This window comes from Scomber scombrus, chromosome 7 (genome assembly GCF_963691925.1).
Source record: "Scomber scombrus chromosome 7, fScoSco1.1, whole genome shotgun sequence".
In the NCBI taxonomy this organism is placed as follows: Eukaryota; Metazoa; Chordata; class Actinopteri; order Scombriformes; family Scombridae; genus Scomber; species Scomber scombrus.
In genome coordinates, this window is record NC_084976.1 from 3,969,576 (window position 1) to 4,113,754 (window position 144,179).

At 38.9% G+C, this 144,179-nt stretch overlaps 2 protein-coding genes across 4 annotated transcripts; both read right to left on the bottom strand.

Moving 5' to 3' along the window:
- Window positions 1–30,580: 30,580 nt before the first annotated feature.
- enpp2 (ectonucleotide pyrophosphatase/phosphodiesterase 2) lies at window positions 30,581–55,221 on the bottom strand. The gene is made up of 25 exons (XM_062422375.1): window positions 55,204–55,221; window positions 54,335–54,440; window positions 48,983–49,138; window positions 47,198–47,323; window positions 46,096–46,156; window positions 45,827–45,924; window positions 45,600–45,679; window positions 45,282–45,401; window positions 44,657–44,712; window positions 42,396–42,461; window positions 41,049–41,121; window positions 40,679–40,787; window positions 40,441–40,566; window positions 39,842–39,873; window positions 39,541–39,668; window positions 37,371–37,446; window positions 37,121–37,208; window positions 36,866–37,035; window positions 34,124–34,169; window positions 33,835–33,974; window positions 33,373–33,508; window positions 32,584–32,661; window positions 32,282–32,414; window positions 32,002–32,155; window positions 30,581–30,751 (listed from the first exon to the last, which is right to left on the bottom strand). The coding sequence occupies exons 1-25, from the start codon at window positions 55,219–55,221 to the stop codon at window positions 30,581–30,583; spliced, it is 2,547 nt and encodes an 848-aa protein (XP_062278359.1).
- Window positions 55,222–57,415: 2,194 nt separating this feature from the next.
- taf2 (TAF2 RNA polymerase II, TATA box binding protein (TBP)-associated factor) lies at window positions 57,416–84,774 on the bottom strand. Of its 3 annotated transcripts, none has more exons than XM_062422372.1 (27): window positions 84,310–84,774; window positions 84,044–84,098; window positions 82,930–83,090; window positions 82,063–82,181; window positions 81,212–81,353; window positions 80,774–81,005; window positions 79,553–79,737; window positions 79,288–79,401; window positions 75,696–75,795; window positions 74,515–74,600; window positions 74,263–74,398; window positions 74,002–74,156; window positions 73,694–73,808; window positions 73,442–73,551; window positions 73,222–73,287; window positions 72,648–72,774; window positions 72,310–72,435; window positions 69,150–69,290; window positions 68,678–68,788; window positions 68,195–68,388; window positions 67,006–67,145; window positions 66,484–66,553; window positions 66,053–66,162; window positions 60,694–60,923; window positions 58,830–58,994; window positions 58,486–58,588; window positions 57,416–58,384 (listed from the first exon to the last, which is right to left on the bottom strand). In XM_062422372.1, the coding sequence occupies exons 1-27, from the start codon at window positions 84,357–84,359 to the stop codon at window positions 58,086–58,088; spliced, it is 3,642 nt and encodes a 1,213-aa protein (XP_062278356.1). In that variant the 5' UTR covers window positions 84,360–84,774; the 3' UTR covers window positions 57,416–58,085. The 3 variants fall into 3 exon arrangements, with proteins under 3 accessions (XP_062278356.1, XP_062278358.1, XP_062278357.1); XM_062422374.1 differs by having other exon boundaries at window positions 58,830–59,027; XM_062422373.1 differs by lacking the exon at window positions 84,310–84,774 and having other exon boundaries at window positions 82,930–83,007; window positions 84,044–84,087.
- Between the last annotated feature and the right edge of the window lie 59,405 nt (window positions 84,775–144,179).

A 144,179-nucleotide genomic window follows, 5' to 3' on the forward strand; every position in this document is an offset into this window, starting at 1 on the left:
CTCTTTTTAAGCATATTACCTTATTGGTAACTCTGCTTTAACTGCTGGTATCTTTAGGTGATGTGAGTGAATTTTATCATGTCTAATTATAATGTTTTATTCCTCTCTCTGTGGGTCAGAGATACCATACTGGGACAAACCAGGGAACATTATAGTGTGTTGTGTTATTTCTAGATTGGTTTTCCTTTCTTATTTTTATTTTTTTGCTGCGGTATGAAGTAGTGCTACGGCTTGTTTGAAACGGCATCAAACTGCTATAATAATTGTTTTATTTTTATTTTTGGGGAATTTTATTGTGAAAAATCGTCAATAGCGTTAATATTATACAGTGTATACTCACCAAAATCATGCTACACAACAGGGGTCACCTGATAATCGTTCTACAACAGTTATTTCACAAAAATGTGTTTATTTTTTATTTTTGGGGAATTTTATTGTGAAATATCGTCAATAGCGTTAATATTATACACTGTATACTCACCAAAATCATGCTACACAACAAGGGTCACCTGATAATCATACTACAACAGTTATTTCAGGGGGGAAAAAAAGCATATTTTTGGGGAATTTTATTTTGAAATATCGTCAATAGCGTTAATATTACACACTATATACTCACCAAAATCATGATACACAACAAGGGTCACCCAATAATCATACTACAACAGTTATTTCATAAAAAATTGTTTATTTTTTATTTTTGGTGAATTTTATTGTGAAAAATCGTCAATAGCGTTAATATTATACACTGTATACTCACCAAAATCATGCTACACAACAAGGGTGACATGATAATCATACTACAACAGTTATTTCAGGGAGAAAAAAAATTGCATATTTTTGGGGAATTTAATTTGGAAATATCATCAATAGCGTCAATATTATACACTGTATACTCACCAAAATCATATTACACAACAAGGGTCACCTGATAATCATACTACAACAGTTATTTCAGGAAACATTTCTTTTTATTTTATTTTTGGGGAATTTTATTTTGAAATATCGTCGATAGCGTTAATATTATAGACTGTATACTCACCAAAATCATACTACACAACAAGGGTCACCTGATAATCGTTCTACAACAGTTATTTCACAAAAATGTGTTTGTTTTTTATTTTTTGGGAATTTTATTTTGAAAAATCGCAAATAGCGTTAATACTATACAGTGTAGGATGATCAAAATCATGATACACAACAGGGGTCACCTGATAATCGTTCTACAACAGTTATTTCACAAAAATGTGTTTATTTTTTATTTTTGGGGAATTTTATTGTGAAAAATCGTCAATAGCGTTAATACTATACACTGTATACTCACCAAAATCATGCTACACAACAAGGGTCTCCTAATAATCATATTACAACAGTTATTTTAGAACAAAATCTTTTTGCACATTTTTGGGGAATTTTATATTGAAAAATCGTCAATAGCGTTAATATTATACACTGTATACTCACCAAAATCATGCTACACAACAAGGGTCACCTGTCATACTACAATAGATATTTCAGGGGGGAAAAAAGCGCATATTTTTGGGGAATTTTATTTTGAAATATCATCAATAGCGTTAATATTATACAGTGTATACTCACCAAAATCATGCTACACAACAAGGGTCACCTGATAATCATACTACAACAGTTATTTCAGGAAAAAAAAAATTGCATATTTTTGGGGAATTTAATTTGGAAATATCGTCAATAGCGTTAATATTATACACTGCATACTCACCAAAATCATATTACACAACAAGGGTCAACTGATAATCATACTACAACAGTTATTTCATAAAAAATTGTTTATTTTTTATTTTTGGTGAATTTTATTGTGAAAAATCGTCAATAGCGTTAAAACTATACAGTGTAGGATGACCAAAATCATGATATACAACAAGGGTCACTTGATAATCGTACTACAACAGTTATTTCACAAAAATGTGTTTATTTTTTATTTTTGGGGAATTTTATTGTGAAATATCGTCAATAGCGTTAATATTATACACTGTATACTCACCAAAATCATGCTACACAACAAGAGTCACCTGATAATCATACTACAACAGTTATTTCAGGAAAAAAAAATTGCATATTTTTGGGGAATTTTATTTTGAAATATCGTCAATAGCGTTAATATTACACACTATATACTCACCAAAATCATGATACACAACAAGGGTCACCCAATAATCATACTACAACAGTTATTTCAGAAAATATTGTTTATTTTTTATTTTTGGTGAATTTTATTGTGAAAAATCACCAATAGCGTTAATATTATACACTGTATACTCACCAAGATCATGCTACACAACAAGGGTCACCTGATAATCATACTACAACAGTTATTTCAGAAAAATGTGTTTTTGCATATTTTTGGGGAATTTTACTTTGAAAAATCATCAATAGCGTTAATATTATACAGTGTAGGATGACCAAAATCATAATACACAACAAGGGTCACCTGATTATCGTACTACAACTGTTATTTCGAGAAAAAAAAGTTTTTATTTTATTTTTGGGGAATTTTATTTTGAAAAATCGTCAATAGCGTTAATACTATACACTCTATAATCACCAAAATCATGATACACAACAAGGGTCACCTGATTATCGTACTACAACAGTTATTTCACAAAAAATTGTTATATTTTTTATTTTTGGGGAATTATATTGTGAAATATCGTCAATAGCGTTAATATTATACACTGTATACTCACCAAAATCATGCTACACAACAAGGGTCACCTGATAATCATACTACAACAGTTATTTCAGGGGGGAAAAAAAGCATATTTTTGGGGAAATTTATTTTGAAATATCGTCAATAGCGTTAATATTACACACTATATACTCACCAAAATCATGATACACAACAAGGGTCACCCAATAATCATACTACAACAGTTATTTCATAAAAAATTGTTTATTTTTTATTTTTGGTGAATTTTATTGTGAAAAATCGTCAATAGCGTTAATATTATACACTGTATACTCACCAAAATCATGCTACACAACAAGGGTGACCTGATAATCATACTACAACAGTTATTTCAGGGAGAAAAAAAATTGCATATTTTTGGGGAATTTAATTTGGAAATATCATCAATAGCGTCAATATTATACACTGTATACTCACCAAAATCATATTACACAACAAGGGTCACCTGATAATCATACTACAACAGTTATTTCAGGAAACATTTCTTTTTATTTTATTTTTGGGGAATTTTATTTTGAAATATCGTCGATAGCGTTAATATTATAGACTGTATACTCACCAAAATCATACTACACAACAAGGGTCACCTGATAATCGTTCTACAACAGTTATTTCACAAAAATGTGTTTGTTTTTTATTTTTTGGGAATTTTATTTTGAAAAATCGCAAATAGCGTTAATACTATACAGTGTAGGATGATCAAAATCATGATACACAACAGGGGTCACCTGATAATCGTTCTACAACAGTTATTTCACAAAAATGTGTTTATTTTTTTATTTTTGGGGAATTTTATTGTGAAAAATCGTCAATAGCGTTAATACTATACACTGTATACTCACCAAAATCATGCTACACAACAAGGGTCTCCTAATAATCATATTACAACAGTTATTTTAGAACAAAATCTTTTTGCACATTTTTGGGGAATTTTATATTGAAAAATCGTCAATAGCGTTAATATTATACACTGTATACTCACCAAAATCATGCTACACAACAAGGGTCACCTGTCATACTACAATAGATATTTCAGGGGGGAAAAAAGCGCATATTTTTGGGGAATTTTATTTTGAAATATCATCAATAGCGTTAATATTATACAGTGTATACTCACCAAAATCATGCTACACAACAAGGGTCACCTGATAATCATACTACAACAGTTATTTCAGAAAAAAAAAAATTGCATATTTTTGGGGAATTTAATTTGTAAATATCGTCAATAGCGTTAATATTATACACTGCATACTCACCAAAATCATATTACACAACAAGGGTCAACTGATAATCATACTACAACAGTTATTTCATAAAAAATTGTTTATTTTTTATTTTTGGTGAATTTTATTGTGAAAAATCGTCAATAGCGTTAAAACTATACAGTGTAGGATGACCAAAATCATGATATACAACAAGGGTCACTTGATAATCGTACTACAACAGTTATTTCACAAAAATGTGTTTATTTTTTATTTTTGGGGAATTTTATTGTGAAATATCGTCAATAGCGTTAATATTATACACTGTATACTCACCAAAATCATGCTACACAACAAGAGTCACCTGATAATCATACTACAACAGTTATTTCAGGAAAAAAAAATTGCATATTTTTGGGGAATTTTATTTTGAAATATCGTCAATAGCGTTAATATTACACACTATATACTCACCAAAATCATGATACACAACAAGGGTCACCCAATAATCATACTACAACAGTTATTTCAGAAAATATTGTTTATTTTTTATTTTTGGTGAATTTTATTGTGAAAAATCACCAATAGCGTTAATATTATACACTGTATACTCACCAAAATCATGCTACACAACAAGGGTCACCTGATAATCATACTACAACAGTTATTTCAGAAAAATGTGTTTTTGCATATTTTTGGGGAATTTTACTTTGAAAAATCATCAATAGCGTTAATATTATACAGTGTAGGATGACCAAAATCATAATACACAACAAGGGTCACCTGATTATCGTACTACAACTGTTATTTCGAAAAAAAATGTTTTTATTTTATTTTTGGGGAATTTTATTTTGAAAAATCGTCAATAGCGTTAATACTATACACTCTATACTCACCAAAATCATGATACACAACAAGGGTCACCTGATTATCGTACTACAACAGTTATTTCACAAAAAATTGTTATATTTTTATTTTTGGGGAATTTTATTGTGAAAAATCGTCAATAGCGTTAATATTATACAGTGTATACTCACCAAAATCATGCTACACAACAAGGGTCACCTAATAATCATACTACAACAGTTATTTCAGGAAACATTTCTTTTTATTTTATTTTTGGGGAATTTAATTTTGAAAAATCATCAATAACGTTAATACTATACATTGTAGGATGACCAAAATCATGATATACAACAAGCGTCACCTAATAATCATACTACAACAGTTATTTCAGAAAAATGTGTTTGTTTTTTTTTGGGGGGAATTTTATTGTGAAAAATCGTCAATAGCGTTAATATTATACACTGTATACTCACCAAAATCATGCTACACAACAATGGTCACCTGATAATCATACTACAACAGTTATTTCAGGAAAAAAAAAATTGCATATTTTTGGGGAATTTTATTGTGAAAAATCATCAATAGCGTTAATATTATACAGTGTAGGATGACCAAAATCATGATACACAACAAGGGTCACTTAATAATCATAATACAACAGTTATTTCAGGAAAAAATTGCATATTTTTGGGGAATTTTATTGTGAAAAATCGTCAATAGCGATAATATTATACAGTGTAGGATGACCAAAATCATGATACACAACAAGGGTCACCTGATTATCGTACTACAACAGTTATTTCACAAAAAATTGTTTATTTTTTATTTTTGGGGAATTTTATTGTGAAAAATCGTCAATAGCGTTAATATTATACACTTTATACTCACCAAAATCATGCTACACAACAAGGGTCACCTGATAATCATACTACAAATTTTATTTTGGAAAATAATCTTTTTATTTTATTTTTGGGGAATTTTATTGTGAAAAATCATCAATTGCGATAATATTATACAGTGTAAAATGACCAAAATCATGATACACAACAAGGGTCACCTGATTATCGTACTACAACAGTTATTTAAGGAAAAAAAAAATTCCATATTTTTGGGCAATTTTATTGTGAAATATCGTCAATAGCGTTAATATTATACACTGTATACTCACCAAAATCATGATACACAACAAGGGTCACCTCATTATCGTACTACAACAGTTATTTCGCAAAAAAATGTTTTTATTTTATTTTTGGGGAATTTTATTTTGAAAAATCATCAATAGCCTTAATACTATACACTGTATACTCACCAATCATGCTACACAACAAGGGTCACCTGATAATCATACTACAATAGTTATTTCAGAAAAATGTGTTTTTGCATATTTTTGGGGAATTTTACTTTGAAAAACCATCAATAGCGTTAATATTATACAGTTTAGGATGACCAAAATCATAATACACAACAAGGGTCACCTGATTATCGTACTACAACAGTTATTTCAGAAAAATGTGTTTTTGCATATTTTTGGGGAATTTTACTTTGAAAAATCGTCAATAGCGTTAATATTATACAGTGTAGGATGACCAAAATCATAATACACAACAAGGGTCACCTGATTATCGTACTACAACTGTTATTTCGGAAAAAAAAAGTTTTTATTTTATTTTTGGGGAATTTTATTGTGAAAAATCGTCAATAGCGTTAATATTATACAGTGTATACTCACCAAAATCATGCTACACAACAAGGGTCACCTAATAATCATACTACAACAGTTATTTCAGGAAACATTTCTTTTTATTTTATTTTTGGGGAATTTAATTTTGAAAAATCATCAATAGCGTTAATACTATACAGTGTAGGATGACCAAAATAATGCTACACAACAAGGGTCACCTGATAATCGTACTACAACAGTTATTTCAGGAAAAAATTGCATATTTTTGGGGAATTTTATTTTGAAATATCATCAATAGCGTCAATATTATACACTATATACTCACCAAAATCATGATACACAACAAGGGTCACCTGATAATCATACTACAACAGTTATTTCAGAAAAATGTGGGGTTTTTTTAATTTTTGGCAAATTTTATTGTGAAAAATCGTTAATAGCGTTAATATTATACACTGTATACTCACCAAAATCATGCTACACAACAAGAGTCACCTGATAATCATACTACAACAGTTATTTCAGGGGGGAAAAAAAGTTGCATATTTTTGGGGAATTTTATTGTGAAAAATCATCAATAGCGTTAATATTATACAGTGTAGGATGACCAAAATCATGATACACAACAAGGGTCACCTGATAATCATACTACAACAGTTATTTCAGAAAAATTTGTTTTTTTTTATTTTGGGGGAATTTTATTGTGAAAAATCATCAATAGCGTTAATATTATACACTGTATACTCACCAAAATCATGCTACACAACAAGGGTCACCTGATAATCATACTACAACAGTTATTTCAGGAGAAAAAAAAATTGCATATTTTTGGGGAATTTTATTGGGAAAAATTATCAATAGCGTTAATATTATACAGTGTAGGATGACCAAAATCATGATACACAACAAGGGTCACCTGATAATCATACTACAACAGTTATTTCAGAAAAATTTGTTTTTTTTTATTTTGGGGGAATTTTATTGTGAAAAATCATCAATAGCGTTAATATTATACACTGTATACTCACCAAAATCATGCTACACAACAAGGGTCACCTGATAATCATACTACAACAGTTATTTCAGGAGAAAAAAAAATTGTATATTTTTGGGGAATTTTATAGGGAAAAATTATCAATAGCGTTAATATTATACAGTGTAGGATGACCAAAATCATGATACACAACAAGGGTCACCTGATAATCGTACTACAACAGTTATTTCACAAAAATGTGTTTATTTTTTATTTTTGGGGAATTTTATTGTGAAATATCGTCAATAGCGTTAATATTATACACTATATACTCACCAAAATCATCCTACACAACAAGGGTCACCTGATAATCATACTACAACAGTTATTTCAGGAAAAAAAAAAAGTTGCATATTGTTTGGGAATTTTATTGTGAAAAATCATCAATAGCGTTAATATTATACAGTGTAGGATGACCAAAATCATGATACACAACAAGGGTCACCTGATAATCATACTACAACAGTTATTTCAGGAAAAAAAAATTGCATATTTTTGGGGAATTTAATTTTGTAATATCGTCAATAGCATTAATATTATACACTGTATACTCACCAAAATCATATTACACAACAAGGGTCACCTGATAATCATACTACAACAGTTATTTCAGAAAAATTTGTTTTTTTTTATTTTGGGGGAATTTTATTGTGAAAAATCATCAATAGCGTTAATATTATACACTGTATACTCACCAAAATCATGCTACACAACAAGGGTCACCTGATAATCGTACTACAACAGTTATTTCAGGAGAAAAAAAAATTGCATATTTTTGGGGAATTTTATTGGGAAAAATTATCAATAGCGTTAATATTATACAGTGTAGGATGACCAAAATCATGATACACAACAAGGGTCACCTGATAATCATACTACAACAGTTATTTCAGAAAAATTTGTTTTTTTTTATTTTGGGGGAATTTTATTGTGAAAAATCATCAATAGCGTTAATATTATACACTGTATACTCACCAAAATCATGCTACACAACAAGGGTCACCTGATAATCATACTACAACAGTTATTTCAGGAGAAAAAAAAATTGCATATTTTTGGGGAATTTTATAGGGAAAAATTATCAATAGCGTTAATATTATACAGTGTAGGATGACCAAAATCATGATACACAACAAGGGTCACCTGATAATCGTACTACAACAGTTATTTCACAAAAATGTGTTTATTTTTTATTTTTGGGGAATTTTATTGTGAAATATCGTCAATAGCGTTAATATTATACACTATATACTCACCAAAATCATCCTACACAACAAGGGTCACCTGATAATCATACTACAACAGTTATTTCAGGAAAAAAAAAAAGTTGCATATTGTTTGGGAATTTTATTGTGAAAAATCATCAATAGCGTTAATATTATACAGTGTAGGATGACCAAAATCATGATACACAACAAGGGTCACCTGATAATCATACTACAACAGTTATTTCAGGAAAAAAAAATTGCATATTTTTGGGGAATTTAATTTTGTAATATCGTCAATAGCATTAATATTATACACTGTATACTCACCAAAATCATATTACACAACAAGGGTCACCTGATAATCATACTACAACAGTTATTTCAGAAAAATGTGTTTTTTTTATTTTTGGGTAATTTTATTGTGAAAAATCGTCAATAGCGTTAATATTATACACTGTATACTCACCAAAATCATGCTACACAACAAGGGTCCCCTGATAATCATACTACAACAGTTATTTCAGAAAAAAAAAATTGCATATTTTTGGGGAATTTTATTGTGAAAAATCGTCAATAGCATTAATATTATACACTGTATACTCACCAAAATCATGCTACACAACAAGGGTCACCTGATAATCATACTACAACAGTTATTTCAGGAAAAAAAAAAATTGCATATTTTTGGGGAATTTCATTGTGAAATATCGTCAATAGCGTTAATATTATACACTGTATACTCACCAAAATCATGCTACACAACAAGGGTCACCCAATAATCATACTACAACAGTTATTTCAGAAAAATTTGTTTTTTTTTTTATTTTTGGGGAATTTTATTGTGAAAAATTGTCAATAGCATTAATATTATACACTGTATACTCACCAAAATCATGCTACACAACAAGGGTCACCTGATAATCATACTACAACAGTTATTTCAGGAAAAAAAAATTGCATATTTTTGGGGAATTTCATTGTGAAAAATCATCAATAGCGTTAATATTATACAGTGTAGGATGACCAAAATCATGATACACAACAAGGGTCACCTGATAATCATACTACAACAGTTATTTCAGAAAAAATTGTTTTTTTTTATTTTGGGGGAATTTTATTGTGAAAAATCATCAATAGCGTTAATATTATACAGTGTATGATGACCAAAATCATGATACACAACAAGGGTCACCTGATTATCGTACTACAATAGTTATTTCACAAAAAATTGTTTATTTTTTATTTTTGGGGAATTTTATTGTGAAAAATCGTCAATAGCGTTAAAACTATACACTGTATACTCACCAAAATCATGCTACACAACAAGGGTCACCTAATAATCATACTACAACATTTATTTCAGAAAAATGTGTTTTTATTTTATTTTTGGGAAATATTATTGTGAAAAATCGTCAATAGCGTTAATATCATACACTGTATACACACCAAAATCATGCTACACAACAAGGGTCACCTGATAATCTTACTACAACAGTTATTTCAGATTTTTTTTTTTTTTTTTAATTTTTGGGGAATTTTATTATGAAAAATCGTCAATAGCGTTAATATTATACAGTGTATACTCACCAAAATCATGCTACACAACAAGGGTCACCTAATAATCTTACTACAATAGTTATTTTAGGAAAAATTTCTTTTTATTTTATTTTTGGGGAATTTAATTTTGAAAAATCATCAATAGCGTTAATACTATGCAGTGTAGGATGACCAAAATCATGATATACAACAAGGGTCACCTGATAATCGTACTACAACAGTTATTTCAGGAAAAATTTGCATATTTTTGGGGAATTTTATTGTGAAAAATCGTCAATAGCGATAATATTATACAGTGTAGGATGACCAAAATCATGATACACAACAAGGGTCACCTGATTATCGTACTACAACAGTTATTTCACAAAAAATTGTTTATTTTTTATTTTTGGGGAATTTTATTGTGAAAAATCATCAATAGCGTTAAAACTATACACTGTATACTCACCAAAATCATGCTACACAGCAAGGGTCACCTAATAATCACACTACAACAGTTATTTCAGAAAAATGTGTTTTTATTTTTATTTTTGGGGAATTTTATTGTGAAAAATCGTCAATAGCGTTAATACTATGCAGTGTAGGATGACCAAAATCATGATATACAACAAGGGTCACCTGATAATCGTACTACAACAGTTATTTCACAAAAATGTGTTTATTATTTATTTTTGGGGAATTTTATTGTGAAATATCGTCAATAGCGTTAATATTATACACTGTATACTCACCAAAATCATGCTACACAACAAGGGTCACCTGATAATCATACTACAACATTTATTTTGGAAAAAAATCTTTTTATTTTATTTTTGGGGAATTTTATTGTGAAAAATTGTCAATAGCGATAATATTATACAGTGTAGGATGACCAAAATCATGATGCACAACAAGGGTCACCTGATTATCGTACTACAACAGTTATTTCACAAAAAATTGTTTATTTTTATTTTTGTGGAATTTTATTGTGAAAAATCGTCAATAGCGATAATATTATACACTGCATATTCACCAAAATCATGCTACACAACGAGGGTCACCTAATAATCATACTACAACAGTTATTTCAGAAAAATGTGTTTTTATTTTATTTTTGGGAAATTTTATTGTGAAAAATCGTCAATAGCGTTAATATTATACACTGTATACTCACCAAAATCATGCTACACAACACGGGTCACCTGACAATCATACTACAACAGTTATTTCAGGAAAAAAAAAATTGCATATTTTTGGGGAATTTTATTTTGAAAAATCGTCAATAGCGTTAATATTATACAGTGTAGGATGACCAAAATCATAATACACAACAAGGGTCACCTGATAATCATACTACAACAGTTATTTCAGAAAAATGTGTTTTTTTTTTTGGGGGGGGGGGGGGGGGATTTTAATGTGAAAAAGCGTCAATAGCGTTAATATTATACACTGTATACTCACCAAAATCATGATACACAACAAGGGTCACCTGATAATCATACTACAACAGTTATTTCAGAAAAATGTGTTTTTGCATATTTTTGGGGAATTTTATTGTGAAAAATCGTCAATAGCGTTAATATTATACAGTGTATACTCACCAAAATCATTCTACACAACAAGGGTCACCTAATAATCATACTACAACAGTTATTTCAGGAAACATTTCTTTTTATTTTATTTTTGGGGAATTTAATTTTGAAAAATCATCAATAGCGTTAATACTATACAGTGTAGGATGACCAAAATCATGATATACAACAAGGGTCACCTGATAATCGTACTACAACAGTTATTTCAGGAAAAAATTGCATATTTTTGGGGAATTTTATTTTGAAATATCGTCAATAGCGTTAATGTTATACACTGTATACTCACCAAAATCATGCTACACAACAAGGGTCACCTCATTATCGTACTACAACAGTTATTTCGCAAAAAAATGTTTTTATTTTATTTTTGGGGAATTTTATTTTGAAAAATCATCAATAGCCTTAATACTATACACTGTATACTCACCAAAATCATGCTACACAACAAGGGTCACCTAATAATCATACTACAACAGTTATTTCAGAAAAATGTGTTTTTGCATATTTTTGGGGAATTTTACATTGAAAAATCGTCAATAGCGTTAATATTATACACTGTATACTCACCAAAATCATGCTACACAACAAGGGTCACCTCATTATCGTACTACAACAGTTATTTCGCAGAAAAATGTGTTTTTTTTTATTTTGGGGGAATTTTATTGTGATAAATCGTCAATAGCGTTAATATTATACACTGTATACTCACCAAAATCATGCTACACAACAAGGGTGACCTGATAATCATACTACAACAGTTATTTCAGGAAAAAAAAATTGCATATTTTTGGGGAATTTTATTGTGAAAAATCGTCAATAGCGTTATTACTATGCAGTGTAGGATGACCAAAATCATGATATACAACAAGGGTCACCTGATAATCGTACTACAACAGTTATTTCATAAAAATGTGTTTATTTTTTATTTTTGGGGAATTTTATTGTGAAATATCGTCAATAGCGTTAATATTATACACTGTATACTCACCAAAATCATGCTACACAACAAGGGTCACCTGATAATCATACTACAACATTTATTTTGGAAAAAAATCTTTTTATTTTATTTTTGAGGTATTTTAATGTGAAAAATCATCAATAGCGTTAATATTATACAGTGTATGATGACCAAAATCATGATACACAACAAGGGTCACCTGATTATCGTACTACAACAGTTATTTCACAAAAAATTGTTTATTTTTTATTTTTGGGGAATTTTATTGTGAAAAATCGTCAATAGCGTTAAAACTATACCCTGTATACTCACCAAAATCATGCTACACAACAAGGGTCACCTAATAATCATACTACAACAGTTATTTCAGAAAAATGTGTTTTTATTTTATTTTTGGGGAATTTTATTGTGAAAAATCGTCAATAGCGATGATGTTATACACTGCATATTCACCAAAATCATGCTACACAACAAGGGTCACCCAATAATCATACTTCAACAGTTATTTCAGAAAAATGTGTTTATTTTTTATTTTTGGGGAATTTTATTGTGAAAAATTGTCAATAGCATTAATATTATACACTGTATACTCACCAAAATCATGCTACACAACAAGGGTCACCTGATAATCATACTACAACAGTTATTTCAGGAAAAAAAAAATTGCATATTTTTGGGGAATTTCATTGTGAAAAATCATCAATAGCGTTAATATTATACAGTGTAGGATGACCAAAATCATGATACACAACAAGGGTCACCTGATAATCATACTACAACAGTTATTTCAGAAAAATTTGGTTTTTTTTATTTTGGGGGAATTTTATTGTGAAAAATCATCAATAGCGTTAATATTATACAGTGTATGATGACCAAAATCATGATACACAACAAGGGTCACCTGATTATCGTACTACAACAGTTATTTCACAAAAAATTGTTTATTTTTTATTTTTGGGGAATTTTATTGTGAAAAATCGTCAATAGCGTTAAAACTATACACTGTATAATTACCAAAATCATGCTACACAACAAGAGTCACCTAATAATCATACTACAACAGTTATTTCAGAAAAATGTGTTTTTATTTTATTTTTGGGGAATTTTATTGTGAAAAATCGTCAATAGCGATAATATTATATAGTGTAGGATGACCAAAATCATGATGCACAACAAGGGTCACCTGATTATCGTACTACAACAGTTATTTCACAAAAAAATTGTTTATTTTTATTTTTGGGGAATTTTATTGTGAAAAATCGTCAATAGCGATAATATTATACACTGCATATTCACCAAAATCATGCTACACAACGAGGGTCACCTAATAATCATACTACAACAGTTATTTCAGAAAAATGTGTTTTTATTTTATTTTTGGGAAATTTTATTGTGAAAAATCGTCAATAGCGTTAATATTATACACTGTATACTCACCAAAATCATGCTACACAACACGGGTCACCTGACAATCATACTACAACAGTTATTTCACGAAAAAAAAAATTGCATATTTTTGGGGAATTTTATTTTGAAATATCGTCAATAGCGTTAATATTATACACTGTATACTCACCAAAATCATGATACACAACAAGGGTAACCTCATTATCGTACTACAACAGTTATTTCGGAAAAATGTGTTTTTGCATATTTTTGGGGAATATTACTTTGAAAAATCGTCAATAGCATTAATATTATACAGTGTAAGAAGACCAAAATCATGATATACAACAAGGGTCACCTGATAATCATACTACAACAGTTATTTCAGAAAAATTTGTTTTTTTTTATTTTGGGGGAATTTTATTGTGAAAAATCATCAATAGCGTTAATATTATACAGTGTATGATGACCAAAATCATGATACACAACAAGGGTCACCTGATTATCGTACTACAACAGTTATTTCACAAAAAATTGTTTATTTTTTATTTTTGGGGAATTTTATTGTGAAAAATCGTCAATAGCGTTAAAACTATACACTGTATACTCACCAAAATCATGCTACACAACAAGGGTCACCTAATAATCATACTACAACAGTTATTTCAGAAAAATGTGTTTTTATTTTATTTTTGGGGAATTTCATTGTGAAAAATCATCAATAGCGTTAATATTATACAGTGTATACTCACCAAAATCATGCTACACAACAAGGGTCACCCAATAATCATACTACAACAGTTATTTCAGAAAAATGTGTTTTTTTTTTATTTTTGGGGAATTTTATTGTGAAAAATTGTCAATAGCATTAATATTATACACTGTATAGTCACCAAAATCATGCTACACAACAAGGGTCACCTGATAATCATACTACAACAGTTATTTCAGGAAAAAAAAAAATTGCATATTTTTGGGGAATTTCATTGTGAAAAATCATCAATAGCGTTAATATTATACAGTGTATACTCACCAAAATCATGCTACACAACAAGGGTCACCCAATAATCATACTACAACAGTTATTTCAGAAAAATGTGTTTATTTTTTATTTTTGGGGAATTTTATTGTGAAAAATTGTCAATAGAATTAATATTATACACTGTATACTCACCAAAATCATGCTACACAACAAGGGTCACCTAATAATCATACTACAACAGTTATTTCAGAAAAATGTGTTTATTTTTTATTTTTGGGGAATTTTATTGTGAAAAATTGTCAATAGCATTAATATTATACACTGTATACTCACCAAAATCATGCTACACAACAAGGGTCACCTGATAATCATACTACAACAGTTATTTCAGGAAAAAAAAAAATTGCATATTTTTGGGGAATTTCATTGTGAAAAATCATCAATAGCGTTAATATTATACAGTGTAGGATGACCAAAATCATGATACACAACAAGGGTCACCTGATAATCATACTACAACAGTTATTTCAGAAAAATTTGGTTTTTTTTATTTTGGGGGAATTTTATTGTGAAAAATCATCAATAGCGTTAATATTATACAGTGTATGATGACCAAAATCATGATACACAACAAGGGTCACCTGATTATCGTACTACAACAGTTATTTCACAAAAAATTGTTTATTTTTTATTTTTGGGGAATTTTATTGTGAAAAATCGTCAATAGCGTTAAAACTATACACTGTATAATTACCAAAATCATGCTACACAACAAGGGTCACCTGATTATCGTACTACAACAGTTATTTCAGGAAAAAAAAAATTGCATATTTTTGGGGAATTTAATTTTGAAAAATCATCATTAGCGTTAATACTATACAGTGTAGGATGACCAAAATCATGATATACAACAAGGGTCACCTGATAATCGTACTACAACAGTTATTTCAGGAAAAATTTGCATATTTTTGGGGAATTTTATTGTGAAAAATCGTCAATAGCGATAATATTATACAGTGTAGGATGACCAAAATCATGATACACAACAAGGGTCACCTGATTATCGTACTACAACAGTTATTTCACAAAAAATGGTTTATTTTTTATTTTTGGGGAATTTTATTGTGAAAAATCGTCAATAGCGTTAAAACTATACACTGTATACTCACCAAAATCATGCTACACAGCAAGGGTCACCTAATAATCACACTACAACAGTTATTTCAGAAAAATGTGTTTTTATTTTTATTTTTGGGGAATTTTATTGTGAAAAATCGTCAATAGCGTTAATACTATGCAGTGTAGGATGACCAAAATCATGATATACAACAAGGGTCACCTGATAATCGTACTACAACAGTTATTTCACAAAAATGTGTTTATTATTTATTTTTGGGGAATTTTATTGTGAAATATCGTCAATAGCGTTAATATTATACACTGTATACTCACCAAAATCATGCTACACAACAAGGGTCACCTGTTAATCATACTACAACATTTATTTTGGAAAAAAATCTTTTTATTTTATTTTTGGGGAATTTTATTGTGAAAAATCGTCAATAGCGATAATATTATACAGTGTAGGATGACCAAAATCATGATGCACAACAAGGGTCACCTGATTATCGTACTACAACAGTTATTTCACAAAAAATTGTTTATTTTTATTTTTGGGGAATTTTATTGTGAAAAATCGTCAATAGCGATAATATTATACACTGCATATTCACCAAAATCATGCTACACAACGAGGGTCACCTAATAATCATACTACAACAGTTATTTCAGAAAAATGTGTTTTTATTTTATTTTTGGGAAATTTTATTGTGAAAAATCGTCAATAGCGTTAATATTATACACTGTATACTCACCAAAATCATGCTACACAACACGGGTCACCTGACAATCATACTACAACATTTATTTTGGAAAAAAATCTTTTTATTTTATTTTTGAGGTATTTTATTGTGAAAAATCATCAATAGCGTTAATATTATACAGTGTATGATGACCAAAATCATGATACACAACAAGGGTCACCTGATTATCGTACTACAACAGTTATTTCACAAAAAATTGTTTATTTTTTATTTTTGGGGAATTTTATTGTGAAAAATCGTCAATAGCGTTAAAACTATACCCTGTATACTCACCAAAATCATGCTACACAACAAGGGTCACCTAATATTCATACTACAACAGTTATTTCAGAAAAATGTGTTTTTATTTTATTTTTGGGGAATTTTATTGTGAAAAATCGTCAATAGCGATAATGTTATACACTGCATATTCACCAAAATCATGCTACACAACACGGGTCACCTGACAATCATACTACAACAGTTATTTCAGGAAAAAAAAAATTGCATATTTTTGGGGAATTTTATTTTGAAATATCGTCAATAGCGTTAATATTATACACTGTATACTCACCAAAATCATGCTACACAACAAGGGTCACCTAATAATCATACTACAACAGTTATTTCAGAAAAATGTGTTTTTGCATATTTTTGGGGAATTTTACATTGAAAAATCGTCAATAGCGTTAATATTATACAGTGTAGGAAGACCAAAGTCATAATACACAACAAGGGTCACCTTATTATCGTACTACAACAGTTGTTTCAGAAAAATGTGTTTTTTTTATTTTGGGGGAATTTTATTGTGAAAAATCGTCAATAGCGTTAATATTATACACTGTATACTCACCAAAATCATGCTACACAACAAAGGTCACCTGATAATCATACTACAACAGTTATTTCAGGAAAAAAAAATTGCATATTTTTGGGGAATTTTATTGTGAAAAATCATCAATAGCGTTAATATTATACACTATATACTCACCAAAATCATGATACACAACAAGGGTCACCTGATAAACATACTACAACAGTTATTTCAGATTTTTTTTTTTTTTTTTAATTTTTGGGGAATTTTATTATGAAACATCGTCAATAGCGTTAATATTATACAGTGTATACTCACCAAAATCATGCTACACAACAAGGGTCACCTCATAATCTTACTACAATAGTTATTTTAGGAAAAATTTCTTTTTATTTTATTTTTGGGGAATTTAATTTTGAAAAATCATCAATAGCGTTAATACGATACAGTGTAGGATGACCAAAATCATGATATACAACAAGGGTCACCTGATAATCGTACTACAACAGTTATTTCAGGAAAAATTTGCATATTTTTGGGGAATTTTATTGATTATCGTACTACAACAGTTATTTCACAAAAATGTGTTTATTTTTTATTTTTGGGGAATTTTATTGTGAAATATCGTCAATAGCGTTAATATTATACACTGTATACTCACCAAAATCATGCTACACAACAAGGGTCACCTGATAATCATACTACAACATTTATTTTGGAAAAAAATCTTTTTATTTTATTTTTGGGGAATTTTATTGTGAAAAATCGTCAATAGCGATAATGTTATACAGTGTAGGATGACCAAAATCATGATACACAACAAGGGTCACCTGATTATCGTACTACAACAGTTATTTCACAAAAAATTGTTTATTTTTATTTTTGGGGAATTTTATTGTGAAAAATCGTCAATAGCGATAATATTATACACTGCATATTCACCAAAATCATGCTACACAACGAGGGTCACCTAATAATCATACTACAACAGTTATTTCAGAAAAATGTGTTTTTATTATATTTTTGGGAAATTTTATTTTGAAAAATCGTCAATAGCGTTAATATTATACACTGTATACTCACCAAAATCATGCTACACAACACGGGTCACCTGACAATCATACTACAACAGTTATTTCACGAAAAAAAAAATTGCATATTTTTGGGGAATTTTATTTTGAAATATCGTCAATAGCGTTAATATTATACACTGTATACTCACCAAAATCATGATACACAACAAGGGTCACCTCATTATCGTACTACAACAGTTATTTCGGAAAAATGTGTTTTTGCATATTTTAGGGGAATTTTACTTTGAAAAATCGTCAATAGCGTTAATATTATACAGTGTAGGATGACCAAAATCATAATACACAACAAGGGTCACCTGATAATCATACTACAACAGTTATTTCAGAAAAATTTGTTTTTTTTTTTGGGGGGGGGGGGGATTTTAATGTGAAAAAGCGTCAATAGCGTTAATATTATACACTGTATACTCACCAAAATCATGATACACAACAAGGGTCACCTGATAATCATACTGCAACAGTTATTTCAGAAAAATGTGTTTTTGCATATTTTTGGGGAATTTTATTGTGAAAAATCGTCAATAGCGTTAATATTATACAGTGTATACTCACCAAAATCATTCTACACAACAAGGGTCACCTAATAATCATACTACAACAGTTATTTCAGGAAACATTTCTTTTTATTTTATTTTTGGGGAATTTAATTTTGAAAAATCATCAATAGCGTTAATACTATACAGTGTAGGATGACCAAAATCATGATACACAACAAGGGTCACCTGATTATCGTACTACAACAGTTATTTCACAAAAAATTGTTTATTTTTTATTTTTGGGGAATTTTATTGTGAAAAATCGTCAATAGCGTTAAAACTATACACTGTATACTCACCAAAATCATGCTACACAACAAGGGTCACCTAATAATCATACTACAACAGTTATTTCAGAAAAATGTGTTTTTATTTTTTAGGAAGTTTATTGTGAAAAATCATCATTAGCGTTAATACTATACAGTGTAGGATGACCAAAATCATGATACACAACAGGGGTCACCTGATAATCATACTAGAACATTTATTTTGGAAAAAAATCTGTTATTTTTATTTTTGGGGAACTTTATTGTGAAAAATCGTCAATAGCGTTAATACTATACACTGTATACTCACCAAAATCATGCTGCACAACAAGGGTCTCCTAATAATCATATTACAACAGTTATTTTAGAACAAAAATCTTTTTGCATATTTTTGGGTAATTTTATATTGAAATATCGTCAATAGCGTTAATATTATACATTGTATACTCACCAAAATCATCCTACACAACAAGGGTCACCTGATAATCATACTACAAAAGATATTTCAGGGGAGAAAAAAAAGTGCATATTTTTGGGGAATTTTATTTTGAAATATCATCAATAGCGTTAATACTATACAGTGTAGGATGACCAAAATCATGATATACAACAAGGGTCACCTGATAATCGTACTACAACAGTTATTTCAGGAAAAAATTGCATATTTTTGGGGAATTCTATTTTGAAATATCGTCAATAACGTTAATATTATACACTGTATACTCACCAAAATCATGCTACACAACAAGGGTCACCCAATAATCATACTACAACAGTTATTTCAGAAAAATGTGTTTTTGCATATTTTTGGGGAGTTTTTTTGTGAAAAATCATCAATAGCGTTAATATTATTCACTATATACTCACCAAAATCATGCTAAACAACAAGGGTCACCTGATAATCATACTACAACAGTTATTTCAGAAAAATGTGTTTTTGCATATTTTTGGGGAATTTTACATTGAAAAATCGTCAATAGCGTTAATATTATACAGTGTAGGAAGACCAAAGTCATAATACACAACAAGGGTCACCTGATTATCGTACTACAACAGTTGTTTCAGAAAAAAATTGCATATTTTTGGGGAATTCTATTTTGAAATATCGTCAATAGCGTTAATGTTATACACTGTATACTCACCAAAATCATGCTACACAACAAGGGTCACCTCATTATCGTACTACAACAGTTATTTCGCAAAAAAATGTTTTTATTTTATTTTTGGGGAATTTTATTTTGAAAAATCGTCAATAGCCTTAATACTATACACTGTATACTCACCAAAATCATGCTACACAACAAGGGTCACCTAATAATCATACTACAACAGTTATTTCAGAAAAATGTGTTTTTGCATATTTTTGGGGAATTTTACATTGAAAAATCATCAATAGCGTTAATATTATACAGTGTAGGAAGACCAAAGTCATAATACACAACAAGGGTCACCTGATAATCGTACTACAACAGTTGTTTCAGAAAAATGTGTTTTTTTTTATTTTGGGGGAATTTTATTGTGAAAAATCGTCAATAGCGTTAATATTATACACTGTATACTCACCAAAATCATGCCACACAACAAGGGTCACCTGATAATCATACTACAACAGTTATTTCAGGAAAAAAAAATTGCATATTTTTGGGGAATTTTATTGTGAAAAATCGTCAATAGCGTTAATACTATGCAGTGTAGGATGACCAAAATCATGATATACAACAAGGGTCACCTGATAATCGTACTACAACAGTTATTTCACAAAAATGTGTTTATTTTTTATTTTTGGGGAATTTTATTGTGAAATATCGTCAATAGCGTTAATATTATACACTGTATACTCACCAAAATCATGCTACACAACAAGGGTCACCTGATAATCATACTACAACATTTATTTTGGAAAAAAATCTTTTTATTTTATTTTTGGGGAATTTTATTGTGAAAAATCGTCAATAGCGATAATATTATACAGTGTACGATGACCAAAATCATGATACACAACAAGGGTCACCTGATTATCGTACTACAACAGTTATTTCACAAAAAATTGTTTATTTTTATTTTTGGGGAATTTTATTGTGAAAAATCGTCAATAGCGATAATATTATACACTGCATATTCACCAAAAGCATGCTACACAACGAGGGTCACCTAATAATCATACTACAACAGTTATTTCAGAAAAATGTGTTTTTATTTTATTTTTGGGAAATTTTATTGTGAAAAATCGTCAATAGCGTTAATATTATACAGTGTAGGATGACCAAAATCATGATACAATACAAGGGTCACCTGATAGTCATACTACAAAATTTATTTTAGAAAAAAATCTTTTATTTTTATTTTTGGGGAATTTTATTTTGTAATATCGTCAATAGCGTTAATATTATATACTGTATACTCACCAAAATCATGATACACAACAAGGGTCACCTCATTATCGTACTACAACAGTTATTTCGCAAAAAAATGTTTTTATTTTATTTTTGGGGAATTTTATTTTGAAAAATCGTCAATAGTCTTAATACTATACACTGTATACTCACCAAAATCATGCTACACAACAAGGGTCACCTGATAATCATACTACAACAGTTATTTCATGAAAAAAAAAATTGCACATTTTTGTGGAATTTTATTTTGAAATATCGTCAATAGCGTCAATATTATACACTATATACTCACAAAAAATCATGATACACAACAAGGGTCACCAAATAATCGTACTACAACAGTTATTTCACAAAAATGTGTTTATTTTTTATTTTTGGGGAATTTATTGTGAAAAATCATCAATAGCGTTAATACTATACAGTGTAGGATGACCAAAATCATGATATACAACAAGGGTCACCTGATAATTGTACTACAACAGTTATTTCAGGAAAAAATCGCATATTTTTGGGGAATTTTATTTTGAAAAATCGTCAATAGCGTTAATATTATACACTGTATACTCACCAAAATCATGCTACACAACAAGGGTCACCCAATAATCATACTACAACAGTTATTTCAGAAAAATGTGTCTTTTTAAATTTTTGGTGAGTTTTTTTGTGAAAAATCATCAATAGCGTTAATATTATACACTATATACTCACCAAAATCATGCTAAACAACAAGGGTCACCTAATAATCATACTACAACAGTTATTTCAGAAATATGTGTTTTTTTTAATTGTGGGGGAATTTTATTGTGAAAAATCATCAATAGCGTTAATATTATACACTGTATACTCACCAAAATCATGCTACACAACAAGGGTCACCTGATAATCATACTACAAAAGTTATTTCAGGAAAAAAAAAATTGCATATTTTTGGGGAATTTTATTGTGAAAAATCGTCAATAGCGATAATATTATACAGTGTAGGATGACCAAAATCATGATATACAACAAGGGTCACCTGATAATCGTACTACAACAGTTATTTCAGAAAAATGTGTTTTTATTTTTATTTGTGGGGAATTTTATTGTGAAATATAGTCAATAGCGTTAATATTATACACTGTATACTCACCAAATTCATGCTACACAACAAGGGTCACCTGATAATCATACTACAACATTTATTTTGGAAAAAAATCTTTTTATTTTATTTTTGGGGAATTTTATTGTGAAAAATCGTCAATAGCGATAATATTACACAGTGTAGGATGACCAAAATCATGATATACAACAAGGGTCATCTGATTATCATACTACAACAGTTATTTCAGAAAAATGTGTTTTTATTTTATTTTTGGGAAATTTTATTGTGAAAAATCGTCAATAGCGTTAATATTATACACTGTATACTCACCAAAATCATGCTACACAACAAGGGTCACCTGACAATCATACTACAACAGTTATTTCAGGAAAAAAAAAATTGCATATTTTTGGGGAATTTTATTTTGTAATATCGTCAATAGCGTTAATATTATACACTGTATACTCACCAAAATCATGCTACACAACAAGGGTCACCTGACAATCATACTACAACAGTTATTTCAGGAAAAAAAAAATTGCATATTTTTGGGGAATTTTATTTTGAAATATCGTCAATAGCGTTAATATTATACACTGTATACTCACCAAAATCATGATACACAACAAGGGTCACCTCATTATCGTACTACAACAGTTATTTCGCAAAAAAATGTTTTTATTTTATTTTTGGGGAATTTTATTGTGAAAAATCGTCAATAGCGTTAATATTATACACTGTATACTCACCAAAATCATGCTACACAACAAGGGTCACCTGACAATCATACTACAACAGTTATTTCAGGAAAAAAAAAATTGCATATTTTTGGGGAATTTTATTTTGAAATATCGTCAATAGCGTATTTATTATACACTGTATACTCACCAAAATCATGATACACAACAAGGGTCACCTGACAATCATACTACAACAGTTACAAGTTACAAATGTGTTTTTTTTTGGGGGTGGGAATTTTATTCTGAAAAATCGTCAATAGCGATAATATTATTACACCTGATAATCATACTACAACAGTTATTTCAGGATTGGTAGTTGTCGCTGGAAGAGTCATGAGCCGTCCCACACAAGAATCAAACCCAGCATTTTTAAATACCGGCAGCAGCGTTACAACCATCAATTTTCTTGCTTTGTGTGTGACAATAAGCCACATACAGCAGCAAGTACACCACTGCCTCAATGTCCTCCATTGTATATGTGTTTTGTGTCGCGTATAAAACAAAGTCACGGCAGTTTCGCGCAGCCGTGCTATGACGACCCCGCCCACGTTGAGTAGGTACTTTTTTGTAATGGAAAAGGAACCGTGCCGAGTCGAGGCGAGTTGTGCTGAAACTGTGTAGTGGAAAAGCGCCATTAATGTTCTTACTAAAAAGCATCAATCATAGCTACAGAAAGGTAAAGAAGCTCAGTGCTGGCTGTATGTAATGAAACTACTTTACCACTAGCATTACCAGCCCAATTATTAATCATAAAGCGTTAGGTCATATACAAGTGGTCAATGCAATAACTGTACAGAAGTTTAAATAGCAATCCTATGTTTTATTACATTACTGTTCATGTAGAAAGCACAATCATATATATTATATATTGGCCTATTTGTTGTGCCATATTATTGTCTTTTGGGACTTCATAGTACTTCACAGGTATACTTGTCTCGCTGTTATTATAAATAAGTAAAGTAGCCTATAAGTAAATAAATGTCTCCCAAGCTATCTGAATGTTTAGATTCAATTTGAGCTTTCTGTTTCTGTGTCTGGAATGTCACCCAGAAACATTCCACCTATGGAGGTGAGTGGAATTTAACTGGTTCAGCTTTTAAATTCCATTTAAAGATTCAACAGAAGCTGTGTCATTGTTACTCCACACAACACCATGTCTACAGTTTCATAGGACTACTTTCTACTGATGAAATAGTCCCTAGTATATAAATAGTAGACAGGGTGCTCTTTAGGAACCATCCACCCATTAACCATGGTGGCAGTACTAGATATTGGGATACATCTTTTCTTCACATACAGTTGATGGCAGGCTCATATGAAGCTATGAGGGGCCGTTTAGGAAATAATTCATAGTTGCTCTCACATGTTACATCATACTCTCTTACAAACACTAGTATAGTCACGCACACATACTATCATACTCTCTCACATACACTACTATAGTCACACACACTTACTACTATGGTTACACACACACACACTTACTATCATACTCTCTCACATACACTACTATAGTCACACACACTTACTACTATAGTTACACACACACACACACACACTTACTATCATACTCTCTCACATACACTACTATAGTCACACACACTTACTACTATAGTTACACACACACACACACTTACTATCATACTCTCTCACATACACTACTATAGTCACACACACTTACTACTATAGTTACACACACTTACTATCATACTCTCTCACATATACTACTATAGTCACACACAATTACTATCATACTCTCTCACATATACTACTATAGTCACACACACTTACTATCATACTCTCTCACATGCACTACTATAGTCACACACACTTACTACTATAGTTACACACACACACACACTTACTATCATACTCTCTCACATACACTACTATAGTCACACACACTTACTACTATAGTTACACACACTTACTATCATACTCTCTCACATATACTACTATAGTCACACACAATTACTATCATACTCTCTCACATATACTACTATAGTCACACACACTTACTATCATACTCTCTCACATACACTACTATAGTCACACACACTTACTATCATACTCTCTCACATACACTACTATAGTCACACACACTTACTATCATACTCTCTCACATATACTACTATAGTCACACACACTTACTATCATACTCTCTCACATACACTACTATAGTCACACACACTTACTATCATACTCTCTCACATATACTACTATAGTCACACACACTTACTATCATACTCTCTCACATACACTACTATCGTCACACACTTACTATCATACTCTCTCACATACACTACTATAGTCACACACACATACTATCATACTCTCTTACACGCTATTATGGATGGAACAACATGATAGTGAATGTATGAGCGAATAATATGCGATGTGTGCGAGTATAGTAGTATGTGTGAGAGAGTTTGATTGAAAAGGAAGTCAACTTGAATTCCCAGTTTCTGATTGGCTCATCACGGATGTAGGTACCGGATGTCCTACTTTCCAGCGGGATCTCAAGGACAATGTCCCGCCTTAGCCACACACGCCTGCCGCCTTAACTAACGTCTTAAAAAAATAAAAAATAAAAAACAAAAATAAATATATATATATATGATCAGGGCCTGAATTTCAGCGCGGGATTGCAGGTGTTGCGCACAATTTAATTGATTCCCGCAAATCCAACACTTATATTCCCGCACACATTTACAGCGATGTATATTAATGTTCAACCAACGTCTGCAGCGGTGTTTACTGCAGGACGACTGGCCGGAACCGCTATGTCCGACTGTCTGACTTCGACCCTGAACACATCTGTAGCTCTCGCTGTACCTCCCGCTAGCATAACACAGACACGCTAACACTGATATTAAGTTTAAGGAAACAAACACAGACCGCTGGTTAAAACATAAATCTACATCATCTGAGGCAGAACCTGCTCAGAAAAACTAATGAAAACAGCGCCATGTGATGTCATCATTAACAACGTTAATCCTCAGACAGGTAACTGTGACGTTACTATAGCAACACGTTTCAGGCTTTCTCATTCAGCAGTCCTGAAGAGAGAGAGAGTGAGGCAGATTCAACAAAAACGTGATGCTACTGAAGCTGAATATCACTACTTAACTGTATAATACTATATAACTTGTAATTACTATAAAATATAGTTCAGAGAATAAGTTAACTATATAAAATACTCACTGGCCTAACCTGTGTAATCTAATTTAATCCAATACAGCTCTGCTATAAATTCTACATTTATGAAGCTTATACTACATTTTTTAACAAGAAGGTGAAAATTCTGCTTTATGTCCATTATTGAGTGATTGTGGTGTATTAGGGTGCATTATATTGAATGGTGTTCTTAATATTTTGTCCATTCCATCAACATACATGAGGAGGGCAGAATATTAGGAACACCTTTCAATATAATGCACCCAAGTACACCACCACCTCTTAGTACGACCTCAGTAATAAACTAAGTGGAATTATCACATTTTTGACAATGTCAACAAAAACTAAAAATGTATAAACCCCCCCCTCCGTCTCACTGCTCCCCACCACCTTAACTAACACATTTTCTGTGGGAAACCCTGCATTAAGGTTAGCTTGAGAGGATCCGCTCTGCCCTGATACACCTGATGCTCCAGGTCTGAAGGCCCGCCGCATTTCCTCATCGACCACGCTACGTGAGGGCTGTTGATTACGGTTCGAAATTTCCGACATTGTGGTTATCACATTGGAACCAGTTAAAATGTTATTTAAAAGTCCAATTGCCTCATTGACACGGTCCCGGTCGACCATTTTCAGATGTTAGCATCCATGCAAATTCATCATCTTAGAGGAGGCGGGACATTGTCCTTGAGATCCCGCTGGAAAGTAGGACATCCGGTACCTACATCCGCGATGAGCCAATCAGAAACTGGGAATTCAAGTTGACTTCCTTTTCAATCAAACTCTCTCACACATACTACTATACTCGCACACATCGCATATTATTCGCTCATACATTCACTATCATGTTGTTCCATCCATAATAGCGTGTAAGAGAGTATGATAGTATGTGTGTGTGACTATAGTAGTGTATGTGAGAGAGTATGATAGTATGTGTGTGACGATAGTAGTGTATGTGAGAGAGTATGATAGTAAGTGTGTGTGACTATAGTAGTATATGTGAGAGAGTATGATAGTAATTGTGTGTGACTATAGTAGTATATGTGAGAGAGTATGATAGTAAGTGTGTGTGACTATAGTAGTATATGTGAGAGAGTATGATAGTAAGTGTGTGTGACGATAGTAGTGTATGTGAGAGAGTATGATAGTAAGTGTGTGTGACTATAGTAGTATATGTGAGAGAGTATGATAGTAAGTGTGTGTGACTATAGTAGTATATGTGAGAGAGTATGATAGTATGTGTGTGACGATAGTAGTGTATGTGAGAGAGTATGATAGTAAGTGTGTGTGACTATAGTAGTATATGTGAGAGAGTATGATAGTAATTGTGTGTGACTATAGTAGTATATGTGAGAGAGTATGATAGTAAGTGTGTGTGACTATAGTAGTATATGTGAGAGAGTATGATAGTAAGTGTGTGTGACGATAGTAGTGTATGTGAGAGAGTATGATAGTAAGTGTGTGTGACTATAGTAGTATATGTGAGAGAGTATGATAGTAAGTGTGTGTGACTATAGTAGTATATGTGAGAGAGTATGATAGTAATTGTGTATGACTATAGTAGTATATGTGAGAGAGTATGATAGTAAGTGTGTGTAACTATAGTAGTAAGTGTGTGTGACTATAGTAGTGTATGTGAGAGAGTATGATAGTAATTGTGTATGACTATAGTAGTATATGTGAGAGAGTATGATAGTAAGTGTGTGTAACTATAGTAGTAAGTGTGTGTGACTATAGTAGTGTATGTGAGAGAGTATGATAGTAAGTGTGTGTGTGTGTGTGTGACTATAGTAGTAAGTGTGTGTGACTATAGTAGTGTATGTGAGAGAGTATGATAGTATGTGTGCGTGACTATACTAGTGTTTGTAAGATAGTATGATGTAACATGTGAGAGCAACTATGAATTATTTCCTAAACGGCCCCTCATATGAAGCTGTTATGTATTATCATTAATGTTGAATTCACACAGTCAATAATTTACGTTCTCCACATGGTCTAAGTTATTATTGTGTTTAATCCACAGCTGAAACACTGATTGAAAAGCAGCACACTTCACTTAGTAAAAACACTGGTTTATTGTGATGACATTTACATACAGCATAAATAAGTCTCACAGGTGGTACATGTTTTAGGGAAAACATTAATGAATCATCATCATCATTGACATTATTGCTATTGTGCACAGAACAAAAAGTCGACATCACAACACACACACACACACACACACACACACACACACACACACACACACACACACACACACACACACACACACACACACTCAAACAAAAACAGAACATTTCCTGAATTCAACACACACACACACACACACACACACACTGTACACACAAAAACAAGAACATTGCATTGTCATTCAATGTCAAAAATAGAAAATCTTCAATGACTGAACATAATATGACAGAGTGTACTGAGTAAACTTTCAAACAGAGTGGGGTCATGTTATATGAGATAGGAAACAAAACATACGCTCACTGCTCTAGTTTTATAATCCAAAAAGTGATGGTCTGATTCTGTTGACAGCTCTATAGTGCAATTTAAGACTCATTTTTAAGGACATAATATTTTTTACACATTTGGAATATTGTTTTCTAGGAAATAATATGAATGTATATGTGCTATACATTAAACAAAAAAACAAAAAATGCTTCTTGGTTATCAAGAGTGCATCTACAGTATGTGTAAATGACTTGATGGAAGGAAGACCCATGTGTGATACCAAGAGTGGATGAAAATGTAAAAGTGTGGGAATGTGATAAATAGTCCCAGCTGTTTGGGAATGTGCACCAATGCAAGTCCTGCATTGTGATATGATCCTGTGGTCCTGACTTTCTAATCATAATTATTCAAAACCAATTATTTGAGTTTATATTGTGCTGCCCTGATGAATATTCCTAAATAAGGCCATGTTTGATTATATTGCCTCAAAAAGCTCGACAAATAGAAAACCTGGTTTCAACTAAAATATGAGATGCATCAAAGGGAAAGAATTAACCTCAATGGCTGTTCTGATATTTATACAGTATGACAGAAAATGACTGATATGGATTTCAATTAAACTCTTGATTTTTCTTGCATACTAAAAATGACAAACTAAGCTGCGTTTCAGAACGCCAGCATAACATCTAGCTCTGTTGTTTCATTGAATCGGAGTGCAAAACATGAAACAGAGCACGGCCCCTGTTTTGCTTTACTGCTAAACTGAAGTAATGACAGCGGCTACTACCACAACTAGTGGCTCAGTGGTGTTAAAAACTGTATCTTAACAGATGAAAGGATTAAACTAAATGTTCAGTGAAAGGGCCACGACACGGCTACGTACGACAGCCACGTCATCCAGCCAGAGCTACGGCTGGCGTAAGGTCAGTGTAATCTTCCTGGTACCACATGCATCCACCACGGTTGAATAAGATCTCATTAAGACGTTAAAGTGAACGGAGCCAGCGGAGATCAGATCTCGCTCTCGTAGGTGTGCATGTAGGTTTTGAGGGAGAGGATTTCAGTGTAGCTCCGTGTGGTTCTGCGGTACAGGTCCAGGCCTGTGAGGAGCTCCACGTCTCTGACCCGAGCTGTGTGCATCTTCATCAGGTCCTCCACCCAGCGAGACTCCTCCTCTGAGCTCTGCAGGGAGGCAGTGAGGAGAACAAAGTTATTAGAGGTTTGTCCTCCACCCTTCTTCCCCCTTTTTCCCCCTTTTTCAAGTGTCTTCTAGCATGTTCCAGGTGGCCATTGTAAATAAGAAACTAAAATAAAGGTTGTTTTTTAAGTGAGTGAAACAGTGAGTGACTGTGAAACCCTCCTCATAACCCTAAGCCCCTAAATCTCATGTTTGTGCATTAAGTATGGAGATGGTCAGTACAGGGTTAACTAGCTTAGCATAAAGACTGGCAGCAGGAGCAAACAGGTAGCTAACAAAATGAAAAATACACCAACTAACTAATTTAACATGAAAAGTCAAAATTAAAGACACAAGTTAATATTAATGAAAACACCTCATTTGAGCTCTTCTGTGTAATATGTAAATATTAACTTGTGCTTTTCTCTCCACAGGTCATTTGGACCCTGAGATGAGCCACTAGGTCCCCTGACACTCACCAATCACATTTAGCAGTGTTGAAGGACAGCTGTTGGACCTATAGGCTTAAGAAATGTCACTTATCTTATTCAGTTAGTTGTTTACAGAAGTCTATTATTATCATTTTCTTGTTAAGTATATACATGTGTAGCGTTGACCTAATCTTATCATTTGAGGGATGTATTTTGTGTAGCAGATTATCGATGCTGTATCCGCTTTGATTGTGATGGTCGGCCATGTGACCTGAATGTATTTATGACACCCGTGTGTGTGCTTGTGTCATTTTGCTGAGTGAATCTGAGGAAGCTGCAGGCGAGTCACAGTATTTTCACTTTTCACTTAAGATGTTAGTGTGACCGACCAGCACCTGATAGAATATACTGGCTTTTCATGGGGAGTACCCTTTACTAACTAATTAAACACATTATATCCTGTTCTTTTCTAATGTAAAATCAAAAGTTTGTAGTTTTAGATAGAGTTAGGGGGCGGGAACTATTTCTTGTCACACGACAGCCATGAGCTTGTGACTGTGCTTCACTTCACGGGGTCTTTCCACAGTCAGGTTGGGTAGCATAGTGCCTGTACACAAACCTATGGCTGGAGATACTGTACTTAAGTGTTGGTAAAACAGATAAACTGTTGCTTGTCATGAAGGCACATCATCAGTCTTAGCACTTAACTTTCCTTAAAGCTGAACATGGTTGTTTTACAATTTCAGCTTCATATTACACTGCACTCAGAAAATGATGCTACTGAAAAATGGTCATCATGCATTTAAAGATACGCTGTTCCTTACGTTGCAGGTCTCGTCGTTGGTGGATCTGTGCGGCAGGATGAAGGCGGCGCTGCTGAGCGGGCCACCGCACGAGTCTGCAGCCTGTGTGAAGTCTAAGCAGCTGGTCAGGACCACAAAGTAGTGCGTGGGGATGGGTATACTTCCACTTGTATGCCTACAATCAAGATCAAAAAGAAAACTGGATAAACCTTATCTAACAGCCTATATGTTAAATCGATCTTTTTTGTTTTGAGTGCATCCTGTATTCAGGTAGCATTAGAGGTGAAGTATGAATTCTTACTCTCTTATCTTGTCAGCTGAGTCCCTGACACCATCATAGTTGTAGTCAAATATAGGTCCAATGAGGACGTTCACCCCATTTCTCTCCGTGGCATATTTCTTCACCAGCGCTCTCTGGAAGTAAACCCATATTCCTGAGAGAAGTAGAACAAAGAGACAGTCAAGAAAGGGGTGTGAGGGTACAGAGAAACAAGGGAATGCATTTTGCTTGATCATTTGGCTTCCTCAAATTAGAGAGATACAAGGTCTTGAGATGAGATACAGGGTTTTTAGCAGTGACGTAACTCCAGAATAAAGACTTACTCTTGAAGGCAGGATACATGGGAACGGTGTTGGTGATGAGTACAGAATCATATTTTTTGTCCATGCCTGAGGATAATTCTGTCAGTAAAGAAAAAACCTTTGATTATTAAACTGTATTTCCAGTATAGTAATGTTCTCAAATTTAAAAAAGGAAAAAAAAGCCTTAAAGGACAGGTTCACAAGTGTTCAAGTCTGTCTTAAAACAACAGTCAGGAGCCCAAATGAACATTAAGTGTGTTTTTCTTCATGTTATCATTCCTCCTGTTCATACTGACCATTAGAAGATCTTTTCATAATGCATTTACAATGTAAGTGATGGAGGAATAAATCCACAGTCCTCTTTCTGTGTAAACATGTATTTAAAAGTTGATCTGAAGCTTATAATGAAGCTTCAGCGTCCAAATGAGTCAAGGTTCTTCTTTTTGTTACTAGACTTCCACCACAGCTCAACAGGGGAACACTAAGAGGGAATGTGATGCTATAAAGACTGTAAATGTGTCAGATATCACTTGATATGACTAACTCACACTGCTGAAGCTGAATAGAAGCTTCATATCTACTTTTAAATGAGTGTGTGGACTCACTGTGGATTTTGTCCTCCATCACTTCCATTGAAAGAACATTTGAAGAAGATCTTTTAATAATCATATGAACAGGAGGAATGATTACAGGAGAGGTAAATTTATTTTACTGTTCATATGGACACCTGACTGCTAGTTTAACACACACCTGAAAAACTGTGAACATGTCCTAGCTCGGTGGGACAGAGCAGCAGGTGTGGTTACTTACGTGGTGGGTACAGGAAGCCGTAGGTGATCTGTTTGTCTGCTCTGTAGTTGGTACACGACTGGCTGTAGGCTGGAGGGACTCTGGCATCAGGTCTCACACAGTTAGACAGCGCTTCAGGCAGAGGAGACACATCTACCTAGAGGAGGACCACACACACATACGCACACACATACATACACAGGACAGAAAATGAACAGACATTACACAGTGTTTGGCTACATGGCTGCAATGTTATATGTGAAGTATGATGACTTTTATACTAGTTTTAATTTTTACAACAGAGCTAAGATGTAATACTCAATTTTTACCAGCAGAGGGAGCTTGAAGCACAGGAAGCACAAAACTGAGTCATTAATTAGACACAACTTTAAAAATCTTCTAATCATATGTGAGTTTCCTGATGTTGTGTAATAAGACATTTTTCCCTTTGCTGACTGCTGACAGGTTAAGGATGCACAGTACCTGTCTGCTGACGGTATATGACGTCCAGAGAGGCATAGAGAGAGCCTCACTGTAGCCACTGATGTAGTCACTGTGGTGGAGGATGGAGTATTTGGTTCGGTAGAGTACAGCAGGTCGACCATACGGCAGGTTCCTGTTGTCTGAGAGAGGAACAGCAACCAACATACATTTACTTTAAACTGAAAACATACATAAAACATACACTTTAAACTGAAAAAAAAAAAAAAACAGGAGCCATTATACATGCATGAACATTTGAAGATGATTCATAGCATCAGGACAGACTGACCATCCATAGCTTGCCTCAGTCGCTGGTTTAGCTCCTCCACTTTGTTCTGTAAGAGACAGAGCCAGAGTGACTCCAGGTTATAGCCTCGTACAAGGGTCACTTTCAAACCTCTCTGGCCCCTACTTTTTACACGCAACTGCAAAAAGATCGGAGATTGAAACAATCTCTTGCCAGAGATCTACATGGGAATCACAAACACAGTAGAGGTGAAGTGAAACACTGCAGAGCAGAGCCGGGTCGAATTCACCCCCCAGTGCCAGCAAATTCAATTAGGCCTCCACAAATGCTACACTGAGAAGGTAGTCAACTGAGAATGTTAAACCTGGATGAAAAGTCTTTTGGTTAGGTAGTTTTATTTCAGTGAATTGACTCAAGTGAGGGTGAATTGGCTCCGGCTCTGCAGCAGAAAGCAAAGAGGCAACAAGGTTATTTGAGCTTTTAAAGATACAACAGAGCATTCAGTTATTTCAATACACGATTACACATATACAGACACAAACCATCGAATAACCATGGATGATAGACCCATGTAGATGATTCTTTTGACAAGACTGCTGTGTAAAAAGACGTATTTAAAAGAAAGACATAGAAAGTTATGAAAAATTCCCAATAAAAACATCTGTATTCAAACTCCCTCCAGTCACTTCCTGTGCCATCAATGCACTGCTGCCAAAAGTCACCTCACAGGGCAAAGAGCTGCTACACACACACACACACACACTCAGACCAACTTATCCCAGTATCCCCACCTCATGAAAACACCAGTTAAATCCATTAATGGTAACTGAATGCTGCTGGGAACAAAGTGAAGCTGCCAGTAGACGGTGATCTGTGCTTAAATCATCAATTTTCTTTTTCTTTCTTTTTGCATTTGAAATAAAGTAATATAAAAATGTGAGTGAACTGCCCCACTGCATTTTCTTATGAAAAATAGACACATATAAAACAGCAGTCACTGTCTGGTGAGAGGATCTGTACTGATGCCTCAGGAGGCCAAACATTTTAGTATAATTATTCATGATATTAAGATGATTTCTACAAAAATGATGCATCAAAACAATCTCACCTCAAAATTGGAGCTAACAAGAGTTCAACTGTGATGGTTTGTTCCTCAACATCAGGCTTGTACACAACTCATTACTCTTAGACAAATAGAATAACATTAATATTGATGACTAAGGAGCAGCCAGTGATGATGGATGACAGTTTTGAGGAGTGGCTGGTGTTAAATATCGCTTTTAGCAACCAATAAAGTCAACAGGTCACATGCACGATGAGTTAAATCAAATGATCCCTCATGTTTCACCTCATCTCCATCCAATGATTGACTCAACATCTCAGCATGGAGTCAACACACTGAATGCACAGATGTTTTTGTTAAGCTGCTCCTTACAGCTCTCCCCCATATCTGTAATATGAAAGTATTACTAAATACAGTTGGTGGTTATACTGACACTGCAAGTACACACAGAGACTGAGCTGTGCTGCCTTTCGGGAGATGTTAAGCGGTCTCATGGTGAAACCGGATCCACCAATGTGACAAGGCCAAACCCAGTCGGGAGAAGGTGAATGATTGGACTGTGGCCAGCAACACAGTCAGGTTAGTCATGCTGTGTTGAGCTTTGTAAGGGTTTAATTTGACTCCGGGGGAAGTTTGGTGTAATTTGTATTTGACTGTAATTACAGAAGAGGGAGCTGTTACATAAGGAGCTGCAACCCAGGAGGTAATGATATACAGGAAACTGTTTGAGAACATGCTGACTGGCAGTTTTATTTTTATTTGATCGTTTATATAAGCTAATGAAAGTGACAGTAGCAAACCTTATCGTAGCAAAACTGCCATGTAGCAAAGAGTCAAAAAGTTGTCCAGTCATCATTATCATCACATTAAAGGATTACATTTTAGGAGATTGGCTCATTGATCAGCTTACCTAAAAATGATGCAAACATGCAATTTATACCAAAAGTATCCATGTATCATAGCTAGCTCTGGTGCTCCATGTTAACTATTTACACTACACTATGTTTATCACTAAGATTTTTTTAAGGGACTGAAACTGGTTTATTTTTGTTATTTTGCCAATTGTGTCTATCAGTTCTGATAACATTATAGCCACCAAAGTAATTGCTGAGCTTATTTACACAGAGGCATTGCTACAAATAAAAAAGGCTGAACCACAAAGTGAGTCTGTAAACTGATGGATGTTCATAACAGACAGTTTGGGGTCATTTTTTTGTGCATATATATTTATATAATAGTAGAGAGATGACCGGAATGTGCCATTTCTTTTGTTGTCAGACTCATTTTTAGCAATGACACAGCATGGAGCTCAACAGTTATTTATGTGATCCCAATATTATCACAACCAATAGAACCAATGTCAAACTTTTGACTAATTGAAAATTAGATCCAAGCTGTAATGAACTGGTATTATCTCTCTGTTATATAGTATTCATAACGTTTTCTATTACACATAATTACTTCTTTTTTTTAGCTTTACAGCTGCTACAACTAAGTTTTGAATGCTAAATAACTACTAGCTACCTCACTTAAATCTATGTGTTTATGGTAAGGTGTTAGTATGGAGTACCACTGCAGGTGATGAAGACCAGGTTCCTGTAGCCATCAGTAACATAAGTAAACCGACTGACGAGCCAATCTCCTAAAATCTAGTATTCCTTTCAGCTGTCCACTGTACAGGAAGCTGGGCCCAGGTCTGCCACTGACTCATCATGACTGACCTTGTCGTCACAGCTGCAGCCCAGGTCGTCTGTTCCCATGGGAACGAGACCGGAGGCGGTCGGCCTGGAAACCTCCTCTGGCATGGTGGGTCTGTAGGGGGGGCTTCTCAGCAGGTGGTTCAGACTACCGCGGGTTCCGTTATTGGGGGCGGGTTTCAGACCCAGAAGATCTGAGAGCGAGAGAAACATATTCTGACTTCAAGCCTTCAACAAATTCATGTTTGATTAGAATAAGAAACACAAAATATGTCTTACCACACATCACATTATAAAGCTCAATGTTCTCAAAGGCTGGAACTTTAGTCTTGAATTTAAATGTAGGTCCATACCCCAAGAATATAGTCTGTAAATGAAAGTGGATGGCACACCTCACATGATTTGTCACAGTATTTAACAACATATTGTATTAGCTTTAAGTCTTAATACTCCAGAGAGGATGCTCCTGTTTGAAAACTGAAATGAAGTAGCGAATCATTAAAGAATCATTAAAGATTACAAAGAGTACCTGCATGCTGTTGATCTTATTGTCATATCCATGATCACCAGCGAAGCCACAGTGCCTCTTCCCTTCAGGGACTCTCCTGTGATGAAAGATATACAGAATTGGTTTGATGCCCTTTTATGGTGAGCTCTGCTTTTCTATATATCAGATTGTCACACTTCTGTTTGGTCATCCCAGTAAACCAGCTGCTGCTGCACAAGTCATGTGACATCCCCTTCTTTAAGGCTTTTACATTAGCTTGTTATAAACACTTCTTTCTTTTAACACATGGCCAGTACACTCACAGTAAGTGGAGAGTGAGAGGAGTTCTCTGTGAGACAGCATCATTTATTTCAATGTGCAGCTTTCCTGCAGGCTGTGAGATCTACCTGGAGGTCCTTATGAAGACCAGTATTACAAGACTGCTGATTGGTCTGGTTCTGTATCTGTGTCATAAGGATATATTCTTTCAAAACAAACAACAATCTAATTATCATCAATATAGAGCATTTTGAATCTCTACATGTAATCTGCTGAATGTTTAAACTGCAAAACTAAAATGTTAACATTTCCTCTTCCATTCTGGAAGTTGTCCACCTGTTGTTCTTTAGAGTAAAACTGTGTTCAGCTGAGGAATTTGACAAAGAAAGACCGTTTTGTGACGACAATCTTGGTAAAGTAAATATACTTATGAAAATTATATTCCATTTCTGCCAAGTTCCTTCCACTAGATGCCACGAAATTGTACACACTGCACCTTTAAGGGTTAAACTGTGGTATTACATTAAGTTGAACTGCAGCTTAGGACAACCACGGCTTCACACACTTCAAGCCAGGGACCTCTAATTGAAAAACAGCCACTTTTTATTAAGTGTCCATTAAAACACTACTTCCAGTTATATACTGTAATATGTGTGTGTGTGTTTGTGTGTATGTGTGTGTTTGTGTGTATGTGTGTATGTGTGTGTGTGTGTGTGTGTGTGTGTGTGTGTGTGTGTGTGTGTGTGTGTGTGTGTGTGTGTGTGTGTGTGTGTGTGTGTGTGTGTGTGCGTACGGATGTGCGTTTGCAGGGGGTGAAGCCACAAGCATCTTAAAAATGTAAATGACTAGCTGACGGGGAAATGAGACGAACTCAGTGTTTCATTTGGTGTTAACTTTTAGTGGGTTTGGGATCTACTCTGACATTGACTAATGTATATGTGCCTGTGTGTGTGTGTGTGTATGTGTCTGTGTGTGTGTGTGTGTGTGTGTGTGTGTGTGTGTGTGTGTGTGTGTGTGTGTAAACGCTCCGACACTCCACTCACAGCTACGGTGCCAACGATTAGCCTGTCTGTATATCGGAGCTGCACAGGAACCTCAAAGATCTCTTTCATTTAGAGACTTGCGTGTGTGTGTGTGTGTGTGTGTGTGTGTGTGTGTGTGTGTGTGTGTGTGTGTGTGTGTGTGTGAGTGAGTGTGAGTGAGTGAGAGGGAGAGTGTGTACATGTGAGACAGAATGTAGCTCTCCCACGGTTCACCAACCATAAGGGCATGACAGCTCCTTGCAAGGAGACTGTTATTGACATGAACGTGTACACACACACACACACACACACACACACACACACACACACACACACACACACACACACACACACACACACACACACACACACACACACACACACACACACATTGTTAGGTGTAGTGGTTTGTTTTCACTTCCAGTCTTGATGACTTCATGTTGACTTTGTCACTGAATCAGTGCAGTGAGACTTCTCACTGCTCTACATCAAACAGCTGTCAGAGAGCTTTTTAGCATATCATTAACAATTCACCAACTTCACTTTCAGTAAAAAAAAATGTGGCTTTTTTTTTTCAACACGAGTGTGGCTCAGGACAGCAAATGTTAAAACCTCTCAGCACCACACGTGTTAATGATGCGTTGATAGCCCATGTTGACATTAAATGTGTTTTTAAGTAGAGCAAGATGTGCAGTAAAATGTGAAATTGTGCAACTTGAACCATGAATACTGAAGTTTATATGCACATCAATAACCAGGACCTCACACCTTCACTGCAACAGCTGGACCTACACTGGCATATTAAAGCTGTAGAAGGTTTTATTGCTGTCTAGTTTACCATAGAGTAAATGTATTATAGGAAATGCAAATATACATATATAGTAATTTTGCTCTTCCTTTTGTACCTGTACCTGGCAACATGCCACTTCCTCTCCACCAGCAGGTGAATATCTTCAATGCGTCGGTTGTTAGCGTAGTGCAGTCTCTTGGGCAGGTGCTGCTTTAGGTATGGCTTGAAGTGCTGCTCTGATTTCTTACACTGGAAAGAAGAAAAAGCTTTGGTATTTTGATCTGAGAACCACCATTAAAGAGATGATAGATTTACAGCTATCTTGGCTCTGCAATCGTAAAAATCTTTTTTATTAAATCTCCATCTGTTATTTTTAAATGACTCACAATTTCTCTTTTTTTTCATGCAAAGTTAGTACTTACTGTTAGATTTGCAACAACAGCCTTAGGGTCATCTGGAAAAAAAAGGTGAAAATTGGTGTAAAGCAGTTGTCATCTCTTGAAAAGTACATCAAGCATTTTCACAGCAAAGCAACACTGTATGTATTTAACAGGATTCTCTCAGAAATAACTCACAATATTTGTGCCTCTAAGAAGTAGGTTAGTAGGACAAATGAGTGTAGACACTTTTTTTTTTTTACAAGAACAAGACAAAACTAGGTTAAGTTGTACCATTCCTTTAGTCTGGCATAGTACATTTAGAACAATGTTCCACTGGTAGCCACTGAAAGTACTGTACACGCTGCCAATGATCAGATCACAGGCTATAAATCATTATGATTAGTGCCATGTTGACTGATGAAAGTCGAACAGGCCAAAAGCTGAGAAAACGGTGAAGCAGTCTGCATGAAAAAGAGTAAAGATGTGCTAAATAATGTCACATTTAAAGTGAAAAATGACAAGACAAAAAAAACAAAAAAACACCAACAACAAGAAAAAGAAAACAAGTCAAATAAAAAAAACATCCTTGTGCAAAACAGGATGCAATATCTTCATTCTAAGCTTTTCTCTGGGTCACTCACATTTGGGGTTGTTGGGGTATCTGGAGCGTATCCTTCCTAGAGACCCAGGGATGAGGATGATGTCATCGACGTTGTTCATGTAGTTACTGAGGAACTCGGTGCGATCACAGTGAGCCTCTTCCATACCTGAGAACACATGAGAAGATGAGTGAGGGTGTGTGTGTGCATGTGTGCGCATGTGTGCGCATGTGTGCGTATGTGTGCGTGTGTGTGTGTGTGTGTGTGTGTGCGTCCATACCATGATCGCCCACCATGATGATGTTGACGCAGCGGTGCAGTTTCATCTGTTTGAGCCCGTTCATCAGCTGGCCGATGACTCTGTCGATCACCCTCAGAGGATTATTCAGCTGGAACACATGAGGGGAATCATCGTCCACTGAGTGTGTGTATGATGCTGTTATGATACAAATAACACACACACACACACACACACACACACACACACACACACACACACACACACACACACACACACACACACACACACACACACACACACACACACACACACACACACACACACACAGGAACTACATGTGCTTAAGCATGTGCTTTCCATGCATATCCACACATCCCTGTATACACACAGATAAAGACACAATACTCACCTCGGCACTCATTGGCCCCATTTTGTGTCCATATGTGTCTGGTTGTTCAGAGTGCATGGCGTAAACGTAGGGCCTGGAACCAGAAGTCAAATTGGGAGATGGGTTTGTGGTAGTTGTGGTGACAGTAATAATCACTAATAACAATTTTAATAATACAAAGTGATAGAGCGAAAAGACACTAAGAGTGCATCATGGGGTTTAGATGGTAACGAGTTATTCTGGGTAAAATCGAAAAACTGTCTATTTAATTGGAATCCAGTGCAATGATGCTGCCACAGGGACGATAGGGTGTATTTCCTGGCAGCTGACTGTATTATGGATCAGCTGGGTGGCAGGTCAACAATACAGGTACTAGTAATAGTTATAGTAGCAGCAGCATGACCGTAACTAGTAAAGGTAGGAGTAAAAGTACTAATAGCAGCAAACCTTGTGCTTCTCATCCATTATCAATACATTCAGTGACACATCGAGTGTCATTGAGGTAAAAAAAAGAAAAAGAAAAGATGCTTATGCTTGATGCTTAGCTCTGTGACTCTGAATGTAATGTAATGATGTAATGATAATTCATGAGAGGCACAAACTAAAGACCGTATTAATAGTAGTGGTGTAGTAGTCTGGTGGTGGTAGCAGTGGGAGTTTATCATCGGCACTGGCAGATAGAGTAGTGGTTACACAGGCATCAATAGCAGTACTATTAGAGGTGGATTCTGGCAGCTGATATTTGTAGCATTTCATTCTCTGACTCTCTCTCCCCACATTTCCTGTCATTTCAACTGTCTCTGTCCATACACACACACACACACACACACACACACACACACACACACACACACACACACACACACACACACACACACACACACACACACACACACACAGTCTGAGTCTGATTTCTATCATCAGTGAGCAAAGTCTTGTAATTGCAAGTCAAACACAGTCACATGTACAGTATGTACAGTATCAGTGGAGCCTGGCAGGGAGCAAGCAAGGTGAATATCAGAAGGTAAACAGGGGCACGAGTCAGCTATGATTCTCACACAGGAGAAGTGATTTAAAGAGAGTGAGCTGTGATTAGTGCTCCTGTGTAGCTTGAAGAAGCTTATTGTTAAAGTTATAGATGTAAGGAATCCTTCACATAATCAAATATTGTTTAACTTGAGTGTCAGCGTCAACCAATTAGAAAATACATAAGCTGATAATGAATGAACATGACTATATATTTTCATTTTGAACATCCCACTGTGGTACAACATCATATATCTGTGGCTGCAGATGTTGACAGAGAAAGCAAACAGTAAGATGAAAGACAAACATGAAGCAGATAGAGAAACGACAGATGGAATTCACCTCTCGCCTTCAGGGAGGTGGAGCCACTGCAGCATGGTCAGTATCCGCCTCTCCATTGGGATAGCACTAGAAACACAAACACAAACACACACACACACACACACACACACACACACACACACACACACACAATGACAGACCATGTTGGTTGATGCTTGCAGGCAACTAAAGGTGTTCCCATATACACTTAATAGAGTGACAACAAATGTGTAAACGTGGAGATATGGTAACAGACTGGTTACCCTACTGCCCTTGTGAACAATTCAACTCCAAACTGATCCTTTAACTGTCAAAGAGCCTCATAAAGTCAAGAGTTGTAGGTTAGAACAAATTTAAAGTGTCTGAAAGTCAAAGGCTGCTTGTGTAGTGATGAGGCCACCAACCAGGAAGCTGGCTGTCATACACTCCACAGCTGTCAACGATCAAGCCCAACACCGAGGCCCCGAAATGGGGCTTGATGTACGAGGCAATGGGGGGGTGGCATGGAGGAACCAGAAGGTGTGGTTAAACCTCGTTAACACTTGACAGCAGGCTTCTCTTTCCACGTCTGCTCTCTTTCTTTCTCTGCTTTTGTCTATGTTCACACTTTTGACAACATTTTCACCTTCTCCCGCTGTTTCATATACTCTCCCTTTCTTTCTTCTTCTCGCTTCTTTCTCTCTGGTTGTGATTAAGGTGGAGTGTGGGGGGGGGGGGGGGGGGGGGGGGGGGGGGGGGGGGGGGGGCGACCTCCCAGAAAGCTGAACCCAACGTAAGACCTTCAACCAGTCAGCCAGTCATTAAGCAACAACCCCTGGTCCCCATTACCATGCCAATCCTCACAGTTGTACTATAACATTAAACGATATGATGGCTTTCTCAGCCATACATCCATCCTCTGCCCCCCCTGTCATGTACACACTCCTCTCTCTCTCTCTCTTTCTTTTTGTTACACATCTCTGTCAGTTCCAAGTTTAAAAAAAGTACTGTAAACCACACGTTGGCCCCCACGGTTCTATAGAGTGGCACGTCTACGACCCCACTTCACAGCTGAATCCTGCAGAGTGTAAACAGGCCCATTTGCACAAATTGCTGTAAAAACAGCCCAACTCCATCTCTCTGCTGAGATCTGCCTCCCGCTCCATCAAAGCCCGCTCTGTGCTGATAAATGTGGGCTACTTTGTGTTGGACAGGCTATAGGTTCGGTGCAGCGGCAGGAACATGAGCGGGCATGTTCCGCCGACTTTCACCTCCAAATCATTTACAATTCCTGAAATGCATACGCAGTGGTCTTTAACGATATACATTCACACTAAGGATATTTGTTTAAACTGTGGAGAGAGTTTGTTTGGACAGGTGATGACAATGCCATATGAGCTCAGGTGGCACCACATCAGATCTCAGTCCTGGCTAATTTTCAGTGGGTTCTTACATGGAAAGAACAACAGAGCAAGTCGATGATGATAATTATGACAGGCTGGTACAGTGGACCAGCAGAACTGCCTGTGAGAAAGACACTGGATCCATATCAGCTCTTCTCATTTAGACATTTTAATGTGTCACAGCAGGAAAAGCAAAGGTGCAGGTCAGTGGTGGCCAGGGGGGGAGAAGTGAGTTTGTGAGAAAAAGGTTGTGGGTGCAATCCCAAGACAAGCAAGATTCATCTGGGTGGGGAAAGTGAAAAAGCAGTGGTGGCTTCCCCATCACCAACACTGAGGTGCCCTTGAGCAAGGAAGGCCCCTCAACCCCCAGTTATCAGTGGCAGCAGATCCGACTGTGAGCTTCTCCATATCTAAACACCCTCCCACTCTTAGATCCTCCTCTGCCATCCAGTTCTCTGCCCCCATCTGCCAACTTAACTCTGGCCCCCGCTTTTGGAACTCCCTCCCACCAGGCATTCACATTTCTGACTGTGTCTCCTCTGCCTGAGTACACACTTATTATGACTGGCATATTCTGTTTCACACTGACTATGTAATCACATTCATGTTTATCTATTAGTATTTATCCAATTCAGTGTTTGCTGATTTTATGATGTTTGATGCACTATTGTTGTTTTTATGTGTGTCTTGTAAGGTGTCATTGAGTACTTTGATAGACACCTATCAATAAAATTCATTATTATTGTTATTATTATTATTATTATCATTATTATTAATGACAAGCATCACAACAATAAATGCAGGTTTTGGCAACCACTTATGCATGCTTGAAATGCGTGTGTGTGTGTGTGTGTGTGTGTGTGTGTGTGTGTGTGTGTGTGTGTGTGTGTGCATACTTACACAGGCCAGAAGAAGGTGGCAGCCTTCACTCCCTGTTTGAGCGCTGTGATCCAGATCTAGGAGAAACAAACAGTACAGTCTTGTTATTTTTATCGGTCTGACATAGTTTATGAGGATACTGTTGTAGCTGTTGTTACCGTGGACACAAACAACAACATCGATGTGAGGAAACCAAGGTCACGGTGAACAGTGCGCTACAGCTGTTCCTGTAAATGATACAAAACCAAGGCTGGTAGTGTTCAAGACAGTGGAAAAGGCCTCCTTAAGTTTGCTGTTATTAATCACATATCAACATCTGACCTTATTTAATAGATGATAAAGCCTAACGGACTTGATTTGTTGGATCTTCTGCCATTTCTACAGTAGTTGGCTTCAAAATAAAAGCGAACGACCCTCCCGCGTCTGGTGGCCGTCTGTGACCCGACAGATGAGTTTTAGAATAACACTGATCTTCAAAGCCGTATGCAAAAGTTATCCATCATCAAAGGAGAAGGAGAAACGAAAGTAACCCTCGTCAGCTCGCTATTAATACCGCGGACACACTGCTGATGATCTACAGATGGTGAAAAAGGAAAGACTACATGATGCTGACAGATGAGATAGAAGATAAAAAAACAGAACTCACCGGCTGTCCTCCCCACCAGCGGTGATTGAGCTTCTCTCGGCTCCTCAGGGTGAAGGTGGCATCAAACACCGGGTCATACATGGAGTTACCTACGATCCCATGAGACTCTGGATAGAGACCCTGAGAAACAAAATCACACTGAGATTATGCTTAGTCCTTGAGCTTTAGCTATAGTTAGTTAGCCTCAGCCCTCATTTGAGCTTCACACTGATGTTACTATACTATTCTAACATGTATCTTAACACCTGTAAACACTGGGGGCAATCTAATCTTCATCACATCATCATATAATCATGATTTTATACTCCTGAGTCATACCGTAGCCAGTGAGTAGAGGTTGGGGAAGGTTTTGGAAGGATAAACAGGCCTTAAATATGGAGCATGGGTCCCACATGTTCCTGAAAAAGGAAAATAAAGCAAAGTAAATTCTTACATTAGAAGAGAGACTCCCACGAATACGATGAGTCAGTTAATAATGGTGATTCACAAATCACCAAAGCAACATAGTATGAATGTAGAGATCTCTAGCTGAAGTAAATACTTACTGAGTTTCTCGATGTTGGGTATGACAGCGCTTCCTCTCTTTACGTAAGAAGCTCGAAATCCATCCACTGACAGTATGATGAGCGGTGGACGCACAAACCTGCACACGGATCATTCAGATATGTGACATATGTGGCAAAAACAGTTTAAAAGAGGAAACACACAGCATGTTGTTGGAATTAGAAAAACAAGAGACAGTTTGAGTGTGATGATTCCTTTTTGAACATAGGCACAGGAAAAAGATCTCTTTACTACTCAGATGTAAACATACCCAGCAGGACATTCAGCAGATTTGATCTCCTCACACTCATCCTGCAGCCATGAAGTGTCTCCTGAAAGAACACGATCAGAGGAGAGGTTGAGAGGAATTTCATACATATAAGTCGATTGTTATACTATAAGATATGCTCCAACTCTCTGAGTCGACAGGCTGCTGTATGTGTTTGACTGACAGCTGAGCCAGCAGGTGCACAGAGACGCCATGTACACAAACTTGGTCTATTAACTGTGACAAGCCAAGGACTGAGTGAAGACCCAGCCGTTAGTGTCTAAACTGATGCTGCTATTTTGGGGGTAAGTAAGCTGTTTAAAGTGAAAGCTCACTTGTGATAGATCTCTAGCATGCTAGTGGATATTAGCAGTTCACTTTTTCTGTTTTTTCTGGGTATATTTATCTTTTCTTTGTTTGCTTGTTCAACAAGCTAAGGTGCAAGTCAGGAACTGTGTCCATGTTTTTAGATGAGAAGACATTTACTCAAAAAGGAATATATTTATTAATAACTTTAAAAAAAAAATACATTAATTGCATGGAAATGTATACAGTTCACAGCCTGTTTTGTGTCTATGGCTGCAGTATGGCTGTTGCCAATGACAACATAGTTGTTGGTTCAGGCAAATATATTTTAAATTCAATTTTTAAACTGTTTGTTTAACCACCACTCAACATGCTGTATAGACAGAAAAATGATTTATGTTTAGCCAGTCATAATGATCACTGTCAACCTTTTAGCATTAACGAGACCGACAAATATAACTCATTTGGTACATGATGTTTAAAGAGTCGAACACTTTTCCACAACATTTTAGATGTGCACAGCTGCTGATTCAGGCAAATGTAAGAACATAGAAAGGTAACTGGACAAAATCTTGCTTTGAATAAAAGGCTGAGTCGTCTACGGTATCTGTGGCTGGAGTAGTTCATGTTACAATAAGCTGGTAAGGCTGCACCAGAGACACGTGTTAATATATTATAAAGATCTCTAGCTTGTTTTATAACTGGAATACATAAGATGCAGTCAAACTGGGTCATCTGACAAGTGTGAATCTATATCAAAAGCCTTTCTATTGTATGTATACATGATAATGTTGCAAACCTTTACACAGTGTCTTATAGTTGGTGCAACAGTCTCCTCTTGCCAGACAGTCATCAGAGCAGTGGCAGGCATGCTGTTCATTTCGAGTCTCCCCACACCGATCTTTACTGCACTCGTAGCCTCCCTCTGTATCAGGAAGGACAAAACAATAAAGATTCAAATAAGATTCTCACAAGAATCAACAAAAAATTAAACTGTAGCCTCCAAAAAACAAATGATATATGCACAACTAATCTGCTGGATTACTGCTGAAACCACAAGCGGTGGGAAATGAAAGCTGATATATTAATGCAACAGTGGTTTGGCTGCATACTTTACAGACAAACACAGACAAGGTTGCAAGACGAGAACATTGAGCTTACAGTAGCATTCGACACCGTCGGGGTAAAAAACGAGCATAAAAACAAGTAAATCATCGTTTTCAGGCAACAGGAAAGATCACAGTGGCGAGGTGGTGGTAAGCCAAAGACCACCAAGCTGAATGAGAGGACATAAAATCAGACCACCAACACTGGAAGTAGCAGGAGGGAAATGTTGAGAGAGGAGAGGAGAGGAGAGGAGAGGAGAGGAGAGGAGAGGAGAGGAGAGGAGAGGAGAGGAGAGGAGAGGAGAGGAAAGGACGGGAGAGGAGGGGAGGGGAGAGGAGAGGAGAGGAGAGGAGAGGAGAGGAGAGGAGAGGAGAGGAGAGGAGAGGAGAGGAGAGGAGAGGAAGGGAGAGGAGAGGACGGGAGAGGAGAGGAGAGGAGGGGAGGGGAAGGAAGGGAGGGTAGGGGAGAGGAGAGGAGAGGAGAGGAGAGGACGGGAGAGGAGAGGAGAGGAGAGGAGAGGAAGGGAGAGGAGAGGAGAGGACGGGAGAGGAGAGGAAAGGAGAGGAGGGGAGGGGAGAGGAGAGGAGAGGACGGGAGAGGAGAGGAGAGGAGGGGAGGGGAGAGGAGAGGAGAGGAGAGGAGAGGAGAGGAGAGGAGAGGAGAGGAGAGGAGAGGAGAGGAGAGGAAGGGAGAGGAGAGGAGAGGAGGGGAGGGGAGAGGAGAGGAGAGGAGAGGAGAGGAGAGGAGAGGAGAGGAGAGGAGTTATCATGAATATTTCTTAATTAAAAGGTTTTCCTAATGACAATAATAACTTTTCCTCAGCAGAGTTTCAGACCTGCAGTCTGAGGCCAGAACAAACATTCTTTCATTGAACATTATCAAAAAAAAAAATCATTTTCTAGAAAAAAAACTGGACAGAAACACACATTTAGATCCAAAATAATCAAGCACAACTCATAATTTTCTTTCATAAGCAAATAAGCAGCATATAAAAGTCAGAAGATGTTTGATTTTCCATTTTTGGGGGAAAAAATTCACCGCCTGATGAATATTAAACTCCGGATGTCCCAGGATTTCCTCCAGCTTAATGACAGAAAAACTCAGTGTTTTATTTGGCCTGTCTGATCTGACTTACTCCCATCAGGAGCAACCTTGAGTTCCTTTCCTCTGTTATAAAACAAACAATGAAGAATGTGGGAGGAATTTTAGATCTGAATCTCTCTTTAGAAAATGAAATCACAGAATGTGAATTACTGTTTTTCTCTGCTTAAGGAATGTCTGTAAAGTTAAACACTGACTTATGAAGGATTCAAATAAAAGCTTTCTAATACATTGATATGGTATTAAATCACAATAATATATCTGACATTATTAATAACAACAAGACATTGATCGGTGTGTCTAATGTGCTGAACTGTGCTCTTTCAGATCAGACTACTAAACTACCGAAGAGAAAAAAGGATGATGTAATGAATACCTGTCCTGAGACACAGCTGGTCAAAGTCCGAGCAGCAGCTGTTGTAGGTCTTACACAGGTTGTCACAGCGACAGTTCGGCGGTTCCAGCTCAACCAGCTCAAAACACCTGTTCCTGCAGGAGCCGGAGGTAGGCACGTACTGAGACGCAGAGCGAGCTGGGGGAAGAAACGAGAGAAACGCAGATCTTTTAGAAAAATACACTTCTTTTTTTTCAATTTTCCTGCTGTGTCTGAAACCATTTCTGCCCACAAGGCCCTGTTCCAGTCAGTGCAGTTATCTACCACGAGATCCAACAGTAGTCAGTCCGGCTTGGTTTGCATACATCACAGCTGACCATAATCGGTCTTTGTCAGGTGACATAACACCATAACACACCCGCAAAAGCTGCATTCATTTTGGGTCTGACCAAAAACAACTCAACTTGGAGCTTTGTCTTTGCATTTGCTTTGGGTTCTTTTTTTGGGGGGTGGTACACTGCTGCATCACAAAGTCACACAACAGAAAAAGGTAGAGTAAGATTTTTAAGTTTCCCACCTGGAAAAGAGGCAGGAAAAGTAAATTCTTTACTTCAAATGACGAAGATCAGAGACATATACACATCTCCTCTAATACGTTTTAATCTGTGGACCTTAATGGACCTATAATGTCCTGTAAACAGCGGTGTCAAGAACATGCTACACGCTCCAGCTGTGTCTGCTGCTAATGGAAATTGATTATTGATGATGAGCTGTTACTGCTGTACGTTGTACAAGGAAATAAAAAGAAAAGCAGAAGGGTTCACAGGTGTTTGCTGATTCAGTGTGTTGATCAGAAGTATTTCAGACACTAGTTGCTGTGATGTTTCAAACCGACCTGACCCACATCAGCAAGTGTGTAAAAGTGCATCGCTGTGGCAAATCACTCTGAAAGTGATCCCAATGATATATAGTCGATGTGGTTATAGTTGAGGGTGTGGACGCCCCTCATCCAAATGAGTTAGAACCACTTTTAAAACTGTATATTTAATAGTTATTGTTATAGTTCTTGGTGTGGACGGGCCTTAAAATACCCCAAAAACATCACTGTTCATGAACTCAACACCCTTTACATTTAACTTCAGAACATCAACAGTGAACTGGGAGGAGGCTCTGGCCTTAGTCCACTGAGTGCAATATTACAATCAGAAGAAAGAGTCTTTAAAGTTAACTGCATGGGGCCACAAAACCTAAAGAAAGGCTGCAGTGTTCACACATATTTGAAGGAAATTGAAGGCATCGACTTATACCGAGCCGCAGTCATAAATACAGTACGCCGGTATCATATATTACTGTGGGGAAAAAAAGAAAAAGAAGCAGAAATGTGGTGTGTAAGCTTAAAAAGACAGCAGTTAGATGTCTGACTTTACAGGCTCATTTAATGATAATTAATGATAACTGCCAAACCCAACACTTTAAATCTACTCCTGGGATCCAAACTGTGGTAACTCTATCTCACTCTGGGGGACGCTCAGGTTCTCCAAAACACAATAATACTTTTGTCTAGGACTGAGAGAGACACTGGCCGTTTTTTGGATCCCGATCCACAGTGTGAGAACCCCCCTCTGACTTAACTGAAGACATCCTGGAGATGTGAGAGTGAGACAGATTCGACGTATTGCTACATTTGCTAACAATACGCTCCTTGTCTGCCCGCTGGTGAAAAAACAACCTTCCTCACTGTGAAGACTAGAGGATGCCAACAGGAGTTTTTGTGTGTTCCTGTGTCGACACATGTGCACGGGTGTGTTTTTGCAAGGGCACTAGCGTGTGCATGTGCGCCCTATGCGGAGGAAGTGAGGTGTTAAGCTTGAAATTATTTATGCAGCTCAGCTAGTTGGCACAGCAGCAGCGTGGTACAGCATCAATACCCTCTTTGCTGGGAGACTCACTCCTGCTTTTGTTGCGCTCACTGTGGACGAAAGGTCAAATATTATGTGTGTCCTTTGTCTCGGCCTGCTGGAGAACATAGAGGCTCCTCTTAGCTCCGTGAGATGGAATATTAACTTTAGCTCGGCTCGTGAAACTCTTCTTTTGACAACTTTCCAGTGTTTCCAGGACTTTTCCAGAGAAGTAACTCTAAAAAAAAAGGGATTGAATGTGGTTCTTTAAACCCAAGAAGGTTCAACAAGGAACAATACTTGATGTCATTTTTGTGAAGTTCAGTTAATTCAATTTGCTCTGTGAAATTGATTGCTAGAATAATGAGAATGTCAGCTTAAAGAGGGATGTGTTAGGGACTGTAGTCTTACAATTTGTTACAGAAACAATCCTCAGTGTCTTTTATGTGGAAGGATGTAAAATACTTAAAAATTGTGGCTTTGGAAATGTTTTATGAGGAGGGAAATGCATTCAACATGTTTGTCAGAGCTCAAGACTGCACACAATGCATTTTGGTGAGTAACCTAAACCTTTGTTTACAAGTAAACTCCTCCTCCTGCTTAAATGTTAATGGAGGAGACCTACAACACACTAATCTTTAAAGCAGGGATCGGCAATTAGTTTCCACCTTGTGTTAGTTTTGTTCCACGATGTTAATTCTAGGACCAATATTTCATTTGCTTGGTGAAACCCGCAGACCAAAAAAAGTCAAAGCTTGCTGCCTTCATCAGCGTCATCGGGCCGTAAGACGAAATGTGTTGGTCTATTAATAAAGTTGTTCTATATACTACAGGTGTTGCTACTTTTTTCCCTTCTCCATGCACCTTGGAAGTAGGTGAAGTTATGCCAGAAACCTCCATCCTGCATGTTTTCAATATGTTTTGCTTGTTTATGTCTTTTAATTCACTGAAGAATAAGTTTTATAAATCTGTTTTAGTTTTGCATCCAAGAGAAGATGAGTAAGGCGGAAGAAATTCTCACTGAGTCACTTATTGTAGTTTTAAAGAGAATATCCTCAGTACATCATTTCTAAATGACCATCACTTAGTTTGGTTTGTGGAAAACAAATCTGCTTCAAATAGGCAACAGCCATGAGATTAACAGTGTTAGAATTAACACAGGTAAATCATTCATATACAGTTCATCCTACAGATGGTCACCCAATGACCCAGCAGTCATTGGGTGAGAGGCAGGGTACATCCTGGACAGGTCACCAGTCCATCACAGGGCTAAAAATAATTAATTTTAACAACTTAAAATATTCATGCTTTACTCATCTGCTAAGTTTATTGAACTTTATTTCAGCTCAATGCACTGGAGCAAGGCACACTACTACAGCTCACCTGCTTCTCTCGCAAGCTGGGATTGATTATTATTAGATGCTATGATGTCATATGTATTGAGATCTATAGTGTGATGTATTTAATTGTTATGAACTTTTCTGTCTCCGTCCCAAAAAGGAGATATAAGGGTGTCCACAAAAGGTATAAAACACCACATTTTCTTGCACAAATGCATTTTTCTATTGCAAAAATCAACCAAAGTGCAAGTACATAACCGCTGCTGTAACCTGCCTCTATGACCACAGAGTAACGCTCCATGAGAAAAGTACCTTCTTATGCCGACAGGGTTCGAGTATGTGGAGCAGAAAACGAGCCCCGACGCTCCTTTAATATTGACACAAGGTAGAGAAGTACAAACACACTCTCTCTCCTCTAAAAAACACACACACACACACCTACACACGCCGGCTTGCCCAATCGCAAGCTTGCATGGTCACAGTGATCCGTTGTAACCCCCCGACACCACCGCCGCCTCCGCCACATACTCTGCTCGCTCATTTCGTATGCGCTGGCAGACACTTCATATAGAAAGTAAAGCCTGCAAATAAACGGAGCTGGACTAAATACCTCTGGAGCTGCGTTTGCTGCTGAGGTGGAAACTCAGCTCTCATCTAATTGCATGTTGTTCATGTTTTAGAGGAGCCATCCTGGAGACAGCAAACCCTGGAGACGTGTGTGTGTGTGAGTGTTTGTGTGTGTGTGTGTGAGTGTGTGTGTGTGTGTGTGTGTGTGTGTGTGTGTGTGTGTGTGTGTGTGTGTGTGTGTGTGTGTGTCACCTCGGTTGACGTTGAGGTGACTGATTGCACTTGAAGCTCACACATAAAGTTGGAGATTTACACTGCTGTTAAAAAATAATAAAAAAATCCCTCAAAAGTTGTTTTGTGCGTGTGTCTTGGACATGGAGTGTAGCTTTAGGCTTGTCCTACGTACACTTGGCCAAGATACATGAATGTGCGTCCAACATACACTTCACGTCCCCTGTGCTGAGACACTCTGGCAGCTGAATGAAAGTGTAGTTTACTGAACACATGTGTGTTGTTAATGTGGGTCAAACACAGTTCTGAAAAGCTTCACATAAAGCCTGATTTACCTAAACATGTTTGTATTGTTCTCATTTATTTTAAAGCAGACATCCATGCAACACTTTTAGTGTGATAATGAGGGCTGAGAGTTTAAGCATCAGTTCACATAAAACATTTAGTAAAGAAAATCAAAAGTCAAGATTTCTCTATCTTCAAATGTCCAAAGGCTAAAAATATTCAGTTAACAAAGATATAAAACAGAAGAATGCAGCTAATCCTCACATCAGGCATTCTTGCTTGATAAATGGGAATGAATTGCTCATCAAAATGACGGTTTATTGATATATATCGTTTCAGCACTAGTGTGATGCAATGATTATTGATCTGCCTTGAGCCGGAACTGCAGTTAAACTTTATGCTTGGACACTTTATTTTCTCTACAACGCAGCATGACGCAGCCGCAGTTCAGTAAGTTAAACATTCTATAAATCCGTGGTTCCCGAGCTGGCGGTCAGGAACCCACAAAAGGTCCCAAGATGGATGTCAAGGGTCATGAGATGATTGACAAGGTGGGAAACGGGGGGGGGGGGGGGGGGGGGGGGACGCTTATTAAGACTTTTTTTAAGGTTCTTGAAATGATTAAAATGTTACAGTGTGTTAAGAGGAAATGACTACACCTGCAAGTACACTTTTATTTGTATTACGACGACATGAGCAACGCACTGTGTATTACATGATGTAAGAATGAATTAACCCTAGACTGATGGATATGCTGCTTTCGCTGAAATGACATCACACTAATGGAAAATCCTCCAACACCTGACACACTGACTACTTGCTTTTACCTGACAGAGATCACAGTCCAAATCATGTGCTCACTTATTTCAATAAGACACTGAACTGATCCTTATGGGGAACTTTCTCCTGTCTATGATCCACAAAGAGGTCAGAGGTCAAAGTCCGTTACAGCCACCTTGAAGAGATTCAGTTTGTGTGGATGCTTGCCGGCTCAGGGTCGAGCGGTTCAAACATGTTGTGTGTGTGTGTATGTGTGTGTTTGTGTTTCCTGGTAACAAGAACAGCGTACTCACACTCTGCCCTGGCTGAAGCTCCGTCCTCTCCTGAGCGTTTGGGCCGGTCGTAGACGAACCCCAAACACACGTCAGTGCTGCACAGGACTGACAGGACCCACACAAGCTGAAGAAATAACATATGTGACATTAGAACAGCTGTTTATATAAGTGCTGCACAGCCTAATCAAAGGTCATGTGGTCACTTTCTATAACAGAATCAGCACTGTGGCAGAGAAACATACTTATCAGACTGGATATTACCAGCACCTTTTCATTGCTTTTATAAGACTGTCATGGTCTTTATTGCTATTTAAAAGATATATTACACATGTATTCTGGCTGGTGTGATTTCATTTCACTAGCACCTGTCTTAGCAGACTGTTGCAAAATGCCACAGTCACGTGGGTTTGAGTCTTCTGCTCCAGAATAAGCTCCAAAATGACTGACGCGTTTGCTCAGCCATTTACTTGTAGTAATGAGCAAACAAGTAGTTCGTCTTTCTGTATTGGAATTCTCTATCACAAGTAATGTTGACTGCGTTTTCTTAAAGACCTGTCAAGACTGCAGCGGAGGTATTTCAAAGTGAATGAGGACCACCCGCAGCCGCATAACAATCGCCTTTGATATTCGTTCGCCACATGGAAATGACAAACGAATCTACAATTGTTTTGCAAATGCTCAGCAAAAGGAAGGAAAGAGAGGAGGAAGGGGAATTCAGCAAAAAAGCTAAAAAAAATCCTGAGGATAATCTTTTCGGCCATAAGGAATAAGGAAAACTGTCAAAAGACACGATTACGTGCGTAATTGCGCATGAAATTACGCACGGTAATATCTGATTTCTGAAGTACACTGCAGCTCAAATTTGTTTGCATGAGTTCTTACCGTACCAGTTTGTGCAGCAACATGTTCCTCTGTCGGGGCTGAGCGTAGTCCTGTGCTGTAGGTCGCAGAGTGAGTGATGCTGACTCAGAAAGTGAAGGACCACCAGAGAGGAGGACCGTTGAAGAGAAGGCGAGAAAGAGTGAAGGGAGGGGGAGGAGGCTGGAGGAGCGGACCGGATTCTTCTCCTAGGTGTTGGGTTGGAGGAGGGTTTTTATCTCGGTTGAGATTTGGATGACACAGGAGGAACAAAAAAAAAAAAAAGAAAAGAAAAGAAACGAAAGATTGGGCGGGAAATAATATAAAATGCAGAGACAGACCAAACAGCCTAAATCACAGGTGCCAGCGTATTAACACTCGGACAGTTATCTTTACACCAATCTGATGTGAACTGGGGTTCAAACCAGGATAACAAGTCGCTTAGGCAAGTAAAATATGCACAGCACATAATTACATTAGTGAAGGTTTTGTACTTCCTCCTCTGCTGCCACATGATCTCTCCATCTAAAACAAAACACATACTTTAAAATCAGTTCTTCAATCAATTCAGTGTATAGAATTGTATGAACTGCGACATAATAAATGGTTGTAGAAAATCTGAAATCACAAAAATAATTAGCAATAAACAAACAAAGCATTACTAAAGTGTTTTGCATTACTTTAGTTTATTCATTTCTGTTAAACCCTCAATCTTCACCTCTCCATTTACATGTTATTATTCATTATATTTAATTATTTAAATAGGTGCTTAGCAAGCTGAAAATCATCAGAGCCAAAACATTAAAACCACTGACAGGCGAAGTGAATAATATTGATGATTTCATTAAAATGGGACATGTCAGAAGTGAACAGTCAGTTCGTAAAGGTGATGTGTTTGAAGCAGGAAAAATGGTCAAACGTTCTGAGGGACTTTAAAAAGGGCCAAACTGTGACGGCTAGATGACTGGCTCACAGCATCTCCAATACATCATCTCTGTGTGATGTTCCTGGTGTCCAAGGAGGGACAACAGATGAACCTGCTACAGGGTGGTGGGCGTCCAAGGCTCACGTGGAAAGTGAAGGCTAGCTCATCTGGTCTGATTCCCAGAAGAGCTACTGTAGCCCAGAATGCTGAAAAAGTTCATGCCGACTATGATGAACAACTGTCAGAACACGTTGCTTGCTGCATAGCCAATCAGAGTGGCCATGCTGACCCATGTCACAACTGAAGCACGCAGCAATGGAAAAAGTGGTCAGGTGTGATGAATTATATTTTCTTTTACATCATGTGAGCCACCAGGTGTGTGAAGGTCACTGCAAATCAATACAAAGTAGTTCTGAGTGATCACCTGATGACATCACGAGGGGTCACTGAATGGTCTGATGGGTATGAACATGATGAATTCAACAACTATGGGAGATTTTGGACTGACGTGTTAACCAGCACTCTCCACCACCATCATCCAAACACCAAATGAGGGAATATGTTTGAGCTTATCACACATATATATATAGTAGCAAAGGTTTAGACACATATTCCCATTCACTTGAATGAGAAAACGTTGTACTATATATGTTATATATATCTATGTCTATTTTTAAATTCAACAGGAGACTAAATTACCTCCAGTTTGAATGAATTGAAAATGAATTATAACTAAAACATGGCATTATATCTGCTCATAACTATATATAGTGTCTTATTAAAGTTTGAATTCTGGCAGGAGAGTCTGGTTAGTAGCTGAGTTAAATGGGTTATGGGACAAATAGCAATAGATACATGGGGGGAAAATTAAATATCTTCTATGTGGCTCAAACTTTGCTAAACTATCTTCCGACAAACGGTATTAATGCATTTTTCCATTTGTACAATTTTTTAAACAAGATTTTATTGTTTCAACATTTAAACCAACAAACCGTACACACAAGTTGAAAAGTAGAAAATATTTTTTATCAAAAATTATGTTGCATCTTCAATTATCTGACTCAGTTTTAAACTGTTACCTCTCTTTCCTCTGCACTTCTCTGCCATGACGGGATTGGATCCCCTGAACATATGTGAAACCACTGTAACCCCTTTGAATCACAGTGCTGATACTGTTCTGGGTATCTAAATGGGGGAAAAAAAGAACCTTTTTCGTTGTTTAAAACCATGTAATTAAACCTAAGAAACGGTGCCAGAGTAAACCAGGTCATAAATTCCATTGTGTTGCTGGATTAAGGCTAGTTAAAACATCCATGAATAGAAAAGCATCTTTAATCAATGATGACAGTTGGAGAAACAAAAAGTAGAAAAAAACACATACTAGTATTACTTGAGTTGGAGTTTGTACAGTATGGGGAAATTCCTCTGTTTCATTTTCAAGTGTGAGCAAACAGAGGAAGGTCATTTTACAGAATGTTAGAGACACCAGAGGCCTCATCCAGACAGAATGGTTTAAATCCACACCACAATCACTCATGTTTCCTGTCAGGAGCCACTCAACTGAATGTTGGTATTGAGCTGCGGGGATGAGGCTGAGGCTGTGTTTGACTGTTTTTGGAGAGAGGTGTGTGTGGTTGCATGCCTCAGACGGCCTGGAAGCAGATTTAAAAAGGTCCTGGAGCTGCTGCCGGGCCCGTTGAACACAAGGACTCTTCTGGAGGGTTCGCCTCGATGACACTGAAGCCTCAGTTCAGGATTCCGTGTTTCCTCTCTGGAGCAGATGACTCAGTGCTGCTGTTTATCTGAGGATTACAACACTCACACAGCATCCTTTTCTTTAACTTTCTGTCCAGTTAGAATATTCAAACTAAACATATTTTCCTTTCTATTTCTGCCTCAGGACTCACAGGAGATGCAAGCCTGCTACTTCAGTTAACCCTGACTGAACCCGCAGTAGCTGGGAAAGCAAACGTCCCCTCCAGATGTTTAGTCGGACAGCGACGGCGAGCGCAGGGACCTGCCGCTGGCCGGGCTGTTGCTGTAAGCGTGTGAGTTATCCCTCTCTCTGTCCTTCTCTTTGTCCTTGCTCTCGTGTTTGTGCTTGTGCTTGTGTTTGTGCTTGTGCTTCTTCTTCTTCTTCTTGTGCTCGTGGTGGTGGTGGTGATGGTGGTGGCCGTGCTCGCCCGCATGCTTCGACGAGGAGGAGGTGGTCTCTTTGGAGAAGGACGGCACGGGCGTGGCGGGCATGGAGAGTATGGCCTGCTCTACTGACGGCGGCTCTTTACCTGGAGGGCGAGGAGGATCAAATGAGTGTGTGTCTGTGTTTATTTCTTTCTCGGGATGATGTAGACGTAGAGAGTGTGTGTGTGTGTGTGTGTGTGTTTACCTGGTGTAGAGGGTCTCTCAAGCAGGTTTAGATGATGGTGAATGAAGGCCTGACTATCATGAACTGTCTCCATATCAATATCCTCCTCTTCCATCGTGTTGAACTACAAACCAGAAATACATGTTAAAATCTTTTTTTTCTTCTTTAAAAAAAAAAAAAAAAAAAAGCTGCATATTTCAAAATAAAAGCACATTTAATAAAACATTCCTACTTGGAGTCTCTCAACATTTCAGCAGGAATAAAACTATGAAAACAAACAGGTTGAGAATAACAGGGCAGAGCTGAGTGAAGCAGCAGGAGAGCAGAAACAAAAACAAACTGAAGTCTGGACAGAACAGGGTTACCCTGATCTTGAAGCGGCCTCTACTTCCGTCGTCATCCTGTTGCTGCAGTATCTGGCCCGGCTCTGGAGGGGAGCCCAGCGGGGTCTCGGCCTTTCTCTTGAGGCCTTGAGGGGGCTGGCCTACTCCGCACACACCTAATGAAATAGGATCTGGCTCTTCATCCACCTGGAAGAGAGCAAACAAAAAGTCACTTGTAGACTGTGTGTAGTGGAGACGCTTATTTACTGTTGTGTCAGGTGATCTTCCTCAGCAAATGAAGATTGCTCAGTTGGAAGTGAAGACTGAGATTGTTTTTGGAATTGTTTTGTTACTTGCTGTTTCTAAGGTCAAAATGACCTTGTTTGAATTTTTAATTTAAGTTTTTTTTAAATTAGGAGCTCTTAAGCCAACAAAGGACAAGATATCCACAGCAACTAAAACTCCAGCTGATTAGGAACATTGGGCCTCATTCAAGAAGCCAAATACCAACAAGTTCCCTCTTCATTTCATTCATATCTATGATTTTTGCTTATTTTGTACTCATTGATTTCTAGAACTCACCAATGTTTTCTTGTGTTTGCTCTTATCACAAGTATTAGAATCATGTTTGTCATTTTAGAATAGGTTTTTGTATTGCAGTGTTTTATTTATTTATTTACTGATGGTCTGTATGGTACTGACCTGAGCAAAAATAAATTTCCCTTTGCAGACAATAAAAGAATATCTATCTATCTATTTATCTATCTATCTATCTATCTAGGTAAGAAAAGATTTTACGAGCACTTCTCCCAAGATCTCGTTTTAACAGATCAACAATTGTTGGTTCAATGCAAGAAAACAAAAGTTTTAAATTTGAGGAAATGCATAAATATCATATTATAAAAGAAAGATTATGTTAGAAGTAATTATACTTATTAGAATATTAAACTCGTGGGATAAAGAAATACTTTTAGGACTATAATAAGTTGAAGTTTATTTAACAGTACGTCCATTTCATTACTGTTAAAGTTCATCTTCTTCTTCCTATACATCTCTCTGATGACTGGACATGTGTATTTGCCCAGAGTATTTGCACACGACCCAACACCTGCCCTTATATAGTGTATATTGGGTGTTACCTAATACCTCTACTAATATCAAATCAGCCACACACCTCCAATTTAAGATCAAATGGCATTCATCATTCAGCACACCTGAGTAAACGCAAATTTGGTTGGTTGGGAACATTTGATGCATCTGGAGGGTCATCTAACCCTTGACTGAAATTTAAGGCAATGTTGCTGCATGAGGCTCATTGTGTGATAAACCAGAAAGCTCCAGAACAGCTACTAATGGTTGACTGGTCAACTACGATAACACTGATTCAATTCAACTAGCTGTCACAGATATTTTGTAATAGCTATTAGTGCTTGAATTGTGCTGTTAACATTTAATAAGGCTACAGCAGTGATGCAATGGGAATGAGGTGCAACCAAATACTGCTGGCAGCACTGTACTGTAGCACCCATAATTACACAGATTCAACTTAAGATAATATAGTTTTCATGATGTAGTTGTTATTTGTGTGCCAGCTGAAAATGTAGCATTAATAAATCAGTAACATTAAACAGAAGCAGAGGAAGACCACCAAGCTGCTCCCCACTGACATCACCACATGCATAAAAACCCATGAAACTTGAGTTGTTGTTTGATGTAGTTCACTCTTAACCAGTGTGTGTGTGTGTGTGTGTGTGTGTGTGTGTGTGTGTGTGTGTGTGTATGTTGGCTGAAATGACACAATTACACACATTTTATGGTCAAAATAACAATATTTTAAAAAAAAAGAGAGAGAGAGATTAAATCCTACAGACTGACTGTCCCCACAGTGGAATGTCACACTACTTACAGTCGTGTAGCACATGCCGACACCATGGATGCCTATGCTGGCTGCTGTGTCCATGATGGCAGGGAGCCCCAGGTCTGGCTTGATTGTGGGGTTTAGGACAGCTTTCTTCTCCTTCAGGTTCAGTACCAGGCCCAGTTCGGGCAGGGGCAGGCATGAAGGACGGGTCAGACCAAACAATGTGTGGTAGAGGTTCACAGCGTCGCAGCGTAGCCGCCAGTCGTGGGAAGTACCTGAGAAAACGGACAGTAGGAAAAAATAAAGCAGGTTAGATCAATCAAAGTAGAAACAAGTAGTAACGTTTCATTCTGTCGACAAGGAAGAAGAGTGACATGAAACCTGCATAACAAACCAGATGAAACAAGCATGTCAGATGATGCTGGACCACATTGCAGTGCAGTTACCAATCACAGGAGATTCTAAGAGAGTAAAAGCATCCGTACACTTCAAAAGAAATGCTTTTCAGATCATCGAACATCAACTGAAACTCCCTCCACTTTCACCTGTCCAATGTCAGAATCGACAGGGCTTTGTCCAACTGGACAATCAGACAGGCACGTGTACCAAGGTGAGAGAACAGACGGGGTTCTAACACGTCTCTCAAGCTCTCTACTTCCTGTGTATGCAAGTGAGAGCAAAACCAGAAATACCTTGTATTAACTAGTTTGTCAAGGGATAAGTGAGAGGCGAGGAGGTAGTGAAAGGAAAGATGATAAGAGGTAAAGAGAAAGAGACAATAAAGGACAATGACATGAGAGCTACATGCATTAGTATAAGTGAGTGATTTGAGTAGCAGTGTGCTGACAATTGTTATGAATTTAACTCCAAATATGGCTGAAGAAGACCTAACATGAGGGGGTGGGCTGTGGCTTTTGGGCTCTAAAGTGCTCGGAGTTTGTGTTCTTACAGCACTGACCTTCAGTTAGCGTAACATCATCCTGTGTGAGTGTGTGGGTTTAACACAGGGGGTAGCTGTGGGTTATGGGGGGGTTTGAATGAAACAACCAACACTTCTTCATAACATAGTATTTAAGTGAACCACACTCTGGTCACTTTGTATTATATCTGGCAGTACAGTCAGGCTGTCCAGCAGCCACCCACACTGACCCACCGACAAACAACAAAGCTCACTGGAAATAACGATCATCAGTGTTTTTGTTCATCCTTCATGCCTGCGAGTCAATAAATTAAATAACATGTTGCAATGAGAACTGAGCGGTCTGCAGGAATATGAAACTGTGAACATATATACTTGTATTTGGGTTTTAAGCTGGCGTGTATTTGGATTGGCAGACTGAAACGCTATTGGCTGGCTGGCAAGCCTGAAAGACACATAGGACCCCCTGGAAGAGAAAGAAATAATGAAACCCGAGGACACAATAGAAGGCAAAGCTTGTACATGGCAGACGCACGGCACAGAAAAAGCAGACCTTAACCTTTTTCACTTCATGGCGGGAAGAAACAGCGAGACGATAATGAAGGGAAAAGGCAGGGAGTCAAATATTTCATCTGAAACACAGAAATGAACCCAACATGAAGAATGTGGCCCTTTTTACTTTTCCTGATATAATATGGTGTTGTCTGAGATCACACCACTGACAATACACAAGTACAGTAGAGCCAACAGCAGCCTCACCAAATGGTTGAGACGGTTTTCAAGGACCTGGTATACAACTAACCAATGAGGAGGATGCACCAAAATCTGGAGGGCATTCCTGCGATAGCTGTGTGTCTGATAGAGCTGCTCTTTTACATTACGTGCACCAACACTTTAATTAAGACATATAAATACATCACCCCTCTTTTTAAATACACCAGTGCATAAAACTACCTCATATTACACATGTAAATGCATCAGCACTTTACTCTGTTTTTCAAATATGTGTCTGGTTTTAAATGTGAACAGCCTGATCTATGGAGAACGGCATTTCACTCCCATAAATGCTGATTGTGTATCATGGAAGCTATGATAAACGTGACAGTGTGTTATACAGTGTGTGTTAGCTAAAGCTTCAGGACAAATCAGTAGTTAAACATTGAAGACATCACCTAACTCTGGGAATTTTGATGAGCATCTTTCTACATTGTTGACATTTTACAGAATAAGTGAAGAGGGAAAAAAAAGACAGAATAATCCATAATAAAAATGATCATTATTTGACCTACTACAGAACCTGTGCTGCAGTTGTAGAGCATGTTCTGTCAAGCTGCACAAACACACTGTACATGTGGCTGCACAGGAAATGAATATGTAGACACATGTATGAAAGTAAACAAGTGGAACTGGACGTAAACAAAGACTATTTTGATTTTTTTTTTTTTTTTTTTTACAAAAGAATAAAGAAAATGGGTAAAAAGAAAAGGGGCAGAGATCTTGAATGATATCAAGCAGCAACTTTAACTTGACTTTATGAACTGCAGCAAATCTCTAAGTTTTGTCCCTTTTTTTCCTATTGGAACAGAGCAACCAAAGTCTGGAAACCAGCTGACTGAGACACACGAGTGTTGCATTATCTATTTGAAAACACAATAATTTAAGACAGAACCAACTCTGATTCCTTTTAAGTTAAGTCAAACCCCCTTTGGGATCTATTGAAGAGGGTCACAGAGAACGTTCAAACTGTGTCAGGGAGTTCTGCAGCAGCCGATTGGTTCAGTAGTCTGACAGAAGTCCGTCCAGTCAAACAGATGTGGAAGGGGAAACTAATTCTCTCACCCTTTGTTCATATGAAAAACAGAAAGTGATCTGTTAACACCTCGTTTTATCAGGAGATGATAACAGATCTCAGATGACTAAATGTATTTATTGATGGGTCAAAGGAAAACAGTAGGGTGTCTGATTCTGTCCCGACTGTAAAGGCATGAAACATAAAAATTGAATAAGCATGTGTGGAAAAACTATGAATGTCCCTGTACACCCTGTATAAAAATGAATAATAAAATAATACATAATTGTCAAATATTTTGTGAAAAAGACCAAAAATTTCAGGTTTAAGGAAAGTCATTTAGGGTGTCTTTACTGCTTTCAAATTTCAAAATGCGTCCAATTTGACCCAAACACTGTGTAAGAGTTAAACACGTTTTATTGGTCAAACTACAAATGGAGCCAAAAATCTGTAAAAGAAGTGCTCCCCTTCTGAGTAAAATGAGCCACTGTCCCTCACAACTAGCCTACAGTGCCAGGGGCCCTGAAAGATGGAGACACAGTGACCGTGGCTCAAAAGTAGGCTCAGTTAACCAACAACTGAGTAACAGTAACATAAGTAGTGCTGCTCTCAACTTGGCTACTTTACTCTCTCCTCTGCTCCGCTGTGTGTGTGTGTGTGTGTGTGTGTGTGTGTGTGTGTGTGTGTGTGGGGATCGAGACGAGAAGAGAGAAACTCAGCACGAACATAACAGAGTCTCACACTGAGCTCAAATGAAACGAGTGCACATTAATTAGGTAAATAACATGAATAAACAGAGTCTCTGCTGCGTTTTGCTGTCACACACGGAGCTCAGTGGAGCACAGAAGAGACAGGGAAAAAGGTGAAGTACTTGAGTCCACAACTACACTTGTTACATTATTATAAATGCAATAAGTTTTGCAAGTAAAATACATAGTTTTCTTCACACAGAATCATTTTTAATAGCATATATGATCACAACTATCATACTGTACAGGCCTGAAGTCACCTGACAGAGGAGCACTGGTGGTTCCAAACTTCCATGTCACTGTGATGTTTCAACTATACTGCTGGGAACTTTAAAGCTTTAGAAGTTCTTCAGAAATAACTTTTAATCAACTCCATAACGCAACAAAATCTAGTTTTAGCAGACATTCAGACAGCACCAGTAGGCTGGGAAACATCTTCTCAGAAGTCTGAAACCACAGTGTAACCAGAAGAGAACTGGTGAAATGAGACTGGCTCCTGTTGGGTAAGATATTATGCTTTAGAGCTTTTTTAGTGGCATTGTGAAAAGGCTCTGGTGGCTTTGACAGACAGAAAACAACATGTCCCAGGAGGATGATTTAGCTTCATTTAAGGTGACCTACAAACATTTTGAGGTCCCTGCAGCGTCTTCCACATATGAACTTTGTTCCAAATTAAACCAAATAAACATGTTAAGTTCTGTTACATGCACTGTGTTGGTTGTTTTAAAGATCTGGAATGTAACCTCATTTTTATAAATACAGTCTGTTTTAGACAGGACTAAGCAGAAAAAGTTTTTGACAAGGTTTGGATGTGCACTGTATAGTGAATATTCTGAATCACAAATAAAATCTATCTATTTATCTATCTATCTAACATCACAACTCTATGAGTTTCTCAAATGACCAGAAAACATAAGTAGTTTCTCAGTCGTACATGGAATATCACAAATAAAATTTTAAAAATCCAATTAGGCTTTACTAATGTTAACATTGTGGATGTCAGTTTTGGTTTATTTTGCTTTTGATAGACCAACATGCATTAACAGGTAACTAAAAGCTGTGATGTACTTTTCGTTTGTGAAAACTGTTCAGCAGTAAGAGGTCAGAGCTAGCTTATGTTATGTTATGTTACTTGCAGTTTTACCTGATACCAATCCTAGGTAATTGTCATCTGTTATGTGGGTGCACATCAACCACCTGCACCTCACAAAATGACATAACTAAAAGTGTTGAAGATAAACAGTAGTGATTGAAATATATTATATATGTACATATGAGAAATCTAGTTTTTATAGTCTACGGTTGTAATTAATTGTATTTCATTTGAGCGCCCATGTTAACAGGTTAACACAGAGCATGTGAGCAGCGTGGCTCGAGTTCGCCCCACACCCCAACTGGCCGGAGGTGTGGCCCACCTTTACTCCCAGTCCAGAGATTTCAAAAAGGTGTTTCAGGGCAGTAAGATCTTGTCTAAGTTTCCTACCAAAGTAGTGTGAGGTCGCTAGCTTAGCTTTAGCACACATCCAGTGTCCTGCTTTACTTGTCATCTGGCTGAAATGCAAACCCAACAACAGAATCGATCGATCGATCTAATAAGCGGCACCAACACAGAGTTTTGCTCTCGCATGCGCTGCATTTATAGTCACACAAACACACGCGCGCTGTCACTCTAGTGCGCGCTCTTGCTCGTTCACTCCAGATTCCGGGAGAATACGTCTAATTTGCGGGCGTCATGGAGACGCTATCGGCACATCGCCGATGTGGTGTCCATCAGCGATGGCTGTCAGGCATCTCCGATGGACGATGCCATCGTCCATCAGACCAACCCTAATAGTTGAGCAACTCTTTCACATCATAAAAAGTGAATAAAGACTGAGTATGAGTATGTGAGTATGCTGCCAGACACTTCAACATGTGTGTATGCGTACATGAGTGCATGCATCTCACCTGAGTTCATGAGCTTCCACAGCTGGTCGACCAGAGCTTCGTTGCACAGAGCTGATTCTGTATTCTTGGTGAAAGGTGGATTCTTACAGAGCATACCCAGGATCTTGTGCCTGATAGGAACACAAGTTCAACTATAAAAACTCACATCTTGTCTGTTTGCCTGTCAGCTGTGCAGTTAGTCAGCATTGACAAAAGCCAACTTTGAACCAAGCAGGTGAGGCTGGTTATTTAACTTAGGTTTCATGGGACTGATGAAAGAATTCTCTAATTAGAAATGAAATGTGGTTATCACTCATACACTCTACCTTTACAATGTACACAAGAAAGCTGCAGAATGAAATAATAACAAAGTATGGGAAATATTCTAATCAACATTAAGCCTTTTTGTGACAGTGTAATGTATGAATGTGTGTTGAATGATGGGTGCTGACCTGACATAATGAACTGGGTCATTGTGAACCATGTCTAGCAGCCACTGCAGCTCTCCTGAACTCCTTTCAACTGGAATAAAAAGACATCATGAACACAAGAAAGGGAGAAAGAAAGAAAAAACATCTTACTGTGAGAAACATCCTCATCTTAATTATGGATATGGCGCCATGTCAGCAAGCAGAGAACCACATTAAACTACCATGTATTTCTGGGTTTCTTTTATACTTTTTAGATGTGTGTGGATATAAAATCTGGGTTGAGATGTGTTTAAAGTGGTGTTATAGTCTAAACAACTATAAAAAGGGTTAGTAACAGTAAGAATATCTTACACACACACCATGAATGCACTCAAAAAGGAGCTACCATAACTGGCTTCCCCAATCTTTAGCATAAACACCTATTGAAATACAAATAAGCAGCTATACTGAAACTGACCTCCAGGGACTTGTGAGCTGGATAACCTGTTTCATGATGAAACTACATACTAACAACAGCTAGAATATTTGTGTTTAAAGTCTTACCTCTAGTGTAGTCCACCAGAGCCTTCAGCGCAGCGACACGAACATCAACAAAGTGTCCGTACTCTGCGTAGGACTTGAAGAGTGACGGGTCACTGGGAATATGACCGTTCTTCTGAAGCTGACGAATCGCTTTCAGACAGCTGGAGAGAAGGAGGAGGATGAAAAATGAGGGATATTCCAGTTGTGTGTGAAACAAATGCAAACAGATGATTTGTAGAAGGTATTAAGCTTGCTAATATGCAGTTTATTGATCAAATGCTGTGTTTCTTTCCAACAACAAATGAAGTTTTTATTTGTATTTCATATACTACACTATCAGTGGTAGATGAATATATTGTGCATAAGTTCTATGCTGAGCTGACATAAATAATATAAACAAGGAGATGAATACTGTATGCCAGAGGTTAAGTTATTTTATAATCTCCTAGTAAGAAAAGAAAATCTATTGTTGTATTTTTTCATTAAAATGTATATTTCATATCTAAAAGCTTAACATAAATTAAAAACAAGATTTTGCCCTTATTAAGAAATGTCCCATTTTATTCTTTAGTCTTACTCTATTTTTTAGCAGTGTGTTGCTTTTATATTCTGTCTTGATGCATCTTATGTTTTATGTAAAGTAAAATGTGTTTACTATGATTGGGTTTTATTTTCATTTCTCAAATTCCATGTTTTTTTTCAATTTTTTCTGTTAAATGTTTGTTTTATGTAAAGCACATTGAGTTGCCACTGTGTATGAAATGCGCTATATAAATAAAACTGCCTTGCCTTGCCTTGCCTAAAGCACTTTGAATTGCCTTGATGTTGAAATGTGCTATACTAATACATTTGCCTTACCTTGTCTACATATATTTAATTGTCTTTCACACTAATATTGGAATGTATATACATATGTTAGAAAACAATGTAAGCAGGGTGAAAACTTTACAATAACTATTTTGTTAAACTTGTGTTGAGCCATACATTGTATTGAAGTGTATTCTTATTTTCTTGTCCAATTATTGTGGCAGTATTTATCATAATGTTAAAGAATTAGTAGCCGCTTGTGGTTAAAAATAAAATCAAAAGGTAAACATGTACAGATTAAATGGAAAATAGAGAAGGGTGTTAAAACAACTACATTTTCAAACAATATATCAAAAAGTAAATTTGTATTTTGTTGAGAATGACTTTGATTATTACTCTCTACCTGACAGTGATGGTGTTTCTGAAGCTGGGCAGCAGTTTCTCCATGTTTAGGAATCGGGTGATCTCCTCTAAGATGAGTCGCACGTCGCCGTTCAAGTTGTCGACCGTCCGTACTTCATTGCTGATGCTGATGGCTGGGGTCAGAGAGTTGGTCAGTGCTTCGATCAGATCTGCACGGTAGTAGTTATCTGAAAACTGGAAGAGAGGAAAGAGGAAAAGTAGGCAAGAGATATTAAAATACAGATCTGTATAATGACAAAATCTTTTTGGGAGTGTAAATCAGTTCTTAGACACGCAGACCTTTAGTAAATCAGGCCCTTTGTGTTTTAAGAATACCAAAATAACTTTTTTTAACCATTCACATTCATGTATATATAAAATTAATTAAAATATAATGACATTTCTTTAATATGCATTTACTGGATTTTGTCTATAGTCATAATTTTTTGAGTGTAACTACGTTAAAGTGAAAATGAGTCTTTACTTTGTTTTTTCTGTTGTCGTTGTACTTGATGAGGTCGAGGATGAAGTTGAGGACATCTCTGGGACAGAGGTTTTGCACGTCTCGGAGTAACGCCATGGCAACCGGCATTGTCTGACATTGAAAACAAAGACAAAACAGAGGTCATGATATAAAATGATCATAACAATATTACTAAGGCATGCAGGTGGTCGAGTGGTTAAGAGCGCATGCCACATACGCAGCGGACCCCGTTTTGTGTCCCGGCCGGCGGACCTTTCTGCATGTCACACCCTCTCAAAGGCTGTGCTAGACAAACTATGTAATATATACATACACTTAAGTCCACTGATAAGATTGTGAACCATGTATCTATCAATCAGAACTGCCTTTAAAATAGAGCTCAGCTTTATCAAGAGCTACCGGGCAGGTTTTGAAGACCTAGTACACGTTCAACTGTGTGTCCCTGCCGGTGCTTTTTGTTTATCTGATGTACCTTTTGCAGGAAGTAGCTCTGGAAGTTGATGAAGTTGTTGGTCTTGACGATGTTGGGGCAGCTCTTGCAGCAGAACATTCTGGTGAACAGGGATTTCATCGCTGGCGGGCCCTGCCACGTGCTCACCATGGAGTTGGCGATCTGCGAGGTTAGAACAAAAGAGCACAGTTTGTTACAGTACATTGTGATCTTTTTAAATTCATAGAAAAAGAAAAAAATCAACTTTGCTTATTATTATTGATTTACTTTAACTAAATGCAAATTACTTGTTTTGACAAAAAAATATGTTGTCATCACTACTCGGCTTATATTACATGTACAAGATTCATAAAATGAAATGACGACCATTAATAGTATAGTATAATATAGTATAGTAGAGTACAGTACAGTATAGTATATAGTATAGGAAGTATAAAAAAGCAACATTTTTACATCAGTCTGTTGCTTTAGTTCAAGCTTTATGTAGGACAACATCTGTCAAATGTCATCACACTTAAATAACACGTCTGAAATGTAAAATATACAGAGAATAAGAATAAGCTGAGCTCTCACAACTTATAGTAGCATGAGAAATACCGCACGGCACAAAAGAAATGACGAGTCAGGAATGTTGTAGCTTGTATAACAATGACCTTTCTGTACGTTATAATTTTGCGGTGAGAATTGAACTACGGAGTAAAACATTCAAATGTATACACGAGCAGCACACGAGGTTTCCGCAGGTATGAAGACCGGTGGCTCCAGCGGTCTCTGGGTTCCAACAGGATATTGGGGGGAATACATGTTAATGTGGTAATATAGGGCCACGGGTCACTGACACAGGATGTTGTCGTTTGGTAAGGTCAATAAAGGGGGGGTGTGCACGCTGGAATGTTTTCGTATATGAGTGTATGTGTGTGTGTGCGCGCTCATTCACGTTTTTTAGTGTGTGCGTGCATTCTGTCCGTTTTTATGCATTCTTTACCCCCTCCACCCCCCCACCCTCTGATTACCTGCCCCAGGGCTATTCCTTCTTCCTTTCCACATTTTCTATCAATAACAAGCAAGTTAAATACAATCCAACCAATCATAATGCAGCCAAGTCCATCTGAGGGTTAAAGTCAGTCATATTTCATCTTGTGGTCAATGTGGGTTTGCAAGTCTTGCGCGTGTGTGTTTATGTGCGTTTTTTTGAGTGTGTGTATGTGTCTCTGTGTATGAGCTTGTATGTCAATCTGTGTGTGAGGACTATATACCGAAGGCCATTACTACAGGAGTCTGTTGGGGGTTCTGCGGCCAAACACAGCAACTTAATGAAAGAGGTGAAGTGCTGCCATTTCAACCTCCACTCAGTTTATCATGTTGTGAAAATATTGGTTCAGGTGGAGCGCAAATGGCGGAAATCCAGTGGGGTTCCAGTTGGAATAGACCAAATCCAGAGAATAGAGAATTTCCTGCAGCCACAGAATAGGATTATTCAGTCAACTGAGTTTAAGTACAGCGAGGGTTAAACTGGTGGGTGGCCTCTCTGGCTGGGACCTAATATGTTGCTTTTATACAGAAAGGCCTATTCACTATATTCTTTTAATTGAAGATTTGTTTTCTATTAACTATAAAGAGAATAGACATGACGGAAGATGGGTGAGATAAATCATTTGAAAATAAGGGAACATTTTCATTTTACATTAAAAATGAAAAGAATTTTGGTGTCAAATTATTGTTAAATTCAAATCATGCTAGTTTCAATGCCTTACTGTGAAGCTACAAACTGAACCACTGTTTCATTCATCCAGACCCCCCAAATGTTCATTCATCTAACTCCCTTAAGGCCTTCCTTTCTCTCCCCCCATTTTCTTTCATCTACTAATCCATCCGCATGACTCCCCTCTCACTCCACCTTTACCCAGCCACCTCCTCTCTCTCCTCCATCCCTTCTTGTTTTTCCTCTGCGCTGTAACTTTCCATGTTAAGATTTTTATTTATTGCCATTTTGAAACTAATTACTTCCAAAGCAAATTTAAACAGTGATGGCAACACTCAACTTCTATCTAAACTCCATTTTCATGACCTCTGACACATTATGATGAATCCTTACATCACCAGGTTTTGGCCATCTGGAAGCACGGAGAGCTTCAGTTGACGAGTTACAGTTGTTTGCTTTGTCGGACATTAGGCTAATTTATTCTTTAGCAAATAGTGCCAAGTGATTTGTATAAACAACTAAACTCAAGTGTTTTATTTATCTTTCACTTTAAATTATCACGGCAACCGGACATCAAGAGGAGCTGACAGTTTACTTTTAAAGACAGAAACAGAACACCACAATGAAATGTTGGATATTTATTTTGGAGGACTGGAGGAGGATTTGGTTGGTACTTACCTTTAAAAAACTAAAAGGGTTCACATCCCTTCACTGGGTGTTTTTTACTGACTTTACTCACCACCAGCCTCTGTATTCTGTGCCAGGTATTCTGCTCAATAAAAAATCCCTCATCCAATCACAGTTGGATAATCCTCAGTGTGTGACACTCGTCCCTGACACTACAGCCCAACTGATACTGGATTTTTGGTGCCGATGCCGATATTAGGGAGTTAAAAAAATTCTGATATCGAAATATTGGCCGAAAATATTAAACGTACAGAATATATAGATACTTTTTTTTTCTTTTTTTAATGATCCCTCGAATGTAATGAAAGTATGATATTTTATAGTTTAACATGTTTAACAACTTGATTGTGTGAAATGACATCAGTGCACTAAAACGTCTCTGGGAATTAATTATAATAATTAGAATTAGTAATGAATAAAAAAAAAAAAACATCAATCCAATATGCATATATTAAACTTGAATTAAGAAAAAGAGTCAAATATACATAAAATGCTGCCTATATAAAACATTTTTAAAAATATCGGCACATAGCAGACAACATATTCTCTGATACCAATATATCTGTGATAGGTCAATATCAACTTATAATATTGGCTGACCGATATATCGGTTGGGCCCTCCCTGATTAAAAACTGTATTATCTTTGCATTATGTGGAAGCAGCTGAAGTCCAGTTAAATAAGTTGTTTGGTGAATTTTATTATGTGTCAGGAGTACACTCCTCTGTTGCACAAATGCTGTATTGCTTCAATACCGACACACACACTCACACACACACACACACACACATACCTTGGCCAAACAGAAGCAGGCCTGCATTCGGACTCTGTAGAAACACTGTTCTTGCTCTAGGATGTCAGTCAGAGCCAGTCTGGAGGCAGGAGTGGGGAACTTCTCCAATGCTGATATGGACTCCATCTAGCAGAGAGATAAAGTATACGTTCATCAAGCTGTAAGCACCTATTATGAATGTAGTTATTGGACTTAGTTATAGGTTAAAAACCACCGACGACAACAACAAACACAACAACAATGGAACGTCTCCGAAAACCACTTACTTTAACCATTTACAAATGCTAAAACAAAAGGCCGATGTAGAGAAGTGCACTCCTGCTGTTACATTATCCCACCTGTGCAACCACGTCCCTCTCATAGCGCAGCTGGTACTGCCACATGAAATCAGCCTGCTCAAACTCCACCTTCCTCAGGATGGACATGTCTGGGTCAATTCGGATCCAGAGGAGAGGAGAATCAGCACTGCAGAGGAGAGGAGAGACAGGGAAGAGACTCTCATTTAATTGAACCTTTAATTTGAACATATGATACGTGGAGAAGATGAGAGTACTGTTTATTACAGCTAGGAATAGTCAAGTATCTTTCAAAAACTATGACTTAAATGTAATAGACCTTCCTGAAAATGACAACATTCATGCAATATCCTTCCATCCATTTTCTGTCGCTTTTCCTGGACAAAGAAACCCAGACAACCTTCTCCCCAGCAACACCCCCCAGCTCCTCCTCGGGGATCCCAAGGTGTTTTCAGGACAGGAAAGATATATAATCTCTCCTGTGTGTTTTGGGTCTGCCCTGAAGTCTCCTACCAGTTGGACGTGTCCAGAACACCTCTAGTGGGAGGTGTACAGGAGGCATCCTGACCAGTTCCATGCAATATATATTATGTGTAATGATGTAGTGATGTCTTACTCCATAGCTGATAAATCCATGTCAACTTCCTCTCCGTTCATCAGAGGGATCTTCTTTTTCTTGTTTCTGAGGATAATAAATCAACAGAACAATCAGTATTAAGTCAACCAAAGACTAAAAGAGTAACATGATTTTTTTTAAAGCCCTTTGTCATTGACAGTAGTGTTTCACTAGAACAGCAGTACACTTGTGTCTCTTTTTGTTACAGTAGATAAAGTACCTCCTGCTCTTTGAGTGACAGGGGATGTCATGTTTGAGGCTGTTCTCCTCTATCTGCAGCGTGTGGTTGAAGGACCCGTCCAGCTCCTGCACCGTCACCTTGATGGGACCCTGTAGAGAAAAATACACATGAATTTTTGATTACATGTGTAATCGTACCTCCAGTCCTTTTCACACGTGGGATTTACCGCTTCGCTGAGTTAATCACAGACAGACAAAAAACAAATTCCACATACTGTATCTAAATGCTCACCACATATTTTTGAGTTCCAGATGATGTGTAGTCCTGACGGATCTCCAGCTCGAGCACGTTCCTCTTCCTATTGAAGGCAAAACTCCCGAAGAATTTCACTACAGAACTCTGGTCTCTGGGTATGAAAAGTTAAGTCAATAAAATCTGCTTATGAACCATGAAGTTGCAAGAAACATAAACCAAATGACACAACAGACATGTGATGTTTGGAAGTTACAGTTACAGATAATATTGAAGTGAAAAAAGGTAAATGAAGGCTTGACATGACTAAGCACTAATCATACTGCTCCAGTCTGTGAAAAGGATACACCCATTGTTTGATGAGAGGGCCGATGTCTTTGCCGGAGACGTTGGAGATGGATTTGAGGAAGGCGTGGGTAGACAGAAGCATCTGACTCCACATGTGACTCTGGTACTTCTGGGATGAGGCTGTGCTGGCCAGACTCAGGAGCTTGTTGAACACCTGAAGGAAGGCATCACAACAAACATTTAAAGGAAGACTACACCAGTGTTTTGCTGTGAAGTCGAGAGAGAGAGAGAGAGAGAGACAGAAGGTATGAAATCCTCACCTGCAACATGAACTCCATGCTGATCCTGTTTTCTATCAGCCTCATCACCAGGTGGGCTTTACACTGGAACATCTTGTAGTACTCCCAGGACAATGTGTGAGGGTGCTTGATGGAAAAGTGAAGGTGGGGAGTTGGACTGAAGAAAAAAAAAAAGAAGCTTGGTCAGTGCAAACGACCCATTAATTACACTTCAAACATTAAAACTGAATCACTGTGATACATCAGCATTCAAATTGAAGTGAAATCTATTACTTGTCCTTCTCTTTGCCTCCACTGAAGGTTGGGTGAAGCAGAACTCCTCCCATCTTCAGTTCATAATCCACAATCTTGTCCAGCTCCTGGGAAACAACATAATGAAATTAAGCAACATTTACAAAAGCTCAGTGAAAAATGTAATTATTCTCAATTCAGTGTGATAGAAGACATTTCAAAATACATGGCCTATAAAAAGTATTCACCCTCTATGATTTGTTCCCCTTTTTTGCCTTTATAAATTGAATCACAGTCAATATAATCTGGCTTTTTTTAAAGAGAATTTAGAAAAGAAAAAAAACTCATTAATGTCAAAGTGAAAACAGATTTCTACAAAGCAATGCCAATTAATAAAAAAAATGTTTTATATTGTGACCATGATTCAATTTGCACTTTTCACTGTACATTTCCAAGTGTTTTTTTTTATCAAATGTCCAAAACCAAAAGAATATACTCAAATGTGAGAAACTGGAACCATCGCATGTAACATGTAACTTTTTTGTTACTATTTTGGCATGTAAAATGATGCCAATATTTTTTCTATTCATATAATCAAGTAATAGACTAATCATTCCTGCTTGAATCATTTGTAAGAAAAGCTTAGTGCCACCAATTCTGAAATAATTCTTATCATTGTGAACTAGCTTAAATTGTTCCCTCAGTATTCACTGAATGGAAAACTTCAGTTGATCTTCAGTGAAACTTATCTGTGAAGGGTTTCCTGCTGTGTTTTGTAGTTGAGCCGCCTTGTATGAAATAAAGAGCACCTCCTCTAACATCAGAAGACATTATTAGATCTTTATGAAACAGCAGGCTCATCAAGCTTCAGTGAAAAGCATCACACAGACCACGTATTCAACAAGTGAGCTGGCTGTTTAAACCAACATCTGCTAACTACATAGATAACAAGATGAGATGCATCAGGATAGATTCAGTTTGTTGGTTGACTGATCAATTATGTTATAAGTTAGTTTTGCACAAATTAATCAGCAACACATTATATCAAAGATGTTTCAAAAGAAAATCTGCTGAGTTTTTAAAAGTTCGGAAAGTAGAGACAAACAGTGAGAAAATTGAGCCTCATTACTGCACTGCAGGAGTTGGGCAGCTATTACCACCTTTTCTAACCAGTTTCCTTAAAGTGTCAAGACAGGATTAACAGTAGAAAATCGAACTCTTACCTCTTTGATCCAGTGCCGGTACGCATTGACTCCGAAGGTCTTTTTCAGGTAGAGGCCGTAGATGTAGCCCGAGATTCCCTTCAACACCCACTCATCGGCCCTGTAGAACAACATATCACCATATTGTATCATATCGTACTGTATCATCCTGCATCATATCGTATCATATCTTATCGTATCATATCGTACTGTATCATCCTGCATCATATCATATCATATCGTAATGTATCGTATCATATTGTATCATATCATACTGTATTGTAGTGTATCATATCGTACCTTATCATACCTCATTGTATCATATTATATTGTATCGTATCGTATCGTATCATATCGTATCATATCGTATTGTATCGTATTATATCGTATCATATCATATTATATTGTATCGTATCATATCGTATCGTATCATATTATATTGTATCGTATCATATCGTATCGTATCATATTATATTGTATCGTATCATATCGTATCGTATCATATTATATTGTAACGTATCATATCGTATAGTATCGTATCATATCATATCGTATTGTATCGTATTATATCGTATCATATCATATTATATTGTATCGTATTATATCGTATCGTATCATATTATATTGTATCGTATCATATTGTATCGTATCATATTATATTGTAACGTATCATATTTTATCGTAGTGTATCATATCGTACCTTATCATACTGCATCATATCGTATTGTATCATATTATACCGTATAATACTATATCATATCATATCGTGTCTTATCATATCACTACAGTCTAAGCTTACAAAACACGAAACCTCAGGAATTAGTTTCATTTCCTACATGATTTATGGTGTATGTACAAATTCTACAGAATGATCAGCAGCAAATGAATAACATATTTTATGTATATTAACTTCAGACCACCAATCATCAGACTTTCACAAAACCTTGTTTTAGCATATGATTTATGGCACTACTTCAAATTAGGCTAGAATAAATATCACTGCTCATTGTTCCTCTCCTCTCTTCAGTAATGAGGCGTATCGAGTCATGTGCAGGTAACCTGACAGTCGGATGATGAAATCCCTTTTAGTTTGACCTCATCAACTATTTTTTGTTGCCCACACTGTTTTGAGCACCTCCAGTGTGGAAAGCCTTTTTTTAAAGCACTTGAGACCACACTTGTGTTGTTTTATCACTGTATAATACTGAGTTTTACCCTGGAAGAAACTTGGCATGGTAAACACACCTCGTAACAGCAATGTATCAGCCTGGATTTATTAGCTTGTGAAAAAGTGATTACTGATTCAACCTTGGTGGTTTCACTGCTTGAAGCTGAACTGAATCCAGTCTGGCTTATGAAGTAAAGATGATTTCATCTGTGTATTTGCTTTAATCAACATTAAGAAGAGCAAAAAAAACTTGTTTTAAAGATTTGATCCATACTTTGCCTAGATAATCTGTCTATGGAACAAATGATTGATAACTGAGAACTGTGGTACACGAAAGCTGTGAATTTAATGTCTTTCATGATCTCCCAGACAATTAAAAACTTTAGAAAAGCAGCCCCATGTTCTGCCTGGGTAAACTGCAAAATGCTCTAAAACACAGTATGATATACAGCAGACATTCATGAGGCAAACAACTATTTTATAGATTTGATGTTTTTGTGTGCCTTTTCTTTTATATATATCTGACATGCTACTGAGTGTGGCCTGTTTTCAATTATAGGCCCCAGTTAACCCCCACGCTGATTAATTGCTAGCAGGCAGCGCCGCGCTTTGCTAGAAATCAAAGAGATCTGACTTTCTTGGGGTCTTTTCTTACACAACGGCCAGGCAGCTCAACAACATAAGCAAACCCGTGGCCCCACATCTGATGTGCGTTTAGAGGTCAGAGAGGAGAAGGAGGAAGAAGAGAAATGATCAGAGAATGAGGAGGAGGTGAAGAAAAGACACCCACGCGTTTCTCTCCCGCAGACCTAGCAGCACGAGTATGTCTTAAAGTCCTGCTGATGGGCTTAACACGAGCAATCCCCTGTGAATCACTCCCTCGATCTCTCACACACATCCACCGTGCTGGCTAAGTTGCCAAGCAGTAACACGGCGATCCATCATGTTGGCAAGAACAGTCATTCAAGGCCAGTGTTGGCCTGACTTCTGACTCCTAACACTGACAAAATAGCTTAGTCCTGTTGTAAATCTCTCAACACCTGCCTTATATGAAAAGGTCTGAGGGCTAAATGTTACCACACTTCTCACAAAGACCAGAATGCAGCGGGGGGAATTGCTGACAGCCTGGGCTCCATCCAAAGTGGTTTGTGCGTTATGCGAGTACGCTTCCAAACAATAATGACAGCACTTTTCCATTACATAAACATCTGGACACTGGGGCACTGCAGTCTGATCCTGGCTGAACTCGTATCACCTTTTTCCATGATACTGTGCTTAACTCAAAGCTGGTTTCAGACATGCACGGTCTAGAAAGTAACGCTATGCCTGCAGTTGTGAGCTGTGAAGAAACACGGCCGCGTATCTTACTATACGGTGTGATATACGGCACTTTCTCTCTTAGATACTTATAATAAGAAGCTGCTATGGCTTACAATAGTCTGCCAATTACATTACATGATTTCTAACTTCAGTTTCAGTTAAGCTTTCTTTCTCTCTCTCCATTGTTGCCGATGAAACTGAACTGGAATTGTTTATATTTGAATTTGAATCACTCAATTTGAATGACCGCATTAAAAAAACTGAACTTGAATCATTTGAATTTGTGTTGTTTTAGCTTGAATTATTGCACTAAAAAAATTAATCTGAATAGCATCATTTTTAATCTAATTTATTCGCTTTGAACTGAACTTTCTACAAAGTTGAATTTTCACTTTCTGAGCAAACAAATTCGATTTCATCACATTACATTCACTTTAATGTTTATTGGAATTCAGTTCCGGAGGAATGAACTCAATTTCAAATTATGGTCAGATTCCTTTTTTTTAATATTCAATTATTCAAGTTGAGCGATTCAAATTCAAATATAAATGACCTTTATTTTCCTCTTGATACCCCACCTCTAACTTCTGGTTCTACTCACTTTATTTAATCATTATATTTTATGAATCTTTTATTATCTTTTATTTATTTTATTCGGCTATTTTTTACATTTGTATCCTACACCTCTGGTGTTTCCTCAATGCAGATTCATTGCTCTCTTAACAGGCTTGCCGGCCTGATACAGAATGCGACGGTGCGACTGGTGTTCAACCAGCCAAAGAGGGCACACGTCACTCCGCTGCTTATCGAGCTCCACTGGTTACCCGTAGCTGCTCGCATCAAGTTCAAGTCTCTTATGCTTGCCTACAGAGTGATTGTTGGGAATGCTCCCACCTACTTAAATGCTCTTGTAAGAGCACATGTTACCCCCCGGATGCTGCGTTCATCAAATGAGCGTCGCCTGGCTCTGCCAGCCGTACAACCACGGCAATCCAGATTGCTGGCCTGAAAACATTTGACTCATAATAAAGGTAGTTTCTGACAGCGGTAGTAAACAGCTTTATCTAGACCCCTGCCTCACATATTAGGCTGGAATTTGCTACACTACAAAGTGTTGAGTCTCACCATGACATCCTGGAGATGAAACAACCAAAGAACTGCTGAGCCAAAGCCTGGGCTAGACAGCTGCGTGTCTGTGGGGTCTGGTCTATGATCATAGCACTGTGGAGCAGGTTGGTGCTGAAATACAATAAAACACACACAGTAAAGTCACATTGAAAATACATACAGCAAGCGTTCCGTGACTGTCTATTTATTGGTATATGTGGAATTTCGTACATATCAACCCTATCCTTTACTGAAAATACACGCTACTGTATCTCATGCTTACCTGAAGATGCTCATGGAAGCGTAGGAGGCCACTTGTACGTAGGCCTCGTCCACAAACACGGTCTTGAAGCAAGCATAAGGGTAGCGGCATGTGAGGATCTCCTCGTAGAACTCAAAAATCTCATGAAGGTAAGACATGGAGTGTTTGAGCAGTGGCAGCAGCTGTGGCAGGCAGAAATGGGTCACCTAGGAGAAAGCAGAGCAAATATCAATGTTATGGTTATTCATTAGGAATGAGGGATTTTTTATATATATATATTTATATATGATTATTTTTATTAGTGGTTTATCTATTGATAATTCTTTTGATTAACTGTTTAGTCTATCAAATGTCAGAAAGGCTTGCATGGATGTGGTGTCCACTCCTATATTGTATAATTCAATAAATTCATACAATAGAGATTTTTTGCTTATTTTTACAACAGTGCCCTAATATCTTTTATAATAACTGTTTTATCCATTTGAAGGACATTTGCCAGTGACGTAAACCTGAACCGAACACTGCCACCTTGTGTTTAGGGACATCTAGTGGTCATTAGTAGGAAATACAAGGGTGGACAAAAAAATAGAACCACAATATTACAATTCACCTGCAGTAAAAAACAAACTACCACTAAAACTCAAAATTAGAAAAACAAACATTCTAGTGACTATATACCAAGAGTCTGTGAGCCCTTTGTAACTCTAAAGGTTTTTATACTAGACCTTGCAAAGTAACTGATACAGACTATGGCTGTCAGACTTCCACTAAAGCTGTTGCACGCTGTGACAGTACCGGGACTAAACTGCCAAAACTGTTGGTGTATCAGTATTGTTTCTTTTGGGTTTTTCTTACTTGTGAGTGTGTTACTGAAAACTGTAGCCACATTCGAATAGTGCTTTGCTTTTTGATTTTCTAAAAGCAATAACAGACTAGTAGTTTTTAAGATAAAATACCAATGAAGTCTCTAAATATGAACAAAATCTTTGCTTGTCTAAACAATTTCAATAGGCATTAAACATGAGTAAAACAACTGCAACAGAAAAAAAAGAACCCAGGTAATATTGGTACCCTCCATGACTGCCTGGCTGCTATTAATGAATCCATGTCACTCAATTTCCGCCTAATACGTTTATCTCTGAAGCAAAACTCTGCATCAGCCGTCTTGCCTCCAATGTGAAACCTTCCTCGAGAAACCTCAAAACCAAATCTGAACTCTGACCCACGCATCAACAAACCCACCTCATGCATGTAGGGGTCTACGAGGATTTCGAAGGGCCCCACAGCCAGGGAGATGTTGGGGGCCGCGGTGGGGATGGGGAGAACATAGTGGTATGTCTTCTTCCTCATGTCGTGTGTGTAGATGGTCTCGACCAGATCGCCGCAAGACACCGCCACCATGGAAGCGTCCACGGTGAACTCCAGCTTCCACGTGCACAACTCTGAGTAGGAGTCCACACAGGGGAACCAGAATCTGGAGAGGAGGGTTTAAAGCGTGGGCCAAAAATACAAATGAATGTGATGACTAGTATTATAATTTGGAGATCATAGGTAACGGACAAATCCACCTAATGACATATGTCAGCCTTTTTACTACAATTTTACATGTTGGGACAGCTACAAATAATGGATTATAGTCTCATAATAAATCTGGGTTTCTGTATACACATGTTTTAATACCTGGTGGAGTTCTGGTACCCAAAGGAGAACACGTGAGCTCCTCTCTCTGCCATACTGCCCTCTATATCTGGAACAACAAAGTGGAGAGCCCCTTTTCGCTGGTCCAGAGAAAATTCTATGTACACCTTTAACACTTTCAAATCTGGGGACAGAAAACAAAGAAACATTAATGTATCATTTAGAATCTCACAGTTGAGTTTCCGTAGATAACATGAAGATGGACAGATCCTCTGAGTAGTTCTTGGTGAGTCATGTGACCATTACAATTGGAGCCATCAGGAAGTTAAGGAATTGTGTATTTAACAGTAAAACTTACTTTAACAGTTCATGTACTGTTTATAGTTAACATACTATAATGTTGAGCTTCAGGGAAATTATGAATATCTATTCATGTACAATATTTCTAAGGCAATATATCTTCTCCTGATTATATTTTACACATTTTAGTTTATATTATTACAGCTGTGTTTTACTATTCTGTCATTGAATAACTGTTTATACCCTGGTCTCCATTTACAGGTGCCCGCAGAGTGCACAACAGTTATTGTCAAAAAAAAGAACAAACACATGTATAACTGCTTACTACTACATAATAGTATGCAATAAACCATTTATTACATGTTTATATATGGCTTATAAAAGAGTGTTTAAGTGTTTAGTGTTTAAACAGTTTAGTGACGACAGAACTTTAAAAGGATAGTGGATGATGAGCGATGTTGGTTGGAAAATAACTTTAAAAAAAACCCTGAATCTTCTGCATTGCCAAAATAAATGTTTCCATGGCGTTATATAAAAAATAAATAACAGAAATCCAGTAATTGTCAGTGGGCTTCATAGTTTTCACTTCTCACCATCTCCTTGTTTCCACAGTTCAGAGGGAACTTTGATGACGAGCTCCCCGTGTCCTGCATCAGGGTCCACAGCACTCACTGCTGCTGTGTAGGCACTGGAGAAGTAGTTCAGGTTCCTCCTACATATACACACATTAAACATTACCACAGTATAATCAAAGCGCCACAATATGATTAAAGTTGACAGGCAATCATGGTGAACTATCATCAGCTCCTAGAGAAATGTTAGAACGTTATGGTAAGGATATAAACTATGGATTACTAAATATTATAATACTAATAATAACAATGATAACAATGCTGTTGTGGTGCTTGATCCTTGTGGTATTTTGACCAAAGTATGTCAACTACATTTCATTATACCCCAGGGAACGGAAAAGGAGTATAATATGGCCCCTTTAAAAAACTGTATACTGACTGTGAGTTGTAATATAGTACATTTCCTGTAAACTGACTCGAAGAACATTTGAAATAAATATAGCCAGATAAGAGGTATGCATTTTTGCTTAGGCCAATGAATCGAGTAGTTAACAACAAACTAATAAATTGAACTGATGAACAAATCTGTTGGCTTATTCTATATTGTTTATACAGAGAAAGGTCTTATAACTTCCAATTTAACTCAAAGTGTTTATCATCATATGTTACAGCAATGTTTGAAGAGAACCTGAATCACAAAAACACTAGTAAATGCATCTAGTTATAGTAATTATTCAAGCATGAATATGTACTAGTCTTTGTCACAGTCAGGCTTAGTTTTAAGTATATGGGACAAATTAACTAACTCCAGCACAACTGTTACACTAATATACTTCCAAGTTCCACTAAAATGTGCACCCCATAACCCAGACAGACTGATGTACTCACTGCTTGGACTCATGGTGGCACACCTCCAGTGTCGGGTCATTGTAAATGAATGGGGCTTCCAGGTCATTGACTCGGACCCTGTAGATGCGACACTGTTTACTGTTTAGCTTGATCCTGTTCAGGTTGACCACTGTTGGGAAAATGGTCAACTCAACATAGCCCTGCAGGATGCAAATGACAGAAAGAAGTTAGCAAACATGGACTAGATTTGTCATCAGTTGCTGAGATGATTTTTCATTGTCTGGATGCAAATCCCAAGTTGCATAAAAAGGTTTGTTCACCCAAACAAAAGTGCTGTCTTAATCACAGAGGTGAATTATTCCAAATTCCTTGATTCAAATGGAAAATGTCACATAATTCTGTATGCCTGTAGCATAAAAGCAGTCTGACATAAGCCTGCTTTACAACTACAAAGTAAAAATTGCCCAATATATGTGACAGTTTAATAGGTTTTTAATGCAGTAAGTCACCTACAGGGTTCCCATACATTTTTACAAAGGAATTTTCATTTTCCTTTTGTAAATTTTTATTGTGCCTTTTAACAGGTGTTTTGACACTATGATCTCACTAAAAGATGGGTGCATTTTATAATTACATCTAGAGGAAGCGTTTGGCCCCAGATCACATATTAGAAGATATTAAATAAATAAAAGTATAGAGATTGATGATTAGTATATTCATATTAAATGAATCTACTGATTTTTGACATGGTAAAAGTGTGTGTGTGTGTGTGTTTGTGTGGGTGTGTGTGTGTGTGTGTGTGGGGGGGGGGGGGTCCAAGTTCATGCAGCCTGTCTTATATCCGTTATCTTTGTTATCAGAGCGGGTCATGCCTAATTCAAAACCTTTCCAAACCATTCCCAGGCCTGGAAAACTGTTTTTCTCATTTCATAACATTTCCATGTATTTCATGACCGTGAGAACCCTGCATCTAGTTAAATGAGTGCGACTTGTACATAAGTGAACAAACACTGCTATTAAGGGGTACACTGAATACCTATAGGATAACCTGGTTTAATATCCGCTGCTGTTGGTCAAACCACAACAAAATGCCAAATTAGACTCTACAGCCTTGTTATGTATGTTTTCGTCACACTACAGCTGCTATACTCACAATGACGGATTTCCTCTGGAAGTTGATGTTGTTGATGCAAACCACCTGGTGGGTCGTAAAAACAATGACAGAATACCAATGTCAATATAAATATGAACTATGAAGTTAACTTTCTAACCTTTCTCATTCATTCATTGTTTTGGTACTTGAAGCAACACTAACATTATTGTCTCTAGGAACGTGTTTTACATCAAGTGTGTTTACGCTAACTTCGTACTAACGTTATCGAAAATGACAGCATACAAGTATACAAAAAGAATACTTATAATTTAAAGGGGCGAGGGCTCTCAAATCCTTTATCCTTCTTCCTGTTCATCTTTGCTTCTTGTTGTGTCCTGGCTGAAGTTTCAACATCCGTAACTCCGCTCCGTGTTCTGCTAGCTCTACATTTAACAAGCTACGACACTAAACACACCGCAAACTATGTTAAAACGAGCCTGTGATATACACACGAACATAGAAAGAAACGTTGTAATGTCAGGACTAGTACTGGCATAACCTCTCCGTGTAAAAGCGAGGGCTCTATCTGCGGTGTGCAGTGTTTTCATAGCAACCACAGCGGACTTATCCGTGAATGTAAGTCGGCCATGCCTGACAGTCGGTATGTTGTAGAAGAAATTAGATCCATATGTTGATTACTCCGGTCACCGTGCACCAAAATATCAAAATACACACACAGTCTCTCTCTCTCGGGCTGCTCAGACCATTGTGACTGCTGCTGGGATGCGTTCAGCCATTTTGTTTGCAACCTTTGACCTCCCGCGCAAACGCGAAAACAAATTCATTTATTTATTTTTTTTAACAGTGGTCACATTTTATACCGCATATGTCTGCACTCACCGTATAACAGTTTCTAATATAAAATAAATGTAAATTAATAAAAATGTATTTATGATGAAAAGAATACATGTCGGCATGAGGCGGAGTCAAGAGGCACTGGCTGCAGACAAGATGGCGGCCGTAAACAGGAAGTCACATGACATCAACGGCCAAGAGGAAATGCTGCCACCTGGGTTGGAGGAGGAATATCGTATTTACACAGAATAGGGCAATTACTTCATTTATTTCAGAGAGACATTTGAAAAATTAAGTATTTTTTCCCACCTAATATCTACAGTTGGAAAGTTAGTGAAGACCATCTGCAAAAACAATGAGCACTATTGCTAACTAAGTCAATACACAGAAGTATTTTCCTCACTGTACTAAGATTTTCTCTTAATGACATCTCTCAACACAAAAAAATGAAAGTGTCCTTGATAAGTCAACAATATGATAGATTAATGTTATGGCCATTAGTTTTAATTAGGCTATTTCTCCTTTGATTCTGAGATGTAATAGTGGGGGACTAGGGATATGATACGATATACTTTATTGTCCCACTTAGGGAAATTTGTCTTGGACTCAGCAACTGCACCATAAATGCCTTGACAGCCACAATGACAACAAACCATACATCACCAGCCATACCATCACAACAAAAATTACATAACATACATTTTTTATTAAACACATTTTTTTTTAACAACTGTAACGGATTACAGTTACATTTATTTTGTAATTAAATTATGTAACTGGTTACTCCCCAACACTGGTTGCTTCTCTCTCCTATCCTTCCTCTATCTCCTCTCTACCTTAACCGGTCGAGGCAGATGGCCGCCCACTTTGAGCCTGGTTCTGCCTGAGGTTTCTTCACGTTAAAAGGGAGTTTTTTCTTGCCACTGTCGCCAAGTGCTTGCTCATGTGGGAATGTTGGGTCTCTTTAAAATTAAAACCTGACGAGTACGGTTTAGACCTGCTCTATGTGTAAAGTGCCTGGAGATTGACGCTATATAAATAAAGATTGATTGATTGATTAATAAAGATTGATGACCCTGAAACAGCTTGTGACAAAGAAAGCCAAACATAATATCAAGAGTCAGGAATGCAAATAAATTAACCTATTTATGAACAAAATAAACCAACAATTTTCAACCAAAACAGATGGGCCCTATGCAACATCATACCGAGAATAAATGCAACGTAATAGGTATAGTGATTAAAGATGTTATATGCCTATTATTGTTATTTGACACTAGCTTATGTTTTTGTTCTATTCTGTGACTGAAGCATTGAACAAACATGTAAAAAACCAAAACAGTATAGTTTGAGTTGGAGATGCAAGTAGCTTAATGTGTGTGTGTGTGTATGTGAGTCACAGTGAGATTGAAATTGCTTGCCAATATAGCCATAATACTGAATATATTTAGAATTTCTACATAAAGGATATTGCTGATTATAGTTTATTAGCCATTCAGAATACAGAATACAAGACAGTCCCTACATATTGAGTTCAGACAAAATTCCAAAAATAAAATCACTGTCTACAATGTAAATGCAAAGATTATGACATTATATTATTCTCTTAGAGCTGCAATAATAAAAATTCTACCAGAATCTTTTTTTGTTTTTGTTGATTCTTGACAGGCACATATGTCTTGCACCAATTACTTTGAATTAAAAGGTTGTTGTTTTTGTTGTTGTTTTTAAACTACAAGGATTACAGCAAGCTTAAAACCGGACCAAGGTAAAATGACTGCCATATGGTTCCATGTCAGAATGGTAAATCTTTATGCCACGTCACATCTAGGTAAAAAACAAACTGACCCTAACCCTAACTAATCATCATTTTGTGTCATCACCATCAGCTGTAGAGTCACATGACAGTAGTTTTCACTTATCTTTATCTTTAAATTGTGGAGCATTGTGGAATCTTAGGAGAACCAATGATCTCCTAATCTTTTGTTCAATTGTGGAATATTTGAGGGCACTATACAGTGGATATATTTACAAAGCATTCAGACATAAATAAAATGGTGGAGGGTAAATCTAGAATTATTGTTCTGTTCGTCTGAGTAAGTGGATTTTTAAACTATTTTGACATTAATTGTTTGGGTTGTGAAGCATACTGCACTGAAGAGAGTCACATATCGACTTCTACAACTTGAACCAAATGGTCCAGGTCTAATACACAAACACTCCTATTTATATTTTAATTTGTTTAGGTAATCTATAAAATTACAATGACAACTTTTGTGTAAAACTACAGCTAGCTGTTTGCCATGTTTTCTTTTTACTGTTTGAATTCATTGGTTTGGAACGATTCAAGGCAGAAAAGGCAACCATTATAGAAACAATATGTTGTAAACATGGTTTTTATTTTATACCATTATTTTGCATAGCTACTATTCAAAATACTACAATTGGTTCTTCATTTTTCAATACACGAAATAAAGGTTCAGTGAATACAGGTATTTTAGATTCAGTTTTTATTTACATATTATACATTTTATATATATCTCTTATATTTATACATATATTTTATATTTACATATTTTTATATTATAAAAAATTCTAAATCTATCCTGCTGTGTGGTGACACCAACTTGTCTTCATGGAAGTGGGGTCACAGTATTCCCACGGAGGCATACTGTCATGTGTTCCCTCATCCTTGAGAAGAAGCGGCCGACTCTTTTGAAAAATGTCTTCCCGCATTTGACTTCAACCAAGCCCGAACTATCTTCATCACCTCTTCTACTTGGTGAAGAATTGCATTTCATAGAAGAAGGTGATGCCTCTTTATTTATGTGAGGTGGTCTGTTGTCGGCAGCTGGTCTCGTGTCAGCAGGTGGTCTCTTGTAGGCGGCTGAGCTCTTGTTAGCGGCTGGTTTCTTGTCAACGGCTGTTTTTTTGTGGTAAGGGGGTCTTTTCTCAGCGGCTGGTCTGTTGGTATAAAGTGGTCTCTTGTCGGTGGCTGGTCTTTTGGCGGTGGCTGGTCTGTTGTCGGTGGCTGGTCTTTTGGCGGTGGCTGGTCTCTTGTCGGTGGCTGGTCTTTTGTCGGAAGGTGGTCTCTTCTCAGCGGCTGGTTTGTTGGTGGCAGGTGGTCTCATCTCGGCAGCTCGTCTGTTGTTGATGATTGGTCTCGGAACTGGAACTTCATCTAAACTCGCCTCAGATTCATCAGATGAGGATGAGTCATCTGATTTTGTCACGTACTCAAGCCCCAATCTCATGGCTTCACTGGATGTTTTGAATGACTTGTATTTGACAGATGACATCTCCAGTCTACATTTATCAATAGTCATGTGTGCTGATGTCACATAAGGGCTATTAGTATCAGCGTGTTTCAGCGTGATGAAGCGATGTCCGAGTGCTGCCTTGGGGGTGATGCGTTTTTTGTAGTCCACATGTAGCATCCGCTTCATAATGCTTACAAACGCAGCTTTGTCCTCAAACTCAGTGGGATCCTTCATCTTTTCCATGCCATCAACACTGAAAAGTGTGCTACATCTCGATCCAGCTCCACCATAAGGTATTATTGTGTTGCCTGTTGTGGTCTCGTATTCCGTTCGTGTCTTCAACCTCCATGAAGGGGGGTCATCTTGGATCTTTTGGAAAAAGACTGGAGTATACATCCCGGACGTCAGCAAGCAATTATCTGGTTGACCCTGCAGCTGTACAATGGCTCTTATAACCTCATATTGGCATTGCGTTGAATGGAGATTGGTTCCAAGATACATGAAGGCCAAAACACAGCCAACACCCCACATATCCATGGCTTCTTTCAACGGCAGTCCCAAGATGACTTCAGGGGCCCTGAAACCTAGAGCCTGAACGACGGTGCCACACTTTAATGAGGAAACTTCATATGCCAATCCAAAATCAATGAGTTTGAGTTTTAATGACTTTGATCTTTCGTTGACCAGCATCACATTATCCGGCTTGATGTCTGTATGGACTAAACCTATGCTCTTCAGGGCATCTAGCGCCACCAGCAGCTGTTGAGCAATAACTCGAAGCTCAGATAAACTCAAAGGCTTGGAGAACCTCCATCTCATTAAGTCCCACAGGCTTATGTCCAGCTTCTCAAACACCATACAAATATTGCCTCTGTATTTAAAATCTTCAATGAAGTTGACCAAGTTGTGCTTGTTTAAGTCAAGGCCGATGAGGTGCTTAAGCATACGCACCTCTCTTTTACCATACTTGGCATCCTTCTTGCTAACAATCTTGATTGCCATCTTTTCGTTGGAGCCCAATTTTAGGCACTGGGCCACTTTCCCAAAGCTGCCCTCCCCCAGGAAACTCTCTATTTGGTACTTACCAGAAGGGCTGGGTAGAACAGCATGCTTCTCTATCTTGAATTCAGGTTTAGTTCCTGTTGTTTCTTTCTTAGAAGACATTTTTAAAAGTTGAAAAGTGAAAAATGTTTCTTGTGAAATTGTTTCTTGTTAAACTGTTAAATGGCAAAAGGGATTCCCTATTACCTCTGTTTCATATATGGAACTGACTGTCTACTGCCAGTAGAGCCTTAATATGAAACGTTTGGCTTATCTTTGATCAAAGCATGAAATCAAAGAGGTGATGACATCAAAGAGGTGATGACATCAAAGAGGTGATGACATCATATGTGAAAGATTGGTCTGATGACATCACAGTTGTGTGGAATGCTCTAAACATTTGAGAGCAACAATATACTCAAGCCCTGACTTTATGTAAATCATTATTTAATTAAATGGTGCTAATCTCAGGCCACTATAATGCAGGACACCAACTACGTGTGTATGAAGTGGTGGTAAACACATTTACGCTTCATTCTCCTCCCCGAATATTGGACTGTGTGCTAAATATAGCTGATATCTTATGAAAACCTGTTTTTATTTTTTTTTTATTTTCTTGCTGTGATACTTGTGTTAAACAGCTGATAAGGTAACAATTGCATTGGAAAGGATCACACATTGGCATGACAAATCATGCCTGAGTCCAAAAATGAACAAAACGTATGTTTTTCTGTAAAAACATGGTACAACCTCCTAATGTTGTTATTTTCATCAAAGGTGAACGGACTGAAATAATCACTCATTTTAAATATCTTGGTGTGGTATGCTCAAAGCTCAGTAAATTGTATGTTTCTAGTATCCTACAGTGATGGAAATGCATTGGCTTTTTGTCCAGAGCTTTTAGAGTTAGTTTGTATGAGGACTCAAGAGGTCTTATGGCTGTTTCTCCGGTCTCCAGCAAGTTTGGTTTACTAGACAAAACTAGCCAAGTTTTCAGCCAGTTCATTTCACCAAGAAGAGAGGTCCAAAAGAGTCTTGCTGGGGCCAGAGTTACAGTTTGTATGATTATCTGAGCATTTGTTCTTAGTAATGTCAACTTCTCCAAGGAATATACCACTATTGAATGCATCAATCATCATTAAATCTTTCTTTAACGAACCTCTAAGAAGCTTTAGCACACCCAACCATGCTAACAAGCGCTGAGTTTATGCTGTCTACAGGCTAACAAGCTAGCAGGCTACAAACACCATGTGACATGAATGTGTCTGGTGAGCGCCCGAGCAGTCTCTGCTGTATTTTTAGATATACGAGCAGCAGATAAGCTGGTACAGGTTATTATAAGTTGGAATCAGTATCAGCAGTCAAGTTGAATCTATTATATCCTAGATTTTTTTTGTACTGAACTGTCTCAGCACAGTAGCAAGGGGAAAAGGACCAAAGTGGATTAAGAATGACCACCACTTAGTGTATTGAATAGCGATGTTGAGCTAGTAGACAGAGCTAACAAGCCATGAGCAGCTGCTGTCAGGCAGAGTCGGCCGGAGCTTTGACAGTCACTAGAAGCACATTCATGGGCTTTTGTAAAAGTTTCTGTCTATCAATAATCGATAAAAATTCTATCACAAGGAATCTGGAAAGTTTCATCCCAGTTGGGGAAAATCTGAGAAGTGGAAAATTCTTGGAAGGTATCTATTTTTTAAATAAAAATATTTTTTGCATCATTCCCCCTATATAACACAACATTCCATGTTTTTCAATATTTGATCATATTAATCACTATTTTATTTTATGAAAAACTTGAGTTTGGTATTATACATCAGTTTTATATGGCTAACCCCATTTAAAAAAACAGTCTTACACACAGCTCATTAGGGACAAACATATCTGTCAAAAGACAATATAAATTAAAACTGCAAGCAGTGTCGAAGGGCCCTCGCACCCCCCCGTTTACCCCCCCAACTGTAACGCCGTACGTGCACGTCGGTGCGTGCGGCGGTCGCAGGGCTGTCAAAACTGGCATGTAGATGTCTTTGCTCCTGTGCCTTTAATTGAACATTGTGTGCAGCGGTTAATGTCTCCACTAGATGGCAGTCTAAGACCACAAATGAGTCTGAGTGACTTCTAAGCATAAAGGAATGTGGGTGAAGGGCCAAAAAAGCATCAATATTGAGCATTTTTGCCTGGATGGCCGACTTCCTGTTGGACTTAGGATATGGGTCCAAGAGGCTTTTTTGTGCGTCTGGACATGATACATGTGTTTCCCGAATTTTGTTTGTCTACGTCAATCTGAGTCGAGGGGCTTGATTTTTTTAATTTTCTAGGGGGCGCTATTAATCAATTTTTGCGTCGGACATTTCCGCGCTCCTTAAAATATCAAAGTTTTCTCCGAGTCGGACATGATTGCAAGTTTTGGTGAGTTTTGGGGCATGTTTAGGCTGTCAAAAAGACGTACAACTATAATAATAATAAAAATCATCCAGATTGAACATTTTAGACTGGATGGCCGACTTCCTGTTGGACTTAGGGTATGGGTCCAAGAGGCTTTTTTGTGCATCTGGACATAATACATAGGCCTTGTCGATTTCATTTTTCTATGTCAATGTGGAAGGCGGGGCTTAAACTTTGAAATCTTCCAGGGGGCGCTGTGGAGTCATCTTCTCACTTAAAAATCCCAAACTTTGTCAGTAGTCAATATGTGTGACTGTTGACGTATGTGTACAATTTGGTGAGTGTAGGAGTTTGTGAAAATGTACAAAATGGATAAAGGCATTAGGGGGCGCTATTGAGCTGTTGTGCCACGCCCAGAGGCAGTTATGGTCTCAAATTAAAGTGCGCCTGAGTGTGAACCTATGTGGGCAATTTGGTGATTCTGTGAAGACGGGAAAGTCCTCTAAACGCAGAGGGAAAAACGGAAAATTGACGCAGGAAATGCACAATAACTCACTTCCTGTTAGAGCGAAAAATTTGAAAAAAATAATTTGAGGGTTTACCCATGAGTGCTATGAGTCCTGTAAATTTCACGAAGATCAGACAAAGTTTGTGGTCACATGACCTGCTGTTAGGGGGCGCTATGGAGACCCCTTGCCACATCCACCCCCAATGATGTTGAAATTGAAACGGCGTCACCAGGTGTGACATTTTACGCAGTGCATGTATAAACATCCGACAATGTATGGAGGAGTTATAAGGAGTTGTTTGTTTATACAAACAAACGACTGCCACGCCCACCTGGTATAACGTAGGAAAAATCTGTCGTCAGGTTTACATCATCAAGGTCTGAGGATGATACAGTTCCAATCTGAAGTCTGTGGAGTCAAAACTGCAGGAAGAGTTTGTTAAAGTACGAGGCCTGGAAATGGGGAAAATGGCGACAAAAATGCACCTGTGATCCAAGATGGCCGACTTCCTGTTGGACTTAGGGTATGTGTCCAAGAGGCTTTTTTGTGCGTCTGGTCATGATATATATGAATCCTAAATTTCGTTCATGTACGTGCATGTAGAAGGCGGGGCTTCAACTTTTAATGCTCTAGGGGGCGCTGTAGAGTCATATTGCCACTTAAAAGGTTGCGGTTATACAAAAAAATAATATTTGTGAGTCCTGATGAGTGTGTCCAATTTGGTGAGTTTTAGAGCTTGTCAGTACATGCTAAGTGGGAAAAGGCATTAGGGGGCGCTACTGAGCTGTTGGGGCAAAATATTGGGCAAATGTGGTATCAGTTGAAAGAGCTCATGATTTGAAACCTACGTGGCAGGTTTCATGATTCTGTGAACATCATAAAGTCCTCAAAGCGGTGTTCGAAAAATGAAAACCGGTGAACGCCACGCCGCGTGGGCGACTTCCTGTTAGGTAAAAAAATTCCACAAAATTAATTTTCCAATGATCCAATGAGACCTATGACATATGTAAATTTCATGCAGATCCGAGAAGATTTGTGGTCACATGACCCGACGTGTGGGGGCGCTAGCGAGTCCCCTTACCACGCTTGCGTCCAATCACGTTAAATTAAATAAATTTTCACCAGCTGCGACGTGTGTGCAGAATTTCATGAGTTTTCATGCATGTTCAGGCCACCAAAAATGCGATTCATTACACGGCATAAGAACGTGAAAAATAGGAATAATTAAAACTGCAAGCAGTGTCGAAGGGCCCTCGCGCATCCACGCACGTCGGACTGTGGCGCAGTCGGAGGGCGCGCAGGTAGAGGTCTTCTTACGCAGGAACGTCAGTGCTTGTGGCAGTCGCAGGGCATTGACAGCAGCCATGTAAAGGTCTTTGCTCCTGCTGCTTCAATGGAACATTGTGTGAAGGGGGGTTAATGTCTCCACTAGATGGCAGACCAAGACCAGAAATGAAAGGGGATAAGGTATTCATATAATGGTTAAACTTTGAAATCTTCCAGGGGGCGCTGTGGAGTCATTTTCTCACTTAAAAATCCCAAAATTTGTCAGTAGGCAATATGTGTGACTGTTGACGTTTGTGTACAATTTGGTGATTCTGTGAAGACGGGAAAGTCCTCTAAAGGCAGAGGGAAAAATGGAAAATTGACGCAGGAAATGCACAATAACTCACTTCCTGTAAGAGCGAAAATTTTGAAAAAAATAATTTGGGGGTTTACCCAGGAGTGCTATGAGTCCTGTAAATTACACGAAGATCAGACAAAGTTTGTGGTCACATGACCTGCTGTTAGGGGGCGCTATGGAGACCCCTTGCCACATCCACCCCCAATGATGTTGAAATTGAAACGGCTTGAACAGGTGTGACATTTTACGCACTGCATGTATAAACATCCGACAAAGTATTGAGGAGTTATAAGGAGTTGTTTGTTTATACAAACAAACGACTGCCACGCCCACCTGGTATAACGTAGGTAAAATCTGTCATCAAGTTTACATAATCAAGGTCTGAGGATGATATAGTTCCAATCTGAAGTCTGTGGAGTCAAAACTGCAGGAGGAGTTCGTTAAAGTACGAGGGCTTAAAAAATGCACCTGTGGCGGAAAAAAGGCAGCTGTGATCCAAGATGGCCGACTTCCTGTTGGACTTAGGGTATGGGTCCAAGAGGCTTTTTTGTGCGTCTGGTCATGATATATATGATTCCTAAATTTCGTTCATGTACGTGCATGTACAAGGCGGGGCTTCAACTTTTAATGTTCTAGGGGGCGCTGTAGAGTCATTTTGGCACTTAAAAAGTTGCGGTTATACCAAAAAATAATATTCGTGAGTCTTGACAAGTGTGTCCAATTTGGTGAGTTTTAGAGCTTGTCAGTACATGCTAAGTGGGAAAAGGCATTAGGGGGCGCTACTGAGCTGTTGGGGCAAAATATTGGGCAAATGTGGTATCAGATGAAAGAGCTCATGATTTGAAACCTACGTGGCAGGTTTCATGATTCTGTGAACATCATAAAGTCCTCAAAGCGTTGTTCGAAAAATGAAAATCGGTGCACGCCACGCCACGTGGTCAACTTCCTGTTTGGTAAAAAAATTCCACAAAATTAATTTCCCAATGATCCGATGAGAGCTGTAACATATTTAAATTTCATGCCGATCCGAGAGGATTTGTGGTCACATGACCCGACGTTAGGGGGCGCTAGCGAGTCCCCTTACCACGCTTGCGTCCAATCACGTTAAATTAAATAAATTTTCACCAGCTGCGACGTCTGTGCAGAATTTCATGAGTTTTCATTTTTGTTCAAGCCGCCAAAAATGCGATTCATTACACGGCATAAGAGCGTGCTTAATAATAATAATAATAAGAATCTTGGCAAAAACAATAGGTCCCTCACTGACTTGTCAGTGCTCGGGCCCTAATAAGAATCCTGGCAAAAGCAATAGGTCCCTCACTGACTTGTCAGTGCTCGGGCCCTAATAATAATTCCGGCAAAAGCAATAGGTCCCTCACTGACTTGTCAGTGCTCGGGCCCTAATAATAATAAGAATCCTGGCAAAAGCAATAGGTCCCTCACTGACTTGTCAGTGCTCGGGCCCTAATAATAATTCCAGCAATTACAATAGGTCCCTCACTGACTTGTCAGTGCTCGGGCCCTAATTAAAACTGCAAGCAGTGTCGAAGGGCCCTCGCGCATCCACGCACGTCGGACTGTGGCGCAGTCGGAGGGCGCGCAGGTAGAGGTCTTCTTACGCAGGAACGTCAGTGCTTGTCGCAGTCGCAGGGCATTGACAGCAGCCATGTAAAGGTCTTTGCTCCTGCTGCTTCAATGGAACATTGTGTGAAGGGGGGTTAATGTCTCCACTAGATGGCACACCAAGACCAGAAATGAAAGGGGATAAGGTATTCATATAATGGTTAAACTTTGAAATCTTCCAGGGGGCGCTGTGGAGTCATTTTCTCACTTAAAAATCCCAAACTTTGTCAGTAGGCAATATGTGTGACTGTTGACGTATGTGTACAATTTGGTGATTCTGTGAAGACGGGAAAGTCCTCTAAAGGCAGAGGGAAAAATGGAAAATTGACGCAGGAAATGCACAATAACTCACTTCCTGTAAGAGCGAAAATTTTGAAAAAAATAATTTGGGGGTTTACCCAGGAGTGCTATGAGTCCTGTAAATTACACGAAGATCAGACAAAGTTTGTGGTCACATGACCTGCTGTTAGGGGGCGCTATGGAGACCCCTTGCCACATCCACCCCCAATGATGTTGAAATTGAAACGGCTTGAACAGGTGTGACATTTTACGCACTGCATGTATAAACATCCGACAAAGTATTGAGGAGTTATAAGGAGTTGTTTGTTTATACAAACAAACGACTGCCACGCCCACCTGGTATAACGTAGGGAAAATCTGTTATCAAGTTTACATCATCAAGGTCTGAGGATGATACAGTTCTAATCTGAAGTCACTGCAGTTAAAACTGCAGGAGGAGTGCGTTATAGTACGAGGGCTGGAAATGGGGAAAATGGCGGCAAAAATTCACCTGTGATCCAAGATGGCCGACTTCCTGTTGGACTTAGGGTATGGGTCCAAGAGGCTTTTTTGTGCGTCTGGTCATGATATATATGATTCCTAAATTTCGTTCATGTACGTGCATGTAGAAGGCGGGGCTTCAACTTTTAATGTTCTAGGGGGCGCTGTAGAGTCATTTTGGCACTTAAAAAGTTGCGGTTATACCAAAAAATAATATTCGTGAGTCTTGACAAGTGTGTCCAATTTGGTGAGTTTTAGAGCTTGTCAGTACATGCTAAGTGGGAAAAGGCATTAGGGGGCGCTACTGAGCTGTTGGGCCAAAATATTGGGCAAATGTGGTATCAGATGAAAGAGCTCATGATTTGAAACCTACGTGGCAGGTTTCATGATTCTGTGAACATCATAAAGTCCTCAAAGCGTTGTTCGAAAAATGAAAATCGGTGCACGCCACGCCGCATGGTCAACTTCCTGTTTGGTAAAAAAATTCCACAAAATTAATTTCCCAATGATCCGATGAGAGCTGTAACATATTTAAATTTCATGCCGATCCGAGAGGATTTGTGGTCACATGACCCGACGTTAGGGGGCGCTAGCGAGTCCCCTTACCACGCTTGCGTCCAATCACGTTAAATTAAATAAATTTTCACCAGCTGCGACGTCTGTGCAGAATTTCATGAGTTTTCATTTTTGTTCAAGCCGCCAAAAATGCGATTCATTACACGGCATAAGAGCGTGCTTAATAATAATAATAATTAAAACTGCAAGCAGTGTCGAAGGGCCCTCGCACCCCCCCGTTTACCCCCCCAACTGTAACGCCGTACGTGCACGTCGGTGCGTGCGGTGGTCGCAGGGCTGTCAAAACTGGCATTTAGATGTCTTTGCTCCTGTGCCTTTAATTGAACATTGTGTGCAGCGGTTAATGTCTCCACTAGATGGCAGTCTAAGACCACAAATGAGTCTGAGTGACTTCTAAGCATAAAGGAATGTGGGTGAAGGGCCAAAAAAGCATCAATATTGAGCATTTTTGCCTGGATGGCCGACTTCCTGTTGGACTTAGGATATGGGTCCAAGAGGCTTTTTTGTGCGTCTGGACATGATACATGTGTTTCCCGAATTTGGTTTGTCTACGTCAATCTGAGTCGAGGGGCTTGATTTTTTAAATTTTCTAGGGGGCGCTATTAATCAATTTTTGCGTCGGACATTTCCGCGCTCCTTAAAATATCAAAGTTTTCTCCGAGTCGGACATGATTGCAAGTTTTGGTGAGTTTTGGGGCATGTTTAGGCTGTCAAAAAGGCGTACAACTATAATAATAATAAAAATCATCCAGATTGAACATTTTAGACTGGATGGCCGACTTCCTGTTGGACTTAGGGTATGGGTCCAAGAGGCTTTTTTGTGCGTCTGGACATAATACATAGGCCTTGTAAATTTCATTTCTCTATGTCAATGTGGAAGGCGGGGCTTAAACTTTGAAATCTTCCAGGGGGCGCTGTGGAGTCATCTTCTCACTTAAAAATCCCAAACTTTGTCAGTAGTCAATATGTATGACTGTTGAGGTATGTGTACAATTTGGTGAGTGTAGGAGTTTGTGAAAATGTACAAAATGGATAAAGGCATTAGGGGGCGCTATTGAGCTATTGTGCCACGCCCAGAGGCAGTTATGGTCTCAAATTAAAGTGCGCCTGAGTGTGAACCTATGTGGGCAATTTGGTGATTCTGTGAAGATGGAAAAGTCCTCTAAACGCAGAGGGAACAACGGAAAATTGACGCAGGAAATGCACAATAACTCACTTCCTGTTACAGCGAAAAATTTGAAAAAAATAATTTGAGGGTTTACCCATGAGTGCTATGAGACCTGTAAATTTCACGAAGATCAGACAAAGTTTGTGGTCACATGACCTGCTGTTAGGGGGCGCTATGGAGACCCCTTGCCACATCCACCCCCAATGATGTTGAAATTGAAACGGCGTCACCAGGTGTGACATTTTACGCAGTGCATGTATAAACATCCGACAATGTATGGAGGAGTTATAAGGAGTTGTTTGTTTATACAAACAAACGACTGCCACGCCCACCTGGTATAACGTAGGAAAAATCTGTCGTCAAGTTTACATCATCAAGGTCTGAGGATGATACAATGCCAATCTGAAGTCTGTGGAGTCAAAACTGCAGGAGGAGTTCGTTAAAGTGCAAGGCCTGGAAATGGGGAAAATGGCGGAAAAAATGCACCTGTGATCCAAGATGGCCGACTTCCTGTTGGACTTAAGGTATGGGTCCAAGAGGCTTTTTTGTGCGTCTGGTCATGATATATATGAATCCTAAATTTCGTTCATGTACGTGCATGTAGAAGGCGGGGCTTCATTTTTTAATGTTCTAGGGGGCGCTGTAGAGTCATTTTGCCACTTAAAAGGTTGCGGTTATACCAAAAAATAATATTTGTGAGTCTTGATGAGTGTGTTCAATTTGGTGAGTTTTAGAGCTTGTCAGTACATGCTAAGTGGGAAAAGGCATTAGGGGGCGCTACTGAGCTGTTGGGGCAAAATATTGGGCAAATGTGATATCAGATGAAAGAGCTCATGATTTGAAACCTACGTGGCAGGTTTCATGATTCTGTGAACATCATAAAGTCCTCAAAGCGTTGTTCGAAAAATGAAAATCGGTGCACGCCACGCCGCGTGGGCGACTTCCTGTTTGGTAAAAAAATTCCACAAAATTAATTTCCCAATGATCCGATGAGAGCTGTAACATATTTAAATTTCATGCCGATCCCAGAGGATTTGTGGTCACATGACCCGACGTTAGGGGGCGCTAGCGAGTCCCCTTACCACGCTTGCGTCCAATCACATTAAATTAAATAAATTTTCACCAACTGCGACGTGTGTGCAGAATTTCATGAGTTTTCATTTATGTTCAAGCCGCCAAAAATGCGATTCTTGACACGGCATAAGAACGTGAAAAATAATGAATAATTAAAACTGCAAGCAGTGTCGAAGGGCCCTCGCACCCCCCCGGTTTCCCCCCAACTGTAACGCCGTACGTGCACGTCGGTGCGTGCGGCAGTCGCAGGGCTGTCAAAACTGGCATGTAGATGTCTTTGCTCCTGTGCCTTTAATTGAACATTGTGTGCAGCGGTTAATGTCTCCACTAGATGGCAGTCTAAGACCACAAATGAGTCTGGGTGACTTCTCAGCACAAAGGAATGTGGGTGAAGGGCCAAAAAAGCGTCAAGATTGAGCATTTTTGCCTGGATGGCCGACTTCCTGTTGGACTTAGGCTATGGGTTCAAGAGGCTTTTTAGTGCGTCTGGACATGATACATGTGTTCACCGAATTTCGTTTGTCTACGTCAATCTGAGTCGAGGGGCTTGATTTTTTAAATTTTCTAGGGGGCGCTATTAATCAATTTTTGCGTCGGCCATTTCCGCGCTCCTTAAAATATCAAAGTTTTCTCCAGATCGGACATGATTGCAAGTTCTGGTGAGTTTTGGGGCATGTTTAGGCTGTCAAAAAGGCGTACAAATATAATAATAATAAAAATCATCCAGATTGAACATTTTTGCCTGGATGGCCGACTTCCTGTTGGACTTAGGGTATGGGTCCAAGAGGCTTTTTTGTGCGTCTGGACATAATACATAGGCCATGTCGATTTCATTTCTCTATGTCAATGTGAAAGGCGGGGCTTAAACTTTGAAATTTTCCAGGGGGCGCTGTGGAGTCATCTTCTCACTTAAAAATCCCAAACTTTGTCAGTAGTCAATCTGTGTGAATGTTGACGTATGTGTTCAATTTGGTGAGTGTAGGAGTTTGTGAAAATGTACAAAATGGATAAAGGCATTAGGGGGCGCTATTGAGCTGTTGTGCCACGCCCAGAGGCAGTTATGGTCTCAAATTAAAGTGCTCCTGAGTGTGAACCTATGTGGGCAATTTGGTGATTCTGTGAAGACGGGAAAGTCCTCTAAACGCAGAGGGAAAAACAGAAAATTGACGCAGGAAATGCACAATAACCGACTTCCTGTTAGAGAGAAAAATTTGAAAAAATTAATTTGGGGGTTTACCCATGAGTGCTATGAGTCCTGTAAATTTCACGAAGATCAGACAAAGTTTGTGGTCACATGACCTGCTGTTAGGGGGCGCTATGGAGACCCCTTGCCACACCCACCCCCAATGATGTTGAAATTGAAACGGCTTCAACAGGTGTGACATTTTACGCAGTGCATGTATTAACATCCGACAATGTATGGAGGAGTTATAAGGAGTTGTTTGTTTATACAAACAAACGACTGCCACGCCCACCTGGTATAACGTAGGTAAAATCTGTCATCAAGTTTACATCATCAAGGTCTGAGGATGATACAGTTCCAATCTGAAGTCTGTGGAGTCAAAACTGCAGGAGGAGTGCGTTAAAGTACGAGGGCTGAAAAAATGCACCTGTGGCGGCAAAAATGCACCTGTAATCCAAGATGGCCGACTTCCTGTTGGACTTAGGGTATGGGTCCAAGAGGCTTTTTTGTGCGTCTGGTCATGATATATATGAATCCTAAATTTCGTTCATGTACGTGCATGTAGAAGGCGGGGCTTCAACTTTTAATGTTCTAGGGGGCGCTGTAGAGTCATCTTGGCACTTAAAAAGTTGCGGTTATACCAAAAAATAATATTCGTGAGTCTTGATGAGTGTGTCTAATTTGGTGAGTTTTAGAGTTTGTCAGTACATCCTAAGTGGGAAAAGGCATTAGGGGGCGCTACTGAGCTGTTGGGGCAAAATATTGGGCAAATGTGGTATCAGATGAAAGAGCTCATGATTTGAAACCTACGTGGCAGGTTTCATGATTCTGTGAACATCATAAAGTCCTCAAAGCGGTGTTCGAAAAATGAAAATCGGTGCACGCCACGCCGCGTGGTCAACTTCCTGTTTGGTAAAAAAATTCCACAAAATTAATTTCCCAATGATCCGATGTGAACTGTAACATATTTAAATTTCATGGCGATCCGAGAGGATTTGTGGTCACATGACCCGACGTTAGGGGGCGCTAGCGAGTCCCCTTACCACGCTTGCGTCCAATCACATTGAATTAAATAAATTTTCACCAGCTGCGACGTGTGTGCAGAATTTCATGAGTTTTCATGTATGTTCAGGCCACCAAAAATGCGATTCATTACACGGCATAAGAGCGTGCTTAATAATAATAATAAGAATCCTGGCAAAAGCAATAGGTCCCTCACTGACTTGTCAGTGCTCGGGCCCTAATTAAAACTGCAAGCAGTGTCGAAGGGCCCTCGCACATCCACGCACGTCGGACTGTGGCGCAGTCGGAGGGCGCGCAGGTAGGTCTTCATACGCAGGAACGTCAGTGCTTGTCGCAGTCGCAGGGCATTGACAGCAGCCATGTAAAGGTCTTTGCTCCTGCTGCTTCAATGGAACATTGTGTGAAGGGGGGTTAATGTCTCCACTAGATGGCAGACCAAGACCAGAAATGAAAGGGGATAAGGTATTCATATAATGGTTAAACTTTGAAATCTTCCAGGGGGCGCTGTGGAGTCATTTTCTCACTTAAAAATCCCAAACTTTGTCAGTAGGCAATATGTGTGACTGTTGACGTATGTGTACAATTTGGTGATTCTGTGAAGACGGGAAAGTCCTTTAAACGCTGTTGGAAAAATGGTAAATTGACGCAGGAAATGCAAAATAACTCACTTCCTGTTTGAGTGAAAAATTTGAAAAAATTAATTTGGGGGTTTACCCATAAGTGCTATGAGTCCTGTAAATTTCACGAAGATCAGACAACGTTTTTGGTCACATGACCTGCTGTTAGGGGGCGCTATGGAGACCCCTTGCCACACCCACCCCCAATGATGTTGAAATTGAAACGGCGTTACCAGGTGTGACATTTTACGCAGTGCATGTATTAACATCCGACAATGTATGGAGGAGTTATAAGGAGTTGTTTGTTTATACAAACAAACAACAGCCACGCCCACCTGGTATAACGTAGGAAAAATCTGTTGTCAAGTTTACATCATCAAGGTCTGATGATGATACAATGCGAATCTTAAGTCTGTGGAGTCAAAACTGCAGGAGGAGTGCGTTAAAGTACGAGGCCTGGAAAAATGCACCTGTGGCGGAAAAAATGCACCTGTGATCCAAGATGGCCGACTTCCTGTTGGACTTAGGGTATGGGTCCAAGAGGCTTTTTTGTGCGTCTGGTCATGATATATATGATTCCTAAATTTCGTTCATGTACGTGCATGTAGAAGGCGGGGCTTCAACTTTTAATGTTCTAGGGGGCGCTGTAGAGTCATTTTGGCACTTAAAAAGTTGCGGTTATACCAAAAAATAATATTCGTGAGTCTTGACAAAATAATATTCGTGAGTCTTGACAAGTGTGTCCAATTTGGTGAGTTTTAGAGCTTGTCAGTACATGCTAAGTGGGAAAAGGCATTAGGGGGCGCTACTGAGCTGTTGGGCCAAAATATTGGGCAAATGTGGTATCAGATGAAAGAGCTCATGATTTGAAACCTACGTGGCAGGTTTCATGATTCTGTGAACATCATAAAGTCCTCAAAGCGTTGTTCGAAATTGTGAAAATCGGTGCACGCCACGCCGCGTGGTCAACTTCCTGTTTGGTAAAAAAATTCCACAAAATTAATTTCCCAATGATCCGATGAGAGCTGTAACATATTTAAATTTCATGCCGATCCGAGAGGATTTGTGGTCACATGACCCGACGTTAGGGGGCGCTAGCGAGTCCCCTTACCACGCTTGCGTCCAATCACGTTAAATTAAATAAATTTTCACCAGCTGCGACGTGTGTGCAGAATTTCATGAGTTTTCATTTATGTTCAAGCCGCCAAAAATGCGATTCATGACACGGCATAAGAACGTGAATAATAATAATAATAATAATAATAATAATAAGAATCCTGGCAAAAGCAATAGGTCCCTCACTGACTTGTCAGTGCTCGGGCCCTAATTAAAACTGCAAGCAGTGTCGAAGGGCCCTCGCACCCCCCCGTTTACCCCCCCAATTGTAACGCCGTACGTGCACGTCGGTGCGTGCGGCGGTCGCAGGGCTGTCAAAACTGGCATGTAGATGTCTTTGCTCCTGTGCCTTTAATTGAACATTGTGTGCAGCGGTTAATGTCTCCACTAGATGGCACACTAAGACCACAAATGAGTCTGGGTGACTTCTCAGCACAAAGGAATGTGGGTGAAGGGCCAAAAAAGCGTCAAGATTGAGCATTTTTTCCTGGATGGCCGACTTCCTGTTGGACTTAGGCTATGGGTCCAAGAGGCTTTTTAGTGCGTCTGGACATGATACATGTGTTCACCGAATTTCGTTTGTCTACGTCAATCTGAGTCGAGGGGCTTGATTTTTTAAATTTTCCAGGGGGCGCTATTAATCAATTTTTGCGTCGGCCATTTCCCCGCTCCTTAAAATATCAAAGTTTTCTCCGGATCGGACATGATTGCAAGTTTTGGTGAGTTTTGGGGCATGTTTAGGCTGTCAAAAAGGCGTACAACTATAATAATAATAAAAATGATCCAGATTGAACATTTTAGCCTTGATGGCCGACTTCCTGTTGGACTTAGGGTATGGGTCCAAGAGGCTTTTTTGTGCGTCTGGACATAATACATAGGCCTTGTGGATTTCATTTTTCTATGTCAATGTGGAAGGCGGGGCTTAAACTTTGAAATCTTCCAGGGGGCGCTGTGGAGTCATCTTCGCACTTAAAAATCCCAAACTTTGTCAGTAGTCAATATGTGTGACTGTTGACGTATGTGTACAATTTGGTGAGTGTAGGAGTTTGGAAAAATGTACAAAATGGATAAAGGCATTAGGGGGCGCTATTGAGCTGTTGTGCCACGCCCAGGGGCAGTTATGGTCTCAAATTAAAGTACTCCTGAGTGTGAACCTATGTGGGCAATTTGGTGATTCTGTGAAGACGGGAAAGTCCTTTAAACGCTGTTGGAAAAATGGTAAATTGACGCAGGAAATGCAAAATAACTCACTTCCTGTTTGAGTGAAAAATTTGAAAAAATTAATTTGGGGGTTTACCCATAAGTGCTATGAGTCCTGTAAATTTCACGAAGATCAGACAACGTTTTTGGTCACATGACCTGCTGTTAGGGGGCGCTATGGAGACCTCTTGCCACACCCACCCCCAATGATGTTGAAATTGAAACGGCGTTACCAGGTGTGACATTTTACGCAGTGCATGTATTAACATCCGACAATGTATGGAAGAGTTATAAGGAGTTGTTTGTTTATACAAACAAACAACAGCCACGCCCACCTGGTATAACGTAGGAAAAATCTGTCATCAAGTTTACATAATCAAGGCCTGAGGATGATATAGTTCCAATCTGAAGTCTGTGGAGTCAAAACTGCAGGAGGAATGCGTTAAAGTACGAGGCCTGGAAAAATGCACCTGTGGCGGAAAAAATGCACCTGTGATCCAAGATGGCCGACTTCCTGTTGGACTTAGGGTATGGGTCCAAGAGGCTTTTTTGTGCGTCTGGTCATGATATATATGAATCCTAAATTTCGTTCATGTACGTGCATGTAGAAGGCGGGGCTTCAACTTTTAATGTTCTAGGGGGCGCTGTAGAGTCATTTTGGCACTTAAAAGGTTGCGGTTATACCAAAAAATAATATTCATGAGTCTTGATGAGTGTGTCCAATTTGGTGAGTTTTAGAGCTTGTCAGTACATGCTAAGTGGGAAAAGGCATTAGGGGGCGCTACTGAGCTGTTGGGGCAAAATATTGGGCAAATGTGGTATCAGATGAAAGAGCTCATGATTTGAAACCTACGTGGCAGGTTTCATGATTCTGTGAACATCATAAAGTCCTCAAAGCGGTGTTCGAAAAATTAAAATCGGTGCACGCCACGCCGCGTGCACAACTTCCTGTTTGGTAAAAAAATTCCACAAAATTAATTTCCCAATGATCCGATGAGAGCTGTAACATATTTAAATTTCATGGCGATCCGAGAGGATTTGTGGTCACATGACCCGACGTTAGGGGGCGCTAGCGAGTCCCCTTACCACGCTTGCGTCCAATCACATTGAATTAAATAAATTTTCACCAGCTGCGACGTGTGTGCAGAATTTCATGAGTTTTCATGTATGTTCAGGCCACCAAAAATGCGATTCATTACACGGCATAAGAGCGTGCTTAATAATAATAATAAGAATCCTGGCAAAAGCAATAGGTCCCTCACTGACTTGTCAGTGCTCGGGCCCTAATTAAAACTGCAAGCAGTGTCGAAGGGCCCTCGCACATCCACGCACGTCGGACTGTGGCGCAGTCGGAGGGCGCGCAGGTAGGTCTTCATACGCAGGAACGTCAGTGCTTGTCGCAGTCGCAGGGCATTGACAGCAGCCATGTAAAGGTCTTTGCTCCTGCTGCTTCAATGGAACATTGTGTGAAGGGGGGTTAATGTCTCCACTAGATGGCAGACCAAGACCAGAAATGAAAGGGGATAAGGTATTCATATAATGGTTAAACTTTGAAATCTTCCAGGGGGCGCTGTGGAGTCATTTTCTCACTTAAAAATCCCAAACTTTGTCAGTAGGCAATATGTGTGACTGTTGACGTATGTGTACAATTTGGTGATTCTGTGAAGACGGGAAAGTCCTTTAAACGCTGTTGGAAAAATGGTAAATTGACGCAGGAAATGCAAAATAACTCACTTCCTGTTTGAGTGAAAAATTTGAAAAAATTAATTTGGGGGTTTACCCATAAGTGCTATGAGTCCTGTAAATTTCACGAAGATCAGACAACGTTTTTGGTCACATGACCTGCTGTTAGGGGGCGCTATGGAGACCCCTTGCCACACCCACCCCCAATGATGTTGAAATTGAAACGGCGTTACCAGGTGTGACATTTTACGCAGTGCATGTATTAACATCCGACAATGTATGGAGGAGTTATAAGGAGTTGTTTGTTTATACAAACAAACAACAGCCACGCCCACCTGGTATAACGTAGGAAAAATCTGTTGTCAAGTTTACATCATCAAGGTCTGATGATGATACAATGCGAATCTTAAGTCTGTGGAGTCAAAACTGCAGGAGGAGTGCGTTAAAGTACGAGGCCTGGAAAAATGCACCTGTGGCGGAAAAAATGCACCTGTGATCCAAGATGGCCGACTTCCTGTTGGACTTAGGGTATGGGTCCAAGAGGCTTTTTTGTGCGTCTGGTCATGATATATATGATTCCTAAATTTCGTTCATGTACGTGCATGTAGAAGGCGGGGCTTCAACTTTTAATGTTCTAGGGGGCGCTGTAGAGTCATTTTGGCACTTAAAAAGTTGCGGTTATACCAAAAAATAATATTCGTGAGTCTTGACAAGTGTGTCCAATTTGGTGAGTTTTAGAGCTTGTCAGTACATGCTAAGTGGGAAAAGGCATTAGGGGGCGCTACTGAGCTGTTGGGCCAAAATATTGGGCAAATGTGGTATCAGATGAAAGAGCTCATGATTTGAAACCTACGTGGCAGGTTTCATGATTCTGTGAACATCATAAAGTCCTCAAAGCGTTGTTCGAAATTGTGAAAATCGGTGCACGCCACGCCGCGTGGTCAACTTCCTGTTTGGTAAAAAAATTCCACAAAATTAATTTCCCAATGATCCGATGAGAGCTGTAACATATTTAAATTTCATGCCGATCCGAGAGGATTTGTGGTCACATGACCCGACGTTAGGGGGCGCTAGCGAGTCCCCTTACCACGCTTGCGTCCAATCACGTTAAATTAAATAAATTTTCACCAGCTGCGACGTGTGTGCAGAATTTCATGAGTTTTCATTTATGTTCAAGCCGCCAAAAATGCGATTCATGACACGGCATAAGAACGTGAATAATAATAATAATAATAATTAAAACTGCAAGCAGTGTCGAAGGGCCCTCGCACCCCCCCGTTTACCCCCCCAATTGTAACGCTGTACGTGCACGTCGGTGCGTGCGGCGGTCGCAGGGCTGTCAAAACTGGCATGTAGATGTCTTTGTTCCTGTGCCTTTAATTGAACATTGTGTGATGGGGTTAATGTCTCCACTAGATGGCAAAATAAGACCACAAATGAGTCTGGGTGACTTCTCAGCAAATAGGAATGTGGGTGAAGGGTCAAAAAATCATTAAGATTGAGCATTTTTGCCTGGATGGCAGACTTCCTGTTGGACTTAGGCTATGGGTCCAAGAGGCTTTTTTGTGCGTCTTTACACGATACATGTGTTTCCCGAATTTGGTTTATCTACGTCAATCTGAGTGGAGGGGCTTGATTTTTTAAATTTTCTAGGGGGCGCTATTAATCCATTTTTGCGTTGGCCATTTCCGCGCTCCTTAAAATATCAAAGTTTTCTCCGAGTCGGACATGATTGCAAGTTTTGGTGAGTTTTGGGGCATGTTTAGGCTGTCAAAAAGGCGTACAACTATAATAATAATAAAAATCATCCAGATTGAACATTTTAGACTGGATGGCCGACTTCCTGTTGGACTTAGGGTATGGGTCCAAGAGGCTTTTTTGTGCGTCTGGACATAATACATAGGCCTTGTAAATTTCATTTCTCTATGTCAATGTGGAAGGCGGGGCTTAAACTTTGAAATCTTCCAGGGGGCGCTGTGGAGTCATCTTCTCACTTAAAAATCCCAAACTTTGTCAGTAGTCAATATGTGTGACTCTTGACGTATGTGTACAATTTGGTGAGTGTAGGAGTTTGGGAAAATGTAAAAAATGGATAAAGGCATTAGGGGGCGCTATTGAGCTGTTGTGCCACGCCCAGGGGCAGTTATGGTCTCAAATTAAAGTGCGCCTGAGTGTGAACCTATGTGGGCAATTTGGTGATTCTGTGAAGACGGGAAAGTCCTCTAAACGCAGAGGGAAAAACGGAAAATTGACGCAGGAAATGCACAATAACTCACTTCCTGTTAGAGCGAAAAATTTGAAAAAAATAATTTGAGGGTTTACCCATGAGTGCTATGAGTCCTGTAAATTTCACGAAGATCAGACAAAGTTTGTGGTCACATGACCTGCTGTTAGGGGGCGCTATGGAGACCCCTTGCCACATCCACCCCCAATGATGTTGAAATTGAAACGGCGTCACCAGGTGTGACATTTTACGCAGTGCATGTATAAACATCCGACAATGTATGGAGGAGTTATAAGGAGTTGTTTGTTTATACAAACAAACGACTGCCACGCCCACCTGGTATAACGTAGGTAAAATCTGTCATCAAGTTTACATCATCAAGGTCTGAGGATGATACAGTTCTAATCTCAAGTCTGTGGAGTCAAAACTGCAGGAGGAGTTCGTTAAAGTGCAAGGCCTGGAAATGGGGAAAATGGCGGAAAAAATGCACCTGTGATCCAAGATGGCCGACTTCCTGTTGGACTTAGGGTATGGGTCCAAGAGGCTTTTTTGTGCGTCTGGTCATGATATATATGAATCCTAAATTTCGTTCATGTACGTGCATGTAGAAGGCGGGGCTTCAACTTTTAATGTTCTAGGGGGCGCTGTAGAGTCATTTTGCCACTTAAAAGGTTGCGGTTATATCAAAAAATAATATTCGTGAGTCTTGATGAGTGTGTCCAATTTGGTGAGTTTTAGAGCTTGTCAGTACATGCTAAGTGGGAAAAGGCATTAGGGGGCGCTACTGAGCTGTTGGGGCGAAATATTGGGCAAATGTGGTATCAGATGAAAGAGCTCATGATTTGAAACCTACGTGGCAGGTTTCATGATTCTGTGAACATCGTAAAGTCCTCAAAGCGTTGTTCGAAAAATGAAAATCGGTGCACGCCACGCCGCGTGGGCGACTTCCTGTTTGGTAAAAAAATTCCACAAAATTAATTTCCCAATGATCCGATGAGAGCTGTAACATATTTAAATTTCATGCCGATCCGAGAGGATTTGTGGTCACATGACCCGACGTTAGGGGGCGCTAGCGAGTCCCCTTACCACGCTTGCGTCCAATCACGTTAAATTAAATAAATTTTCACCAGCTGCGACGTTTGTGCAGAATTTCATGAGTTTTCATGCATGTTCAAGCCGCCAAAAATGCGATTCATTACACGGCATAAGAACGTGAATAATAATAATAAGAATCCTGGCAAAAGCAATAGGTCCCTCACTGACTTGTCAGTGCTCGGGCCCTAATAATTAAAACTGCAAGCAGTGTCGAAGGGCCCTCGCACCCCCCCGTTTACCCCCCCAACTGTAACGCCGTACGTGCACGTCGGTGCGTGCGGCGGTCGCAGGGCTGTCAAAACTGGCATGTAGATGTCTTTGCTCCTGTGCCTTTAATTGAACATTGTGTGCAGCGGTTAATGTCTCCACTAGATGGCAGTCTAAGACCACAAATGAGTCTGAGTGACTTCTCAGCACAAAGGAATGTGGGTGAAGGGCCAAAAAAGCGTCAAGATTGAGAATTTTAGCCTGGATGGCCGACTTCCTGTTGGATTTGGCTATGGGTCCAAGAGGCTTTTTAGTGCGTCTGGACATGATACATGTGTTCACCGAATTTCGTTTGTCTACGTCAATCTGAGTCGAGGGGCTTGATTTTTTAAATTTTCCAGGGGGCGCTATTAATCAATTTTTGCGTCGGACATTTCCGCGCTCCTTAAAATATCAAAGTTGTCTCCGGATCGGACATGATTGCAAGTTTTGGTGAGTTTTGGGGCATGTTTAGGCTGTCAAAAAGGCGTACAACTATAATAATAATAAAAATCATCCAGATTGAAAATTTTTGCCTGGATGGCCGACTTCCTGTTGGACTTAGGGTATGGGTCCAAGAGGCTTTTTTGTGCGTCTGGACATAATACATAGACCTTGTCGATTTCATTTCTCTATGTCAATGTGGAAGGCGGGGCTTAAACTTTGAAATCTTCCAGGGGGCGCTGTGGAGTCATCTTCTCACTTAAAAATCCCAAACTTTGTCAGTAGTCAATCTGTGTCAATGTTGACGCATGTGTTCAATTTGGTGAGTGTAGGAGTTTGTGAAAATGTACAAAATGGATAAAGGCATTAGGGGGCGCTATTGAGCTGTTGTGCCACGCCCAGGGGCACTTATGGTCTCAAATTAAAGTGCTCCTGAGTGTGAACCTATGTGGGCAATTTGGTGATTCTGTGAAGACGGGAAAGTCCTCTAAACGCAGAGGGAAAAACGGAAAATTGACGCAGGAAATGCACAATAACTCACTTCCTGTTAGAGCGAAAAATTTGAAAAAAATAATTTGAGGGTTTACCCATGAGTGCTATGAGTCCTGTAAATTTCACGAAGATCAGACAAAGTTTGTGGTCACATGACCTGCTGTTAGGGGGCGCTATGGAGACCCCTTGCCACATCCACCCCCAATGATGTTGAAATTGAAACGGCGTCACCAGGTGTGACATTTTACGCAGTGCATGTATAAACATCCGACAATGTATGGAGGAGTTATAAGGAGTTGTTTGTTTATACAAACAAACGACTGCCACGCCCACCTGGTATAACATAGGAAAAATCTGTCATCAAGTTTACATCATCAAGGTCTGAGGATGATACAATGCCAATCTGAAGTCTGTGGAGTCAAAACTGCAGGAGGAGTTCGTTAAAGTGCAAGGCCTGGAAATGGGGAAAATGGCGGAAAAAATGCACCTGTGATCCAAGATGGCCGACTTCCTGTTGGACTTAGGGTATGGGTCCAAGAGGCTTTTTTGTGCGTCTGGTCATGATATATATGAATCCTAAATTTCGTTCATGTACGTGCATGTAGAAGGCGGGGCTTCAACTTTTAATGTTCTAGGGGGCGCTGTAGAGTCATTTTGCAACTTAAAAGGTTGCGGTTATATCAAAAAATAATATTCGTGAGTCTTGATGAGTGTGTCCAATTTGGTGAGTTTTAGAGCTTGTCAGTACATGCTAAGTGGGAAAAGGCATTAGGGGGCGCTACTGAGCTGTTGGGGCAAAATATTGGGCAAATGTGGTATCAGATGAAAGAGCTCATGATTTGAAACCTACGTGGCAGGTTTCATGATTCTGTGAACATCATAAAGTCCTCAAAGCGTTGTTCGAAAAATGAAAATCGGTGCACGCCACGCCGCGTGGGCGACTTCCTGTTTGGTAAAAAAATTCCACAAAATTAATTTCCCAATGATCCAATGAGAGCTGTAACATAGTTAAATTTCATGCCGATCCGAGAGGATTTGTGGTCACATGACCCGACGTTAGGGGGCGCTAGCGAGTCCCCTTACCACGCTTGCGTCCAATCACATTAAATTAAATAAATTTTCACCAGCTGCGACGTTTGTGCAGAATTGCATGAGTTTTCATTTATGTTCAAGCCGTCAAAAATGCGATTCATTACACGGCATAAGAACGTGAATAATAATAATAAGAATCCTGGCAAAAGCAATAGGTCCCTCACTGACTTGTCAGTGCTCGGGCCCTAATAATAATTCCGGCAATTACAATAGGTCCCTCACTGACTTGTCAGTGCTCGGGCCCTAAAAATCATCCAGATTGAACATTTTTGCCTGGATGGCCGACTTCCTGTTGGATTTAGGGTATGGGTCCAAGAGGCTTTTTTGTGCGTCTGGACATAATACATAGGCCTTGTCGATTTCATTTCTCTATGTCAATGTGGAAGGCGGGGCTTAAACTTTGAAATTTTCCAGGGGGCGCTGTGGAGTCATCTTCTCAGTTAAAAATCCCAAACTTTGTCAGTAGTCAATCTGTGTGAATGTTGACGTATGTGTACAATTTGGTGAGTGTAGGAGTTTGTGAAAATGTACAAAATGGATAAAGGCATTAGGGGGCGCTATTGAGCTGTTGTGCCACGCCCAGGGGCAGTTATGGTCTCAAATTAAAGTGCTCCTGAGTGTGAACCTATGTGGGCAATTTGGTGATTCTGTGAAGACGGGAAAGTCCTCTAAACGCAGAGGGAAAAACGGAAAATTGACGCAGGAAATGCACAATAACTCACTTCCTGTTAGAGCGAAAAATTTGAAAAAAATAATTTGGGGGTTTACCCATGAGTGCTATGAGTCCTGTAAATTTCACGAAGATCAGACAAAGTTTGTGGTCACATGACCTGCTGTTAGGGGGCGCTATGGAGACCCCTTGCCACATCCACCCCCAATGATGTTGAAATTGAAACGGCTTCAACAGGTGTGACATTTTACGCAGTGCATGTATTAACATCCGACAATGTATGGAGGAGTTATAAGGAGTTGTTTGTTTATACAAACAAACGACTGCCACGCCCACCTGGTATAACGTAGGAAAAATCAATCGTCACGTTTACATCATCAAGGTCTGAGGATGATACAGTTCCAATCTGAAGTCTGTGGAGTCAAAACTGCAGGAAGAGATTGTTAAAGTACGAGGCCTGCAAATGGGGAAAATGGCGACAAAAATGCACCTGTGATCCAAGATGGCCGACTTCCTGTTGGACTTAGGGTATGGGTCCAAGAGGCTTTTTTGTGCGTCTGGTCATGATATATATGAATCCTACATTTCGTTCATGTACGTGCATGTAGAAGGCGGGGCTTCATTTTTTAATGTTCTAGGGGGCGCTGTAGAGTCATTTTGGCACTTAAAAGGTTGCAGTCATACCAAAAAATAATATTCGTGAGTCTTGACGAGTGTGTCCAATTTGGTGAGTTTTAGAGTTTGTCAGTACATGCTAAGTGGGAAAAGGCATTAGGGGGCGCTACTGAGCTGTTGGGGCAAAATGTTGGGCAAATGTGGTATCAGATGAAAGAGCTCATGATTTGAAACCTACGTGGCAGGTTTCATGATTCTGAGAACATCATAAAGTCCTCAAAGCGGTGTTCGAAAAATGAAAATCGGTGCACGCCACGCCGCGTGGGCGACTTCCTGTTTGGTAAAAAAATTCCACAAAATTAATTTCCCAATGATCCGATGAGACCTATGACATATGTAAATTTCATGCAGATCCGAGAAGATTTGTGGTCACATGACCCGACGTGTGGGGGCGCTAGCGAGTCCCCTTACCACGCTTGCGTCCAATCACGTTAAATTAAATAAATTTTCACCAGCTGCGACGTGTGTGCAGAATTTCATGAGTTTTCATGCATGTTCAGGCCACCAAAAATGCGCCTAAAGTGGCGGCATAAGAACGTGAAAAATAATAATAAGAATCCTGGCAAAAGCAATAGGTCCCTCACTGACTTGTCAGTGCTCGGGCCCTAATTAAAACTGCAAGCAGTGTCGAAGGGCCCTCGCACATCCACGCACGTCGGACTGTGGCGCAGTCGGAGGGCGCGCAGGTAGAGGTCTTCATACGCAGGAACGTCAGTGCTTGTCGCAGTCGCAGGGCATTGACAGCAGCCATGTAAAGGTCTTTGCTCCTGCTGCTTCAATGGAACATTGTGTGAAGGGGGGTTAATGTCTCCACTAGATGGCAAACCAAGACCAGAAATGAAACGGGATAAGGTATTCATATAATGGTTAAACTTTGAAATCTTCCAGGGGGCGCTGTGGAGTCATTTTCTCACTTAAAAATCCCAAACTTTGTCAGTAGGCAATATGTGTGACTGTTGACGTATGTGTACAATTTGGTGATTCTGTGAAGACGGGAAAGTCCTCTAAAGGCAGAGGGAAAAATGGAAAATTGACGCAGGAAATGCACAATAACTCACTTCCTGTAAGAGCGAAAATTTTGAAAAAAATAATTTGGGGGTTTACCCATGAGTGCTATGAGTCCTGTAAATTTCACTAAGATCAGACAAAGTTTGTGGTCACATGACCTGCTGTTAGGGGGCGCTATGGAGACCCCTTGCCACACCCACCCCCAATGATGTTGAAATTGAAACGGCTTCAACAGGTGTGACATTTTACGCAGTGCATGTATTAACATCCGACAATGTATGGAGGAGTTATAAGGAGTTGTTTGTTTATAGAAACAAACGACTGCCACGCCCACCTGGTATAACGTAGGTAAAATCTGTTATCAAGTTTACATAATCAAGGGCTGAGGATGATACAATGCGAATCTTAAGTCTGTGGAGTCAAAACTGCAGGAGGAGTGCGTTAAAGTACGAGGGCTGAAAAAATGCACCTGTGGCGGCAAAAATGCACCTGTGATCCAAGATGGCCGACTTCCTGTTGGACTTAGGGTATGGGTCCAAGAGGCTTTTTTGTGCGTCTGGTCATGATATATATGAATCCTAAATTTCGTTCATGTACGTGCATGTAGAAGGCGGGGCTTCAACCTTTAATGTTCTAGGGGGCGCTGTAGAGTCATTTTGGCACTTAAAAGGTTGCGGTTATACCAAAAAATAATATTCGTGAGTCTTGATGAGTGTGTCCAATTTGGTGAGTTTTAGAGCTTGTCAGTACATGCTAAGTGGGAAAAGGCATTAGGGGGCGCTACTGAGCTGTTGGGGCAAAATATTGGGCAAATGTGGTATCAGATGAAAGAGCTCATGATTTGAAACCTACGTGGCAGGTTTCATGATTCTGTGAACATCATAAAGTCCTCAAAGCGGTGTTCGAAAAATGAAAATCGGTGCACGCCACGCCGCGTGGGCTACTTCCTGTTTGGTAAAAAAATTCCACAAAATTAATTTCCCAATGATCCGATGAGACCTATGACATATGTAAATTTCATGCCGATCCGAGAGGATTTGTGGTCACATGACCCGACGTGTGGGGGCGCTAGCGAGTCCCCTTACCACGCTTGCGTCCAATCACGTTACATTAAATACATGTTCACCAGCTGTGACGTGTGTGCAGAATTTCATGAGTTTTCATGCATGTTAAGGCCACCAAAAACGCGCGGCATAAGAACGTGAAAAATAATAATAATAAGAATCCTGGCAAAAGCAATAGGTCCCTCACTGACTTGTCAGTGCTCGGGCCCTAATTAAAACTGCAAGCAGTGTCGAAGGGCCCTCGCGCATCCACGCACGTCGGACTGTGGCGCAGTCGGAGGGCGCGCAGGTAGAGGTCTTCTTACGCAGGAACGTCAGTGCTTGTCGCAGTCGCAGGGCATTGACAGCAGCCATGTAAAGGTCTTTGCTCCTGCTGCTTCAATGGAACATTGTGTGAAGGGGGGTTAATGTCTCCACTAGATGGCAGACCAAGACCAGAAATGAAAGGGGATAAGGTATTCATATAATGGTTAAACTTTGAAATCTTCCAGGGGGCGCTGTGGAGTCATTTTCTCACTTAAAAATCCCAAACTTTGTCAGTAGGCAATATGTGTGACTGTTGACGTATGTGTACAATTTGGTGATTCTGTGAAGACGGGAAAGTCCTTTAAACGCTGTTGGAAAAATGGTAAATTGACGCAGGAAATGCAAAATAACTCACTTCCTGTTTGAGTGAAAAATTTGAAAAAATTAATTTGGGGGTTTACCCATAAGTGCTATGAGTCCTGTAAATTTCACGAAGATCAGACAACGTTTTTGGTCACATGACCTGCTGTTAGGGGGCGCTATGGAGACCCCTTGCCACACCCACCCCCAATGATGTTGAAATTGAAACGGCGTTACCAGGTGTGACATTTTACGCAGTGCATGTATTAACATCCGACAATGTATGGAGGAGTTATAAGGAGTTGTTTGTTTATACAAACAAACAACAGCCACGCCCACCTGGTATAACGTAGGAAAAATCTGTTGTCAAGTTTACATCATCAAGGTCTGATGATGATACAATGCGAATCTTAAGTCTGTGGAGTCAAAACTGCAGGAGGAGTGCGTTAAAGTACGAGGCCTGGAAAAATGCACCTGTGGCGGAAAAAATGCACCTGTGATCCAAGATGGCCGACTTCCTGTTGGACTTAGGGTATGGGTCCAAGAGGCTTTTTTGTGCGTCTGGTCATGATATATATGATTCCTAAATTTCGTTCATGTACGTGCATGTAGAAGGCGGGGCTTCAACTTTTAATGTTCTAGGGGGCGCTGTAGAGTCATTTTGGCACTTAAAAAGTTGCGGTTATACCAAAAAATAATATTCGTGAGTCTTGACAAGTGTGTCCAATTTGGTGAGTTTTAGAGCTTGTCAGTACATGCTAAGTGGGAAAAGGCATTAGGGGGCGCTACTGAGCTGTTGGGCCAAAATATTGGGCAAATGTGGTATCAGATGAAAGAGCTCATGATTTGAAACCTACGTGGCAGGTTTCATGATTCTGTGAACATCATAAAGTCCTCAAAGCGTTGTTCGAAATTGTGAAAATCGGTGCACGCCACGCCGCGTGGTCAACTTCCTGTTTGGTAAAAAAATTCCACAAAATTAATTTCCCAATGATCCGATGAGAGCTGTAACATATTTAAATTTCATGCCGATCCGAGAGGATTTGTGGTCACATGACCCGACGTTAGGGGGCGCTAGCGAGTCCCCTTACCACGCTTGCGTCCAATCACGTTAAATTAAATAAATTTTCACCAGCTGCGACGTGTGTGCAGAATTTCATGAGTTTTCATTTATGTTCAAGCCGCCAAAAATGCGATTCATGACACGGCATAAGAACGTGAATAATAATAATAATAATAATAATAATAATAATAAGAATCCTGGCAAAAGCAATAGGTCCCTCACTGACTTGTCAGTGCTCGGGCCCTAATAATAATAATAAGAATCCTGGCAAAAGCAATAGGTCCCTCACTGACTTGTCAGTGCTCGGGCCCTAATTAAAACTGCAAGCAGTGTCGAAGGGCCCTCGCACATCCACGCACGTCGGACTGTGGCGCAGTCGGAGGGCGCGCAGGTAGGTCTTCATACGCAGGAACGTCAGTGCTTGTCGCAGTCGCAGGGCATTGACAGCAGCCATGTAAAGGTCTTTGCTCCTGCTGCTTCAATGGAACATTGTGTGAAGGGGGGTTAATGTCTCCACTAGATGGCAGACCAAGACCAGAAATGAAAGGGGATACGGTATTCATATAATGGTTAAACTTTGAAATCTTCCAGGGGGCGCTGTGGAGTCATTTTCTCACTTAAAAATCCCAAACTTTGTCAGTAGGCAATATGTGTGACTGTTGACGTATGTGTACAATTTGGTGATTCTGTGAAGACGGGAAAGTCCTTTAAACGCTGTTGGAAAAATGGTAAATTGACGCAGGAAATGCAAAATAACTCACTTCCTGTTTGAGTGAAAAATTTGAAAAAATTAATTTGGGGGTTTACCCATAAGTGCTATGAGTCCTGTAAATTTCACGAAGATCAGACAACGTTTTTGGTCACATGACCTGCTGTTAGGGGGCGCTATGGAGACCCCTTGCCACACCCACCCCCAATGATGTTGAAATTGAAACGGCGTCACCAAGTGTGACATTTCACGCACTGCATGTATAAACATCCGACAATGTATGGAGGAGTTATAAGGAGTTGTTTGTTTATACAAACAAACGACTGCCACGCCCACCTGGTATAACGTAGGTAAAATCTGTCATCAAGTTTACATAATCAAGGTCTGAGGATGATACAGTTCTAATCTGAAGTCTCTGCAGTCAAAACTGCAGGAGGAGTTCGTTAAAGTACGCGGGCTGAAAAAATGCACCTGTGGCAGAAAAAATGCACCTGTGATCCAAGATGGCCGACTTCCTGTTGGACTTAGGGTATGGGTCCAAGAGGCTTTTTTGTGCGTCTGGTCATGATATATATGAATCCTAAATTTCGTGCATGTACGTGCATGTAGAAGGCGGGGCTTCAACTTTTAATGTTCTAGGGGGCGCTGTAGAGTCATTTTGGCACTTAAAAGGTTGCGGTTATACCAAAAAATAATATTCATGAGTCTTGATGAGTGTGTATAATTTGGTGAGTATTAGAGCTTGTCAGTACATGCTAAGTGGGAAAAGGCATTAGGGGGCGCTACTGAGCTGTTGGGGCAAAATATTGGGCAAATGTGGTATCAGATGAAAGAGCTCATGATTTGAAACCTACGTGGCAGGTTTCATGATTCTGTGAACATCATAAAGTCCTCAAAGCGGTGTTCGAAATTGTGAAAATCGGTGCACGCCACGCCGCGTGGTCAACTTCCTGTTTGGTAAAAAAATTCCACAAAATTAATTTCCGTATGATCCGATGAGAGCTGTAACATATTTAAATTTCATGCCGATCAGAGAAGATTTGTGGTCACATGACCCGACGTTAGGGGGCGCTAGCGAGTCCCCTTACCACGCTTGCGTCCAATCACGTTGAATTAAATAAATTTACACCAGCTGCGACGTGTGTGCAGAATTTCATGAGTTTTCATTTATGTTCAAGCCGCCAAAAATGCGATTCATTACGCGGCACTTGAATAATAATAATAATAATAATAATAATAATTAAAACTGCAAGCAGTGTCGAAGGGCCCTCGCACCCCCCCGTTTTCCCCCCAACTGTAACGCCGTACGTGCACGCCGGTGCGTGCGGCAGTCGCAGGGCTGTCAAAACTGGCATGTAGATGTCTTTGCTCCTGTGCCTTTAATTGAACATTGTGTGCAGCGGTTAATGTCTCCACTAGATGGCACACTAAGACCACAAATGAGTCTGGGTGACTTCTCAGCACAAAGGAATGTGGGTGAAGGGCCAAAAAAGCGTCAAGATTGAGCATTTTTTCCTGGATGGCCGACTTCCTGTTGGACTTAGGCTATGGGTCCAAGAGGCTTTTTAGTGCGTCTGGACATGATACATGTGTTCACCGAATTTCGTTTGTCTACGTCAATCTGAGTCGAGGGGCTTGATTTTTTAAATTTTCCAGGGGGCGCTATTAATCAATTTTTGCGTCGGCCATTTCCCCGCTCCTTAAAATATCAAAGTTTTCTCCGGATCGGACATGATTGCAAGTTTTGGTGAGTTTTGGGGCATGTTTAGGCTGTCAAAAAGGCGTACAACTATAATAATAATAAAAATGATCCAGATTGAACATTTTAGCCTTGATGGCCGACTTCCTGTTGGACTTAGGGTATGGGTCCAAGAGGCTTTTTTGTGCGTCTGGACATAATACATAGGCCTTGTGGATTTCATTTTTCTATGTCAATGTGGAAGGCGGGGCTTAAACTTTGAAATCTTCCAGGGGGCGCTGTGGAGTCATCTTCGCACTTAAAAATCCCAAACTTTGTCAGTAGTCAATATGTGTGACTGTTGACGTATGTGTACAATTTGGTGAGTGTAGGAGTTTGGAAAAATGTACAAAATGGATAAAGGCATTAGGGGGCGCTATTGAGCTGTTGTGCCACGCCCAGGGGCAGTTATGGTCTCAAATTAAAGTACTCCTGAGTGTGAACCTATGTGGGCAATTTGGTGATTCTGTGAAGACGGGAAAGTCCTTTAAACGCTGTTGGAAAAATGGTAAATTGACGCAGGAAATGCAAAATAACTCACTTCCTGTTTGAGTGAAAAATTTGAAAAAATTAATTTGGGGGTTTACCCATAAGTGCTATGAGTCCTGTAAATTTCACGAAGATCAGACAACGTTTTTGGTCACATGACCTGCTGTTAGGGGGCGCTATGGAGACCTCTTGCCACACCCACCCCCAATGATGTTGAAATTGAAACGGCGTTACCAGGTGTGACATTTTACGCAGTGCATGTATTAACATCCGACAATGTATGGAAGAGTTATAAGGAGTTGTTTGTTTATACAAACAAACAACAGCCACGCCCACCTGGTATAACGTAGGAAAAATCTGTCATCAAGTTTACATAATCAAGGCCTGAGGATGATATAGTTCCAATCTGAAGTCTGTGGAGTCAAAACTGCAGGAGGAGTGCGTTAAAGTACGAGGCCTGGAAAAATGCACCTGTGGCGGAAAAAATGCACCTGTGATCCAAGATGGCCGACTTCCTGTTGGACTTAGGGTATGGGTCCAAGAGGCTTTTTTGTGCGTCTGGTCATGATATATATGAATCCTAAATTTCGTTCATGTACGTGCATGTAGAAGGCGGGGCTTCAACTTTTAATGTTCTAGGGGGCGCTGTAGAGTCATTTTGGCACTTAAAAGGTTGCGGTTATACCAAAAAATAATATTCATGAGTCTTGATGAGTGTGTCCAATTTGGTGAGTTTTAGAGCTTGTCAGTACATGCTAAGTGGGAAAAGGCATTAGGGGGCGCTACTGAGCTGTTGGGGCAAAATATTGGGCAAATGTGGTATCAGATGAAAGAGCTCATGATTTGAAACCTACGTGGCAGGTTTCATGATTCTGTGAACATCATAAAGTCCTCAAAGCGGTGTTCGAAAAATTAAAATCGGTGCACGCCACGCCGCGTGCACAACTTCCTGTTTGGTAAAAAAATTCCACAAAATTAATTTCCCAATGATCCGATGAGAGCTGTAACATATTTAAATTTCATGGCGATCCGAGAGGATTTGTGGTCACATGACCCGACGTTAGGGGGCGCTAGCGAGTCCCCTTACCACGCTTGCGTCCAATCACATTGAATTAAATAAATTTTCACCAGCTGCGACGTGTGTGCAGAATTTCATGAGTTTTCATGTATGTTCAGGCCACCAAAAATGCGATTCATTACACGGCATAAGAGCGTGCTTAATAATAATAATTAAAACTGCAAGCAGTGTCGAAGGGCCCTCGCGCATCCACGCACGTCGGACTGTGGCGCAGTCGGAGGGCGCGCAGGTAGAGGTCTTCTTACGCAGGAACGTCAGTGCTTGTCGCAGTCGCAGGGCATTGACAGCAGCCATGTAAAGGTCTTTGCTCCTGCTGCTTCAATGGAACATTGTGTGAAGGGGGGTTAATGTCTCCACTAGATGGCAGTCTAAGACCACAAATGAAAGGGGATAAGGTATTCATATAATGGTTAAACTTTGAAATCTTCCAGGGGGCGCTGTGGAGTCATTTTCTCACTTAAAAATCCCAAAATTTGTCAGTAGGCAATATGTGTGACTGTTGACGTATGTGTACAATTTGGTGATTCTGTGAAGACGGGAAAGTCCTCTAAAGGCAGAGGGAAAAATGGAAAATTGACGCAGGAAATGCACAATAACTCACTTCCTGTAAGAGCGAAAATTTTGAAAAAAATAATTTGGGGGTTTACCCAGGAGTGCTATGAGTCCTGTAAATTTCACGAAGATCAGACAAAGTTTGTGGTCACATGACCTGCTGTTAGGGGGCGCTATGGAGACCCCTTGCCACACCCACCCCCAATGATGTTGAAATTGAAACGGCGTCACCAAGTGTGACATTTCACGCGCTGCATGTATAAACATCCGACAATGTATGGAGGAGTTATAAGGAGTTGTTTGTTTATACAAACAAACGACTGCCACGCCCACCTGGTATAACGTAGGTAAAATCTGTCATCAAGTTTACATCATCAAGGTCTGAGGATGATACAGTTCGAATCTGAAGTCTCTGGAGTCTAAACTGCAGGAGGAGTGCGTTAAAGTACGAGGGCTGAAAAAATGCACCTGTGGCAGAAAAAATGCACCTGTGATCCAAGATGGCCGACTTCCTGTTGGACTTAGGGTATGGGTCCAAGAGGCTTTTTTGTGCGTCTGGTCATGATATATATGAATCCTAAATTTAGTGCATGTACGTGCATGTAGAAGGCGGGGCTTCAACTTTTAATGTTCTAGGGGGCGCTGTAGAGTCATTTTGGCACTTAAAAAGTTGCGGTCATACCAAAAAATAATATTCGTGAGTCTCGATGAGTGTGTCCAATTTGGTGAGTTTTAGAGCTTGTCAGTACATGCTAAGTGGGAAAAGGCATTAGGGGGCGCTACTGAGCTGTTGGGGCAAAATATTGGGCAAATGTGGTATCAGATGAAAGATCTCATGATTTGAAACCTACGTGGCAGGTTTCATGATTCTGTGAACATCATAAAGTCCTCAAAGCGGTGTTCGAAAAATTAAAATCGGTGCACGCCACGCCGCGTGCACAACTTCCTGTTTGGTAAAAAAATTCCACAAAATTAATTTCCGCATGATCCGATGACAGCTGTAACATAATTAAATTTCATGCCGATCCGAGAACATTTGTGGTCACATGACCAGACGTTAGGGGGCGCTAGCGAGTCCCCTTACCAAGCTTGCGTCCAATCACGTTGAATTAAATACATTTACACCAGCTGCGACGTGTGTGCAGAATTTCATGAGTTTTCATTTATGTTCAAGCCGCCAAAAATGCGATTCATTACGCGGCACTTGAATAATAATAATAATAATAATAATAATAATAATAATTCCAGCAATTACAATAGGTCCCTCACTGACTTGTCAGTGCTCGGGCCCTAATAAGAATCCTGGCAAAAGCAATAGGTCCCTCACTGACTTGTCAGTGCTCGGGCCCTAATAATTCCGGCAATTACAATAGGTCCCTCACTGACTTGTCAGTGCTCGGGCCCTAATAAGAATCCTGGCAAAAGCAATAGGTCCCTCACTGACTTGTCAGTGCTCGGGCCCTAATTAGGGCCCGAGCACTGACAAGTCAGTGAGGGACCTATTGTAATTGCTGGAATTATTAGGGCCCGAGCACTGACAAGTCAGTGAGGGACCTATTGCTTTTGCCAGGATTCTTATTATTATTATTCATTATTTTTCACGTTCTTATGCCGTGTCAAGAATCGCATTTTTGGCGGCTTGAACATAAATGAAAACTCATGAAATTCTGCACACACGTCGCAGTTGGTGAAAATTTATTTAATTTAATGTGATTGGACGCAAGCGTGGTAAGGGGACTCGCTAGCGCCCCCTAACGTCGGGTCATGTGACCACAAATCCTCTGGGATCGGCATGAAATTTAAATATGTTACAGCTCTCATCGGATCATTGGGAAATTAATTTTGTGGAATTTTTTTACCAAACAGGAAGTCGCCCACGCGGCGTGGCGTGCACCGATTTTCATTTTTCGAACAACGCTTTGAGGACTTTATGATGTTCACAGAATCATGAAACCTGCCACGTAGGTTTCAAATCATGAGCTCTTTCATCTGATATCACATTTGCCCAATATTTTGCCCCAACAGCTCAGTAGCGCCCCCTAATGCCTTTTCCCACTTAGCATGTACTGACAAGCTCTAAAACTCACCAAATTGGACACACTCATCAAGACTCACAAATATTATTTTTTGGTATAACCGCAACGTTTTAAGTGGCAAAATGACTCTACAGCGTCCCCTAGAACATTAAAAAATGAAGCCCCGCCTTCTACATGCACGTACATGAACGAAATTTAGGATTCATATATATCATGACCAGACGCACAAAAAAGCCTCTTGGACCCATACCCTAAGTCCAACAGGAAGTCGGCCATCTTGGATCACAGGTGCATTTTTTTCGCCATTTTCCCCATTTCCAGGCCTTGCACTTTAACGAACTCCTCCTGCAGTTTTGACTCCACAGACTTCAGATTGGCATTGTATCATCCTCAGACCTTGATGATGTAAACTTGACGACAGATTTTTCCTACGTTATACCAGGTGGGCGTGGCAGTCGTTTGTTTGTATAAACAAACAACTCCTTATAACTCCTCCATACATTGTCGGATGTTTATACATGCACTGCGTAAAATGTCACACCTGGTGACGCCGTTTCAATTTCAACATCATTGGGGGTGGATGTGGCAAGGGGTCTCCATAGCGCCCCCTAACAGCAGGTCATGTGACCACAAACTTTGTCTGATCTTCGTGAAATTTACAGGTCTCATAGCACTCATGGGTAAACCCTCAAATTATTTTTTTCAAATTTTTCGCTCTAACAGGAAGTGAGTTATTGTGCATTTCCTGCGTCAATTTTCCGTTTCTCCCTCTGCGTTTAGAGGACTTTCCCATCTTCACAGAATCACCAAATTGCCCACATAGGTTCACACTCAGGCGCACTTTAATTTGAGACCATAACTGCCTCTGGGCGTGGCACAACAGCTCAATAGCGCCCCCTAATGCCTTTATCCATTTTGTACATTTTTCCAAACTCCTACACTCACCAAATTGTACACATACGTCAACATTCACACAGATTGACTACTGACAAAGTTTGGGATTTTTAAGTGAGAAGATGACTCCACAGCGCCCCCTGGAAGATTTCAAAGTTTAAGCCCCGCCTTCCACATTGACATAGAAAAATGAAATCGACAAGGCCTATGTATTATGTCCAGACGCACAAAAAAGCCTCTTGGACCCATACCCTAAGTCCAACAGGAAGTCGGCCATCCAGGCTAAAATTTTCAATCTGGATAATTTTTATTATTATTATAGTTGTACGCCTTTTTGACAGCCTAAACATGCCCCAAAACTCACCAAAACTTGCAATCATGTCCGATCCGGAGAACACTTTGATATTTTAAGGAGCGCGGAAATGGCCGACGCAAAAATTGATTAATAGCGCCCCCTAGAAAATTTAAAAAATCAAGCCCCTCCACTCAGATTGACGTAGACAAACCAAATTCGGGAAACACATGTATCGTGTAAAGACGCACAAAAAAGCCTCTTGGAGCCATAGCCTAAGTCAAACAGGAAGTCTGCAATCCAGGCAAAAATGCTCAATCTCAATGATTTTTTGACCCTTCACCCACATTCCTTATTGCTTAGAAGTCACTCAGACTCATTTGTGGTCTTAGACTGCCATCTAGTGGAGACATTAATTGCTGCACACAATGTTCACTTAAAGGCACAGGAGCAAAGACATCAACATGACAGTTTTGACAGCCCTGCGACTGCTGCACGCACCGACGTGCACGTACGGCGTTACAATTGGGGGGGTAAACGGGGGGGTGCGAGGGCCCTTCGACACTGCTTGCAGTTTTAATTATTATTATTAGGGCCCGAGCACTGACAAGTCAGTGAGGGACCTATTGTAATTGCCGGAATTATTATTATTAGGGCCCGAGCACTGACAAGTCAGTGAGGGACCTATTGCTTTTGCCAGGATTCTTATTATTATTATTATTATTATTATTATTATTATTCACGTTCTTATGCCGTGTCATGAATCGCATTTTTGGCGGCTTGAACATAAATGAAAACTCATGAAATTCTGCACACACGTCGCAGCTGGTGAAAATTTATTTAATTTAACGTGATTGGACGCAAGCGTGGTAAGGGGACTCGCTAGCGCCCCCTAACGTCGGGTCATGTGACCACAAATCCTCTCGGATCGGCATGAAATTTAAATATGTTACAGCTCTCATCGGATCATTGGGAAATTAATTTTGTGGAATTTTTTTACCAAACAGGAAGTTGACCACGCGGCGTGGCGTGCACCGATTTTCACAATTTCGAACAACGCTTTGAGGACTTTATGATGTTCACAGAATCATGAAACCTGCCACGTAGGTTTCAAATCATGAGCTCTTTCATCTGATACCACATTTGCCCAATATTTTCGCCCAACAGCTCAGTAGCGCCCCCTAATGCCTTTTCCCACTTAGCATGTACTGACAAGCTCTAAAACTCACCAAATTGGACACACTTGTCAAGACTCACGAATATTATTTTTTGGTATAACCGCAACTTTTTAAGTGCCAAAATGACTCTACAGCGCCCCCTAGAACATTAAAAGTTGAAGCCCCGCCTTCTACATGCACGTACATGAACGAAATTTAGGAATCATATATATCATGACCAGACGCACAAAAAAGCCTCTTGGACCCATACCCTAAGTCCAACAGGAAGTCGGCCATCTTGGATCACAGGTGCATTTTTTCCGCCACAGGTGCATTTTTCCAGGCCTCGTACTTTAACGCACTCCTCCTGCAGTTTTGACTCCACAGACTTAAGATTCGCATTGTATCATCATCAGACCTTGATGATGTAAACTTGACAACAGATTTTTCCTACGTTATACCAGGTGGGCGTGGCTGTTGTTTGTTTGTATAAACAAACAACTCCTTATAACTCCTCCATACATTGTCGGATGTTAATACATGCACTGCGTAAAATGTCACACCTGGTAACGCCGTTTCAATTTCAACATCATTGGGGGTGGGTGTGGCAAGGGGTCTCCATAGCGCCCCCTAACAGCAGGTCATGTGACCAAAAACGTTGTCTGATCTTCGTGAAATTTACAGGACTCATAGCACTTATGGGTAAACCCCCAAATTAATTTTTTCAAATTTTTCACTCAAACAGGAAGTGAGTTATTTTGCATTTCCTGCGTCAATTTACCATTTTTCCAACAGCGTTTAAAGGACTTTCCCGTCTTCACAGAATCACCAAATTGTACACATACGTCAACAGTCACACATATTGCCTACTGACAAAGTTTGGGATTTTTAAGTGAGAAAATGACTCCACAGCGCCCCCTGGAAGATTTCAAAGTTTAACCATTATATGAATACCTTATCCCCTTTCATTTCTGGTCTTGGTCTGCCATCTAGTGGAGACATTAACCCCCCTTCACACAATGTTCCATTGAAGCAGCAGGAGCAAAGACCTTTACATGGCTGCTGTCAATGCCCTGCGACTGCGACAAGCACTGACGTTCCTGCGTATGAAGACCTACCTGCGCGCCCTCCGACTGCGCCACAGTCCGACGTGCGTGGATGTGCGAGGGCCCTTCGACACTGCTTGCAGTTTTAATTATTATTATTATTCAAGAGACGCATAATGAATTGCATTTTTCGTGGCCTGAACATGCATGAAAACTCATGAAATTCTGCACACACGTCGCAGCTGGTGTAAATTTATTTAATTCAACGTGATTGGACGCAAGCGTGGTAAGGGGACTCGCTAGCGCCCCCTAACGTCGGGTCATGTGTCCAAAAATACTCTCGGATCAGCATGAAATTTAAGTATGTTACAGCTGTCATCGGATCATGTAGATATTAATTTTGTGGAAGTTTTTTACCAAACAGGAAGTTGTGCACGCGGCGTGGCGTGCAGCGATTTTCATTGTTCGAATACCGCTTTGAGGACTTTATGATGTTCACAGAATCATGAAACCTACCACGTAGGTTTCAAATCATGAGCTCTTTCATCTGATACCACATTTGCCCAATATTTTGCCCCAACAGCTCAGTAGCGCCCCCTAATGCCTTTTCCCACCTAGGATGTACTGACAAGCTCTCAAACTCACCAAATTGGACACACTTGTCAAGACTCACGAATATTATTTTTTGATATAACCGCAACCTTTTAAGTGGCAAAATGACTCTACAGCGCCCCCTAGAACATTAAAAGTTGAAGCCCCGCCTTCTACATGCACGTACATGAACGAAATTTAGGATTCATATATATCATGACCAGACGCACAAAAAAGCCTCTTGGACCCATACCCTAAGTCCAACAGGAAGTCGGCCATCTTGGATCACAGGTGAATTTTTGCCGCCATTTTCCCCATTTCCAGCCCTCGTACTGTAACGCACTTTTCCTGCAGTTTTAACTGCAGTGACTTCAGATTAGAACTGTATCATCCTCAGACCTTGATGATGTAAACTTGATAACAGATTTTCCCTACGTTATACCAGGTGGGCGTGGCAGTCGTTTGTTTGTATAAACAAACAACTCCTTATAACTCCTCAATACTTTGTCGGATGTTTATACATGCAGTGCGTAAAATGTCACACCTGTTCAAGCCGTTTCAATTTCAACATCATTGGGGGTGGATGTGGCAAGGGGTCTCCATAGCGCCCCCTAACAGCAGGTCATGTGACCACAAACTTTGTCTGATCTTCGTGTAATTTACAGGACTCATAGCACTCCTGGGTAAACCCCCAAATTATTTTTTTCAAAATTTTCGCTCTTACAGGAAGTGAGTTATTGTGCATTTCCTGCGTCAATTTTCCATTTTTCCCTCTGCCTTTAGAGGACTTTCCCATCTTCACAGAATCACCAAATTGTACACATACGTCAACAGTCACACATATTGCCTACTGACAAAGTTTGGGATTTTTAAGTGAGAAAATGACTCCACAGCGCCCCCTGGAAGATTTCAAAGTTTAACCATTATATGAATACCTTATCCCCTTTCATTTCTGGTCTTGGTCTGCCATCTAGTGGAGACATTAACCCCCCTTCACACAATGTTCCATTGAAGCAGCAGGAGCAAAGACCTTTACATGGCTGCTGTCAATGCCCTGCGACTGCGACAAGCACTGACGTTCCTGCGTAAGAAGACCTCTACCTGCGCGCCCTCCGACTGCGCCACAGTCCGACGTGCGTGGATATGCGAGGGCCCTTCGACACTGCTTGCAGTTTTAATTAGGGCCCGAGCACTGACAAGTCAGTGAGGGACCTATTGCTTTTGCCAGGATTCTTATTATTATAATTCATTATTTTTCACGTTCTTATGCCGTGTAATGAATCGCATTTTTGGCGGCTTGAACATAAATGAAAACTCATGAAATTCTGCACACACGTCGCAGTTGGTGAAAATTTATTTAATTTAATGTGATTGGACGCAAGCGTGGTAAGGGGACTCGCTAGCGCCCCCTAACGTCGGGTCATGTGACCACAAATCCTCTGGGATCGGCATGAAATTTAAATATGTTACAGCTCTCATCGGATCATTGGGAAATTAATTTTGTGGAATTTTTTTACCAAACAGGAAGTCGCCCACGCGGCGTGGCGTGCACCGATTTTCATTTTTCGAACAACGCTTTGAGGACTTTATGATGTTCACAGAATCATGAAACCTGCCACGTAGGTTTCAAATCATGAGCTCTTTCATCTGATATCACATTTGCCCAATATTTTGCCCCAACAGCTCAGTAGCGCCCCCTAATGCCTTTTCCCACTTAGCATGTACTGACAAGCTCTAAAACTCACCAAATTGGACACACTCATCAAGACTCACAAATATTATTTTTTGGTATAACCGCAACCTTTTAAGTGGCAAAATGACTCTACAGCGCCCCCTAGAACATTAAAAAATGAAGCCCCGCCTTCTACATGCACGTACATGAACGAAATTTAGGATTCATATATATCATGACCAGACGCACAAAAAAGCCTCTTGGACCCATACCCTAAGTCCAACAGGAAGTCGGCCATCTTGGATCACAGGTGCATTTTTTCCGCCATTTTCCCCATTTCCAGGCCTTGCACTTTAACGAACTCCTCCTGCAGTTTTGACTCCACAGACTTCAGATTGGCATTGTATCATCCTCAGACCTTGATGATGTAAACTTGACGACAGATTTTTCCTACGTTATACCAGGTGGGCGTGGCAGTCGTTTGTTTGTATAAACAAACAACTCCTTATAACTCCTCCATACATTGTCGGATGTTTATACATGCACTGCGTAAAATGTCACACCTGGTGACGCCGTTTCAATTTCAACATCATTGGGGGTGGATGTGTCAAGGGGTCTCCATAGCGCCCCCTAACAGCAGGTCATGTGACCACAAACTTTGTCTGATCTTCGTGAAATTTACAGGTCTCATAGCACTCATGGGTAAACCCTCAAATTATTTTTTTCAAATTTTTCGCTCTAACAGGAAGTGAGTTATTGTGCATTTCCTGCGTCAATTTTCCGTTTTTCCCTCTGCGTTTAGAGGACTTTCCCGTGTTCACAGAATCACCAAATTGCCCACATAGGTTCACACTCAGGAACACTTTAATTTGAGACCATAACTGCCCCTGGGCGTGGCACAACAGCTCAATAGCGCCCCCTAATGCCTTTATCCATTTTGTACATTTTCACAAACTCCTACACTCACCAAATTGAACACATACGTCAACATTCACACATATTGACTACTGACAAAGTTTGGGATTTTTAAGTGAGAAGATGACTCCACAGCGCCCCCTTGAATATTTCAAAGTTTAAGCCCCGCCTCCCACATTGACATAGAGAAATGAAATCGACAAGGCCTATGTATTATGTCCAGACGCACAAAAAAGCCTCTTGGACCCATACCCTAAGTCCAACAGGAAGTCGGCCATCCAGGCTAAAATTTTCAATCTGGATGATTTTTATTATTATTATAGTTGTACGCCTTTTTGACAGCCTAAACATGCCCCAAAACTCACCAAAACTTGCAATCATGTCCGATCCGGAGAAAACTTTGATATTTTAAGGAGCGCGGAAATGGCCGACGCAAAAATTGATTAATAGCGCCCCCTAGAAAATTTAAAAAATCAAGCCCCTCCACTCAGATTGACGTAAACAAACCAAATTCGGGAAACACATGTATCGTGTAAAGACGCACAAAAAAGCCTCTTGGAGCCATAGCCTAAGTCCAACAGGAAGTCGGCCATCTAGGCAAAAATGCTCAATCTTAATGATTTTTTGACCCTTCACCCACATTCCTTATTGCTTAGAAGTCACTCAGACTCATTTGTGGTCTTAGACTGCCATCTAGTGGAGACATTAACAGCTGCACACAATGTTCAATTAAAGGCACAGGAGCAAAGACATCTACATGCCAGTTTTGACAGCCCTGCGACCGCCGCACGCACCGACGTGCACGTACGGCGTTACAATTGGGGGGGTTAACGGGGGGGTGCGAGGGCCCTTCGACACTGCTTGCAGTTTTAATTATTATTATTATTATTATTATTCAAGTGCCGCGTAATGAATCGCATTTTTGGCGGCTTGAACATAAATGAAAACTCATGAAATTCTGCACACACGTCGCAGCAGGTGTAAATGTATTTAATTCAACGTGATTGGACGCAAGCTTGGTAAGGGGACTCGCTAGCGCCCCCTAACGTCTGGTCATGTGACCACAAATGTTCTCGGATCGGCATGAAATTTAATTATGTTACAGCTCTCATCGGATCATGCGGAAATTAATTTTGTGGAATTTTTTTACCAAACAGGAAGTTGTGCACGCGGCGTGGCGTGCACCGATTTTAATTTTTCGAACACCGCTTTGAGGACTTTATGATGTTCACAGAATCATGAAACCTGCCACGTAGGTTTCAAATCATGAGATCTTTCATCTGATACCACATTTGCCCAATATTTTGCCCCAACAGCTCAGTAGCGCCCCCTAATGCCTTTTCCCACTTAGCATGTACTGACAAGCTCTAAAACTCACCAAATTGGACACACTCATCAAGACTCACGAATATTATTTTTTGGTATGACCGCAACTTTTTAAGTGCCAAAATGACTCTACAGCGCCCCCTAGAACATTAAAAGTTGAAGCCCCGCCTTCTACATGCACGTACATGCACTAAATTTAGGATTCATATATATCATGACCAGACGCACAAAAAAGCCTCTTGGACCCATACCCTAAGTCCAACAGGAAGTCGGCCATCTTGGATCACAGGTGCATTTTTTCTGCCACAGGTGCATTTTTTCAGCCCTCGTACTTTAACACACTCCTCCTGCAGTTTAGACTCCAGAGACTTCAGATTCGAACTGTATCATCCTCAGACCTTGATGATGTAAACTTGATGACAGATTTTACCTACGTTATACCAGGTGGGCGTGGCAGTCGTTTGTTTGTATAAACAAACAACTCCTTATAACTCCTCAATACTTTGTCGGATGTTTATACATGCAGCGCGTAAAATGTCACACCTGTTCAAGCCGTTTCAATTTCAACATCATTGGGGGTGGATGTGGTTAGGGGTCTCCATAGCGCCCCCTAACAGCAGGTCATGTGACCACAAACTTTGTCTGATCTTCATGAAATTTACAGGACTCATAGCACTCCTGGGTAAACCCCCAAATTATTTTTTTCAAAATTTTCGCTCTTACAGGAAGTGAGTTATTGTGCATTTCCTGCGTCAATTTTCCATTTTTCCCTCTGCCTTTAGAGGACTTTCCCGTCTTCACAGAATCACCAAATTGTACACATGCGTCAACAGTCACACATATTGCCTACTGACAAATTTTGGGATTTTTAAGTGAGAAAATGACTCCACAGCGCCCCCTGGAAGATTTCAAAGTTTAACCATTATATGAATACCTTATCCCCTTTCATTTGTGGTCTTAGACTGCCATCTAGTGGAGACATTAACCCCCCCTTCACACAATGTTCCATTGAAGCAGCAGGAGCAAAGACCTTTACATGGCTGCTGTCGATGCCCTGCGACTGCGACAAGCACTGACGTTCCTGCGTAAGAAGACCTCTACCTGCGCGCCCTCCGACTGCGCCACAGTCCGACGTGCGTGGATATGCGAGGGCCCTTCGACACTGCTTGCAGTTTTAATTAATATTATTTTACAATTTCTATCATTATTTTTTAACCGATGTAATTTTAATGAAAAAACACAAAAATATATATAAGAGATGTATATGTGCGTGTGAGAGATATTTAGACATAATGCTATAAACACAAACCTGCAAGACAATGCAAACTCTCTATTTGTATCTGGACATACACACATTTATGTATACAAACTTGCACACTGCACATTTATTTTTCAATAAAATAACACATAACACATAGCCTACATACAAACGTTTTTTTTCTCTTTTTATTCCTCACAAGTAACGATCGCTGAGGATCATGGGTAGGCTAATGTAGCCACTCCCGCTATTGTTCGAAACCGCAAAAGAAACAACATATTTCTCACAATCGAAGCTGAAATAATTAAAAATGATGGTCATAACATTCACCCAGCATTACGTTGAGTTATCCAGGACACTTTCTTGTTTTTGTGTTAAGAAATGTTGAGGATATAAATAAAATCGTCAGTGAATTCTCCAGTCTTCCCGGGACTGATACAGACACAACAGGGGTAAAATCTCCTGGTTAAATGTTAAATAATATAGCGTTTATATGTTTAAAGTACTAAATAATAGTCATGGATTAGTGGACATGAATCAATAGATTACATTTTGTGGGTATTATACCGTGAGACTTGGTTGCACAGGTGCACTGGTCGCTTGTGTTACTGCATGTATTTAAATTCGTATGATATCATACGAAAAGTAGAGCACAACTTTTCGTACGATATCATTCGAAACAGAGGATGAGAACAGCCTGGCCAATGATGCACTATTACCTTACTGCATTTAAGCAAAAAAGATTTATGTGAGGTTTTATTTGAGGTTTGATGGCATTTAATGTTAATGCCTTTCATTTATTGGTGTTTTTTCCCCCATAATATTAGATTCACAAATGTGCTACTTGGCCTTCCTGGTTGTAAAGCTGACCCTATGCAAACTGGAGCCCATTTCTTTTATTTTCCATATAAACTCGCAATTTTTTGAGTTCACTAGAGCATCTGTGGGTATAGGCTGTATTTGTGCCGTGTCCTTATGTTGGAAGTTCCACATAGTAAAGGTACTCACCGTTTTTTGTTTATTTATTTATTTATTTATTCTTTCAGGTGAGTGAATGTCACCAAAGCACCCCGTGACGTCTGTGCCAGCAGGATGTGAATATCGCACCCATCAAGCGTCACTGTAAACACTGACAAGACATATTGTAATTAGCACAGGGTGATTTAGTAGTGATAGCAGTTAGTAATTAATTAAAAATAATACATTTTTAATTTGATAATATTTTACAATGATCTTACACTTTAAAATCCATTTAAAGTCTGTGTAAAGTAAGAAAAAATATGTGTTCTGAGTTTGACATACCACAGAAAAGTGTGTTGTTAACCACCCTGCCAAATTTGAATGGTTAAAAAAATCGCCAAATATATGAAATTAGCCTTCAAAGTTGCGTAAAAGTCTTCCTATTTCTCTTCTCCCAAATGCTGTGTCACCTACGCCCCCTACCAAGTGTCACCTGTCAATCAAAGTCACCACCTCTACCAGCAACATGGACGCTACTTCTGAGAGCTTTCTGCCGCTAGCTCAGCGGCTAACTCAGCTAACTTGCTAACTATAGACTGTAGTAGTAGTAGTAGTAGTAGTGTTGTTATTAACAATAACTCGCCACTAGGCAGGTTAACCAATGAGGAGAGCGGACTCTCGGTCTTATATAGTAGGGGAGGGATCACAGTGGGTACCCCACTAAGTCACGGGGTAGCCCTTTTTTGCAGGCTCAGAAAATCAAGAAAAATGAGAGGGTGAGAAATAGTTTAAGGCTCTATCTCCCCAATTCAGTACTGCATAGTTATTAGCCTTTTCACATGTTTTCTGTAACTATTTTCCAACATGTATAATATGTTTAGAAGTAAATCGATGAATTGACTTTACACAGACTTTAAATTGTATTATTTAGAGAATATATATAATTTTTGAGGGGATTTTGTGTTCTGATACAATACTGTACATTGTTCTGAGTCAGATCAATTGGTAGTTACACACAGTAAAGCAAATGCAGACCAGCCAACATTTGTTTTTATTTATTCTTTCGGGATAAAAGGAAATATGACTTGCAAAATCACATTTACAATTTTTAAATTATACAAAAAGGCCCGTACTTTTGGAGAGCTCATCTTAACTGGTCTCTCACGCACAGAAGTGCAGTTCCACCTCTCTCACGCAGTTACTGTGAAATTGCATTTAGCTCCTTTAATATTTTCCCCAGAAAATTCTTTAGTTAGTAAAAAAACGACCTAAAAAAATAAAATACATAACTATAAGGATGAAGAGGAATTTTAAAGTTACAAAACAATATTTAATATCACCATTACAACCCAGTGTCACAGCAGTGCGTAACTTGTGCATAACATTTTAAAAAACCGAACAACTATTGATTCACGGAATTTTCCATATTTTTCGTGTCACACACCACAACTTTGAAACTAATGTGTTTCAATGGGACAGACTTTTCGTGCCTGCTGCATGTACTTTTCCGTATCAGGTATCAGCTGAATTGTTTTTTATGCCATTTAATCTTCATTTCGAAAATATAACAGCAATATTACTCAACATTTAACCAACATTTCACCCTGTTGTGTCTTCATCAGTCCCATGGGCAGACTGGATCATTTGCTGCCTAATTGATTTATTATTTCCTCAATAATTCTCAACACAAAAACACAAGAGTATTCTTGATAACTCAACGAAACAGTGGATGAATGTTATGGCCATTGGCATTAATACTTTCTTCTTCGGTTGTGAGAAAACCATTTTGTTATGGCAGTTTCGGACAATAGCAGAAGTGGGTAAATTAGCCTACCCATGATCCTCAGTGACATTCTACGAAAGGCTCTCTCGTCGAAGGCCCATTTAAAATTTTATAGACCAGGCACAAATGTGAAAATAATCTAAAATTCTCAAAACTCAGTTGTATTCGAAAGTGATGGAAATGCAATGGCTTTTTGTCTGGCTGTTTGTCCAGCCTGCCCCCAACATGGATCCTCAGTGATATTCACGAAACAATAGATTAAATTTCGTGGCTACTGTATGCCACTACTAACTGCCGATGGGAGAGAGACACTGCACAGTTATCACATTCATCATCTGATAACAGTCATAATAAGCCTTAATAAGTCACAATATAATAATAATAATAATAAGAAGAATGATGATAGTGATAACAATAAATAACTGATAGTGTAGATGGGTCATTCTCATGAAATCATTAATACACCATGGCAGTAATGATTTTAGTCATAAAACATACATTTTAGTGAAATAACAAAACATAATAATAAAGTTCATAATTTTCTCTATATCGACCAAAGAGTAATTTTAATATATAAATTAAAATTATTTACATTTTATTGCATTTAATGACAACTTTCTCATTACCGCAATGCGTCCAGATTTGTCTGAATGTATGTTATGTTGTTATTTTAGCAGATTAAAACAAATATATCCTAAAAAAAAATAATGTATGCTCTAATGAATGTTTTAAAGTGACTGAAAAATGATAAATAAAATGTATATGTTTAATTATAATGAAAAAATAGAGGAAAAATGAAGCGTCCATGACTCAAGTTCTCATCCTCCGCAATGTATTTCAATGACTTTTTAAACATGGATCATTTTCAATAAGGTTTTATTTTGTATGATGCAACAAATGTGCCAGAGCTTTCAAGATGTCTACCAGGTAAGAAGATTTATTTTTCTTTCGTGTTAAAAGTTAAACTTTCTCCTGTCAGACTGCATATATGACAGTAATGATTATCATTACCGATACAGCTAGTTTGCCACATTTAGAAAAATATTTGATTTTTTTTGTTGTTGTGAAAAATAGACATTATTTATGTCTATTTATGTACATGGAGTAAAAATGTGCTTAGTCATCATGGCTTCTCTGTTGCTAGCAAAACATGCTAATGTTCCTCATCCTCCGCAACACAATTCTTTCCTCCGCAACAGTTTCAGGCCAGTTGCGGTAGAGAGAACTTCTGTTTCGGAAATGAGATTTTTATAATATAGAATGTATGACGTACTATATCTTTAAATTCATATAATAAATTATATAATTATTAATTAATAAATTATATGTTACTATTTACCATGTTATTACACTGTTGTAACTGTGTTACAGTTATGCTATTACTGCTTGATGACTGTTTTATAACGGCCACGTAATAACACTGTTGTAACTGTGTTATTACAATGATACAGTTATGTTCTAAGTGTATTATGACTGTTTTATAACTGCTGACATTTTATTTGTCCTGTCCTATTGATTGCAGACTGTCAGCAAATGAAAAAAAAAAAGAATTAGCAAGGGCTCGGCACAGGGATAAAATGTATAATGACCCTGTAATGCTGGAGGACTACAGACGGAAGGAACGAGAGAGGTTAGGGATTGGAAAAGTTACCAAAGTCAATAGCTGTGGTTCTCAATTATAGTATATGGGAAACACCAAGGTTTTCTCGTCTGTATACAACATCTATTATCTATAAAACAATTAAAAGCCATATTAGATACCACCCCAATAAGTGATGAGGATGGGGTAGCATTCACCAGAAACATCTTAATATGAGAGTCAATGGCGTCCGAGATAAAAAGGTCCATAAAAATACACTAAAACGTTACTGACCATACATTAGATGTTGCATCTTTAACTTTTTTCTACTTGTGTGTTAAATAGATGATGGTATTTGACAAGTTTAAATTCAACTAAAATGTATTTTCTTCTCTCCTTAAGCTGATATCAACCAAACCAGGCTTTATCCACACACAAGAAGTCTCCTGCTTTTGTGGCTTTCCCTGTGGGTGCTTCAGCCCCAAAGCATTTGATTTCAGAGATGTGGATTCAAAGTTGAAGGATGCTGATCTACTTTTGGAAGTGGGAAACTGGGTTCTTGTTGAGTATGATAGTGAACTGTTCCCTGGCACTATTACACAGGTAGATTGGCACTATAGACATGTTGTGTTGTTGATAATAAATTCTAGCCTAAATCCTATTCAGTCATCTTGTTTTACTATGCTCCTTTTTTGTTATGCAAACTGTTTTTGTCTGTATACAACATCTATTGTCCGTATGCCCGTCCTCAGTGAGGAATCCCTCCTCTGTTGCTCACCCTGAGGTTTCTCCAATTTTTTCCCTGTTAAAGGGTATTCCTGGAGGTTTTTTTGTCGGTGGTAATGTTGTTATAATGCTGTGTAAAGCCCTTTGAGACAAACTGTTTGTAAAAAATGTGCAATACAAATTAAGTCGCCTTGCCTATCCTTGCCCTCCTAGATTACTGATGGTCAATATGAGGTGGATACGATGAGCTGTGCGGGACCAAACAAGTTCTTCATCCCGTCAATCCGCTTTGAGGGAGAAAAGGTCTGGTACTACCTTGAGGACATTAAGGCCATGATACCAGAGCCACAACCGGCCACCTCATCAGCCCGGCACTTTTGCGTGCTGCCAGAAATCTGGGCGAACTTTACTAAGCACAAGTAGGGTAGGCATTGGTGTACAAACGTTGTTGTTGTTTTGTTTTTTTAAATCGTTTGTTTTTACGTCTTTTATACACCTACCTGCCCATGGGACAGGAGATGGAAATTGGCCATGCGGCTACAATCTATTTACATGAATAAAGTTCAGTAAAGTTTAGATATTTAAGTCAACACTATAAATTTCGACTTAATGTTTTTCTGCTAGTGGAAAAAAATGCATGTGTGACAGATTAAGCTGAAGCTCAGAGGTGCTGTAGCTCTGCAGGTAGCGAGACCTCACCACTTCTGCCACCGCCGCAGCTGAAATAACTGCAAGAAACCAACGCCTGCAGGTTGGCAGAGCAATGTGGTGGTGACTTAACATTACAGTAATACAGGTTTTAAATTTGTTTCATCCAATATATCTTCCTCCTTTGTTCCCAGGAGTAAACCATTCACTTAAACACACTCATTTCTATTTTGCATTTCTTCAGTGACATGTAAACCGCAGGATGATACACAAATCCAGTCCCGTGTTACAAACACAAAGATACGTATATCATTTACCTCTGTTCCAATACATGTCAGTCTTTCTCCATGTAAGACGTCTCCCCTCAGTTTCGTCTGTGGAGCCGTCAACGTGTGATTTATATCTCAAATCAGAAAATGTCCAACGAGCTCTGATGAGTCGAACGAATTGTGATCCTGACCTAAATGTCTCTTGACTCATCAGTGACTTGCTTGTTTATAATTCGCACATACAGTACATTTTCATGAACACACTGTCCCTGAATAACAGTGTAAATTGGAAATTGGCCGTACTGCTACAATCTATTTTCATGAATTCTTTTAAAATGTTCATTAATATGTTTTGTCCCATTTCTAAATAAATGAACTTGCAAACTTGTTTTGGTTCTGTGTATGAATTTCTTCATTCAACTATACTTCTTAATAGTTATAATAATTACCGAAATATGCATTGTCATTTCCGAAATGTGTGTATCATTACCGAAACAGGTGCTTATTAAAGGTCAATTTAATAAATAAAAAATACTAGTTTGTTTTTAAATGCATATGCAGAATGTTTATCGAGTGCTTTAAAGTTTACCAAATCATTTTGAAAATATGTTATGTGTCAATTAATTATCTAAACTATTAGGTTGTAGATTGTAGAAGGTGTTGCAGTAATGAGAAAAAAATGAAAAATAGAGAAAAAATGTGAATTTAAAAATATTTGTTATTACAGAGTTTCAAGTAACTGTGCATGACTAATAACATCCATTTTTAAAAATGTGAAAATCATTTGGCTTTCTGAATGGTCTTGATGTTTTCAGACCATTGAGGTAATGAGATTTTTAAGGGCGCGTTTTGGAAAATATGTTCAAAAACGTGTTAAATTGTATATAAATATTTTTAAAATAAAAATTATAACAACTCCAGACTTTGTTATTAATGGCTAAAAAGGAAATTTATTGATCCAGTTTATTTTTTTAAATTCCATGTCTCTAATCTTTCAAACCAAGATTTCATGAGAATGACCAATATATTTACACAGCATTCAGACATAAATAAAATGGTGGAGGGTAAATCTAGAATTATTGTTCTGTTCGTCTGATTAAGTGGATTTTTAAACTATTTTGACATTAATTGTTTGGGTTGTGAAGCATACTGCACTGAAGAGAGTCACATATCGACTTCTACAACTTGAACCAAATGGTCCAGGTCTAATACACAAACACTCCTATTTATATTTTAATTTGTTTAGGTAATCTATAAAATTACAATGACAACTTTTGTGTAAAACTACAGCTAGCTGTTTGCCATGTTTTCTTTTTACTGTTTGAATTCATTGGTTTGGAACGATTCAAGGCAGAAAAGGCAACCATTATAGAAACAATATGTTGTAAACATGGTTTTTATTTTATACCATTATTTTGCATAGCTACTATTCAAAATACTACAATTGGTTCTTCATTTTTCAATACACGAAATAAAGGTTCAGTGAATACAGGTATTTTAGATTCAGTTTTTATTTACATATTATACATTTTATATATATCTCTTATATTTATACATATATTTTATATTTACATATTTTTATATTATAAAAAATTGCTAAATCTATCCTGCTGTGTGGTGACACCAACTTGTCTTCATGGAAGTGGGGTCACAGTATTCCCACGGAGGCATACTGTCATGTGTTCCCTCATCCTTGAGAAGAAGCGGCCGACTCTTTTGAAAAATGTCTTCCCGCATTTGACTTCAACCAAGCCCGAACTATCTTCATCACCTCTTCTACTTGGTGAAGAATTGCATTTCATAGAAGAAGGTGATGCCTCTTTATTTATGTGAGGTGGTCTGTTGTCGGCAGCTGGTCTCGTGTCAGCAGGTGGTCTCTTGTAGGCGGCTGAGCTCTTGTTAGCGGCTGGTTTCTTGTCAACGGCTGTTTTTTTGTGGTAAGGGGGTCTTTTCTCAGCGGCTGGTCTGTTGGTATAAGGTGGTCTCTTGTCGGTGGCTGGTCTTTTGGCGGTGGCTGGTCTGTTGTCGGTGGCTGGTCTTTTGGCGGTGGCTGGTCTGTTGTCGGTGGCTGGTCTTTTGTCGGAAGGTGGTCTCTTCTCAGCGGCTGGTTTGTTGGTGGCAGGTGGTCTCATCTCGGCAGCTCGTCTGTTGTTGGTGATTGGTCTCGGAACTGGAACTTCATCTAAACTCGCCTCAGATTCATCAGATGAGGATGAGTCATCTGATTTTGTCACGTACTCAAGCCCCAATCTCATGGCTTCACTGGATGTTTTGAATGACTTGTATTTGACAGATGACATCTCCAGTCTGCATTTATCAATAGTCATGTGTGCTGATGTCACATAAGGGCTATTAGTATCAGCGTGTTTCAGCGTGATGAAGCGATGTCCGAGTGCTGCCTTGGGGGTGATGCGTTTTTTGTAGTCCACATGTAGCATCCGTTTCATAATGCTTACAAACGCAGCTTTGTCCTCAAACTCAGTGGGATCCTTCATCTTTTCCATGCCATCAACACTGAAAAGTGTGCTACATCTCGATCCAGCTCCACCATAAGGTATTATTGTGTTGCCTGTTGTGGTCTCGTATTCCGTTCGTGTCTTCAACCTCCATGAAGGGGGGTCATCTTGGATCTTTTGGAAAAAGACTGGAGTATACATCCCGGAAGTCAGCAAGCAATTATCTGGTTGACCCTGCAGCTGTACAATGGCTCTTATAACCTCATATTGGCATTGCGTTGAATGGAGATTGGTTCCAAGATACATGAAGGCCAAAACACAGCCAACACCCCACATATCCATGGCTTCTTTCAACGGCAGTCCCAAGATGACTTCAGGGGCCCTGAAACCTAGAGCCTGAACGACGGTGCCACACTTTAATGAGGAAACTTCATATGCCAATCCAAAATCAATGAGTTTGAGTTTTAATGACTTTGATCTTTCGTTGACCAGCATCACATTATCCGGCTTGATGTCTGTATGGACTAAACCTATGCTCTTCAGGGCATCTAGCGCCACCAGCAGCTGTTGCGCAATAACTCGAAGCTCAGATAAACTCAAAGGCTTGGAGAACCTCCATCTCATTAAGTCCCACAGGCTTATGTCCAGCTTCTCAAACACCATACAAATATTGCCTCTGTATTTAAAATCTTCAATGAAGTTGACCAAGTTGTGCTTGTTTAAGTCAAGGCCGATGAGGTGCTTAAGCATGCGCACCTCTCTTTTACCATACTTGGCATCCTTCTTGCTAACAATCTTGATTGCCATCTTTTCGTTGGAGCCCAATTTTAGGCACTGGGCCACTTTCCCAAAGCTGCCCTCCCCCAGGAAACTCTCTATTTGGTACTTACCAGAAGGGCTGGGTAGAACAGCATGCTTCTCTATCTTGAATTCAGGTTTAGTTCCTGTTGTTTCTTTCTCAGAAGACATTTTTAAGAGTTGAAAAGTGAAAAATGTTTCTTGTGAAATTGTTTCTTGTTAAACTGTTAAATGGCAAAAGGGATTCCCTATTACCTCTGTTTCATATATGGAACTGACTGTCTACTGCCAGTAGAGCCTTAATATGAAACGTTTGCTTATCTTTGATCAAAGCATGACATCAAAGAGGTGATGACATCAAAGAGGTGATGACATCATATGTGACAGATTGGTCTGATGACATCACAGTTGTGTGGAATGCTCTAAACATTGAATGACAATGAATTGACTTTACAAATACTTTAAATTGTATTATTTAGAGAATATATATAATTTTTGAGGGGATTTTGTGTTCTGATACAATACTGTACATTGTTCTGAGTCAGATCAATTGGTAGTTACACTTAGTAAAGCAAATGCAGACCAGCCACCATTTGTTTTTATTTATTCTTTCAGGATAAAAGGAAATATGACTTGCAAAATCACATTTACAAATTTTAAATTATACAAAAGGCCCGTACTTTTGCAGAGCTCATCCTAACTGGTCTCTCACGCACAGAAGTGCAGTTCAACCTCTTTCACGCAGTAACTGTGAAATTACATTTAGCTCCTTTAATATTTTCCCCAGATTAAAAAAATAAAATACATAACTATAAGGATGAAGAGGAATTTTAAAGTTACAAAACAATATTTAATATCACCATTACAACCCAGTGTCACAGCAGTGCGTAACTTGTGCATAAAATTTAAAAAAACCGAACAACTATTGATTCACGGAATTTTCCATATTTTTCGTTTCACACCACAACTTTGAAACTAATGTGTTTCAATGGGTCAGACTTTTCGTGCCTGCTGCATGTACTTTTCCGTATCAGGTATCAGCTGAATTGTTTTTCATGCCATTTAATCTTCATTTCGAAAATATAACAGCAATATTACTCAACATTTCACCCTGTTGTGTCTTCATCAGTCCCATGGGCAGACTGGATAATTTGCTGCCTAATTGATTTATTATTTCCTCAATAATAAATAAAACTCAGTTGTATTCGAAAGTGATGGAAATGCAATGGCTTTTTGTCTGGCTGTTTGTCCAGCCTGCCCCCAACATGGATCCTCAGTGATCTTCACGGAACAATAGATTAAATTTCGTGGCTACTGTATGCCGCTACTAACTGCCAATGGGAGAGAGACACTGGACAGTTATCACATTCATCATCTGATAACAGTCATTGAAATAAGCCTTAACACTTAATAAGTCACAATATAATAATAATAATAATAATAAGAAGAAGAAGAATGATGATAGTGATAACAATAAATAACTGATAGTGTAGATAGAAAGAACCCTATGACCATGTAGCACAAGAACTCAGCCTGCTTCTATTCCAGTGTATACATTTCCCCATACTATGTAAATCCCAGTCACATATTGCACATTTATATAGTGCAGATTTAATTACACAGAGATAGTTTACTGTATAAAGTATTTTATTTTATCATTGAACCAAACATTCTGTACCAAATGGTTCTGATCTAATACACAAACACCACAATTTGTATTTGAATTTGACTGTTTTTAGGGCAATCTATAAAATTACAATGACAACGTTTGTGTAAAACTACAGCTAGACTTTTGCCATGTTCGCTTTCTACTGTTTGAATTCGTTGGGTTTGAATGATTCAAGATGGAAAAGACAACCATTATAGAAACAATATGATGTAAAGATGGTATTATTTAATACCATTAGTACTACTACTATTCAAAATACTACAATTGGTTCTTAATGGAATAAAAGTTCAATGAATACAGACGTTTTAGATTTGGGTTTTATTTTGATATTATATATTTTATAAATTATATTTACACATATATTAAAATGATATATGTGTTTTATATTTACATACATTTTATATTATTAAAAATATTACTCATATTATATTCACAATACATTCTATTATAAAGATACATTTTATTGATCCCACAGTGGGGGAAATTCATTGTTACAGCAGCTCAATAAGATAGGGATATGACAAAAAAACATGTATACAACAATGATAAAATTAAAAACTAAAATCTAAAACTATATATCTATACATCTATATCTATGCATTTGCTAAATCTATCCTGCTAATCACTGCACCAGCATGTCTTAATTACAGTGGAGTAACAATATTTGCACGGGGGCATCTTATGCGCTCTAGTTGGAGAAGAACCGGCCAACCCTCTTGAAAAACGTCCTTCCGCATTTGGCTGCGACTAAGCCTGAGTTATCTTCGTCACCACTTCTACTTCTTAATAATAAATAATAATAATAAATCAAACTTATATAGCGCTTTATGCGGTGCTCAAAGACGCTTTACAATTTCCCTATTTAAAGCTATGAAACAAATGTTTATAAGTTATAAAAGGTTAAAAAACAAACAAACAAAAGAAGACAAAAACAAAGGTTAAAAACATGACGAGTCCAGTGGGAGCTAGGAGTTGAAGGCTAGTAAGAAAAGGTGTGTTTTTAGTGCAGATTTGAAAGAGGAGAGGGTTGGGGAGATTTTGATGTGAGGGGGGAGTGAATTCCATAGGGTGGGGGCAGCAACAGAGAAGGCCTGATCACCCCAGGTCCGGCACTTAGTCCGGGGGACTTGTAGCAGGTTGGCAGAAACGGACCTGA

Bases quoted from the DNA above. Each gene is read 5' to 3' on its own strand.
- enpp2 (XM_062422375.1), bottom strand. The intron at 41,122-42,395 runs GTGAATTCCATC...TTCTGGTTCCAG, and splicing joins CACCTCCCTGAAGGCGAGAG to GCCCTACGTTTACGCCATGC. The intron at 32,415-32,583 runs GTAAGTCTTTAT...TACTTCTCTCAG, and splicing joins CATGTATCCTGCCTTCAAGA to GAATATGGGTTTACTTCCAG.
- taf2 (XM_062422374.1), bottom strand. From the start codon at position 84,359: ATGAACAGGAAGAAGGATAAAGGATTTGAGAGCCCTCGCCCCTTTAAA. The intron at 73,552-73,693 runs GTGAGCATTTAG...TTTTCTCTACAG, and splicing joins CTGGAACTCAAAAATATGTG to GGTCCCATCAAGGTGACGGT. The intron at 66,554-67,005 runs GTAAGACTTTAA...TTTTTATTCCAG, and splicing joins TCTGGTGGACTACACTAGAG to TTGAAAGGAGTTCAGGAGAG.